This window comes from Acomys russatus, chromosome 18 (assembly GCF_903995435.1).
Source record: "Acomys russatus chromosome 18, mAcoRus1.1, whole genome shotgun sequence".
NCBI classification, from domain to species: Eukaryota; Metazoa; Chordata; class Mammalia; order Rodentia; family Muridae; genus Acomys; species Acomys russatus.
The window spans coordinates 44,418,842-44,563,020 of NC_067154.1; the positions used below are offsets into that span (position 1 = coordinate 44,418,842).

Consider the following 144,179-nt stretch of genomic DNA (forward strand, 5'->3'; position numbering starts at 1 on the left):
AGATCTTTCGTCTAATATGAAAGAGAAAAAAACCCCACAACTTTTGTTCAATGGTGAAAGACCAGTGGAGAAAGTTTAAATATGGGAATTTTAGATAGGCTGAAGTGAACCCCTGACCCTTAAGCAGCTGGCCACTCTCCCTCTCAGATACGGTAATTTCTTACTTTCCCTCCTCAATCTCCCCTATCCCACCATTTTGTTTATGTGCTACCTAATACTGCTCTTAGCTGCATCTTTTCAAAGCTTTTCTACTTCGCGTATGCATCTTGCTCTCCAGACCTTCTGTTATCTATAGGTTTCATTAGCTTGTGGCTCTACGATGAACTATAACAGTGCTCTTGTACGAAGGAAAGCCATTGGCTCAGGGTGCATTTCTCTTCATCCAAAGCACCTGCTTCTTCTTTAGATTCCGCCACGGTCTGTGATGGTAGGTGTGGGCTCTCTCGCCCTAAGCGAGAGGAAGTGTGAGCGGCGGGAAGTTCAGGCCAGGTCCAATCAGGCACCTGGGGTTAGGTGGCGTGTGTGCATGCGGATGCCCAGGGCGGGTCCCGGCCGCGGGTTCCGCCCCTTCGACAGAGCCATCAGCCAGGCTCCGCCCCTCGCGCCCCGCCCCGCCCCGGGGCCGCGGCTAAAACCCGGAGCCGCTAGTGCAGAGCCCCGTGCACGGCTGCTTGTCTGCGGCTGCCTCGGCGGGAGGCTGGGCCCTGGTGCTGATGCTGGTAGGCTGTGCGAGCTGGGCCCGCGTTGCCTCCTCGCTTCGGCGCTCGGGGCTCCCGCGATGATGGCGGAGCAGGTGAAATGCGCCTCGCCCGTGGCGGGCTCCGGGGCGGGCGCCGGGCCGGTGGTGAACGCCGAGCTGGAGGTGAAGAAGCTGCAGGAGCTCGTGCGCAAGCTGGAGAAGCAGAACGAGCAGCTGCGCAGCCGGGCGGCCAGCGCGGCCGCCGCCCCGCACCTGCTGCTGCTGCCGCCGCCGCCCTCCGCACCGCCGCCAGCCGGGGCCTGCAGCCCGCTCGCCTCGCACAGGGCCCCGGGCGGCACGACCTCCCCTGGCCCGGGGGTGCTGGGCCCCGCGTTCCCGGGCACCTACTGTTTGCCCAGCCCTGCGCCTTCCCTGCTCTGCAGCCTGCCACCCACCGACGCGCCCTTCGTCTACTCCAAGCCGGCGGCGGGCTTCTTCGGCGGGGGTGGCAGCCCGGAACTGGGGACCGCGGGGACCCCGCCGGGGGAAGCCGCTACGCCGCCGTTGCCGCCTCCAACGCTGCTGGACGAGGTGGAGCAGCTGGACCTGGAGACCCTGGCCGCCTGGAGCGAGGAGGACGACTGCACTTGGTATTGACGAGCTCCGTGGCGGTCCCCCCAGACCCGGAGTTCTGAGGCCCAGGATGCGGGGGCGGGGTGTGGGAGGCAGGGGACCCAGAGGCCTAGCAGGTGCCAAGCCCTGAGCCGAACCTTCGCGTGAAGGCAGAAACCTGTTTTATGACAGTGCCTATTGGTCCGACTGGGAACTGGGGAGGGACTGATCTTTGCCATCTGTCGTGTGCTCTCCTCTTTGCTGATTACCGGGTCCCAGGTGCCTCGTTAGCCTTAAATGCACAACTCATGTCGGCTTGTCGCTCAGTCCTTCTCTTTATCCGTGTGTGTGTGTGTGTGTGTGTGTGTGTGTGTGTGTGTGTGAGTGTGAGTGATACAGGTTTTTCTTATGTCCTCCATTGCTTACTGTTTTTTCCTTTCAAACGAACGTTGGTAGGATTGGTGTGCAGTCCCTCTTGGTAACATCCGAAGCCGCCTAGTGATGCGTTTTTCTAAGACATCTGCTCTTGCAGTTGAGTTGTTCAGTAGTGTATGCTTTCTCTCTGTATTTTCATTGATAATCTTTCTGATAAGGATCTGATTATTAAAGATGTACTGTTCTCGTATGTCAGAAGGGAAGGCTTGTTAGGAATGGACTGAGCAGATGGAGGCACTACTTTGGGCTTAGGAATTTTCGTTAATCTTAAAAATGAAACCAGATTGAAGAAAAGTGCTTGTGCTGGCTAGTTTTATGCCAACTTGACACAGGCCAGAGTCATCAGAGAGGAGGGAGCTTCAATTAACAGTGCCTTCATAAGAACAGGCTGTAGGCAAGCCTGTAGATTATTTTCTCAGTGATTGGTTGGGGAGGGCCCAGCCCACCGTGGGTGGTGTCATCCCTAGGCTGGTGGTCCTGAGTTCTGTAAGAAAGCAGGCTGAGCAAGCCATGAGGAACCAGCCTCTAAGCAGCACCTCTCGTTGGCCTCTGCATTAGCTCCTGCCTCCAGGTTGCTGCTCTGTTTTGAGTTCCTGTCCTGACATCCTTTGATGATGAACTGTGGTGTGGAAGTGTAAGCTAAATAAATCCTTGCCTCCCAGAGTTGCTGTGGGTCGTGGTGTTTCATCGCAGCAACAGTAACCCTGACTAAGACAGTGCTGTTAGAGAAACTTTATGTTATCTGCTTTTAGAAACGTATAAGGTTGATTATAAGGATGGAAGAGACCGGAACATTTATTCAAGGGAAATCTGATTAGCTGTGTGTCTATGCTGAGTACTTTTTGGAGGAGATAGGTACCTAAACCCCATCTTATGTGTTTTCCTGCTGCTTGTGCATGGAATTCTTGTCCTTTGAGTACCTTCTGCTCGGGTTTGCTTGCTTGGTTGCTAGTTACACCCTGGGAGTGTGGACGCCCACTGGGAGTGAGTGTAGACACACACTGGGAGTGGTTGGATAAAGGGGAGCCTGGGTTCATGCAGGGAAGCTGAGCAGCGCTCACATGCATTTTTGGTAACCATGGAAGAATGACGAGTTGCATCATCTCATTTTTGGTGTGCTTATTTAAGGAAACCAGGGTTTTCTCGTTGTGTGCTCTTGTTAAGGATTGCATGGGAGGGTAACGGGAGATGGAGACTCTTACTGGCTTGGTATTGGGAAGTACAGTGTTCCCTTTCCATGTACACTCTACTTTGGCAACTAACTGCACACTTAAGTAATCAATTGCTTTGAATTGAGAATTAAAAAGAATATAGATCTACAATAGACCTTTTGTGGGCACATCTATCATCTGCCTTCGACTTTGATTTTTGGGACCTATGCGTGCAGCTTAGTTTGTACAACTCTTAATGTCTCAACACCTCCTGGAACTTTAAGCCATTTTCAATATAGTATTGAAAAATGGTCTTGCAGTGGCTTTTATGTTTCATTAACGCCTGTAAAACCCTTATGCCAATTTCAAAGCATTTGAATTTTTGATTTTTTTTATTGATGTATACAACAGTGGGAAGAAGTTTGTTTATAATTTTGATAGAAATACAAAGGAGCAATCCCTTTAAAGTGTGTCATATTAAAAAATTGTTACTACTAATATTATTTTGTCTTCTTTGAGATAAGGTCTCACCCTGTAGCCCAGGCTGGCCCTGAAGTCCACGTCTTACTCCTCTAGCTTTCTGAGTGCTGGGATTACAAGCCTGTGCCACCAGGATGGCTTCTCAAATTTATTTTGGCATTGCTCTGTATCTGGATATATGCTTCATATACTTTTATATTTCCTTCTTGTGCATGGTCCTTTACCATAGTTATCCAACTTTTAGTGTATTGTTGACTAGTATACTTTTACTCTGTTTTGCTTCTTAAAACATTGAAAGAGCACTGAAATAAGTCTTTAAAAGACCGATTCAGTGGGGTCAGTTTATTGGTCCTTAATGTGGTTTGAAGCATATGTAAATTAAAGGAAGTTTAACTTTATTCATCAAGTATGTTGATAAATAATAATATTGACCCTTCATTGCTTTCAAAGTGTTTCTATGAACATATGGCACACTATTTGTGGAGTCCGTTCCTTAAACTTGAGAGGAGACCCCAGGTGGAAAAACAAAGGGGGATCATTAATCTTTGTTGGGTGCACTTAAAAATTTTTAGCTCACCTGATTTACAGAAAATTTTCTGTTCTAACATTTTAGACATTGTTTGTTTATATAAACATTTTTCATGATTTTTTTTTAAGTGAAAAAGTGACCAATGAGATTTACTTTAAAAATATTTAAACCACCTGCTAATGTTTACAGAGCACTCCCAAGTTCCTGTATCACTGTAAATTTTTCATGTCCCCAGCCTGGAGTGCCAAGGTAGTGTGGCTGCCTTTGGATTCCCTGGTAGACTTGCAGCCTGCCTCACATTTCTCTCTTATGTACATTAAGGAACAGCTGGGGTACGTGTATGTAGTCTACTTTAAAGTCCTTTGTCAGGCACGTGGTTTGCTTGCTGATTTTTTAGCAGTGTTTTGCAAGGGGAAAGGTTTTACTTTTGATAAGGCCCACTGGCCCCTGCCACCCTTCTGGGTCACGCATGATTTCATCTTAGAAATTAGAGTGAAGAGATAGATGTTTGCCAACCTTGGGGTACAGACTTCTACCTATGGTTTCTAGCAAAAAAATTTTTCATTTTCAGTTTCTAGTTTCACTTTCTTTTTAAAGTTAATTTTGGATACTGTACGAAGTCTAGAGCTCACATTTTTGGGTACTAATACCCTTGATTATTTGTTCAGCAGACCACCCTACATTGACATTTTTGCACTGTTAAAACTCAGCATTCTATGGTTGATTGCATTCGGGGTCTGTATTTTTCCCGTTGGTGTATCTACCTGCATGCCACACTAAGCCACCTTCATTACTGTTGCTCTGTCCTCTCTCATCAGTTACTGATAACTCTCCAGCTTCGTTGTCTTTTAACAGTTGTTTGGCTACTGAAGGGTCTTCCCATTTCCATGGGAACTTTTTAATCAGTTTCTGAATTAACACACACGCACACACACACACACACACACACACACACACACACACACACCTTGTTAGGATTTTTATTGGAATTCTGTTAATTACAGAGGTAACTTTAAGGACAACCTACACACACCTTAACAGAACTTAATCTTTGAACCCTAAACCCGATATATCTCTCCATTAGCTTATATCTTTAATTTCTCTTGGAATGGTTTTGTAGATTCTATTGTATAAATCTTGGACACAGTTTGTTAAATTTGTGCACATGTTTGACAGTTTTGAAAATGATGTCTTGCAAATGGAAAATGGCAGATGTGAAAGTGTCCATATTTTGTTGCTGATACGTACAGATGGATGACTGACTACACTAGCCCAGCATCCTGCAAACATGGGTGCTACACTTGCCAGTTTTAAATAGACGATGTCCTCTTAAAGCCTATATGCCTGTGATCCATAGATAAAGACAAGTTCACTTCTTTTTGGTCCAAATATCCTTAGTCCGTTGCCTGACTGCAGTGGTAGAGCCTCTGTGGAGCGTGAGTCCAGTGTCCTTACTATGCTTTGTGGGACGTGTTCGGCTCTTAACCTCAGAAGGCTGCAGCATCTTTAAATAGCTCTTCAATTGGGTTCGGGAATTTTCCTCTGCTTCCAGTTTTACTGGGATTTTCTTTTTTTTAATGGCTGCCAAATGCTTTTCCTCTGTCTACTGAGATCATCATGTGATTATTTTCCATTTCAGTTAATATAGTAAGTTCCATTAATGTTCTAATGTTAAACCAAGCTTTCATGTCTGGAATCAACTCCGTGTGGTGATGGAGAGGCTCCATGTGAGATTCAACTTGCTCAAATATTTAGACTGCACCTGTTTGTGAGTGAGAGTGGTTAATAGAGATTTTCACCCTTCCTTGTAATGTCTGTGTCTAGAGGATCAGCAAAACATGGCCCTCATGGAACGTGTTAGAATGAAGTCTCTCCTATGAGGAAATTCGTAAAGAATTTGTATCTTGTTTAGAGGTTTGGTATCATTCAATAATCAACCTTCCTAGCTTGAGTTTTTCTTCACCCATAGATATTTTTTACTTTAAAAGTTTACTTGTTAAATCTTTCTCTATGTCTCCACTTTTCTTTTATTTATTTATTTATTTATTATTTATTTATTTATTTTTTATTTTTTATTTTAATTAATTTATTCTTGTTACATCTCAATGGTTATCCCATCCCTTGTATCCTCCCATTCTTCCCTCCCTCCCATTTTCTTCTTACTCCCCTCCCCTATGACTGTGACTGCTCATAGGGTATCAAGTCTCTTCTCGGTCACCTGCTGTCCTTCCTCTGAGTGCCACCAGGTCTTCCCCTCCACTTTTCTATAAACATCACACACATGCCATTTGTACTCCTGGAATGGTTTAGATTGGCATGGACTGTGTCTGAGCCTTGGGTATGAACCATTCTCTCAGAAAAGTGGGACAATGGAATTAGCAGGATGCGTTTAGCCCAGAGTGTCTTAAGTGTGTTCCTGACACCAGAGGACACCATCACTGCCTGGGAACCTGTTAGACATTTAAAGTCTTTGAACTTACCCTGACCCTACTGAAGCAGAAAACTGGAGCTGCTGCATGCTAAAGAGTAAGAACAAGTAGCCCCGGCCAAAGCTTCGCTTGGACTGGAGAGAAGTGCCTGGTTTTGGACACATCCGGAGTCTATAGACAAGGGATGGGGGCCGGGGGAGGGTATTACCCACCTGTGCTAGGAGGGCAGGGTGGCACCGTGGAATATGAAATAGCGAATCAATGGATATTTAGTGGATTCAGGACTGTAGACCATGAAAGTATCATGTATTGCAGTTACCATGGTGTCAATTAAAGCAAGATTTTAGATTCCTCATCTGTAACGGGAGTAAGCAAAAGAGAAACTCAGCCATGCTGCCTTCTTTGTATGGCTGGAAAGATAGGTTTTTATACTTTAAAGTGAAGGAATATCAACAACAGAAAGAATATGAAAATCATTGTGTATCTTTTTTCTTTTTTCTTTTTCTTTCTTTTTTTTTTTTTTTTTTTTTTTTTGAGACGGGGTCTCACTATGTAGCTCTAGCATTCTGGAACTGACCATAAACACAGATTTGCTTTTCTCTGCTTCCCCAGTGCTGGGATTAAAGTTTACAGGGATGAAGTCACACTCTTTCCGTTTAATTCTGACTGCGGGCTTGTGGGCTACAACAGCAGAGTTGAATAGCAGGACCAAAATTGTGCCTCAGAGCCGAGGACCATAAGGAGCCAGTCCTTCCCAGAAATTGTTTGCCAGCCTCTAAGCTATTAGAGTGATTGCCAAGGTAGAATGCTTCCTCCACCTGTGTGGGCCACTGGTGTCCCTCTGACAGGAGGCAGGCCTGTGCGTGAAAGCAAACAAGTAAATAGTGATGCTTGATGTTTCAAGAATAGATGGTCGTTAGAGTCACAGTGACTTGGAAGGGTTCTTCTGCACAGGGGGCAATGGCATTAATTTCTAGACATGTCGAGTGATGTCCTAAGACACCGGTTCTGTTAGCAGAAGCTTCGCTCAAACACAGCTGGGGGGTGGGGGTAGGGTTTAGATGTGTTTTTGAAGTAGTTCTTTGCAGGCTTTGGAAAGTGACCTATTCTATTTGGGGATATTTGCCCGTTAAAAATTACTCTCGGTACTTTGAAGCAATCAAATGTGATTCTGTTTCTATGGGAACTGGCCGGTGCGTGTTGGTTTCCTCTGGAAGAGGGGCACTTCCTGTCATCTGTATCATACCTATAATGTAGATTTCTTTCTTTCTTTTTTTTTTTTTTAAGGTTATATGTGGGCTCTTCAAAGTCATTCACCGCACAAGAGAAGTCCCTGAGCCCTTTGCAGTGGTGTAGACACGTCCTGGATAACCCAACTCCTGAGATGGAAGCAGCCAGACGCTCCCTGCGCTTTAGACTGGAGCAAGGTACCGTAACTGTGTGTGCTCTCTCCCTCCAGCCCTCTTCCTGTCCTCTTTGGCTTCTGTTTCTGCTTTGAGAGTCCACTTCCTCTGCAAAGTCTTCCCTGAGATGTAGGTAGTGTTGCCTGCAGTCCCCCTGTCCTGCACTGCACACAAGAATTCTTCAGGGTAGGCTCTGTTGAGTGTTGGGACGACTTTTAGACAGAATTTTAGCTTATAATATAGAGCATATCTTTTTTGTTTGTTTTGTTTGTTTCGAAAAACATGTCAGTAAGTGAAATGGATCTGTCTTCAGTTTTCCAAATGGGTAATTAGGGTCTGTGACTCAATTGGAAGCCCAAACTGGGAGTCTATTGAGCCTAAGTACTAGCCACATTGAGGTCCGCTGTGTTGTGCTTCTATGGTTAGGTGGATGTATATCAGGAAGTCCCAACCTCCACAAACCAGGAACTAATCCTAGTAGTGTATGTACCATTAGCTAACTGTTGGAAACCAGCAAAAGTAGAAATATACAGTGAACACACACAGACACCCACCTCCACATACACCCCCTCACAGATATCTGTCTATGTATCTATCTATCGAGAGAGACAGACAGACACAGATCTCTCTCTCTCTCTCTCTCTCTCTCTCTCTCTCTCACACACACACACACACACACACACACACACACACAGAGAGAGAGGGAGAGGGGAGAGGAACAGTTGTGGGAGAAACAGGTAAAGGAATGAGTGATTCGTAGCTCCTTCCCTTTCCTATATTTTCAGTAACTCCAGGCAGTGATTGTTTGGCCTTTTGCCTTTTCTTTAACCTTTCAGCGTCTGCTCATTTTCCAGAATAGTGGTGTGTGTGTGTGTGTGTGTGTGTGTGTGTTGGGAGTGGGAATAGTGGTTGACAGAGGAGATCTGCACTGGTGAGGTCAGGGGGAGTGCTGAGGCACACTGCCGGCTGGACACTGCCTCTCCATCTCTTCAAGGACAGTGGGTGGTTCTGAGTTGCTTGAGTGGAGCAAGCATAGACAGCATTTCCTTGTCTCTTAGTTGTCTAATCATCAGTACTTTATGTTGCCCTGTTGTAGGTGTCACTCCCTGCAGAGGTGGAAGGGTGAAGTTGAGTGATTTCGAGGGTTGCTAAGCCAGAGGATACCTGGGGGATGGGATCAGAGCTGGAATCTTCCTGACATCAGAGATCCTACTCATAACAGTACTGAGAATTCTGCACAGCTTGCTATATTGGCTTGGCCATTAGCTAATGCTAACAGAAATCTAGCTTAAGTATTTGAGGAAGGTGGTATTAAGGCAGGTGTTTCATTAACATTTGAACAATTGATTTACTGATAGCAAGTTGAGGAAGGTCACAGGAACAAGCACATACCAGGGTGAACACTGGTGGTTAGTGCCTGTGCTGTGGAGTGCGACCCTGATGTCTTGAGAGCATAGCATCACCTCTGATCCTTCTCAACACCATGACTCTCAGCAAACCTGCAAGTCCCCCTGTCTCTCACTGCCTTACTCAAAGAGTCCTTGATTTGCTGTGTGACTGTGGTTCGAAACAGAAGTCAAATGAGACTCAAGGATTGCAGTGCTTTAGCTCAGAGGTCAGTAAGCATTCTTCTGCATGGGTCACGTAGTTAGGAGTTAGTAGATTTCAGGCTACACATCCCTTTGTGACTATGCAACTCATTCGCTCCCCAAAAGCAACTATAGATGTAACATTAAATGAACAAAGTTGTGTTCCAATGACACCTCATTTATGGACACAGATTTGAATTTTAAGAGATATTTTTCTGTCATGAAATGTCAAAAGAAGTGTTATTCTCCTGTTTCAATTATCGTCTCAGAGGATTACTGCTTCTGTCTACTCACCTAGGCCTGATCCTGGAAGCTTCTAGCCTCCATATAATCTAACCTGGTCCTAGAATGTTGTCAGCCTCTGAGATTTACTGCTTAATGAGCTCACCCTTTCTTATTCTCACTGAGCTCTGGGCTGGTGGTTCAACTCAAATGTTCTGGCTCTAACTCCTCTCCCAGTTGATTTATTCAATCTGGCTTCTCCCTCAGCCCTTGAGTTGCACTCTACTTGGCCTCAGACTAAGTCCAGCAATCTGCTCTAATCTTCTGTCTTCTCACTCTCTGGCTTGTTCTGTCTTCACCTGTGTCTAGCGTGTTCTCTTACTCAACCTGTCTCTGTAAAACTCTTTTGGGTAAAACTGCCTACTCTCTCTCTCTGCATTGCCCCTTAAGTAGCTTTCCTTTCTTCTCTGTTTTTCTGAGAGTTGGCTGTATCCTATTCTATCAAATCTGTTTCTGATTTGTCAGATTTTCTGCCATTCAATTAAGCAACACTTTCAAACCTGAGTACTTTCTTCTGCAAGCTAACTTTAACTTCATTGTCTGGGATTACAGGCCTGTACCACCATGCCTGGACCTAAGCTTTTCTTTACCTGAAACTTGCTCTATACCAGGCTGGTCTAGAACTCCTGGATTAAAGACATGTTTCTATTCCAGCTGCGTCATTCAGACCTAGAAGGTCTTTGGATGTGATCTCTTGCCAGAGCAGCCATGTTCTGAATTAAAAATTCTTTGCAATGAAACATCCCCTTCCCCTCAAATGTAAAAACCATTCTTGATTGATAGATACCAAAGAGATAGAAAGCGGCTGGATGTGGTCCACCATGGCCACAGTCCCTGCTTCAGCCAATAGGCACACAAGTTAAATTGCAGGGTTGATTTCTGAGAAAGAGAAAAAGCTTTTTAGTAAATTTAATACAAAGCTGATTTAATATTTTTGATCAAGTGTCTGATCATCTACTTTTGCTTTTATTGGCAGACATGAAGTCATGAAGACATGCAATGAAATGACACGGTTTTATTTGCGCTTTGGTTTATTTGCATTTTATAGAAAATATTTTAGGGAGAGAACTAATTTTTCAAAACCAAAATCAGCACCTAACTGAATTTGTATATTAATTTGCAAGCTTCTGATGTGAGACTAAATGCTTTTGTTTCAGAGGTCTATGGTTCCATGGTAAGATAACTGGCTGATTTGGGCTGCAGATCTTGTGGGATGGTGGCTGGAAGCTTGGATCTCCTTGCTAGTGTGCTGCCTAGCGTGCACCAGCACCTTGGTTCCTACACTACGTTCTGTAAGAGATAGGCTAATTATTGGATGCTCATTTTAAAGAGAGACTATACCTTATAAAATAATTACTTCAGCTTGAAAAATGTTAGTCATAATCAGGAATTTCAGAAAAAAAATAGCTGATTGCCTCATACTTTCCTGTTTTTTTTTTTCCCCCTCAGATGCATTATGTAACAGATGCTGTTTGTTTTTCTGTTTATTTCCTGTGAAGATTTCATTTGTTGGATGGCTGTTGAGTAATATTATCCTTAAAAAATTTTAATATATTGAGAGTTTCATACATAAATACTATATTTATATCATTTCCACAGCTTCTTCTTTCTCTTCAACTCCTGTGTCCCCATACTTCTCAAATTCGTAGCCTCTTTAAATTATTGTTTCTCCTTCCCTCCCTCCCTCTCTCTCTCTCACGTTTCACATTGGATTGTGACACTTAATCTTTCAACCCCCCTCCTTATGTGTTTTCTCAGCATAGCTTTCTAGGAATTGTAGGGCTCATGAATATTTTATGGTAGGAATGCTTATATCTAGGCATTGCAATATTCTATCATATTTTACATCCACCTTGGTTTGTAGTTTGCTATGCAAAGATGCTTAGCTGATTTTCTTAGTCATTAGCTTATTCCAGACTCTCTGGGTAGACGAGGAGTGCAGGGTGTTTGATGTCTTGTTCCCAGCTGTGCACTCTGTTCGGTTCTCTTTTGGCGCCAGGTCTCTGCTGCCTTCATGCTGTCTCCTCCGCTATGGTCTGAGCACCTCCTGCCTTCTCCTCAGTGGCTCCTCAGAGGTCAGCTCCCTCTCCCAGACTCCCCCTGCCCTTTTTTTTTTTTTTTTTTTTTTTTTTTTTGTTGGAATGCCTTTTCTACTTGTTGTTTGGGATGAGAGAAGGCAGGGAAGGAGGCGGGAGATGAACTTTGAGAACTCTGTAGTTCTCTGTCCCCTTCTTCCCAGCTGCTGGGCGGCATCTGGAGTTTGTAGTTAGTGAAGATGGAGAGCACATCCCTCCCGCGTCGCCCTCAGGACCGCGGCTGCAGTCGCTGGACTACTGCGCTTCTTTCTCACTTTCTACTACTTAAAATCCCAGGGGTATTTTAGAGCATCGTCCTGTATTTGGGGCATTTTGAATTTATTCCTTATATCTTTATGCTGCTCCTTGAGGGGCGCTTTTCCCCTGGAAACTTTACCTATGCATACATTTTATGCAAACATTTCTTGCCTCAGAAGCTTTATAAGCTCCCTGGACCATCCCAGTTTGTCCTAGTCTTTCTGGCTACTCCTGATGTCTGAGTATTCAGTTTCCTTAGATTGATGTCCAGAAACTCTGTGTTTTCCTTTTGCTTTATAATATCCTTGATTTTCTTTTTATGTTTTTATTGGGCATTAAAAATAAAAAAAAACCTCATCTTCCAAGTTGCTGCCAGGCGTTTAAGTACTTCCATGTGTCAGGCCTCGTGGTGGTTTCTCCCTTTCTCTTTTGTAAGGTGTCATTTTTTTTTTTTGTGCTTGGTACCCGATGAGTTTCTGTTTGAATTTGTCAGATATTAAATCTGTCTTTGTTAAAGTAGGAGAGGGAGCAGGAGGACCTGAGTGTCTTCCTGTGTGTCTCACCACAGAACTTACCCACTGTGCACCAGCAACTCCCGACCCTCTCAGGTTCTTAGTGGTTTCCTTCACCGTGGGCTCATGAACCAGAGTGCTGAAACCCAAACCAGCTTTATCCGCCCTTTAAGATGCTGTGGCCCTCTCGTCCAGAGAGTCTCAACCTTCCTAATGCCGTGGCCCTTGAGCACAGTTGCTCATGTTGTGATGACCCCCCCCCCCAACCAGTTCCTTGCTACTTTGTGTAACTGGAATTTCCCTACCATTGTGAATTGTAGTGTCAATATCTCAGACAGTCCCTGGGAGAGGGTCATTTGACCTCACAAAAGGGTCCCGACCCATAGGTTGAGAACCACTGCCCTTGGTTAGATGCCCCTCACCCTCGGTCTTCCCTGTGCGTCTTTACTTTTTGCCCTGGACATGGTTTGGTAAGAACATAGGTATTTCTACATAGCCTTTTCCCTTTAAATATTACCGGCTTCTAATTTAAGGACTTATTTTTTGTGTCAGTGATAGTAGAAATGAGAATTTACGTGTTAGCTGAAATGTTCCTCGCATTGTAAACACTAGACTCCTGTGGGCTCCCTATATTTTAGAAGTTTCAGTAGCTCCAGTGCAGCCTTATCTTTTTGCGTGGGTTTCCTTTCTCTTTTGGTCTGGCAGCAATTTCAAATGACAGGTGCCCCTGAGCCCTTGCTTTGAGACTAGCGTGGCTGGCAAAGGCGACTGTATCATGGCCACCACAAAACAAGCAGGCCGGCACCTTGTGTTTACCCTCCTTTCCTGTTATCCGGACACACGGGGCAGCTCATTGGACAGCAGACCTTTCAGGTAGTAGGGCTTGACCTTGATCATTTTGAGAAGAAAAGTACTTAACTCTGCCAGGACATGCGGAGGGGGCGTGGTCATGAGTGGGGCGTGGCCATGAGGCGCCACAGGGAGGGGATCTGGTGTGCTGGCCTCTCTTGCAGTTCTTTCTTTCCTCCTTTGCTCTAAGTTTCTAGTCCCTACAGATTAACTGTGGTGACTAGGAAGCTCTCCTGCTGAGAAGTTTGGTGGGGGAAGTATCACAGAAGGCTTTGGCATGGTCTGTCTACACTCACTTGGCCATGTTCCGTTTTGAGACATGCTCTTCTGTGTGGCCCAGGTTGGCCTGGAATTTACTACATAACCAGGCTGTCCTTGAGCTGGCCGCCTGGGTCAGTTATCCATGCTGAGGCCACAGGCCTGAGCTGCACACCGGTCTCCTGCTTGGTTTCAGGGCTCCTTCAGGTTATATTTTCTTGAAGGGCCTCTAAACATCTTCCTCCAGTACAGCCTTGACTTGATGGCTCTAGATCATAAAACATGGCAAACTGTGTAAGTGTTCACAGGAGGTTTCCAAGCTGGGCCTCCAAGCTGTGAGAGTACCTGGGAACCTAGTATGCTGGAAGAAAATGAGAGTGGGGAAGAGTGTTTTGTTAGCTATATATATATATTTTTGTGTGTGTGTGTGAGCTATATATTTTTTAAGAAGATAGCAACGATACTACCACTGTTAAACATTTCGTTGAAATAATGTTGAAAATAAAATAATTGCTACTTTTTCCTAGTATCTTGGAGTCTCTAGTCTATTAGTATAAAGTTAGTTAATAAGGCCTCCCTAGGGTGGTTTTTATTTTTCTGAGCACTGTTCTCACTGTTCAGCCTTAGGGAAAATTCTGAACTTGATTCCCTGGTTTGAAGAAGACTGTCTGAGGAGTGCTTGTTCTCTATTTGGAGGCGCCCCTGTTTTGTTCCTCCTTATATATGTCTTTCCTGAGTAGATATAGTATCCGCACCTCAGTTTTCTCTTGAATTACCGATGCTTAACACTGCTTTTAGCAGGTTTGAGCGTTGACGATTTTATAATTGACTGACTCGATGCATTTAGTTTCTTAGATGCACAAAAGAACCAGTTTTCATTGAGCGTTTGGTGTTGTCAGGGGCATCTTACTAATCAAGACAGAAGCCCACAAGTCATGTGGTGGGGCTCACTGAACGTTAGCTCTGTGGATGGGCTTGAGAGCAGTTGCCATGGCATCGGAGGTGTCGGATGCTAATTACCGAATGGGTGAGTATAGTGGGAGGAGTTTTAAGCAGTGTCTAGGCTCAGTGCTTCAGCCTCACTCAACCTCCTGTGAGGGTTTCACGTGTCACGTGGGAGGAAGGAACACTGGAAGGCGTCATGGGGCTAGGAGAAAGCTCAGGAATACTGAATGGAATTGAAAACTATGAAGGGTTGTAAACACGGACATTTCTACTGTGCGGGTCTTCATTTCTCAGGACTTGAACCTAATACACGGATTCCTTTCTGTGTGGCTACTTATTCTTCACAGAAGATAAGCATCATTTTCTTTTTTTTTGGGGGGGGGACCTGTTTATTCTACACATGGATGAAGATGCTTGTTAGAGTTAGGGATCATAATTAAAATGTTTTAGAAGGGTAGTTTATTTAATAATAGAAAATTTAAAAACCTTTTGTTAGTCTGTTCTTTCTCTTCTGGTTCTTCTTAGAACTGTCGGTTCAAGCTGGACATCTGTAAACTGAAAAATCCGATTATAAAATGCATCAAAATTTGGGGGAGATTTTTTTGAAAGTCTACAAAATGCAACAAGTAGAAAATTTCATGCTTTGAATTTTATTTCATGCACAAAATTCCTCAAAATATGAGACAAATGAACTTTGTCTTTCATGAATTAAAAAAAAAAAAAAATCCAGGTCCCAGGCATTTCAGATATGGGCTACTTCACCCATTTCTGAATGGCCCATCTTTAGTCGTCTTCCCTTTTGAAATGCAAATAGCAAACCCACATAGACCTTTGCTAGGCAGGATCACCTCCTTTGATAGCCTGAACTGGAATAGTGAAGATGTGGAAGTAAATCCGTGTCATGAGGCTGGAATGTTGACCAGATGACGATCAAAATCTTATCTAAGTAATTTGAAGTGCGCAATATGTGGCTCACTTAATTTGGGTCCAGTTAATAAAAGCTTATCTGACTTAAGGTACTCAGATGTCCAGTTAAATCAGGACAGGTCACATCTGAGGAGCATGCGTGTCATTTTTATAGATGACGCAGGCCTGCACAGAGACTGTCCTCAGTTATGTTTTGCTGTGGCCGTGTCTCATTTCCCTTAGGGCCGTATGAGCTGACGCTGGCTTCTGTTGATTTATTTTATTTTATTTATGTCTCTGTGTGGTGCTGCTTGCCTCCATCCTTCTCTCAGTTGTTATGGCGCTGTGTTAATCCCCGAGGTGAGTCAGCCAAGAAGAGCGTTTGATGTGACCCAGTGATCTGAAGGTGGCCTTCTCATTTGTAAAAGCCACACAGATTGAGCCGAGCCATTAGAAGCTTATCAAGTATCTGTCTCCTGGAGTCCGTCCAGTGTCTCCTTACATGGCCCAAGATGCTATCCCTGCCAGCTCGTGTTTCAACTTTTGAGGTGCTCTGTCACATTTGGAACACCAATTTAAAACTTAACAAGGAGAGTTCATTTTAGGTAAGCTTTCCCCAAAGATTCTCTTTCTTGTTGGAAAAAAAAAATAATTTGGCACCGTGCTAAGTATTTTGTTCAGAGAGGGGTCTCCTGGCATTTGCATATTTCTGTGTGCTGGAAATTGAAGACACATTGCCACAGCTGTGGGGTTTGGTCACGTTCTTGCTTTGCTGTTATGTTCAAAATAGCCTCCGTGCTTGTGTGTCAGCGTGGGTGATGATTTAGTACAGTAAATTACAAATGCCTAAGGACCGGGCCTTTATTCTCTTTGCCACTTTAGTGCATTATATCCAACAACCTGGATGTGTCTGCCAAATATCCTTAGAACAACCCTTCTTTCTTTTCTATGTGGTGTGCATTTTGTTTTGCATTTCCACCAAGGCTAGAAAGGTATTTATTAAAATAACCAGTGACTCACAATAGTACAAAGTAGTTGTTGCAGTGAATTTACTATTGATCCCTTATTACTCATAAAGAACAAAAAATAAAGTTCCCTCCAACATTGTGTCTATGTGGATGTCTGTGGGTGTGCGCATGCGTGCATGCATGCAATGGGAGTCGAGTCTCGGCCTTAATGTATACTGAGCTTGTGTTGCATGAATGGTTTCTACCTCCAAGTCTGCCAAATGACTTTTACTGCTTTCCTACTGTGATAGCTGGTTGAATTTGATTATAAAACAATGAAATCAGTTGTGGTAGATACTCTTGCCTAATCCTTGGGGCTTGTGAGATGCGCACTTCCACGTAAGGCTTTCTAGGCTCTCCTTTATAGGAAATGGTAGAGGCTGACTGGGGATGGTTAAATACTGGCTGCAGGGGTGGTCCTGGGTGTTGATAGTCCAGTGTCTGGCCGTTGGAGTTGCCATGCTCATCAAGAAACAGATGATGTGCAGGCAACAGCTCTTGTTCTATTTGTTCTTCTTCCTCAAAACAAGCCTGGAATAGGGCTAATGGGATGGTGTGGGTGGTGCAGGTGCTGATGACTTGAATTCAATCCCTGGACTTGGGGTGGGAAGAGAGAGCCAGTTCCTCCCCCTGTCCACTGTGGGATGTGCCCTCCTTCCATACCCTAGTCAATACAATGGGTGTAATTAAACTTTATTTTTTACAGAACAGGTACCATGAGGCTGACAGGGAACTCTAACCTCAGGGATAGCAGGGACCGCTTTCTTGCCAGAAGGGATGTGAGGCTCAGTGGCCCCACTTGAGTGGCTGACTTGAGGGGCCCGGGTTGTGTGGAAGACAACAGTTAGGAATCTGAACAGCACAGGGCAAGGCCTAGCAGTGGGGCCCAGATGTGCAGTGTGAGTTTAATTGGCAGGGCACAGTGGTTGTGGTTAGTGTGACGGTAGGAAGCGAGAGGGAGCAATGCTGAACTAAGTGGCTCTAAATAAATCAGTGATTTATGCAGAGCTCTCAGAACAGTTAACCAGTCCTGACTGTCTGGGGGCCCTTGGGTACCTAAAGCACAGGAGGGGACTGACTGGCCAGGAAAGCTACAGGGTGTTGTCTGAGTTGTGTTAGAAGCCACATACAACTCTCTTTTTCTTTAAGGCAAAATAAAATCAAACAAGGCATCGAGTGGCTGCCAGTCTGGCGATGTTCTTCACCTGGAGATTAGCTCTCAGGGTCATCATTTAGTTGTATTTAAAGGCTAATCCTCTCGTGAAGTCCGAACAAGCTCAGAAGACGTGGTTGTAGGTGAGATGAGGGAAGAAGAGATGGACTCGTATTTTGACTCTTACACTGTATTTCACTATTTTACATGCAGATACGGTTAAAACAAAACAAAACAAAACAAAACCAAAAACCATGAGTAGGTTAGTTTAGACACTCCTGTCAAGCATTTTTCCCTCGATGGAAACTCTAAATTTGTGGACTCACTCTCTGCCATCTGTTGGCATGGGTGGCTCCCAGGCCATTGGAATAGAAGGCGTGGATACTGTGTGCCTGACTGGAAGAGGAGCACGTTAGCCCAGGAGACACTGGGGAGGAAGGACTGTTAAAATTCTGATGTCTTTTGTTGGGGTCCTTTCCCGCACTTTGTTAAGGTTACTGGGCTTGGCTCTCTCATCTCACCACAAAGCGTTTTACGTGAGAGATGCTCTGTAAGCAATCTGAGCTAGCCTTCCTGGGGATGGAAGGACCCATCCCCTCAGTGGTGAGACTCATTCCTTTTTTTTTTTTCCTTGAGACATAAATGGTGCAGTGTCTTCATTTGTCTAGTGATCTCTGTGTGAAACTTGGAAGCTAGCTATCCAGCTGGCTGCATGGCTTACGTATGGCTGCAGCTAAGTGGAAAGCAGCTGCCTCTAACCTGTGATACGATAGTGGATCCTTCTTTCCTCATGGTTTCGGATTAAACCGTTCCTTTCACAGAGAAATCCTTCATGTGTTCCATGGCCCCTCCCACTGTCTTCATTTTTAAACTATAGGAGACAGGTGGAAGTGATAAACAGCTTCCTAAAAGGTCATTTTAAAACCTGCTTTTGAAGTGTGATTTCTGTTTGAGTTAGATTTGTATCTCTCCTATCAGTTTCAGGGAAAAAGTCCAATGACTTGTGGAGTTCCCAGGGTCACTCCTGCCTTGGGCATCTCTGGGTTTGAGCTGGACGTGTTTGATTCCCGAGTCTTGTCTTCAGCTTTGAAGCGTGGTTGACAGTGCAGAGAAGCCCTCTTTCCGCCCCCAGTGTTAGCTTTCCTTTAGACCAGCGTTGTGTCTGGCGAAATTCTCCAGAAGGATCCAGTGAGCAAACCTGCTGTGTGTGTGAGAGAGAGAGAGGTATTATGATGTGGCCCTGAGGATGTTTCAGGCCTGAGAAATAGAAAAGATCTGATCTTTTGGCCACGAGACTAGGAGTTTCACCCATTCAACTACAGTAGCTGTTAGGACCTAGGACACATTTTACTTGTTAATTTGCATGTTAAGAATAACTATCAGCTCTCTCTGACCCCTCTACCCGCCTCCCCCCTCTCTACCGCTTCCCTCTTATCTTTCCTCCTTCTCTTTCTTACTGTCCCTGTCTCTGTCTCTCTCTGGGGTACCCCCTCCCACCTTTTCCTTCTTCCCCCTCCCATGCTCATTTAATAAACTCCAGATAACATTTAAGAAAAGAATATAAAAATCATGTTAAGTTCTGCTGTTAAATAATACACCTTCATACCTTCATGCATACATATCATAGCTAGCGATTTAAAAAAAAATTAATGTTTCATAGTTCAAGTGAATAAGAACTTAACCCTTGGTGTTTCTAGTGATACTTTGAAGGCTAGGAAGCTGGGGTAGAATGATTGACAACCCTGTTTACATAAGGCTAAGATGAGCTCTTTACTCCTTTACTAGTCTTTTGGGTGACAGACACACTGCACTTGGGTCCTGTTTCACTGTCAGAGAAAGCACATTACCCACATCTGCCTCAAAGCAGTCACAGGACTTTCTACACCTCCCTGGTCCCCATATGTTTGTTTATCAGCTTGTGGGTACTGCGAAGAAGAACCAAGGGCTGCTCAGGTTTACCCTTGAAAGGAGTGGATCAGATAAGCTGCAGACCAGATGCTGCCCCTCCAGAGGGCTCCTTACCCAGGAACAGGCTTGATGGAGCTGGTGTATTGAAGCTGGTTTTTGCTTCAGCGTAGTCAGTTTACAAGAGTGAAATGAGACATTACAACCTTCACCTTGGTTTTAAAGTTCTTTTGTTGTCCAGATATTTGAGTATGTCTGTGAGCATGTGTGAAGGCTTGTAAAAACAAAACAAAACAAAACAAAACATGGTCACTAAGGCCTTTGCACTGGAGGGATTTGTATAGTGATGAAAGAAATGCTGCCCCAGTGGTTTATGGGTATACATAAAAATTCTAGGATCTGGATAAATGTTCTGGCAATTTGTGGCATAATAAAAAAGTGTTTAAAATATTATAATAACTAAAATTATTAAGAGCTACTAATATTTGTGGCATAATAAGAAGTGTTTTAAAGAAGATTATAATAACTAAATGTATCAAGAGCAACTAATGATGCCTCTTGTGCTGTCACTGTTCTCAGACTAGGCTCTAGCTGGAGGCAGAGGTCACGTGGTTGGCCTCCTCTGTGACCTTCAGTAGAGGCCCGCCTCTCCTTGCAGAAGGAATGAAACAGAAGAGCTGAAAGTGTGTAACCCTCACCTGTCTTTCCTTTCCCTTCCAGGACTGTGGCAGTGAACATTATTTGAGTCCAGATGTTTCAGTCACCTTGGGGACCCTGTGGTCTTGAGGAAATCATAAAATGTCTTTAAAACTTTCACTAAAATATGGCATTTGGAGCATTAGATTCTGTCTTAGTCATTTTATTGCTACGAGGAGACCCCATAACCGTGAGAACTCTTAGAAAAGAAAACACTTGACTGGGCCTTGTTTATCGGTTTTCACTTATTCCATTGTGCCAGGCAGGCATGCTGCTGAAGAAGTAGCTGAGCGCTCTACGTCAGGATCCCCAGGCAGCAGGAAAGAGAGACACTGGGACTGGCATGGGCTTTTGAAACCTTAAAGCCCATCTCTAGTGACCTACTTCCTCTAACAAGGCCACACCTACTCCAAAAAATGCCATGTCCTCGTCCTGCCTCGCCCTCCCCCCCCTCCCCAATCTTTCTCAAGTAGTACCATTTTCTGAAGCTTAAGCACTGAAATACGTGAGCCTCTGGTGGCCATTCTAACTCAAACCATCGTAATTTCCCCTGAGGTGGGCTTTAGGCCAATACACGTTGACTGTACAAACTGCTGGAGGCTAACACACCCGTTCAGTACTTTGTTTCCAAGGGGTGAACATCTGATGGAACAACAACATCTGTGAAATTGTCTGGATAAAGTAAAAAGTATGCCTATCATTTTAAGAAGGCTCTAAGTTTAATTCAATAAAAAGCAGGGAAAGGGGAAAATTCCTAGAGCTACTCTTGGCTTCACCTAGTTTTTAGAATACTTTCCTCAGAATGTAGACTGTATTTGCTACAACTCAGGAACTTTCCATTCATGAGATGCATTACAGTGTCATGATGATATGCCATGTCTTATCACTTTCCCACAGACTTGCTTGCTTTGCCCAAACAAGAGCACACTAGCTTGAGGATATTGTGTGTAATTTGCTCAAATCTAGAAACTAACCCATGGCAGGATGGAGCTAGAATTCCAGGGTCTAGATTCTTTCTTCTGTTGACCTTTTTCTGCGATATGGTATAGGAAGCTGTGGTAAAGGACTGTTCCTGCAGGGTGTGGTGCTGCCTGTCTGTGGTCTTTGCTTATGGAGGCGGGGTTGGGAGGATCTGAATTCACGGCCGAGATGAGTTTGAGAGGAGCCTGGGCTGTATAGCGAGCCTGTGAATCAGAACACTTTGTTTTGATCTGGCCTCATCTTCCGCCCCCCCCCCTTTTTTGTTTTTTTATTATATTTTTTATTGTTTAAAATTAAAATAAAATTTAAATTTAAATATATTTTGATCACATTTGCCCCCCCAAAGTTCTTCCATATTCCTCTTCCCTCCTTATCCACTCAACTTTAAGTTCTTTTTCAAAAAAAAAAAAAGACAAAAACCCAATATAATAACAAAATTCTCCCAAAGCCAAGAAAAGAAAACACCATCCCAAAGGAAATAAAAAAAACTCACCAAATTGTAACCAAATAAAAGTACACACACAAAACACAATGGAGTCTATTATATTCTGTTCAACTATTCCTGAACATGAGCCCTGCCCTGCATTGGGTTGTATACCCAGTGTTCCTATTGGAGAACAATGATTTTTTTTCCTCTCCCAGGAGATATAAATGACATTTTCAGTTGTCATTTTACCCTAGTGTTTAGATATTCATTCATTCACTCATTTAAAAAAATATAATGAAAACAAAAAACCCCAAAAACTATCACATTGAGGTTGGAAAAAACAAAAACAACAGAAGGAAAAGAGTCCAAGAGAACGCCCAGGAATCACAGACCCACTCGTTTGCACACCCAGGAATCCCATCAAAAGGCTAGTCTAGAAGCCATATTAAAAGCGCAGAGGACCTGGAGTAGACCATGCAGGCCCTGTGCCTGCGGCTTCAGTTTCCGTAGTTCAGGTGAGCTTTGCTCACGTTGATTCAGAGGGCCTTTTCATCTTGGTGTCTCCTCTGGTCCCCTGAGTTTCCAGGGGAGAGATTAGCTGGAGACATGCATTTAGGGTTGAGTGGTCCAGGTCTCTGTGTGATGCCTGGCTGTGGATCTTTGCATTTGTTCCCATCTTTTGCAAGGGGAAGCTCCTCTGATGATGGCCCAGCAAGGCACTCATGTATGAGCATAGCAGAATATCATTAGGAATCATTTTATCACTGTTTATCTTGTTTTTAGACCAGTATTAGTTCTACCCTAGGCCCCTGGAGTAGGCCTTAAGTCAAATCAGTTATTGGTTGATTACTTCAAGTTTTGTGCCAGCATTTCCCCAGCACATCTTGCGGGTAGGACACCATTGTAGATAAATGGTTTGTGGCTAGCTTGGTGTTTACATTTCTCTTTTGGTAGCTTCCAGAGTACTTTCTTGTTTCAAAGATGCTGGACTATGAGGCTAAGGTGCTATGTAGGTACCAGCTCCACATCTTCCATGTTCAATGAATTGTGTAGATGTTGAATTCAACAATGGGGCCTTGCTGTAAGTTGGTGGAGATCAACCTATTAAAATTTTGTTACAGCCCAGGTTGTTTGGGGATTCCTGTGCGGCCCCTTTGGCTAACAACTCAATTAGATGTAACCCAATTCTGGTACTAGAAGCTTCGTTTGGTGATAAGAGATGGCCAGTTGGAACTCTGTCCCCCCGTTATTTGGCGATTTCACTTAGATCACCTTCCTATATGTATATGCTTAAGGCAGTGTCTGAGTTTGCGTTTCTGTTGCTACAATGAGACAAAAGCTAGTTGGAGAGGAGAGGGTATGTTTGGCTTACACTTCCCCGTTTTAGTCCATCCCTGAAGGAAGCCAGGACAGAAACTCAAGTAGGGTAGGAACCTGGAGACAAGAGCTGATGCAGACGCCATGGAGGGGTGCTGCTTATTGCCTTGCTTCCATAGCTTGCTCAGCGTGCTTTCTTGTAGAACCCGGCACCACCAGCCCAGGCATGGCTCCACCCACAATAGACTGGGCCCTTCCCCATGAATCACTAGTTAAGAAAATGCCCTACAGACTTACCTGCAGCCAAATCTTATTGAGGCATCCTCTCAATTGAGACTCTGTTTGCTTAGAATTGGTGTCAGGTTGACATAAGAGAGGCCAGCACATGAGGTTTCTAGACTCGCCTTCAAATGCCCCTTAATGCTAGCTGTCTTTCCCTATATTCCCTTCATAACCCTCTCTCCTCCCATTCCACACCCCAACCCTATCCCTATCTATCCTATTTCCCTTTCCTAACAAGATCTGTCCCTCTGGTCCCTTACTCTACACCTACCCTCTGCAGTTCTATGATTGTAGCTCGGTAGTCATTGGTTTGACAGCTAATATTCACATAAAAGCAGATGCATATCATATTTGTCTTTCTGGGTCTGGGATATCTCACTCAGGATGATTTTTCTACTGTCCATTTTCCTGCACTTTTTATGATGTCATACTTTTTTTTTTTTTTTAACAGCAGAGTAATACCCCACACATAAATGAACCACATTGTCATTATTCATTTATCCATTTGTCTGTTGGGGACATCAATCAGGTCCTTTCCAGTTTCTAGCTACTATCAATAGAGCAACAGTGAATGTGGTCAAGCAAGTGTCTTGTGTGGTAAGATGAAGTATTCTTTGGGTATATGCCCAGGATGGTAAAGCTGGGTCTTGTGGTAGATTGATTTCTGTCTTCCTGAGGAACTGCCATACTGGTTTCCCTGGTGGCCATATGAGTTTGTACTTTCACTGGCAGTGTGTGGGGGATCCTCCTACTCCATATCCTCACCAGCATGAACTGTTGATTTTTTTTTTTTTTAATCTTGGCTATTCTGGCAGGTGCCAGTAGTTTTGATTTGCATTTCCCTGATGGCTAAGGATGTTGACTATTTCTTTAAGTGTTTCTCAGCTATTTGAATTTCTTGAATTGAGAAGTACTAATATTTGGGTCATTTGTTTTTTGTTTTTTTAACTAAACATTTTTTATTTTTTACATATACATTTATATTATTATGCATATATACAAAAAACTACCTATAGCAAGAAGAACCATGACACAATTAGGAATTATATGAATGTTTCATTCTTAGTGTCTTGGCTATTTGTACTTCATAGCCTTGAAGAAAACATCTTTCCTATCTTGGTGCATATAAAATTCTGAATGGAAATCTCAATCATAGCTCATCATTATCAACTTGAAATATCTATCTAGACCTAAAAACATCTTAACCCCTAAACAACTAAGCTTCATTGTAAAACTACACTATTTGGTCTTCAACTCCATCAGAGACTTGAGAAGGAATAAAAATTTATTACCTGAGTATACAGGGAGTGCAGGTTAGCAGCTTCCCAAATGAGAAGATGACAGAGACAGTTTACTACTGGAATAGTCACCGAAAACTATAACGTTGGAGCATCTTCTTCAGCCTCTGACCCAATATATCTGATAGACATATTTGTGAGGCAGGAACTATTGAGGACTTGCTAACCCTATCTTGGCAGAGTTTGTCTTTCGACTCTGAGGGCATCCAAGCTTGACCATTTTAAGGCAGAATTCTGTCTGTGATAGAAATGAGAACATTTTGCCCAGTGGCTTATTTGCCACATTTGGAGCCATCTCTATAAGGAGGTTTTTTTTGATGCTTATCATCCTCTTTAAGGTAGGCTGGGTATTGCCAGGAGTTAACCTGTCTCATTGTTACTGAATCTTTAAAATGAAAACGTTTTTAAATGCCATATTCTGTATGTCTCTGGGGTTTTTGAAGACCTTATCTATTTTACCTTATCTTTCTGATGAGTCATATCTATCTATTGCACGTAAGATGTATATTCTTGTGATAAAAGTAGACTAGTAATTGACATGACCATGATTTGATCAACTAACAAATAACTTGTATAACTTATTTATCCTAAATGGCCTGCAATAGGACTTTCAAAGTATTGGAAATAAACCTTGTATTATAATTGAGTTATGTGGGTATAATACCTCATATTAGAGTTGAAATATATATATATATATATATATATATATATATATATATATAAAATGTGTCTAAAGAATAATCTTATATATTGAATCCTATACCACTGTATCTAGAATTAAACTTATTTTTCATCTATATATAAGATTCTATACCAGTGAATTAAAAATAACCTTGTGAGTGACAAGGCAGTAAGTTAAGGAGTAGATTCACTCATCTACTTTTTGTTCTATCTTCCCTATATATTTCTGTATTTCCCCTTCTTTCTTTTCAACCCCTATCTCCAAACCTAAGAATGTAAGATAAAAGAAAAGAGTAATATCTCTGAGTCTAACCTTGTTTTCTCTCTAAATAAGACCAATAATAACTTGTAACCAACTCCCATTGATAATATCCCTCTATTGCCCAAGAAAGCAACCAGAAACCTACCCGACCCCCATTAAAGAAATTGGGGCATCATTCTCTTAAGGTTTCTTCTGGCTGATTTGGAATGAGTAATATCTTTGTCGGGGCCCAAATAAAATTGGGGAAATGGTTAAACAAGGTAAGAGTAGCATTTGTGGTCCAATTTCTAAATATTGAGAAATTCCAGGCTTATTACAGTTCTGTGTGGGACAGTCTGAAATGCTGGACCAATTGAGGCTGGAAGCTTTGTTTGAAAGTGTCGTGGGAGCTGTCTTGTTCTGATGAGGAACAGCAATTGGAGCACTTCGTGCTGGGAATCAGCAGCACTGGTGTTTTGTAGCCCTCAGTTTGTTTTTTAGGTCACTGTGCAGTCCTGGTTTTCCTGCTAATCAGATGCAGTGTGCGATCTGTGCCACCATCTTGGATTCCTATCATTTGTTTTCTTGATATCTAGTTTCCTGAGTTATTTATATATTTTGGATATTAGTCCTCTATCACACATGTAGTTGGTAAAAATCTTTTCCCACTCTGTAGGCTGGTGCTTTGTCTGATGTCTTTGTGTTACAGAAGCTTCTCAGTTTCATGAAATCTCATTTATTAATTGTTGATCTTAGTGCCTGTGTTAATACTGTTCTGTTCAAAAAGTTTTTCCTGAGCCAATGAGTTCAAGGCTATTCCCTGCTTTCTCTCCTATCAGCTTCAGTGTGTCTGGTTTTAAGTTGACATCTTTGATCCATTTGGAGTTGTGTTTTGTTCAAGGTGATACATATGTATCTTTTTGGGTCTTCTATATCAGTGTTTCACAACCTTTGGGTTGTGACCCCGTTGGCAAACCTCTGTCTCCACAAAACATATTACAGTTCATAACAGTAGCAAAATTACAGTTGTGAAATATCAGTGAAAATAATTTTATGCCTGGGGGTCACCATAACATGAGGAACTGTATTAAAGGCACACAGAGCATTAGGAAGGTTCTACATGGAGCCACTGAACTTGGCTAACACCATTTATTGAAGGCATTGTCTTTTTTCCAGTGTGTATTTCTGGCCTTATCAAAAAACAGGCATCCATAGGTATATGGACTTATGTCTGGGTCTTCAGTGTGTCTGTTTTTGTGCCAACAGCATTGTTTTGTTACTACAGCTTGTCGTACAACTGAAATTGGGGACGGTGATACTGCCAGCAGTTTGTTTATTTTCAGGATTTTTTTTTTCTTTTAGCTATCTCAGGTTTTTTGGGTTTCCATATGAAACTGAGAATTGTCCTCTCAAGACCTGTGAAGAATTGTATTGAAATTTAGAAAAGGATTACATTAAATCTGTAGATAGTTTTTGGTAAGATGGCCAATCCCACCGACCTATAAGCATGGGAGATCCTTCTGTCTTCTGAAATCTTCCTTAATTTCTTTCCTCCATAACATGACGACGTTTTTATTATACAGATCTTTTACTTGCTTGGTTAGAGATACCTCAGAATATTACTTGAGGCTATTTCAAAGGGCGTTTCTTCCCTAACTTCTGTATCAGACCCTTTGTCTTTCGTACATAGGAAAGCTACCAAATATTGTGAGTTAGTTTTGTCCCCAGTTACTCTGCTGAAGGTATTCATCAGCGGTAGGAGTTTCCTGATGGAATTTTAGGGTCACATGCACACTCTTGTATCATCTACAAATTACGACACTTTTGTTTCTTCCTTTTCAATCTGTAACCCCTCATCTCCTTCAGTTGTCCGATCTCTAGCTAAGACTTTGAGTGCTATATTGAATAGGTGTGGAGGGAGTGGGCAGCCTTGTCTTGTTCCTGATTTTAGTGGGATTGCTTTGAGTTTCTCTCCATTTAAGTTGGTGTTGGCTATGGGCATACTCTAAACCGTCTTTATTATATTAAGGTATGTCTTTTGGATCCCTAATCTCTCCAGGACTTTAATGATGTAAGGGTGTTAGATCTTGTCAAAGACCTTTTCTGCATCTAATGAGACGATCATGTGTTTTTGTCTTTCAGTTTGTCTATTAAGGTGGATTACGTTTCTTGATTTCTGTATGTTGAACCATCCCGGCATCTCTGGGATGAAGCCCACTTGATGTAATGGTGGGTGATCTTTTTGAAGTGTTTTTGGCTTTGGTTTGCAAGTATTTTATGAAGTATTTCTGCATCCTTGTTCATAAGGGAAATTAGTCTGTGATTTTGTTTGTTGAGTCTTTGTGTGGTTTGGGTATCAGAGTAACAGTGGCCTCACAAAATGAATTGGGTAATGTTCTTTCAGTTTCTATTTTATGGAATAATTTGAGGAGTATTGGCATTAGCTCTTTGAAAGTCTGGTAGAATTCTGTGCTAGAACCACCTGGCCCTGGGCTCTTTTGGATGGGAGACTTTTAATGACTGCTTGTATTGCACTAAGGCCAATAGGTCAGCTTAAATTGCTTGTCTGATATTGATTTAAGTTTGGTAAGTGGTGTGTATTGAGAAAACTATCCATTTCTTTTAGATTTTCCAATTTTGTGGAGTACAATTTTTTAAATATTTCCTTATGATTCTCTGATTTCCTCCATATCTGTTATTATGTCCCCCCTTTCATTTCTGATTTTGTTGACTTGTATATTCTTTCTCTGCATTTTAGTTAATTTCGATAAAGGCTTGTCTATCTTGATTTTTCTCAAAGAATCAACTCTTGGTTTCATTGATCCTCTGAATTTTTTTCTTTTGTTTCTATTTTATTGATTTTATTTCTGGGTTTGGTTATTTCTAGCTATCTACTTTTGAGTATTCTTTTTTTTTTTTTTTTTTTTTTTTTGTTCTAGTGCTTTCAGGTATGCCATTAAGTTCTAGTGTGAGATTTCTCCAGTTCTTTATATAGGCACTTGGTGCTATGAACTTGCATCTTAGAACCGCTTTCATAGTGTCCCTTAAGTTTGGATATGTTATTTTATCAAACTAAGTAATTATTTAATGTAACAACTATCAAACCTTTTTAAAAATAACAAATTTGTTAAATTTTATGTTATGAAAATAATTCATTTTTTATTCAACTCTAAAAAGTTTAAATTTTCTTTTTAAATTTCTGTGTTGCCCCATTTTTCATTCAGTAGAGAGCAGTTCCATTTCGATGGGTTTGTAAACTTTCCATTGTTGTTGTTGATATTAACATTAATCAATGGTGGTCTTATAGGATTCAGAGAGTTATTTCAATATCCTTGTATCTCTTGAGACTTTGCTTTGTGTCTTTGTATGTTGCTAATTTTGGAGAAAGCTCTATGAGGTGCAAGGAAGGTATATTCTTTTGCGTTTCTGTGAAATGTTCTTTAAATATCTACTAGGTCCTTTTGGTTTATAGCATCTGTTAGCTGAAGTATTTCTCTGTTTAGTTTTTGTCTAGATGACATGTCTGTTGGTGAGAGTGGGGTGTTGAATTCTCCCACAATCAGTGTAAGAGACTCAATATGTGATTTAAGCTGTAGTAGTATTTCTTTTACAAACTTGGGTACCCTTGTCTTAGGGGTCTAGATGTTAAGAATTGAAATACTGTCTTGGTGGACTTTTTCATTGATGAGTGTGTCCTTCCTTATCGTTTCTTACTAGTTTTGGTTTGAAATCTATTTCATCAAATATTAAAATGGCTACACCAGCTTGTTTCTTAGGTCCATTTGCTTGGAATATCTTTTCCCAACCCTACACCCTGAGGTGATGCCTTTTTTGTGTTATGGTATGTTTCTTAGATGCAACAAAAGGATGGATCCTGCTCATGGATCCATTGGGTTAGTCTGTGTCTTTTTATTGGGGAATTGAGACTATTGACGTTGCGAGTTTCGATGACCCAATGATTGTTGATTTCTGTCATTGTGTGTGTGTGTGTTTACCTTGTGATGTTGCTGGTCTGAGATTATTTATTCTCTGTTTTATCCATGGACATAGTTAACTTCTTTAGATTGGAGTTTACCTTCTAGCACCTTCTGTAGGCCTGGATTTGTAAATAGATATTGCTTAGTTTGGGTTTTATCGTGAATATTTTATATTCTCCATTTATTGTAGTTGAAAAATTTGCTGGTTATAGTAGCCTGGGCTGCCATTTGTGGTTGATCTCTCAGAATCTCAGCACATTTATTCAGGCACATCTGGTTTTTTACATCTCTCCATTGAGATGTCAGGTGCAGTTCTCATATGTCTGCATTTATACAGTACTTGGTCTTTTTCCCTTGTAGCTTTTAGTAGTCCTTCTTTGATCTGTGTGCTTAGTGTTTTGATTATTATGTACTAAGGGACTTTCTTTTCTGGTTCAGTCTATTTGGTGTTCTGTATACTTCTTGTAATTTGATAGGGAATCTACTTTTTTGGGTTAGTAAAATTTTCTTGTATAATTTTGTTGAAAATATTTTCTGGGCCTTTAAGCTGGGTTTCTTCTCCTTCCTCTATCACTAGTATTTTTAGATTTGGTTTTTTCATAGTCCCAGATTTTCTGAATGTTCTGTTGCATGAGTTTTTAAAGATTTAATTATTTTATTATTATTTTTAACCACTGTATCTATTTCTTCTATCGGGTGCTCAAATGTCTGAAATTTTCTCTTTCATCTCACTTTCTGTCAGTGGAGCATTCTTCTGTGGTTCCTTTCTGAGTTCTCAATTTTTTTTTATTTCCAGATTTCCTTCATTTGGGGATTTCTTTATTGATTTTATGTCTAATTTTAGGTCTTCAGCAGTTTTATTCACTTCCTCTTTAAGCACCTCTATCATATTCATATAATCTGTTTTTAAGGTCTTTTGCTTTCTCTCCAATGATGTAGGAACACTCAGGCCTGCTGTGGTGGAGCTGCTGGGCTGCAGGGAGGCGCATTGTCCCAGCTGCTTACTGACTATGTTTCCACAGTGGCATCCAGGCACCTGGGATGGGGAAGATTGGGATTCTAGGTGCTGACATCTTGTCTGATCTTTGTTGGGTGGGTGTTTTGTTTTTTGGTTTGTTTCCTCTCTTAATTTTAAGAGACTGTGGTGGCTGTGTGTTGCTCTTATGGACAGGTTTTGGGGTCCTGGAAAGTCTGGACACTGCACATGTCAGGTAAAATGTGTTTCTGGGTATCGGGACATGAGACTTAGGAATGGGGATGGACTGGGAGCGGTGAGGTCTTTACCAGATGAAAGAAAACAAAGTGCTCCACCAGGATCTGCTTAGTTACTCCCCTGAGAATCGGGGCAGGGAATGAGGAGAGGGCACAGCAGCTGGTCTGCTGCAGAGGGCAAGACTGCAGACTTAGAGGAATGGAGCAAGGCATGAGAAGCTGCTATTAGCCTCCTTGTTTCTTGCAGTGAAGAGCCTTGTGTCTTGCAGAAGTAGCCTGTGTGTTCCCGGGGAGGCCTCAACAGGTGGTCTGCTGTAGAGCTGTGGATAAGACTGTTGGGGGGGGGGACGGGTATGGACTCGAGGGCCAGATAAAGATCTGCATAGCCTGCCTGCTCCCTGGCTGTAGCCAGCCCTCATCATCCCTCTGAGGATCTGACATAGGGACGTACATCTCACCCCGTGCATGCTTTTGAAAATGGCTATTGTGCTAGCGGTCCTGTTAGCAAACTGGCTGTGTTTGTTTGGCTTTGGCGGATATGGCCCATGAGCAAAGAACGCCTTTCACATTTTTTAAATGGTCGAAGAAAATCAAAAGACTACTTCATAAGCCATGAAGATGTTACTAAGGTCACCTTTCGGTGCATGTGAAGTTTCTTTCACATAGCCTTGTTAAGTTATATGTTATCTCGGCTGCTCTCATGATTGTGGTGTTCTAGTTAGGGCTCCACAGTCAGGGCCCCAAAGCTGAAAGTACTTGCTCAAAAAAAGAAAAAAGAAAGAAAATGCAGACTGGCCACTCCATTGGCCTTTTATTGTCATCTCTGATACGGATCTGCCTTCTGGACCCCTGCATGACTCTTATGCTTACCCACGGTGTCTAAAATCATAGTGGTTGGTTATTTTCAGTTACTACTTTTTGCGTTATTCCTCTTGACAAATTTTGACAACTCCATTAACAATATGTCCACAAATATCCACCATATAAACCTGAGCCCATAAGACAAAAATCCTGAACAGAATCGTAAGGCGGGTATTTGATAGTCCCTTTACTTTTCTGTGATTAGCTGGTTTTTGTTTGCTTTGTTTTGTTTCCATTTTCCACGGCAGCCATTCCAGACTGCTGTTCCAATACATCGTTGGTCTGTAGTCAAGGATTGAGCGCTTGCTTTGCATGCGCTTAGTGCTGGGTCACTCCCCAGCACTGAGAAACATATACCAGACCATTGCTACTTGAGACTTTTTATGCCAGCCTCTGTCTTCTCACGATATTTATTTCTCTCTAATTTGTACATAAAAGGTTCCTTCTGACCTGCGTCCACCTCCTGTGAGCTCCTTTCCTTGTGTCCAAGACTCCATCCTCCCGGCTTAGCCAGCTTGCCCTCCCTTTTCCCATGCTTCCCCAAGGGTCCACCACTCTCTTCTTCCTGTGAACACACAGATGTCCTTGTTCCTCAACACTACGCTTTCCCCTTTGTCTCCAAGGCCTTCCTAGCTCCAACCATGTTTCTCCTGGCTTTTGTAGTCAAGCTCTCTTTTAAGAAAAAGTTTTTTTCTTTAATTCCCATCTGCACAAATTATTAGCACTAGTACCTCCATCTTTCTCTGAACTTAGCATTCACTAGGTCTGAGTTGCCCCGGCCTTTTCCTTAGTCCATCTCTACCAGATCCCTCTAACCGTTGCTATCGCTCTCACAAGTTTGTCTCTGTCTTACACAAAGACAAAATCCTTTCTTTGAGCCTCTTGCATCCTTCAGGGTGACTTTTCTCAGGTTCCCTGACTGATTCTCCATATCTGTTCTTCAGCGTGAGATGAGCTGCAATTCATGATAATTCTGGATCGGCCTCTCAAGTTCTTGATCATAGGCCGCCATCTTGGCTCCATATATCCATCCATCTTCATCATTCATCCCTTACGCGCCTTGCCCTCATCGTTCTCCTCGTGTGAGTTTGTTCATGCTTGCAGTTTCCCCTTCATCCAGCACCTGCTCGTTGTACATTTCTGCATCTGTCTCGCTGTCCTTTCCTGCATTCTAACTCTGTAGAGGGCTAACACACGGGCCTGTCCCTTGACCACCTCAGCTCAACTCAGCTTTGTCTTTGTTTTGAGCATGTACCTCTCAGGTTCTTTGTTTGGATGGCAGTGTGGCTAATGATCATCCTTTTTCCATTCCCCTATTGACTAGGTGGTAGATGTCTCAGATTACACCTTACTGTACCCACTCTGACCAGGCGTTCTGAGCATGCCTTACTGAGGACCATGCCTTCCTAAATCTGCTGGGGAAGCCTCCTTAGCCTACTTAGTTGTTCTCCAATTCTTCAGTCCGTGTGTCATGTAGTCCACCTAATTGTACCTTTCTACCTGTCAAAGTCAGAATCCAACTGTATAAATATATACAGTGTATGAGATATTGTATCCCCAATCCTACCAGTGTCTTTAGGCCCAGCTCTTCTCATGTATGCCCTCAGCTGTGGCCTCAACACGTGTCACCCAAAGGCTCCTCCACTGCTGGGGCCCCTTACACTTCCTGTCTTCTCTTGGAAACACTCCACAATGGACTCCGTTCTGAGAGTACTTCACTGAACATCCTGCAAAGCTTTACTTCCCTGCCTGCTTGCTTCTCTTCTGTAATAGCTGCTATTTAGAAATTGGAGTGGGAAGGAGGGTGAGCATTTCCCATATTTTATTCATCTCAAAGTCCGTGGCATCTGGTACTTTACAGTTTGATAGTGGGTGCCTACTCAAATGAAGGGAGAAATGAATTTTAAAAAGCAGGTGGCAGCATAAGGGCCAAGCATGCTTCTCAGCATGAGTGGGGAGCAGGAAAATCTGCGGTGTGTTTCTGTGAGAGAGATTCAGGAGCCACTGGACACTGACCTTTAATGGCTTTCAAGTCTCTTGGCAAATACTGAATGGCTCTGAATGTGCTTTGTAAATATTAATAGTCTGCATCATTCTGTAACTTTTCCTTCCTCCCCTCCCTCCCCTCTTCTCTCTCCTTTCCTCTCTTCCTCTACTTCTCTTTCCTTCCCTCCCTCCCCCTTCCTGCCACCTCTCTCCCTCCACCTCTATCTGATACTCTCTCTCTCCCCCTCCCTCCCCTCCCTCCCCTCTGCCCCCTTCTCTCTTCTCCTCTCTCCTCTCTTTCTCTCTACCTCCACCTCTGTCTATTTGATACTCTCTTTCTTCCCTCTTCCTCCCCCTCCCTCTCTCCTCTGTCCCTTCCCTCTCTCCTCCCTCCCTCCCCTCTCTCCTCCCTCCCTCCCCTCTCTCCTCCCTCCCTCCCTCTCCCCCTTCTTCTCCTTCTCATCTCTCCCTCTCTCTGTGTCTCTTTGTCTCTGTCTCTGTCTTTCTCTCTCTCTCTCTCTCTCTCCCAGAGTTGGACAGGACTTTGCATACAGAGATTGAAATGACATTTGGCCAGCTCCACAAGACAAAACTTCAGGAAATGGTGGAAAATATACATTTAGCTAGTCAAGAAGAGAAGATTATGACTTATTTAGAAAACAGGTCTGTGTAAACTTAAGTAGAATTTGCTGTTCAAGAATTAGAGCTAACACTGGGCTGCTTTAGACAGCTCTGCTTGAGATGCATTGGTCTAACCTCCTGGAGTGACACGGACTCCAGGCCACTTGATTTCTTTTGAGGAGCGAGTAGGAGACTGGTGAGTTAAGAGGTGACATAGGGTCTGAGTGCTTCAGCCTTGCCTGGTACGCGTGAGTGTAGACAGAAGGGAGAAAGAGAAAGTAGAGATTAGAAATGTGAAGTGCTGTGAGATGTTCCTGGAAAGATCACAGCTCTGTCCTCCGACGCCTCTTCAGCCAGTTACACATCACAGATGCTGTATAATCAACAGCAGCGTGTGTCAGTGCTTTCAGCAGGATGGAGGGGCTGGACCAGTTTGGAGATTTTAGAAGATTTTCAAGATTGTGGAAGCCCTCTTGGCCTTTTGATTGATTTTTTTTTTTTTTTTTTTTTTTGCCAGCTGGCTTGAGTTTTCATTGTAACTGTACACCCCAGAATTCCTCATAGTTACACTAGACAGTGAGTCCCATTTAGCTGATTTTTACAGGATGTTTTCCCCAGTCACAGATCTTCCCCAATAGTAATATTAAAAATCATTAGCTGGGAATCACAAAAATTAGTACTGATTACATTCAGTGCCTTGGTTGTTACCTGTGAGCACAGGGGAAGTGTTCTGCAGCTGTGCTCACTGAACCATAACTTGCTTGAAGTGTCTAATTATATTACTTTTGTCTTCAAAGACATCATGCTGAACATTGCTATTTTATGTTTAAAGAATTGGATAAAATAGGGTAATTGTCAAACTAGGAATGATAGGACGGCTTTAAAGTCGGCTTATGATCATGGTTAGTGTGTTTTACCTTCTACTTGGTTCCTGAATGGCTTAAAAGCATCTCCAGGGAAGCGATCGCCACATGAGAACAAATTGAAAACAGTGGTGCATAGAATATTTTCCAACATTAGTTGTTTCCTTTGCTATGTTATTTATGTGATGTGTGGGTGTCTGTGATTGTATGTCATGTGCGTGTGGAGTGCATAATCCAGAAGAGACGTCATCAGATCCCTTGGAGCTCAGTGGGCTGGGGGTGAGTGCTGGGAGTTGAGCCATGGTCCTCCTCCTGAAGAGTGGCCCCTCTCCATCTCTCTAGCCCCATGTTTCTCAGTTTTTGAACATTGTTTAGTGTGGAACTGACCTGAGGATGATCGCTGAGATTTTAATTAGATCAGGTTTTTTTTTCCATGTGAATTAGATCATATTGATTCTTCAGTTTGATTTTGATAATGTGCAGAGATGTGAAGGCAGTAAAATCTGAATATTCCCTGTATTTTCTGTGTGTCTAGGCAAAGCTGATTGAAGGAAGGTGGGGCTGTCCATATCTGGGAACTTCTGTTATCCACACAGTTATTCTTTGGGGTGGGATACAGTTCTTTCTTAAAGAGGTAACTGTCCTCCATCTTCCCATGGTCACTGGAGGACTTACATAAGATTTTTTTTTCTTTCTAGTTATGTACAAGAAGGTATAAAAAAGATTTTATACATGTTCATTTATTTTTAAATTTGAGAGCTTGAAGACTCATAGATGACTGAGTACATTTGGCCTCTCCTCCCTGAGAGCTGGAATCAAACAAAAAGTGCAATCCACGCGGTCTCCAGCACTTCCTACAGCTAACCCTTTCGTTAGAATGGCAGTGAAAGGAAATTGTGTAGAGATGTTTATCACCCACGTTAAGCCTCGTAAGGTCCTCTTCCTTCCCTTAGGGTCATTTTTAGCATCTTTGAGTTTCAAACCAGCCGCCATCTTTATGCTAAGGAAGTCCACTCTGCTGGCCCAGTGCGGTGGCATACATTTATAAGCCCAGCACTCTGACCTTAGAAGCAGATCCAGGAGTTCAAGGCCACATAGTAAGTTTGAGGCCAGCATGTGCTCTATGAGAAAGACCCTGTCTCAAAAGAACAAGCAAAACAAATCCCAAAGTAAACAAATCAGCCAAATGAATTTAATAAAATCAATTGAATAAAGACTTAAACTGTTCCCTTAAATGTCCTGTTTGTGTTTGATAGTTGTAAGTGCTGTTTCTGTGGCAGATCTTCAGTCCTCAGAAAGGAGTGAGGAGGAAACATCTCTTCCGCCACCGCCTCCTCCTGCTGCCTTCCCCTCTCCTCCCCAGCCTAGCCCTGGGCACTAACAGAGCTATGTTGTTTTGTGAGATTGCCTCTACACTGATTCTCCTCCCTTTCCCTGCAGCATAGCTGCTTGCCAAAGAACAATATAGAATGTTCTTTCTTGCAGTAGATGCTATCTGTGTTCCTGGTGGGGATCTTGCTGTCATAGCTGCAATAACTGCGCCATTGTGCAGGAAGGCTGGGCCACTGTAATTATTGTGCAGAATGACGAATGCTGTTTACTTGGGATGTGTTTGTCCCCTTGCATCTGTGGATGAGAACACAAAGTCATTGTAATTTTCCTGGCCAGTGATCAAACTCATATAAAATATTATTGTCTGTCAACCAAGTTGGCAGTCACAAAGAGCTATTGAGTTTGTGTTTTCTGTGTAGAATTTGTAAAGACAGACACCACTGTAGTAGAGATTGAAGACGGGTAAGAACTGCTCCCTAGTGCTTGCATTAACTGCAGTTTTGCAGTTATGTTGGGGTATCAAGTCAGAGGCGCTTCTGAGAGTCCATGTCTGCTCTGGTCTGAAACAAAGACCTACAGGTTGAATAAGGGACCTGCAGAACCCGTCTCCTAGGCAACCTAAGGATTCTCAATACATCATTGTGAGCAGGATTGCTTTGCTGGCTTTTCCACCTATGCAGGAACTAAGCTGTATTTACATAACTAAAGTAGTACTCAGGCCTTAAGACTGGACTGAAGAGGAAACACTCTACACTCTTAAAGGACCTAAATGGGATTCTCAAGGACCTGCAGCCTCCCACTTTTTCAGGTCCACACGCACTATTTGTCCCCATCCCAGGGGCCATTTTAAGCACTTTTCAGTAGTGGGCGAGTGCTCCTTAGCAATCCCCTTGGAACGGCCCCAGGCTGTTCAAGGTTGGGTTTTGTTTTGTTTTGTTCTCACTTCTTTAAGTTATGTCACATGCTTAGAAAATATAAAGTACATTATTTCTCAAAGTGAATCTTAACCTGACTCACACTGGTGTTTTTTTGGTTTTTCTTTTAATTTTTTTTTTCTGCTTACTTTATCTAAGTGGTTTTGGGAAAAGTAGATTTTGACAGCCGTAGTGATTTGCCTGCTATGAAGAGGAAGGAAATAATGTTTGTGATTCACTGGATTCTTTCATGTGGGTTCTTTTCATGAATTTAGAATTAACAAGGAGGAGTGTAAGAAAGTAATTAGGATATGTGTGGTGACTGAAGAGTTAAGATTGTGTGCTGATTGTAGGCACAGTTCCTTTATGTTTTCTTTTTCAATTTCATGTCAACATAGTATTAAAATATTAATCTGACAATCTGCCTTTAAAAATTACATGCACAATCTTTGTTCTCTGCAGAAAATCTATAGATTGTTACAGAAGAAAGTTAGTCATTGGTAGTCTGTCTCCACTGCTGCTGTGCACATTAGCTATCCTGATGTGTTGGTGTAGACAGCTCTCTACAGTGTGTCTACCTCTTCACCCAGAGCTTGTCTTTGACCCAGGGTCTTGCAATTCAAAGCCAAATTTCTATATAAAATTAAAAAAAAATTTTGTTTAATTTGCATGTGCTTTCTGCGCATGTGCATGCATTCCATGTGCATGCTTCGTGATTATGGAGCACGGAACCTCTTCCCCAGGAACTGGAGTTAGGAATGGCTGTGAGCCACTGTGTGGGTGCTGGAAACAGTGTCTGCATGAGCAACAGTCCTCTCAGCTGCTGAGCTATCCTTCTGGACTCATCTGTATACATCTTGATCAGTATGTTCTGAAAATAACTGCATTTGGCTCAGTGGTTAAGAGCACCGCCTGCCCTTCCAAAGGACCTGAGTTCAATTCCCAGCAACCACGTGGCAGCTCACAACCATCTATATTGTGATCTGATGCCTTCTTCTGGCCATGCAGGCAGAACACTGTATATATAATAATAAATAAATCTTAAAAAAAAAAAAAAAGAAAGTGGATGAAGCAATTTGTAAGGACTCTGGATGGTTAATATTAAGAACATGTCCTCAAACTTCTAGAAACTTCTAATTTTTTATTCTTTTATATTGTTTGTTTGTTTAGTTTTGGTTTTTCGAGAACAGGGTTTCTCTGCGTAGCCTTGGCTGTCCTGGTCTCACTTTGTAGACCAGACTGGCCTTGAACTCAGAGATCCACTTCCCCTGCCTCCCCAAGTGCTAGGATTAAAGGCATGCGCCACCATACCCTGCTGATATTATTTGTTTCATGTGATCACGAAATACTTAATTTTTATTCAGAAATGGAAGATGTTTTTAATATAGAAACTAAATTTTCCTTTTTACACAGGCATATTTAGTCAGAGTGAGGCTGCTTTGCTGTTTCTCAGTAGTTGTGTGAATGGAGCCTAACTCACAAATGGCCTGCTTTCGCATATTTTTCCTTAGATAAATGGAAGTCAGTTAACGTATGAAAAGTTGCTTGTTTTCCTTTCCTAAAAAACATGTCCTCCTTTTTTTTCCTTCTGATGAACCAGCATCTGCCCTGTAGAGCTAACTGCTGCTGTTTTTGCTTCTGTGACAGCGAGCCGATGGCGGACTCTCTTCTCTTCACCTGCCTCCCTGGCTTTCCCTTATAGTCCTGTTGCAAGACTGAGCCCTTATAGCAATGGCATTAGCACTCCCAGCTCCTCTAAAACCTCCAGCAAAGCAATACTAACACCTGAAAAAACAGGTAATATTTCATTCCTGATCTCCTGGTTGCTCTGCGACTCAGCCAAGAAACAGAACTCACATGTCCATCTTCCGGGAGAGCCTGAGGGTGACCTAGCATTGTGAGGGTATGCTGCGCACGCACGCACTCTGGGCATTGAACAGAGAGCGCATGCATTCTTGTGCTCATCTGCTGCTTTGTCTCCACTGTGCTTGATAGAGTAGACCTTGCCCGCTTTAGTGAAAGCACAGGGCTAGGTATGTGTTTACCAATGCCTGACATGGGTGGGATATGAGCACACTCTAGGTAGTTCCTTACCTTTGAAGATTACATGACTTTATGTCATTTGCCAAAAGGTCGGTGTTTTCTGTTAGCTTTATAAATCTGGGCCTCAGTTGAAGAAATGGCTGTATTGGATTTTTATGAGAATAAGAGTCTCACCACTGCCTTTTTTTTTTTTTTTTTTTTTTTTTTTTTTTTTTTGTATCAGTACTGGTATGAATCCATCCCAGTAACACCCTTTCATCTGGCTCTTTTCTTCTCTGGTTCATTTATCTTAACCCATCAATTGATTATTTTTTCGCTTGGGTATCAGCATGTCTCCTGTGCTTACTCACTAGTTTAAATTATGAAGTTCTGTATATATAGGTTTACATAAATGTGTCTTTATGCATGGCATTTCCATTTATGGCACTACTGTGTCTACCCACTGAAAGGGAGTAGGTTAAATTTAATTGTTAAATATATAGTCAGTTATTTCCAGAGACGCAGTCATCTGATTACCAGTTAAATTTATATATATGTGTACATGTTCTCAACACCACACCTATAGATTTGGCATTCATTTTTTAGTAGAGAGTAGACAGTGATTTTTGCTTTCATTCTAGAAGTTGGAGTTGAGAGAAAAAAAAAAAAAGCAGTAAATACCTATGAATTCCGAACCCATAAAAATGTTATTTATTATCTGTCAAGTGGCGATATGTAGGTCTTTTGTGACATGTAAACAAGAAAAATGCCACTTGTCTGTGAATTACAGCACACGTGCACTTATCATTCCCATCAATAATAACATTTCTTCGCCCTGTGTTCTAGGTTTCACCTCCAGAGGCCCCCCACTTAGTCCCCAGTCATCCATCGACAGCGAGCTGAGTACTTCGGAGCTGGAGGACGACTCTATATCCATGGGGTATAAGCTGCAGGACCTCACTGATGTCCAGATCATGGCTCGTCTGCAGGAAGAGAGTAAGTTCTTCATCAAGCGGGCGGCGTGGGGGCATGAGGTCCCCACTTGGACGATAAGTTATGGGAGGAGGGTCAGGCACTTTCCCCGGGGGTGCCTGTGCCCCTCGTTCTACATTGCCTTTCTTTGTAGTTGGACGAGCTGCTTGTCCCTCAGGTGCTGAAGAGCGTTGTAGGTGTTAGGCGTGCTCTCGGCATCACGTCGGCCTCTGAAGACTGTAGGCTTCCCTGAGCATCTCTCACAGCAGTAGAAAGGTGTGGTCAGGTAAAATCTGTAGCTGACATTCTCCGCATTCTTACTCGCGACCGTCTCTATCCATCACGTTGCTGCTGCTGTGGTGAAGCATCACAAGCTCAGGCAACTTAAGACAGAGTTTACTTTGGCGAATGGCTACAGAGTAGGGAAGAGAGTTCATCCTGGCATGGCGGGGGCATAGTGGGGACATGGTGGGGGCATGGTGGGGGCATGGCGGGGGCATAGTGGGGACATGGTGGGAGCATGGTGGGAAATGGCAGGGGCATGGTGGGGGCATGGCAGAGGCATGGTGGGGGCATAGCGGAGCCATGGCAGAGGCATGGCGGGGGACATGACAGAGGCAGGGCAGCAAGCAGCAGGTGTGGTGGCCAGAGAAGGAAGCTGAGAGACCATCTCTTCTTCCGCAACAGACTGGAAGCAGGGAGAGTGACAGGAAGCAAGGCAAGGCTGTGACCTCTCAAGGCCCGCCTCTAGTGATGCATTTCCTCCAGCAGCACTCACAGCTCCTAAATGTCCCCAAACAGCGCCTTCAACTGGAGGCCAAGTGTTCAGATGCCTGAGGCTGTGGAGGACATCTCTCATTTAGAGCAGTAATGAGTGGTTGAGTGAGTGTGGTATGTCCATGCATTGGAATCTACTCATGGATAAACAGGAGCAACATATTGATAGGGCATCTTGGGTGGGCTTGAGGGAACCATAAAAGAGAGAGAGAGAAAGAGAGAGAGAGTCACAAGAGCTGTATGCAGTGTAGTTCTAGTTGTGTAACATTTTGAAATGACACAACTTGAAAAGTGTAGGACAAGATTGGTGGGTGGGCGTGGGCCTGGGGCTGGAAAAGAGATGGTAGAGGATGTGTGCTTCTAATGGTAACACAAAGGATTTCATGGTGTAGAGCTATTCAGTATTGTGAATGGCATAAAAGCATGGAGCTGGTAAAATTATAAGAAACTTAATATTAGCCTGTACATACATAAGTAAGTGAAAAAAAAATCTGAAAAAAAAATATGGGTTGATCATATCATTGCCAATAACCTAACTATTGTGCTAGTCAGCAAATTTGCAAAGCTGTTGGAAGCTGGGTGAAATACTAGTATTATTTCCAAGGGCTTTGTGGGAGTCTATCATAATTAAAAAAACAAAACAAAACAAACAAACAAACAAAAAAACCAACCAAAACTCAATTAAAATGCTTCAATATGTTCCAGGCTAAAAAACAGTGTGGGTTGGGGGGAGGGTGTCTACTGGAAATGGCACAGCTTACCAAGTAGTCTTCATTGGCATTGGTACTGTCTTTCAAGGACACAGTAAGGTGCGCTTCACAGACCTGGGCCAAGCTTGCTTGGGTGTTACCTTTTCAGGGCAGCGCAGGGGAATGTTAAACATACCGATTCCCTCCTTTTAGGATTAAGCAAGAGGGATTTAATAAGATACATGTTGAAGAGCAAGGCGATTACTTTGGGCCACTAATGGTGAATTTAAGCGCTTCAGCTAAAACATGTGGCAAAGATTGGATGCCAGCTTCAGATATAAGTAATCATGAGGAGACTAAACACTTGCTGTGGACAGTGCTAAAAATGAAAAGCTTGCAATGTGCCTGTCTCGGGGATGGTTGCTGTTTGGGATGACCTAAACCCACTGAAGCATTGAAACATCGTTGCACTTTGAAGAATTTAATAGCTCGTAGCATAAAGACCTTGTTATAAAGTATTTGCAACTCATGTTTTAAACTTCCTTCTTAGCCCTGAGCTTTGGTAGAGGAAACAGGAGCCTTACTTGGTCAGGGAGTTGGTTTTTGTAATTCTTCTAGCTCTCAGGAAGCTGTGATTATAATGGATATTCCTTTTTAACTCTGTTTTCCTAACTACTTTCAAACTTGGAAAGGGATACAATTTGGAGAGTCCTATAGCAGATGACTTCTGGAGCCACAACAGAAAGGCTGTGTGTGTCTTCACTGGAATGGTGGTTTATTTTTTTCAACACTGCCTGACCTGACATTAGATATGTGTTTGGTAGATAAATGTATGTTTTTTAAAATTTATGTTGGGGGTATTTAATAACCTTTAGCAAAATGTTGTGTCTTTTTTTGAGTAATTTATTGTCATTTTAAGATAAAAATAATAAATGGCGCTAGTTACTCCGAACTGTCTGGTAAAGCGCTGTCTGTTTCACCAGGTCTCAGGCAGGACTACGCGTCTACTTCAGCATCTGTGTCGAGACACACTTCCAGTCTGTCGCTGAGTTCAGGGAAAAAAGGGACATGTAGTGACCAAGAGTATGATCGGTACAGCCTGGAGGATGAGGAAGAATTTGACCATTTGCCGCCGCCGCAGCCTCGCCTTCCAAGGTGTTCGCCTTTCCAAAGAGGGATCCCCCACTCACAGACTTTCTCCAGCATTCGGGATTGCAGGAGGAGCCCCAGTTCCCAGTATTTTCCTTCAAACAATTTCCAGCAGCCACAGTATTACTCACCTCAAGCCCAAACTCCAGATCAACAACCAAATAGGACCAGTGGAGGTAGGCTCTGTTTCCCGCCGATACATCTTTGCCAGGGGTTTCTCATGTCTAAGTTTATCCTTGTGTCCTTGCCCGCTTGGTCTGAATTTCCGTCTAAAACTCACTACCTTCTAGCTGTGTCTCAGCTTTATAGATTTCTGACTTCAGGAAGATTATCTTGATGATCCTGCCTCAGCAATGACATTCAGGTATGCAGATGTTTTTGTGTATTTGTGTGTGCACAGCGCGTGGGCATGCGCACACATGCGGGCAGAGGCGGGGGGTTAGAGGACAGTGGCTATTGGTTTTCTTAATCGTTGTCCACCTTTTTTCTTGAGACTGGGTATCCGCTGGAATCTGGGCCTTGCCGATAAGGCTGTACTGGCTGGTTGGTGAGCCTCCGGGTTCACCCTGTCTGCTTTCCCAGAGCTGAGATCACAGGAATTCTATTTATGTGGGTGCAGAAGGATCTGAGGTTGGCTCCTCGCGCTCATGCTGCCTGCATTTTGCTCACTGAGCCATCTCTCCAGCCCCCAAGTGTGAAGACCTTTGTGGTGTTTGTCAGGTGTAGGGTGGCAGTATTGTGCAGGCTGAGGGCTTCATGGCTGAGCTCCATGTAGTTAAAAAGGTCCCTGTTACTCTCTATTTTGAGATTAGGGTGACAGTAAATGTCGACAGTGAATCTTTCGGAGCACACTGCTCTTGCACTAATTCATAACTTCAGATTAACACCCACGAAGCAGTAGGATTGGGGAGACTTCTTATTGGCATGTTAATGAAAAATTGATCCGTAATGCCAGTGTGTGCGTTATAATTCTCTATGACATTTTTTACTGTCCTTTTCCTTATATTCCAAGGAATTAGACCCTGTGACTCCTGAGAACCACAGAGAGAACGGTCATGTGACACCCCAAGGCTGGTGTGCCTTTTTCGGTCATGTGACACCCCCAGGCTGGTGTGCCTTTGTCAGTCATGTGACACCCCAAGGCTGGTGTGCCTTTGTATTGGTGATCAGACAGGACCTCCATGCAGAACCTAGAAAACTGCAAGAAACTACTTAACTGTTTTGGACTTAGATAGTTATAGCCTTTCAGTATAAAATCATAGCATTTCTCAAAGTCCCGAAGTATATAAATGGCCTTTTAAAATGTCACTAGGGCGAATCAAGGTCAATTAGTGGTCAAATGGCAACACATTTTTAGTTTTCACCCTCTTTCCTCCTTAGTTGTGTTATTCCTGCAAAATAAAAGGTCACTTGAAAGTATTTAAAGTATTATATTTCAGATTCCTCCAATAATATGCTCAGATTTTAAATTTGAGAGTGCTGGCTAAGGAAAGTCTTATGGCTAATATCTTAAAGCCCCTGATGCCAGCCAGGCGGTGCTACATTCCTCATGTTCATATGGATGCCCTGACAGCCTGTCGCAGCTGGAAGGTGGGTGGCAGGGCTTGTGACCTGGAGGTCTGGTCTTTTCCTTTTCTTTTCTTTTCTTTCCTTCCTTCCTTCCTTCCTTCCTTCTTTCTTTTTTCGTTTTTTGCTTTTTCGGGTTTGTAGTTGTTGTTGTTTTTTGCATTTGTTTGCTTTTCGAGACAGGGTTTCTCTGTGTACCATTGGCTGTCCTGGACTCACTTTGTAGAGCAGGCTGGCCTTGAAGGTGTTTTCTAGCACCATAGTTTAGTGTGTCCTGCAGGCTCTGGCTCTACTTCCTGGGGCTGGTACTGTCAGCAGGACTGATCTCATCTGTGTCATTGTTGTTCTGCCTTGGAGCTGTGATAACACTTTCATCAAACACGTTCAGAAAGAACTGGATGTCCCTGAAGCCCGTGCTGTGATGCTGCTCACGGGGAGTGGAAACATGTCGCAGTCCAGGGTCCGCATGTGTTGGTTTTATGTTCCTTAAGTGTTTCTGCACATGAAGGGACAGGAGCACAAAAGTAGTTTTCTGGCTGTGCTTCTGACAAATCGGCTTCCTGGGAGGACGCAGGCTCTGAAGCCAGCAAGCTCTGAGTTCCCATCCTGTCCGCCCACTCAGCCCTTCCAAGCTGAAGTTTCAGCTCACTCAAGCTTTGGGCTTCTTAGCTGTAAAAAGAAGATAAAATAATTTCTATCTTTCAGAAAACATCACTGTAATTTTGCATTAACCATCTGGTATACTTTCTCCCAATTTAAATATGTTACAAGGAATAAATTAAAGAAATTAAATAATGAATACTGCATTGCCTGGAGTAAGATGTGCTGAATAAAATTTCTCTCCCACTCCACCTACACGTTTTGAACATTTTTAAACATATGGCTCAGATACTTCACTGTTACTTGAACCAACTTACGGAAGAAAATGGTAACTTTGAGAGTATCCAGTGTTCTCAACTACTAAAACAATACAGATGGGAGAAAATAATTAATGCATCAATCTATTTCTTTTTAACGATTTATTTATTTATTATTATGTATACAGTGCTCGCTCTGCTTGCATGTACTCCTGCAAGCCAGAAGAGGGCGCCATATCACATTACAGATGCTTATGAGCCACCATGTGGTTGCTGGGAATTGAACTCAGGACCTTTGGAAGAGCAGGTGGTGCTCTTAACCACTGAGCCATCTCTCCATCCCTGCTTCGATCTATTTTTTAAAATGATAATAAAAAATTCAAAATAGCACATACAACTGGGAGGGAGGGAGCTGTGTTGGGGGATCCTGGGGTAAATTGGGAGCCGAGAAGGGAGGAGCAGATATGATAAAGATTGTATATGCGCATGAAAAAAAAATTAAGAATAGATAAGACACCATTTTAAAAACATACTGAATTTTATATAATTATTGTGGCAAAATACACTTCACTCAAGCTAAGCCAAATTGACATGAAGAGGCAGGCGGATCTCTAAGTTCAAGACCTACTTGGTCTTCATGGTGAGTTCTAGGTCAGCCAAGCCTACATAGTGAGACTCTGACTCGAGCAACCAAAACTACAACCTTGGCAAAACAACCACAGTTTAAAAAGGCAGAAACAGATTTCAAACATTTATTATTTATGCGGGTCCTACACTGCCTAGTTTCCAAAAAGACCACTTCTAAACATTTTTGGCACGTTTTGGAGGAAATCAGTGAGTTGGGAGTAACTAAGCTTTGCAGATTGTTTCCTGGCCTTCCTGTACTCCGTAGGGTTTGGGTGCTGTGATGCAGCCATTGGTAGCACAGTGACCTTCCTTGGGTCTGTGTTGCCTGGCGGGCAGGTGAAGCTAGCGTCTCCTTGATTCCTGAGTTCCCTGCTCTATGGAAGGTTGAGTTGTGCTGCCCCGACTGAGCATCTCACGGTCTCTTCCACTTTTCCATTGTATATCGATCGGGTCTTAAAGATTCTGATTTCTTAGGAAGATGCAACTGGGACATTGCTGTTTAGTTCTTGATGTCACAGTGTGCGTTACTGTGAATACATCCTAGGTTGTTTGCCAGGGTGGTCCAATTTCAGCCAGAGATCACAGCTCACTTGCAAGTGTCCAAAGTGTTTATACTGGGATGGCTTCTTAGTAAGGGTTATGGTGTTAGCACGAGTAAAGACTGCTGTTCAAGATCAGTGTGTCTGTATTAATGAAGAATAAACATACAGATCATGGTTTGGGAGAAAAATGTAACAAATGACTTTTTTGGGACATTTGGAAAACTTTGCTTGTGAGTTATGTTATTGTGCTTAAATGCGATAGAAAGTATTGTGGGTCTATAGCCATTTCTTCATCTTAGGAGATCCATATGCATTTTGGGTTAAAGTATCAAAGAGTGTCTGATGCTTTTATACTGTGGAAGGCAAACAAGTGGATGTGCTATGATGAACTAACTGGCAGAATGAAAACAGCTGGTAGCTCTGGGAAGAAAACACATGTGCTCATGGCACAATTTTTAATTTTGCTATATTAAAAACACTCATGGTAGATTTTTGAGATTAAATGCATCTTAATTTGTATGAATTTATAGTATTGGGGATTCAACTCAGGCAATAATCGGTGCTAGGCCACACTATTGGCCCCTGAAAATAAAAATTTAAAAATATAGAAGCTCAAATTTCTAATTAATAGAATGTGATTGCTTCCCTCTGCCTCCATGCTATCCAAAAATATATAGTGAAAATAGTTTAGTCTCATATAGACATAGGCACTTCTTCACCCCAGGTGTTGGTGGAGTGCCTGTAGCTCTTGTGAAACCTTGGGCTTACTCCCAACTGTTGGGAGTCCAGGTGAAGCCTCGAGGAGATAAGTCTTCCCTTAACCCGAGCTTTTGCTTTCTGAGCTTACTTCCCTGTTTACCAAGGTCAGAAGATGCTAACTGGAAAATATTAGAAATAAGCCGTGCCATCCAATTTTTCTGTCACTTGTCACAAGGTAGAGAGAAACTGGTGAAGTGGGAGGCCCAGCTGAGAAAATGCCTCTGTAACATCGGGCTATGGGGGAGCATGTAGGATGTTTTCTTAATTACTGATTGATGTAAGAGGGCCCAGCCCATTGTGGGTGGTGCCACTCCTGGGTGTGTGGTTTGGGGTTCTATAAGACAGTAAGGTGAGTAAGCCATGAGGAGCAAGCCAGTATGTAGTTCCTCTCCGTGGCCTCTGCATCAGCTCCTGCCTCCATGTTCCTGCCCTGCTTTGATCTTTTTTTTGTCCTGACCTCCTTCCATGATGCACAGTGTTATGGAAGTATAAGCCAAAAATAAACCCTTTCCACCCCCTACCCGACTTGCTTTTGGTCATGGTGTTTTATCCAGTGATAGTAACCCTAACTAAGGCATAAACAATAGACTTTAAACAACTTTTATTATTCACTCGCTTATAAGCTTTTATTAATTCTTTATCATAGGTATGGATGTACAGGAAAAACAGAGTGCATGTATATTTTGGTACTATCTATGATTTTAGACATTTCAGATTTTGGAAGGACTCCCCTGAGAGTAAGGGGAAATTACTATAATGAAGAAAATAGCCATCAAGTAGAAGAGTCTATGTCGGGATAGCATAGAACAGTGCAGGGCAGGGGCTGTAGGAGGGGTGGCCCCTCAGCCCACAGGCTCCTCTGTGAAGGAGGAGTCGCATGCATACCCAGTGCATTAGCAAGAGCTCGCACGCTGGCTTAAATACTCTGGTCCTTTGTCATTGCACTTTCCAGGCTGTCCTACTGTACTTCATTATACTTCTTAGGTAATATGCTTTTTATACGTGTTTGCTTTTCTGTCTGTTCCCTAGGCACAGCTTGCTAGACAGAGCTACAATGAAAGAATTTAAGTAATGAACACAATGTCGTGCATAAAGGGAGAGAAATCAAGGGACCTGGTTTGATTTGCTTGCGGTGCTTGAGGAGTCAAGAATCATCGGTTTCTGACTTAGCTTGAAAAAGAATGACCATGAGACTGAATGCCCTGATATGTATTAATAAAGAGAATTCTTAAAAGAGTTGAACAAAATAAAACATTACAACAAATTTAGACATTACCAGGTTTGAGGTCTTCTAAAATTTTAGCCCTACTTTTCAAAAATGTTACTCTTTAATACTTAATTTCTTTCATTTTGGAGAAACTGCATTTAAATATATTTTAGTTTTTCTCCCTGGAACTAAAGATAAATGCTGGTTTAAACCATAAACACAAGGAGACTTGGAAACTGTGGTGGTCTCACATACTGTGGTATCTCAACCCATGCAGAGTGCCTATCACTTAACGTATGCACCGTATGGATCTTTTATTTTTGTTCATTCCTTCTTTGGGATGAGGAAATGTGTTCAAGTGGAGGGGCCATTGTGTCCAATAAGAGACTTCCCTGTCCTTGGGAACAGGCTGAACGGCAGGAACAGGCCATGGGGAGATAAGTCTGGTGGTGCATGCTGAGCCTGTAACCTGGAGGCTTAATCTGACCCATGCTTTGGGGTTGAGGTGAGAGGGCTTGGCAGTAGACAGAGCTGAGCCAGGGACTTGCCCAAGTATGCCCCTGTGTCCCACAGACAGCGTCCATGGAAACCAGCTAAGTGCGCTTTGTGGAAAGTGGTGACAAAAGAGGGTCTCTGCACTCTGCAGTGGTGGGAGGCTTGGTGACTAGTGGGACTGAGGGGTTTGGAGTCTGGAGTGCAGAAGGGAGTGGATTTGGGGAAGTGCGTGGCTCTATGACATAGAATTAAAGGGAAAAAGGAATCAAGTTCCGTTTAAGCTTGCTCCAGTTTGGACTTAAGTGTTCAGATATGACCTTTGCTTTCTGAACTCGAGTGAACTGACGTGTGGTAAGGGGAGTTGGGGGAGGAGGCGTGCTAGCAAAGAACCAGTTCTTTTGAACAACTTCTTGATACTTTCACATCTGAGCCAGGCTGTTTGTATGTAGCTCTCTGCCGCCTCCTGGTGACAGCAGATGCACCTAGCAGAAGAGAAACAAAAACAAAACACAATGAGGCATTCCGTTTTCAGCTTGCATACAGGAAGGGTTAACACTTTTAAGAAGCCAGTGGCTCATATTGACTCGTGGCTATCGTGCTAAGACAGTTTAAATTGGAATTTTATGTATTTTGTTTTGACCTGTTACTAAAAGATTTAGTAAGTTTTAATACCAAGTCTCATATTGTTTATCTTTTAAATGTACATGTACCTTTATTTTTAGCACTTTTATTTATAAATGGGTTCAGGGTCATTTTCTAACCGAGTTTGGCAGAGTTATTCATGTATTGTGTAGTAACAAATAGCAAGTTAATTAGGATGGCCTTTTTTATTTGCTGTAGAATATGTATTTCTTCTTGTCAACGAGACATCAATTAGAATATTCTAGAGTGTATGTTGCGCATATCAGAGGTTACTTCTCCCTTAGTCTCTGTATAATGGACATGCTGTTTTCTATGTGTCACTATTTTTATTATTTACTTTGAAAGCAAATGTCTCTAATGGCATGAAACTTATCTTTAACTTAAGGAAATCCTTTCTTTTTCAGACAAGCTCCGGAGAAGTATGCCGAACCTGGCCCGGATGCCAAGCACCACTGCAGTCAGTAGCAACCTCAGCTCTCCCGTGACAGTGAGGAGCAGCCAGAGTTTTGACTCAAGCTTGCATGGAGCCGGAAGTGGGATGTCAAGGGTACCCTCCTGCAGTAAGTGAAAAGAAGTTATTTTTCCAATATTGCTTTTTCACCTAGGCACACTAGAGGAAACTTAGTCTGATAACTTAGTTTTCACTCTGACCAAGTAGTGTTTCCTCCAGTGCCCATGCTAGTTACCAACTGCTACCACTAATAAATTACAGGGGCCTTTATACTCGAGGCTAGAGACCTGCTAAGCAGTCACTGGTTCGCCTATTGTACAACCTGGTTCCCGTGGAGACCCTCATCCTTCATTTTGTTAGTCTGGCATTTTTGCTCAAGAGAAGCACACTGGTTCGGCCCAGCTGTCACTTTGGTTATGTTTTTCACTATTCTAAAGCACTTTTCCCCAAAGATGAAGATACATTTTAGTGTGTATAAGGTAATTTTATATCCTCCATCCCAGCATACCCATAGCATTGCTCACTTGCTTTGCCCATCAGTGAGCAATGTAATGTTAGCCCCAGTGGTGTGTGCTTTCAGCCCGTGTGGGGATGCGGTGGTCCCAGGCACTTGTCCCTCCCGCATGAGGTCTGTTGGGGTTGAGTCTTATGCGGACTCCAGGAGGAAGAGCCCAGGCCAGTGTTCACACGCTGTGAGCTCCATGGAGTATGTGGAGCGCTGGCTAGGAGTTTGTATCTCAAGTGGTTTTTTTTTTTTTTTAATTTTTTTCTCAAGTGGTTTTTAAACCCTCCTTCCTCAAACCTAGTTTCAGATACCAGACTCTTTCTCCAACATGTGGTTGTTTTTCTTTCCTTATGTCCCAGTTTCTAACAGCAGAGTGACCGCGTTTATTCTGTGAAAGAAGCTGCTCACGCTGGTTCACAGGCGTCAGCTTACTAGTCTACCAACTAACACTGTTTATATCATCTGATCATCCCACATATATTCGCTCTATTTCCATGAATTGCCATAGTTTTGATAGTTCCTGCAGTGCTCAGAACCTCCAAGTTCAAGGTCCCCGAAGACCTAAGCCCAGTCTCAGCAGAGTACTGTGAAATCAAGAAAAAAAGTTACGTACTTCCAGCGTAAGATGATACAGTAAACGTTTCCATTACAGCAGGGAAGGAAGAATAGGGAACAGAAACAAATGGGTAGGGCCGAAGCAAGGCCCAACCCCAGCGAGGTAAGTAGCTGCTGTCACAGGGTCAAGCACTCTGGCTCTTGGGTAAGCCTGCAGCTGTGGTTGTGCTGCCCACCCGCAGAGCGAATGGCTTCTCCATGAGCTAGCTCCTCTGACTCCTATGGCTTTCCTTGGCAAGTGCCCCATGCTCATCGCATCTGCGATTCCTGAAGTCTCAACTACAAGGCTCTGTCCTATCTCCCGCGCTGCCCAGTGCATCTCCCGCTGTCCTCTGAGTGCTTAGGCAGGGACCTGTGAATTCCACTCTTGCCCCTGCAAGTCTGCAAAACCAGTGTCACGTGATCGGCTTCAGTCTTCTGGCCAGCTCAAGAGCTAAGTGAGCGTTTTTTGGACTGTGGCTGCAGAAGTCTGATTCTCAGTGCCATCGGACCACCAAGAGCATAGTCTTTCTGTCTTAGTGTCTAGATGTCATTCTGGTCTCCTGAGCTACTATGAGAATCACTAAGCACAAAGCTTTTTGGTTTTTTTTTTTTTTTTAATTTATAAATTCCTCCTTCCAAACCAATAGGAAAGGCTTAGGAAGCACCAGGTCACAGGACTAGAGCAGCCACCCTGCTTTCAATATTTTGTTAGGTTTTTTGATCACTGTGGCACACAACCAAGAGAAGCCATCTAAAGGGAAGAAAGGTCCCATTTGGTTTCCATTTTGGGTGCCAGTTCATGACTGGTTGGATGTGCTGTTCGGATCTGAGCATAGCAAGTATCATCCTGTGAGATCAGGCAGAGGAGCGAGTTATTGACTTCTCGGTAACCAAAAAGGAAGAGTTGAGAAGGGACAGGCTTAGGGACAAGGTATGTCCTCTCAGGATAGGACCCATGGCCTCGCTTTCTCCAGGTAGGCCCCACCTCCTCCTGTTTGCAACACTTCTCAGACAAAGGCTGTCAGCTAGGAGCTAAGGCTTCAACACAGCAGCCTGCCTGTAGGGGACCCATGGCGATGTATATGCAAATGTTCTCAAACTTGTGGGGCTGGAGAGAAGGCTAAGTGATTAACTGGCTGCTCTTTCAGACAACCCCAGTTTGAGTCCCAGCAGCCACATCATAGCTCACAACCATGTGATAAATATATGATTGATAGATAGATGATAGATATTTCTCAAAATTAAAAACATCTCAAACCTAAATCTAATGCTCTTTTCCAAGCATTTTGGATAGAGCGCCGGGCATGTGCCGAGCTTTATTGTTATTGTATTTTGCCAGGTTCTGAGCTCTCCTGGGCTTAGATAGACCTTAGTTCATTTGATTTTCCTGATCCCCGGACCTGGCATGTTGCTTGAACACAATGAACTCACAGCAAATGGCTCAGGGTAAAAGATGAGTCTATGAAGGAATGCATGCCATGCCTGTTGAATAGTAAATTAAAGGCAGAAACAATTTATGATGTGAAAGAAAGACTGTTAACTAACTTCATGTTATTTATTTTTATTTTAGACAGAGGGCTAATTTTATCATGAAGAAACGTAGCTGAGAAAAAAAATCCTATGTATGAGTTATAAAGATCATCAGCATCAGTGTAGGGCAAGAGGAAAAAGTTTTGATACTAGCAGATATGGGACTGATTATGAGCTTTGTTGACTGTAAATCATTGTGGACAATAACAACTTTGAATGCTATAAAAATTGATCTAACCCAAAATAGAGTGGAGTGCACATGACTCAGAATGTCTAGCTTTGAAATACTCAAAAGCTGAGGAGAACATGGTGGAAGAGTATGGCCTGTGGCCAGAGCTGAGGCCATTTGAGCCACAGAATAAATTATGATAATAATAATAATACTAGTAATAGATTATAATTGATAGTTCCATATAAATATTTCTGGGTACATGCTTAAATGAGCAAACAAATAGTTGATGGATGAGGGGAATTCCTTTTTTTGGGGAGGGGGATTCTTTATAGTGAGATTCTATCTAGTGTATGTGGAGAATTGAAGAAGATAGAAAAGTCAAGTACAGAGGACAGAACAGCAAAGGAGGCTTACTGTGTGTTAGAAGGTCAGGCACCGTGGTGAATTGGATGAGAATGGTCCCCAGAGGCTCCTGTACTGGAATGCTGGGTCACCAGGGAATGGAACCATTTGATAGGATTAGAAGGATTAGGGGGTGTGGCCTTGTTGGAGGAAGTATGTCACTGGGGGTGGGTTTTGAGGTTTTCAAATGCCCATTCTAGACCCAGTCTCACTGTCTGCTTGTGGATCAGGATGGAGCCCTCAGCTAGTGCTCCAGTGTCTGCCTGCATGGCACCGTTTTCTGCCATGACAGTAATAGACTAAACCTCTGAAACCATAAGCCAGCTGCAGTTACACGCTTCTCTTGTAAGAGTTGTCTTGGTCATGGTGTCTCCCCACAGCGACTAGGTGACTAGGACAGTTGTGTTTCAGGTTCAAGGCTTAGAGTTCTGCAGAGGACATGTGGAGAAACTGGAATGGCAGCATGGTGTGATCAAACACTTGACCTTTAGTTTATAATCATTAAACTTGGCCATTATAGTCTTTCTAAATTTTTATTTCCTACTTATGAAACTAGAATGATGTCCATTTTTGCTAATTTCTTCTGAATGTGGGTCTCTCATGTATGTTGGCTATAAGGGACCTGGTTTATCAGTAGGACTCTTCCTGAAAACTATTCCATAGATTCATTTCAAATGAATCGATTTCATTGAGTATGCAGGTCACTGTTGTATCAGCAGCATTTTTAGTGGTCCATATAGATATGGAGTAGACTTTCATTGATTTAAGTCTTTGTTAATGCGTCTTAGCAGTGTTTTATAGCTTTTTTTTTCTAGAGGTTTTATATCTCTAAAATTAAGCTCATTTTAAAGTATTTAATTAATTATTTTTATATTTTTTTCAAATTTAGCTTCCTCTAGTTTTTTGGTATATGAATGTTTTTGTTTCTATAATAAAATGCCTGACGAAGGCGACTAAGGAAGGGAGCATTTAGCTCAGCTCAGAGGCTCACAGTTTGAAACTGTCATTCATCATGGCAGGAGGGTGGGGAGCAGGTGGCTAGTCACATCACATCTGCACGGAGAGCTGAGTGCTGGTGCTTGGCCAGCTGCCCTTTCTGTGCAGGCCAGAACCCAGCAGCATGATGGTGCCCCTGCATCCAGGACTGGTCTTTCCTTTCAGTTAAACGTTTTCTGGGAAGCCATCTTTGACCCAGACGCGTGTTTCCATGTCGATCCTAGGCAGGTGAGGCTGACAGTGAAGGATAACTGTCACCGATGGTATTCACAGTATAGTTGGTCTTTGTGTTTTGCTTTTATATCCAGGGACTCTGCTGAATTCACTTATCCTAAAGGCTGAGGAGCTCTATATACGTGCAACCTAGGACCTTCACTTTATCAACAAAACCTGTTGGAGGATGTTCATAAAGCCCCAACAGAAACAGTCCAGCCTTCCATCGTCAGGAGAGAGCAGATCAGTTCTGACACCCACGCAGTGGGTAGTAGCACACATAACACCCCACTGCATAGTAGTAATCCCACAGCACGACGGACTCTGAGACACATCGCAGGGTAAAGGACGCTATACACAGAAAGGAACAGAGGATGTGACTCAAATGTGGGGGTGGCCAGCATGTGGAGAAGCAAGAGGGAATGTGTCATCCTTGGCGGTGGCTTCTGTGGGGGGCGGCGGGTGGGAGTACGTGAGGAGCTGGTGAGGTGTAAATCTTGAGACGGGGTTGTTCACTGTGGAACGTCACCAGCCTACTACGCACTAAAGGTTTATTATATACAATGCTTCAAAAGAAGTTGAGGCAGCTTCACATAGTGACCTGTGTTTTAGTTAACAGATTTTTTTTTTTCATGTAAAAACAGTCACCTTTAAAAACTTGTAGGAAGGCAGAACTGTGCCATAGTTTCTGTTAATGTTTTCTCTTAATTTTTAGAGCAAAGGAGCACAGAGTTAAATAGTTCTGCCTGTTCATTACCGCAGACTGTAAAAGGATGTTCAATGTTGGTAAAAATTTTTTAAATTGTTACTCAGATTTCTCCCTTTATTTTACAGATTTTGCCACTGTTACAAAGGTCAAAAGAGTGTCTTTTTAATTGAGTGGCTAAGGCTTTAATTAATTTATTTACTTTTCAAATAAGCCCTGAGATAATGTCATAATAAATGCTACCTAAAGCATATGCCTGTGCCAACAAGCATCACTCCTGGCTTCCTTTCTATAATTACAGCTATTAAATTGTCGCCGTGTTTTGTTTTCATGAAGAGAAACCATCAAGAAATCCTAATTGGGGGCTGGAGAGGTGGTTTAGTTGTTGAGAACACTTTGCTGGTCTTCTAGAAGATTCATCTTCAGTCCCAGTAGCCACATTAGGTGGCTTACAACCATCTGATGCATGTGTGCGCGCGCGCATACACACACACACACACACACACACACACACACACACACACACACGCACGCACGCACGCACGCACACGTGCGTGCGCTTTTTCTTGGAACAGTTCAGCGATTCTTACGTTTTCTCCTACAGTCCCATCACCAGGACAGATTCAACACCGAGTTCACAGCGTGGGGCATTTCCCAGTGCCAGTCCGGCAGCCCCTGAAAGCCACAGCCTACGTGAGTCCAACTGTTCAAGGCAGCAGCAGCGCGCCTTTATCCAATGGCACACAGTTATATTCCAACACGGGCATCCCTACTCCAAACAAAGCCGCAGCTTCTGGGATCCTGGGCCGCAGTGCCCTTCCGAGACCTTCCCTGGCAGTAAATGGGAGTAACCTGCCTCGGAGTAAGATTGCACAGCCTGTCAGAAGGTGAGGATCTTTGGAAATCAGAGTTTCTCCAGCTCACTCTAACTTTTCTCCTGCTCGGTTTAACCATAGATCATTGTCCTTAATAGCACATCTTGGGTCCCTCTTTCTCAGGTGATGGGTGTCGCTGTGTAACTGCGATTCCCTTTTCCCTTACCTCATTCTGGATGACAAGTCCCATCTACAGGACTTTTAGTCTTCCCTGCCCCAATTTACTTGTGTGGCTAGTCTCCTCCCGACTTCAGGTCTCTGCTCACAGTGAGACCTATCCTAGGTCTGAAAACATCTTAGTTTGACTCATCGGAACTTGCCCAGTTTGCACTGGAAAGTTCCAGGTGGTCCAGGCAGGCTTTTTCTCAGCTTAAAAGTGTCAAGTTCTGGGGGCTGGAGAGATGACTTAGTGGTTAAGAGCACTGGTTGCTCTCCCAGAGGACCTGAGTTCAACTCCCAGCAACCACATGGTGGCTCACAACCATCTATAATAGGATCTGATGCCCTCTTCTGTAATGCAGATATACAGAAAGACAGAACATAAATAAATAAATCTTTAAAACAAAAAGTGACAAGTTTTTTATAGGGTACATTTTCGGCAAGGCTAGTGACAGTACATCATGGCTTATTCCCTTTGGTAAATGTACAGACGTGCATGCTTATGAATGAACAGAATTGCATAACACATATACATATATATGTCCATTATTGGGGACCCTCCATTTTTTTCTTGAATATGTATCTTGAAGGAGGAAGACTACTATTGTCAGAGAATATGAGAGGGTCTGTTTTCTTCAAATTTGAGAAAACATTGGGTTTTTCAGAATTATTTTTTGAAAAATTTTTTTAATGTTTCTCAAGTTCTTTTTAACTTTGATGGAAAATATTTAAAATTCTAAGAATTCATGCATATGTTTATACATTTAATAAAGTTTGCTTTATGCTTTTAGCTGTTATTCCATCAAGGATTTTACCTTTTATTTTTATCTCAAAATGTTTTGACACATTAACTTATTCACATGGGACACACGTGGCTCTGTGCTCTGGCTGCAGGCGCCAGCAGATTGGCATACACTATGAGAACCCAGAAGGGGGTAACTTGATACGCATTTGTGACAGCTTGTCATTATTGGCTGGAGGAGTACTGGTAAGGAAGGGGACCAGAGTGAGCAATGTCACTGGTGGGATTATTAACAGCCTGTTTGCTTTCCTTGTTTCTTCGTAGCTTCCTGCAGCCCCCCAAGCCCTTGTCTTCGCTCAGCACGCTGAGGGATGGAAATTGGAGAGATGGTTGCTACTGATGCAGTTTATGGACCCTTGAAGACTGGGGAAGAAGTGAAAATGAGGGTTGTGTGTTGCCTAGCTGGCTGGGTGACCGTGGGTGCTGGGATGCTCTGTCCCTTCACATCTTAGCATACGTACTGCATTGTTTTTCCGTGGACCAATCACCAGAGACTAACGATTGCACTTACTCTCTGCCTGAGATACTGCAACGCTCTCAAACCTGCGGCTGCAGTGTCGTTACTCTTAGCTCTAGGAAGTTTTTGTAGACCTGCTCTGTACCTGAATACTTTTTGAGAGAACTGAGATGTATCAATAATGCTTTGCCATATGAGGTTTTTAAAGTACCTTGTTCATTTTACTTACATGTTCTAAACATCTTTCCGTTACATGGTCTGCATTTTAATACATTGCATATTTACAACTAGGTTCTATAACATGGTTTGAATTTTAATTTTTTTTATAGTTTACATGAATTTTTATTTTTTGTGCCTATTTCTTTTTATGCCTATGTGAACCACTATGGAACAACTTAAACTTTGTGCCATAAAAATATTTTTGTGGTAAGGTACTATTTTTTTAGCTCTAGGGATATATCAGCAAAAATACACTGAACAATTTGGGACATAATTTTACGTTGAATGAGCACAATTTAACCTAAAGCATTTCAAGGAGACAGCCAGACGGCAGAGTTAAACAGTCTTGTCTTTTTCATTGTTAATTTATTGTCTTACATGAGTTTTTCATGTTTATGATGGTATCATAAGCTCATTGCACTTAAGACCTGCAATGTTTGCTACTCAACCACAATTGATTTCCAGTACTTTATTACAAAGGATGAAACTGTAATGTTTTATTAACAATGCTTCTGGAAATGGATGCATTTTAAAGCAAATAAACCTTTTTGATAGACCTTTTACAAAACCCATTTGCACTAATGGATGCTTTCTTATGGTCTGTGACTTACTATTTGTTACTGTGTACCCTGCTGTTTTGGAATGTTCAGAAATAAAGACTCTATTTCAGCAGTCTCAGGCCCTGCATGAGTGTGCAGCATCCCAAGTGGGAATCTCATGCCCGTGTCAAAGCAGTTAGCGCGGTGATGTTCCTGGATAGGGGCATTTCGGAGCCCCTTAGAAAACCTGCCATTTTAAAGATTTCTGTCTTCTCTTTTCTAAAATTTGTTTGATAAGAAGTACAAGGTTTTAGTTTTGTGACAATATTTGGTCTCAGAAAGGCCACTAGAACACACTATGTTCAGGACACATCTTTGCATGAACACAGTGTCTGTGGGGGTCTCAATTGTCTTTGGATGCTGGATTTGAAAACTTTCTCCGGATCAGTAAAAGAGCAAAAGACTGCCACTGCTCTGTATATGACCTCCCCTGAAGACGTCATAGAGAGTTCCAGCAAAGGTTTAACGAATGCCTATAGTTATAAACTTTTAATATTTTGCACATAGATCTATAGAGAACTAAAAGGGCTTTAAAAAATAATGTTCCCTAAAAATGAAGTGTAGGTACATGGGAATGGTATGAAACATAAACTTATAGTTAACAAACAACCGAGCTAAGCATTGTCTACATTTATTGGACTTCCTATCTGGCAGTCACCCACTGTTGCCCCGAGTCTCGCAGAGGTGAGGTCTGGTAGTCACCCAGTGTTTCCCCGAGTCTTACAGAGGTGAGGTCTGGTAGTCACCCACTGTTACCCCGAGTCTCGCAGAGGTGAGCTCTGGTAGTCACCCACTGTTACCTCGAGTCTCACAGAGGTGTGGTTTGGCAGTCACCCACTGTTACCCCGAGTCTCGCAGATGTGAGGTCTGGCAGTCACCCACTGTTACCCCGAGTCTCGCAGATGTGAGGTCTGGCAGTCACCCACTGTTACCCCGAGTCTCGCAGATGTGAGGTCTGGTAGTCACCCACTGTTACCCCGAGTCTCGCAGAGGTGAGGTCTGGTAGTCACCCACTGTTACCCCGAGTCTCGCAGAGGTGAGGTCTGGCAGTCACCCAGTGTTTCCCCGAGTCTTACAGAGGTGAGGTCTGGTAGTCACCCACTGTTACCCCGAGTCTCGCAGAGGTGAGCTCTGGTAGTCACCCACTGTTACCCGGAGTCTCACAGAGGTGAGGTCTGGCAGTCACCCACTGTTACCCCGAGTCTCGCAGATGTGAGGACTGGTAGTCACCCACGATTACCTCAAGTCTCGCAGAGGTGAGCTCTGGTAGTCACCCAGTGTTACCTCGAGTCTCGCAGAGGTGAGCTCTGGTAGTCACCCACTGTTACCCCGAGTCTCGCAGATGTGAGGACTGGTAGTCACCCACTGTTACCTCGAGTCTCGCAGAGGTGAGGTCTGGTAGTCACCCACTGTTACCTCAAGTCTCGCAGAGGTGAGCTCTGGTATTCACCCAGTTACCCCGAGTCTCGCAGAGGTGAGGTCTGGTAGTCAGCCAGTGTTACCCCGAGTCTTGCAGAGGTGAAGTCTGGCAGTCGCCCACTGTTGCCCCGAGTCTCGCAGGGGTGAGGTCTGGCAGTCGCCCACTGTTGCCCTGAGTCTTGCAGAGGTGAGGTCTGGCAGTCGCCCACTGTTACCCCGAGTCTCACAGGTGAGGACTGGCAGTCGCCCACTGTTATCCCGAGTCTCGCAGAGGTGAGGTCTGGCAGTCGCCCACTGTTACCCTGAGTCTCGCAGATGTGAGGACTGGTAGTCACCCACTGTTACCCCGAGTCTCGCAGAGGTGAGGTCTGGCAGTCGCCCACTGTTACCCCGAGTCTCGCAGAGGTGAGGTCTGGCAGTCGCCCACTGTTACCCCGAGTCTCGCAGAGGTGAGGTCTGGCAGTCGCCCACTGTTGCCCGGAGTCTCACAGGTGAGGACTGGTAATCACCCACTGTTACCTCGAGTCTCGCAGAAGTGAGGTCTGGTAGTCACCCACTGTTGCCCCGAGTCTCGCAGAGGTGAGGTCTGGCAGTCGCCCACTGTTACCCTGAGTCTCGCAGAGGTGAGGTCTGGCAGTCGCCCACTGTTACCCTGAGTCTCGCAGAGGTGAGGTCTGGCAGTCGCCCACTGTTACCCTGAGTCTTGCAGAGGGGTGGTCTGGCAGTCGCCCACTGTTACCCTGAGTCTTGCAGAGGTGAGGTCTGGTAGTCGCCCACTGTTGCCCCGAGTCTCGCAGGGGTGAGGCCAGCCTGGGGGGAGCACTAGCTTTTTGTCCTTCTGACAGGAATCTGTTTTTCTTCCCAACCGTGCTCTTTCCTGTGAACACATGTCCTTAGCACATATGTGCATATGTCATATATGCAATACATATCAGTTAGTATATTTTATTCTGAAGAGATTAAAGGATTCAATTGATTTTCACTTTGGCTATTTTTATATTTTTAAAATTGTAGTCCCTTAGGGGAATAAAAGTGAAGGTCTCCTTTATCTCGGATTTCATATTCTTGTTCTAGGGAGAGAGTGTGTGTAAAACCTTAAACATGTTAGTAAACCATGGTGTGACCCACCCTGAAAGCCCTGGGGTGGGGGAAGGAGCTCAGGTAAGGAAAGCTGAGAGACCCGGGCATCTTGTAAAGCACACTGCTCAAGCGGGCAGCTGGGTAGGTAGATGGCATTAATGAGCTGCACTGAGCGAAACCAGAGACTGGACCCTAAAGAATCTTCGTGAGTTTCACCTGGGAATTCTACATAACACAAAACCAGGGATGTCTTCACACCTCACCAGAGGATGCACACAATAGAAGCACACTGCACAGTGGGTAAGTGGGTGGTGGTCGTCAGACTGAGGTCCCCACACTAGTAGGGGATTTGGAGAACATGGGTGAAAGTCGTAGGGATGACGTCAGGAAGGTGACAGGCAAGCCCAGGTAGGGCACGCTAGGCCATGGTGAGGACATGGGCTTTTACTCTGAGGGAGAAAGCTGTTCCCTTATTTGAGGAGTCTGGCCTGACGTACCGTGACTAGCACTTGTGGAGGATGGACAGTGGGAGCCTAATTGTGGACACCAGCATATGAAAGTAGCCCTCATAGCTAGTCTTCAAAGCGGCTTGTTCTCACATTTGCAGTCAGTCACGGAAAGCTTGTCATGACGTCCGGTCTTGAAGAGGAAGAAGTTACCCAGGAATGTAAGTAAAGGAGGCAGGAGTGGTCAAAGGCCCTGTAGAAACCTTAACGTTTCTGTTACCTCCACCAGATGTGTGCCCACTTACTTTCCAGGAGTTGTACAACCCTGCATTTTTCTAGCAGCACGTAAGAGTCCCAGTTGTCCCAAGGCATTGGCATTGCTAGTCTTAAGTGTTTAAATTGTAGGTGTGTTGCAGTTTCTGGTTTTAATTTGTATCTCCTGGGTTGCTAGTGACATTAAGTATTTTTTCATTTTTATTCATTTATTGAATACATATTCATATATAGATTCCTGTTCAGACCCATTTTTCTTTAAGAGGTTTTTTAAAAATTGGTTTGTAATGTTATTTATATATATCCTCAAAGTTTTTCATTTATATGTTTATTATTCTTTTTATTATTTTTTATTTCTTTTTAATTATTTTTTAATTATTAAGTTGTTTTGATGAGTAGGGTTACTCATTTTAATACAATACATTTGCCATGCTGTTGGAGTATTTTGTTTGCTTGTTTTTTACAATTAAAAAAAAAGATTTGCCTTTTTTTTACAGTGTCAGGCAGAGGGGAGAGAAGGAGGGAGAAAAAGAACAAGCTCACGCAGGTTCTTGAGGAGGCTGGAGGCATCAGCACTGTCGTGAGCTGCTGTAAGCAGTCTGCAGCCTGCTGTGGGTGCTGGGAACTCATACTGCGTACTCTGCCAGAGCAGCACATAACCATGGGGCTCTCTCTGCAGCCCTGCCATGTTTTTAAATGTTGATCCTTGTGTCTCTTAAAGGAATATGCCCCGTTTCCTGTGATTCTGACATGATATTCTCCTATATTCTAGAAGTTTTATTATTTTGCTTTCATGTAAAGGTTTGTAAATATGGTTATATTTTGTATCTTCCATGTGGATATCTGGTCTTATTAACACTTAATGAGAAGTCCCATTTTCGCCTCTCTCTGCTATACATCTGATGTCCTTGTGTCTGTCTATGTCTGCCTATCTATGCTCTCATTAGAACTATACAGTTGCAATTACGGTAGCTTTTTAAGTAGCAGAATGCTACCTTGTTTTGCTAATCTCCTTTGTTATAACCATATGTATGTATGTATGTATGTATGTATGTATGTATGTATGTATGTATTTGGTCACGTTTTTGCTGACGTCTTGTTGGAGGTTTTACTGGGAGTGCATTCAGTTTAAGAGTTTAATCTTTACATAATCTTAAGTTGTAAACTCCATGATCGTGGGTTAACTTTTTCTCTTATTCAGGTGTTCTCATGGAGGACTTGTTCATGTTTTGCCAGGTAATTTTATAGGAATTTGACCTTTATGCTATTTTATAATTGATATCTTAAAAGTTTCCCCAAGGTTTTCTTTGAATATTTCATTCAATAATCTTAACTATATACTATCAATATATTGATCTTTTGTTTGCTTGTTTGCTTTTCAAGACAGGGTTTCTTTGTGTAGCCTTGGCTATTCTGGACTTGCTTTGTAGACCACGCTAGCCTTGAACTCACAGTGATCAGCCTGCCTCTGCTTCCCCAAGTGCTGGGATTAAAGGCATGCACCACTGTGCCCAACCAATACATTTATTTTTATAGACTTTATAAACAGCAAAATGACTTTGTTAGATTGATTTGTTTTTTCTTTTTTTTCAGTTATAATTTTTTATTACATTTTAAAAATTAATTTATTCATATTACATCTCGATTGTTAGCCCTTCCCCTGTTTCCTCCCATTCTTCCCTCCCTCCCACTTCCCCCCTTCTCCCCTCCCCTATGTCTGTGATTGAGGGAGACCTCCTCCCCCTATATATGCTCTTAGAATATCTAGTCTCTTCTTGGTAACTTGCTATCCTTCCTCTCAGTGCCGCCAGGCCTCCCCATCCAGGGGATGTGGTCCAGAGGAGGGGCACCAGAGTTCGTGTGAGAGTCAGATCTCACTCTCCACTCAACGGTGGAGAATATCATGTTCGTCGGCTAGGTCTTGGTAGGGGTTCGAAGTTTACTGCCTATATTCTCCTTGGCTGGTGCCTTAGTTTGAGGAGGACCCCAGGACCCAGATCTGCCTGTCACAAAGTTCTTCTTGTAGGTTTCCAGGACCCTGTGGATCCTACTATTTCCCCATTCTTCCATGCTACTCTCGCCTAAGGTCTCAATAGGATGTCCTCTCCTCTGACCCACTTTCTTGGTAAGTAAAGTTCTTCCATGGGACGTATCCCTTGGACTAGTGTTTTGATATAAGTGAGTATATACCGTTTGTCTCCTTTTGCTTCTGGGTGAACTCACTCATTATGATAATTTCTAGATCAATCCATTTATCCACAAATTTCTGGAATTCCTTGTTTTTAATAGCTGAGTAGTATTTCATAGTGTAAATGTACCACAGTTTCTTAGTCCATTCTTCTACTGAGGGACACTTAGGCTGTTTCCATGTTCTGGCTATTATGTATAAAGCAGCTATGAACATGGTTGAGCATATGTCCCTGTTGTGTGGTAGGGCATTTTCTGGGTATATTCCAAGGAGTGGGATAGCTGGGTCTTGAGGAAGCCCTAGTCCCATTTTTCTAAGAAAGTGCCAGATAGCTTTCCAAAGTGGTTGTACTAGTTTGCATTCCCACCAGCAATGAAGGAGTGTTCTTCTCTCACCAACATGTGGTGTCATTTGAGTTTTTGATCTTAGCCATTCTGATGGGTATAAGATAGAATCTCAGTGTTGTCTTGCATTTCTCTGATGACTAACGAGAACGAGCATTTAAGTGTTTCTCGGCCATTTGATATTCCTCTGTTGAGAATTCTCTGTTAAGTTCCAAGCCCCATTTTGCAATTGGGTTGTTTGGTTTTGTGGTATTTAATTTCTTGAGTTCTTTATATATTTTGGATATTAAACCTTTGTCAGATGAAGGGTTGGTGAAGATCTTTTCCCAGTCTGTAGGCTGTCACTTTGTTCTACTGACAGTGTCTCCTGCCTTACAGAAGCTTCTCAGCCTCATGAGGTCCCATTTATTAATTGTTGACATTAAGGCCTGGGCTGTTGGTGTACTGTTCAGGAAGTTGTTTCCTGTGCCTATGTGTCCCAGGCTCTTCCCCACTTTTTCCTCTAACTGAATTAATGTCTCTGGTTTTAAGTTGAGGTCTTTAATCCACTTGGACTTGAGTTTTGTGCATGGTGACAAATAAGGGTCTAATTGCATTTTTCTACATGTAGACATCCAGTTAGACCAGCACCATTTGTTGAAGATGCTATCATTTTTCCATTGAATAGATTTGGCTTTTTTGTCAAAAATCAAGTGAGCAAATGTGTGTGGATTCGTCTCTGGGTCTTCAATTCGATTCCATTGATCCACTAGCCTATTGCTTTGCTAGTACCATGCTGTTTTAATTACTGTAGTACTGTAGTACAGCTTGAGATCAGGTATGGAGATTCCTCCATAGGATCTTTTATTGTATAGGATTGTTTTTGCTATTCTTGGTTTTTTATTTCTCCATATGAATTTGAGAATTGATCTTTCAATATCTTCAAAATATTTTGTAGGTATTTTGATAGGGATTGCGTTGAATCTGTAAATTGCTTTTGGTAAGATGGCCATTTTTACTATGCTGATTCTCCCGAACCACGAACAAGGTAAATCCCTCCATCTTCTGATGTCATCTTCAATCTCTTTCTTCAGAGGTTTGAAGTTTTTTTCGAATAAGTCCTTCACTTGCTTGGTTAGAGTTACTCCTAGATATTTTATATTGTTTGTGGCTATCGTGAAGGGAGTAGTTTTCCTAATTTCTTCCTCTGCCTGTTTGTCATTTGTATACAGGAAAGATACTGACTTTTTTGAGTTTATTTTGTATCCTGCCAATTTGCTGAAGGTGTTTATCAGCTGTAGGAGTTCTCTGGTGGAATTTTGGGGGTCACTTATATACACTATCATATCATCTGCAAATAGGGATAATTTAACTTCTTCCTTTCCCATTTGGATCCCCTTGATCTCCTTTTTATGTCTTATTGCTCTGGCTAATACTTCAAGAACTATATTGAAAAGATATGGGGACAGAGGCCTTGTCTGGTGCCTGATTTTAGAGGGATTTCCTTGAGTATCTCTCCATTTAATTTAATGTTGGCTGTTAGTTTGCTGTATATAGCCTTTATTATGTATAGATAAGTGCCTTGTATTCCCGATCTCTCCAGAACTTTAAACATAAAAGGGTGTTGGATTTTGTCAAATGCTTTTTCTGCATCTAAAGAGATGATCATGTGGTTTTTCTCTTTCAGTTTGTTTATATGATGGATTACATTGATGGATTTCCGTATGTTAAACCATCCCTCCATGCCTGGAATGAATCCTACCTGGTCATGGTGAATGATGTCTTTGATATGCTGTTGTATTCGCTTTGTGAGTATTTTGTTGAGTATTTTTGCATCAATGTTCATAAGAGAAATTGGTCTGAAATTCTCTTTTTTTGTTGGGTCTTTGTGAGGTTTAGGTATCAATGTGACTGTGGCCTCATAGAAGGAATTTGGTAATATTCTGTCCATTTCTGTCTTTCGGAATAGCTTGAATAGTGTCGGTATTAGCTCCTCTTTGAAGGACTGGTAGAATTCTGCGCTGAAACCATCTGGCCCTGGGATTTTTTTGGTTGGGAGACTATCAATGGTTGCTTCTATTTCTGTAGGTGAAATAGGGCTATTTAATTTGTTTATCTGGTCTTGGTTCAATTTTGGCAAATGGAATCGGTTGAGAAACTTGTCCATTTCCCTTAAATTTTCGAATTTTGTGGCATAAATGCCTTTAAAGTAGGTTCTTATGATTCTTTGTATTTTTTCGGTGTCTGTTGTTATGTCTCCCTTTTCATTTCTGATTTTGTTAATTTGGATAGTGTTTCTCTGTCTTTTAGTTAGATTGGCTAACGGTTTGTCTATCTTGTTAATTTTCTCAAAGAAACAGCTCTTGGTTTTGTTGATTCTTTGGATTGTTCTCTTTGTTTCTAATTTATTGATTTCAGCCCTGAGTTTGATTATTTCTAGGCATCTACTCCTCTTGGGTGTTTCTGCTTCTGTTTTTTCTAGAGCTTCCAGATGTGTTGTTAGGTTGTTTATGTGGATGATTACTTTTTCTTTTTGAAGGCGCTTAGTGCTATGAATTTTCCTCTTAGCACTGCTTTCAATGTGTCCCACAAATTTGGGTATGTTGTTCCATCATTTTCATTGAATTTCAGGAAGTCTTTTATTTCTTCCCTTATTTCTTCTGTGACCCATGTGTCATTAAGTAGAAAGTTGTTTAGTTTCCATGTGTTAGTATGCTTTTTGTTATTTCTGTTGTTGTTGAAGTCCAGCCTTAGACCATGGTGATCTGATAAGATACAAGGTATTATTTCAATCTTCTTGTATCTTTTGAGGTTTGCTTCGTGACCAACTATGTGATCAATTTTAGAGAACGTTCCATGGGGTGCTGAGAAAAAGGTATAATCCTTTGTGTTTGGGTGGAAAGTTCTGTAGATATCTGTTAGATCCATTTGATTCATGACATTGGTTAATGAAGTTATTTCCTGGCTTAGTTTTTGAATCAAAGACCTATCCTTGAGTGAAAGTGGGGTGTTGAAGTCTCCCACTATTAATGTGTGGGTATCAATGAGTGGGGCAAGCTTTGTTAATAACTCTTTTACAAATGTGGGAGCCCTTGTATTCAGAGCATAGATGTTCAAAATCGTGATGTCTTCTTGGTTGACTTTACCTTTGACGAGTACAAAGTGTCCATCCTCATCTCTTTTGATTAATTTTGGTTGAAAGTCTATTTTATTAGATATTAGAATGGCTACCCCAGCTTGTTTCTTGTGACCATTTGCTTGGAATATTTTTCCCCAACCTTTACTCTGAGGCAATGTCTGTCCTTGTGGTTGAGATGTGTTTCTTGAATGCAGAAGAATGTTAGGTCATGTTTATGCATCCACTCAGTTAGTCTGTGTCTTTTTATTGGAGAATTGAGACTGTTGACGTTGAGAGATATTAATGACCAGTGATTGGTAAGCTCCTTCATTTCTGGTATTTGTAACAGTCGAGATTTTGTGAGGTTGTGATTTTGCAATGGTATAGTTACCTATTTCCTATGTAGTTTTGGTTGTAGTTTGACCAGTTGGGGTGGAGTTTTCCTTCTAGTAACTTCTGTAAAGCTGGATTTGTGGCTAGGTACTGTTTGAATTTGTTTTTGTCATGGAATATCTTGTCTTCTCCGTCAATGGTTATTGATAGTTTTGCTGGATATAGTAGTCTTGCCTGGTATCTGTGTTCTCTTAGGGTTTGCAGAACCTCTGTCCAGGCCCTTCTGGCTTTCATGGTCTCTGCTGAGAAGTCAGGAGTAATTCTGATAGGTTTGCCTTCATATGTTACTCGGCCTTTTTCTCTTGCTGCTTTTAATATTTTTTTTCCTTGTTCTGTATATTTTGTGTTGTTATTATTATTTGGCGGGAAGATTTTTCTTTTCAGGTCTATTCTATTTGGTGTTCTGTAGGCCTCTTGTATACTCGTATGCATCTCCTTCAAATTGGGGAAATTTTCTTCTATTATTCTATTAAAGATATTTTCTGGGCTGTGGAGTCAGTTGCCTTCTTCAATCCCTATTATTCTCAAGTTTCGTCTTTTCATGTTGTCTTTCATTTCTGGAATGCTCTGTGTCAGGAATTTTTCAGATTTAGCGTTTCCCTCGATGGTTGTTCCCAGTTCTGCGATTGTATCTTCAAGTTCCGATATTCGTTCTTCCATTTCTTGCAATCTGTTAGATAAGGCCACCTCTGAGATGCTTGCTTTCTTCTCTGATGCCTCTTGATCACGTTATTCTTCTGTGTGTTCCTGTATCATAGCTTCCATTTTTTATCTTCATGTCTTGGACTGTTTTAAAGATTTCCTTCATCTGGTTATTTATATTTTTCTGAAATTCTTTAAGTGCCTCTTTATATGACTCTTTTAACTCTTCAGCCCTCTTGTTTGCTTCCTCCTGCATTTGTTTACAGATTTTATTTGTTTCTTTCATTACCATCATCTTTACTAAAGACTTGAGGTAATTTTCTTGACTATCCATTGCTGTTAGGTTCTCCAGGTTATTTTCATTGGGAATGCTGGGATCTGGAAATGCCAAACTGTTTTGGTTTTTGTTAGCGTTCTTTCGCTGTCCTCTTGTCATTTTGATGGCTCTGATGTTGGAAGGTATTTTGTAGTGACCTTCGCTGGTTGAAAGTGGATAATTGATGACTGATTATAGGTCAGGTGCTCTTGCCTGTGGGGATCAGGGAGTATTTCCGTGGAACAGGTAGGTGATTTGGTTTCACTCCTGGTGATTTTTCTCTGCACCGTGGGCTCCAGGCTGAGTCAGCCAAAGTAGATTTCTGTTTGGACTTTACTGCTGTAATTCAGATCAGCAGTTTTGGGACCTAGAATAAGGTCCACACACAAACGTTCTGGTTGTGTAGGTTGATCCCAGCTGCCTGTCCTTCCTGTGTCTTTGTAGTCAAGACCCCAGGTAGATCAGATCTTCTGGGGGTGTAGCTGTCTTTTAGCTCTGTCTCTGTACCCTGTAGAGGTGTCCAACCTCTCCCAGAACTATATGCCTAGAGGGACCAAGGTCATTCTTGGCCAGCAATTAGACACTGCAAGCAAGACCCACATTTCATCTCCTGATAACGTGAGAGTGCCTGCCTTGCTTGGGCCAGGAACCCCAGCTAGGCTCTCTCGTTCGGGGAGTGCAGGGCCAGTGCCTTGCGGCTGGGAGGCTAGGAACAATAGAGTTGCAGAGCTCTGGGGGTCACCTGTGGAACCAGGTCTTCCCGCAGGGCTATGATGCTCAGCTATCCCTCTAGGCAAGACCCACGTCTCCCGATAGGTCTGTGGAAGCAGTCCAAGCTGATTTCTCACTGCTGCTGTTTGCAGGCTCAGTCCGCTGTGATCGGTGTTAGGTTGGGCTCCAGATGGCCAGCGAGCTGCAGTCCCACTTTAGCTGTCTCTGTTGGGTCCCGCCGCCTGTGTTTCCACTCGGCCTAGGCGGGTGACCTCTGCAGTTCGGGGTGGTGTGGAAGGAGGAATCTTAGGGCAGATTCACCCTCTTCACTGAGACTCCTCTGGCTGGGGACTCCGCAAAATCTCCTCCCCAAACAGCGAGTCTGTGCTTTATATGCCAGCTACAGTTTGCATGTGGATTCCATTCCAGAGTTTGGGGAGTGTGTTTAGCCCCTCCAGGATGTTGCTTGTCCTAGGGGGATAGGCCCCCTGTTTTGTCTGCGGCCTTTGGGGTCCCACTCATCTACAGTTCTCAAAGTCCAGCAATCTGTGGCTCCACTTACGTCCCTGGTCTCCTCGGAGTAGATCAGATACGTGGCTTATTGGTCGGCGCCATCTTGGAATCCCGATGATTTATTTTTTTTTCTACTTATTTACTTTCTGCTGATAGCTTTCAGTACAATATTAAGTATAAAAGACAATAGGAATCATCTTTCTTGTGCTTTGCTAATTTAAAAGGAAATGAATTTTAATAAAATGTGTTACTTGATGATTTCTCATATGAATGTAATATATCTGGTCACTCTCTCCCACTGTCTCTTATTTCCCTCCGACCCTTACAGCACCACCCCCTTCTCTTTCCTTACAAATATTTCCCCCAAATTCACTCTGCTTTGTGTCCCACAGAGTTTAGTTAGGGTTGTATGTGTGCCCTGGGTTTGGAACATTAAAGCCGTTGGTGCTCCTTAGTGGGTATGCAACTGCCTGCTGTGCCTCTCTTCCTCCTGGAATCTCTCAGTTGCTGGGACATGGGCAAGGCTGGTGGTGTGAGCCCCTTCTCCATCCATGGGTGATTCTGGAGAGGGTCTGACTTGTATGGGTCCAGTGCACTTATGGCTCTTACATTCTTTTTTTTTTTTTTTTTGACTTTTACATTCTTTCTGCCCCCTCTTCTGCAATGTTCCCTGAGCCTTAAACGAATGATAGACATATCCTGTTTAGTTTGTTAATACTATCCTTTTAAGAAAAGACGGTGAATATAACAACTGCTTCCTGAGTATGCCAAGATTATTGTAGTTAGCTTTTTACTTGCTGACTAACAGATTTTTTTTTTCTGTTAGTTCATTGAGAAGTTGAGATAAAGCCATTCTATTATGATTATGATATATGTATTAGTTACTTCTCTGCTTTCTGGAGGGAGAGTCTATAATGGTGCTGTAGGCATGGATGCAGGTGGCCAACGCAGGAAGCCTGGAAATCACATCTTGAATTGCAAACAAGACTTAGAGGAAGTGAACCGGAAGTGGGCGAAGGCGCTAAACTCTGAAACCCCGCCCCCAGAACACACCTGACGGTCCCATAGCCACCAACTGAGAGACAGATTCAATAATATGAGACTACGGGAAGCATTTGTCATTAAAGCTACTACATTGTGTTACTGTGAAAACTCGGTGGTAGTTCGGGTGAAGGCTGCCGTGAAAGCGCAAGGACCTGAGGATTCCCAGCATGCCATGTTAAGAGGGCCATGGCCGCTCATGTCTGTAATGCCAGTGCTGAGGGAGACATCAAGTGCACCTCTGACAGCTCCAGCTTCAAGAGTGACAGATCCTGACTCAATAAAGGGGACACTGATTGAAAACGCCACCCGAGACCAACCTCTGTCCTCCACACACAGCGTATACCTGCATGAAGACATAAGGACACACAAGTGCCCAGGCAGGAATTAGGTGGGTTGGATTTACCAACACTTCATTTCAAATTTTGTCCAATTTTTATTAAATCTCAGTACTACACAAATCTGTGTAAGAAGGAAGTACTCCCAACTTTTGAGATTAACACTATTGGAGAGAAATTGTCTTATATTTGAAGGTTTTTTACTCCAAAGTATTTGATGGCTTGACGTTGCTAACACCAGGCTTATAGCACTGTTCAGTTACAATCTGAGATAGGATATTTATTCTGCATCTAAGAGTACTGTGGTAGGACCTCTGATGATGCATGTTTCTGTTTATATGTGTACTTATGTCAGTGCTTGCTTTAAGTGTTTTGAGGTCATGTATTTTTTGGTGAATACATATACATACGTTCTAGTCCCTGACAGAGTGAACTTCCTGCTGCCTAATATTTTTAAATCTCTTTTTTTCTATTAGGTAGCTACCTTGCATTTCTTAGCATCTGTAGAGTGGGTATTTGAAAACCTTTTGCTTTCATGGTTAGCTGTTGAATATTTTCTTGCTTGGTTTTTTTGAGACAGGATCTCCCAGGATGGCCTCAGTGATGACTCTCGTGTCTTAGCCTCCTCCTGAGTGCTGGATTTCAGGCGTCAGCCCCCACAGAAGCTCAAGTCATTAGCATTGATATATATATATATAAACAGCATGGTTCAGTTTTTATTTTCTGAACAGCATCTGAAATCCTTGCCACGAGTGTCAACTAACTGAGGCCCATGGGGGCTCACAGAGACTGAACCACCAACAAAAGACCATGCGTGACCTGGACCTACGCCCCCTACACACATGTAGCAGATGTGTGGCGTGGTCAACATGTGGGTCTCCCAACAATGGGAGTAGGGGCTGTCTCTCACTCTGTTGCCTGCCCCTGAATCCCTTTGCCCCTAGCTGGGCTGCTTTGTTAAGCTCCAGTGGAAGAGGAAGTGCTTAGTCCTGCTAGGACTTGAGGTATCTGGGTTGATACCCCTTGGGGGCCTCACTTCTCTGAGAATGCGATGGGGAAGTGGAACTTGGGGATAAGGCTGGGAGGAGAGGGGAGATGGGGGCCTTGGATCAAGATGTAAAGTTTTACCCTCCTATTTAACTGTAACTGAGCTTCTCTACCAACATCTCCATTTGCTCCCATATCCCACCTCCCATGACCACTGTTCTTGCTGTCTACTTCTATGAGTTTATTATTTTTATTCCATATGTAAATGAGGTCATATGATATTTGTCTCTCTGTGCCAGCAGTTGCAGTGCCAGCATATACTAAAGGAACTGAAATAAGTACACCCCAAGGATACCTGCCCCTCCCATGGTCATTGCAGCCATATTTACAATGACTAAGGTACAAAAATGGCCTTAAGGGGGGACAGCCTTAGTATATACATATGCATTTGTATTTAGACACACAATGGAGGACTGTTCAGATTTAGCAAATGAAAATTTGTGACAATCCAGTTGAATATTTATTACATTAAATGAAATAAAGCAGAATTTGATAAGAGATTTAGTGCCTCCAGATCACTGGACAGGCCACGAGCGGTGCCCCTGAGCATGGCTGTCCATACTCAGAGTATCATAGACTTATTTTGTCAGGGTACCTGCCAGGGTGTAGGGATGATAAGTCTTAAATTGTACTGGAACCAATCTCCACTCACATACTGGACCCGGCATCTGAGCTGCAGCTGTCTCAGCCAGATCTTCAACCAAAATGGATGAGTCATGTGCCTGCCATCTTTAAAAAAAAAAAATGACCAGAAATTGGAGTTCCGCCAGCACTGTCGCAGTATAAAGGGAATGCCCCTGCAGTTGTATTCGCTAACAGGAAGGCCATGCTCAGTTGAACAGTCATATTTCACTGCCGGGATGTTGATTGGTGAGCACGAATTACATCTAAAAGGAGATGTATAGATGCCCAAGAAGCATCATATTCGGAGGATGATTGTATCCACCCACAGACATGGATAGAGTAGAAGGAAAATACAGGTTCAGCATGAGCATGGTAAGGTAGACAGGTTTGGTGGAAGATTTGGTTTCAGCAGAGCCAAGTCAATAAGGGAACTTGTGTTTGACAGCTTCTTTTCATCCAGGCTTTAGAGGTGAGTAAGAGCAGTGGCCTGTCCCCCCAGAATCTTGCACATGCTATCACAGGCAACTACAGCTTTAACACACATCTTACCGAAGCCTCCTGTGGACTGAGTTTTCCTAATCTGGGAACCATTTTCCTAATCTCACTGCTTGACTGCTAAGATGGCAACCTGCCTTAAGTGTTAAGCTGAAGCACCCCACTTCCCAAACTAGTTATTTTATAAGACTGATACAATGCCAGGTCCAAAGCAGGTCCTAGGACAGGGTGTCATTTATTTGGGACGTACAGGAAATACGGCAGGTGAGAAAGGACCAGGGAAGCAGTAAAAGAACTGACTAAGCAGGATGTGACGTGAGCAACCAGCTTAAGCCTCCAAGGAACTTCTGCGGATACTATAAACACACCAAGCAGAGCTGTTTTTATAACATGTCTGTTGGCTGGGGTTTTTTGTTTTGTTTTGTGTTTGTGTTTTCAGCTTGACACTAACCAGGGTCACCTAGGAAGAGAGAACATCAATTGAGAAAATGCCTCCATCAGATTGGCCTGTAGATAGTCTGTGGGGCAGTTTCTTCATTAATTATTGATATGGGAGGATCCAGCCCGAGGGAGACACCGCAGATGGCCATGGTAGGCAGGGAAGCCAACTGTGAAGAGGTGAAGATTGCATCAACCTGCATCAAGACTTGAGGGAGTCTTGACAAAGTCCCCAACAAATTTAAACACTGTATAAGTATATAAGAAAAAAATTCTGGTGTAATGCAATCCTTGGTGCACAAGGAAATGTAATTACATCAAAACTCAACTCAGGGTACATGCCCTTTCTCCCAAAAAGATGGGTTCTAGAGATAGGCTCCCTACACTAGCTTAAGGACCTAAGGAAGGGTCTGGCCTGGTCTTGGTCATATAGATACTGTAGAGGTCATTTGGGCTCTCATCTACCTCCGGACCTCATTGCAAGAGCTTGGGAGAGCCTCTGGCTATGCAGATAATGTAAGGGTCATTTAGACTATTAGGTGTTTCTGGTTGTGGGAGTTTGGAGAAGCCTCTGGCTGTGTGGGTCACTTAGATTACTTACCACCTCCATTCTGGTGCCAGGAGCTTGGTATGTCCTGGTTCAACAGATAACACAGACCTTCAGGCTTTTAACTACCTCCAGTTCCCCAGCTTTTGGGGGTGGAAGAACAGGTTTTATTGCTTTGAGAGGACAATCCTGCGTGCTTCACATTCCTGGTTTCTCTGGAGATCCGAGGGTGTTAAAGACCACTGTGCTATGCTCCCAACACCAGCCCACTGTGGGTCCTGAAAGGTATAAGAAAAGTAAGCCACTGAGCAGGATAGTTCTGCAAGTTCCTGCCTTGAGTTCTTGCCCTGGCTGTGATGGGACCCTGTAAGCTAATTAAACCCTTCCCTCCCTAAGCTGCTTTGCTCATGGTGTTTATCACAGCAACAGGGGACCAAACTAGGACAGCATCCCATCAGTTGGCAGTTGAAGTGTGCATCTAGGAGTGTCAACAGGTTCCTCCAGCACTCTCATGCTAGAGGGCAAAGCTGGAGGAAGCTGTCAGTCATTAGAAAAACCATCCATAGGTCAGTCAAGCTATGGGTCATAGATTTAATCCTGCCTCCAGCCGCCTTTTATAGATTTTAGGCAAAGAAGACTTTTAAGTTTTTTTATAGGTGTGAAAACTATATGGCCTCAAAAGCCTGAAATAGTCACTAATGTGACTTTATAGAAAGGGCTGCTGAGTCTCTGATTTTAAAGATCGTCTCGCAGTAATCCCCAAGCCTGGTTCAAAACTACCCTCCCTCCTCATTTGACGCCCAGCCTTATTTGTTTAAACCACTAGGGGGCGCCAGAGTTCTAGGCAGAAGAGAAAATTACGTTTAGGGCACTAACTTTATGGTGGTCCACTGTTACAGGGCCTGTCTCCACCGCAAAAGAGCAGGTGACACAGCATTCTGTGGGCAGGAAAGGGAGAAGCCTATCTTGCTGTTCACATCCTTTATAATGCTTGATATTCTCCCTCCATTTTTCCAGTTTGGGTCCAGACATTCACCTCTATAATGACTTTCCTACACTAGAATATATATCTTGTAAATTTATTGAAACAAATCCTAAACATTTCTTCAAGGCTATCACTTTTTAAAAAACATTCTACATGGTTCTATAAAAGACCTGTCTCCAAGTCAAAGGTCAGGTAAAATCTTAATCTCATTTTAACGAGCATTTCGTAGAGTTATACAATGGCCGGCAAACAGTTACAGTAGCTTAATTTTTAAATGACATCCAGAATAATAAGACCATTTTATAAAGACGGTTCAGTGGTTAAAAATGAGTAGCGCTTTTGCAGAGGATCGAAGTTTGGTCTTCAGGACCCATGTGGAATGGTGGACAACCACCTGTTAGTCCACATTGGGCTGAATGGAACTGGCCTGGTACAAAGTCCATACTAGGATGCCTGTGTGGCTGCTTTCCTTTTAATAACCAAGGTCTTCATAATCCAACCATGCAACTGTGGGAAGGAGATACTTGTTTTGCTGGTTCTGTTTAGCCGGGGGCCCAGCAGTATCTTGTTCTGTGGCTCTTTCCTTATTGCCTCTGGCTTTAAACATCTTTCTAGAAACAGACAGGTGGATCGATGCAATTGAATTGAAGACTCAGAAGTAAACCCACACACCTATGTATACTTGATTTTTAACAAAGAAGCAAAACCACCCAATGGACAAAAGATAACATCAACAAATGGTGCTGGTGTAACTGGATTTCTACTTGTAGAAGAATGCAAATAGACCCTTATGTATCACCCTGTACAAAACTAAAGTCCAAGTGGATTAAAGATCTCAGCATAAAACCAGACACATTAAATCTGTTAGAAAAGAAAGTAGGGAAGAGCCTTGAGCTCATTGGCACAGGAGACAACTTCCTAAACAGAACCCCAATAGCTCAGTCTCTAAGATAAACAATTAATAAATGGGACCTCATGACACTGAAAAGCTTCTGTAAGGCCAAGGGTGCTGTCAACAGAACAAAACAACTGTCTACAGACTGGGAAAAGATCTTCACCAAGCCCTGCATCTGACAAAGGGCTAATAATCTGAAGATGGGGATAGGAGGTGAGGAGGATGAGGAAGGGAAGGTGGGACCAGGAGGTGACAAGGGAGGGGCTACAGTCGGGATGTAAAGTGAACAAATTAAAAAAAAAAAAAAAAAAGACCTAACTTGTTTTACTCAAATCAGATAGTCATGCATTTTATCAGATGTGAATTTTAGCAAGCACTTGGGAAATTACTCAAACCTCTCACAAGGCGGCAGTAATGCTGCCACACCGCCCTAAAGTTCTGCCTTACCACTTCATTTGTTAATGGTCAAATGAACAGAAAGATCAACTAACATTTCAAGATTAAAAGATTCATATTATCCTGTAAGTCTTACATCATCTGTAGTTCACAAGGATCATTATTTTTTACTCACTGGAGCCTTCAAAGGATCTGATAACCCATCTAATATTTTCTACTTAATATTTTCTTTTCTATTTTATATCACTTCTGTTAAAAGCAGGTCATGACTCACAACATGGATTTCATGACCTATGATTTGAAAAATAGTTTTAGAGGACAATTGTTTTCTTAACGAGTAATCTGGATACATTCATTCCTAGGTAATAATAAAATTATGTAAAAATAATTGTTTTTGAATGGATCAGTATGAGCTTAACTGTAGGGACAAACGGATAAGCAGCCATGCAATATCCAGAAGTTTATTTAGCATTAGCATGAGACAAACAGCAATTCCAGTATTGTCCTCTGGAGGGCAGCATCTGCCCAAGGTATAGTGAGGCTTAAGTATTTTTCTATGAGTTGAGAGTGTGGTAAGTGAATTACTATAGCGTACTAGGAGAAGCAAAAATGTGGCCTATGTTTGGCAGTTAAGAATCAGTCTTTTAATAGCCAAGGAGCTCTGATATTTTTGCTTAACCCAAGACATGTAGTCAAGTATGCCCTTTATTCCTAGCTTCTTTTCTCTTACATTTCCCCTTGACCTGTTTTTGCCTAGGTAATCCAGGCAAGCCTTAATAACTCTGGGTCCAGAAGACACAGCAGTCGTGAACACATGTGCTAATTCAGGCTTATTGCAAACACTACGGGTTTCCGCCATGGCGTTGACTCCCACCAGCCCCTTCGCCATGCGTGCTGGCTGGTGCAAGCAGCGATGAAGCTTTTGACCAATGAATGCTCAAAGGAAATGCCACCCCATAGAGGAGCTGTTCAACCTGCAGACTTGGCCTTCAAGGTACTTGGAGAGGCTCTTCCTAACCCACAAGTAAACAAAATCAAGCTGTCTAGTAGAACGGCCATTTCATCTTAATTTTGTGATGACTCTAGGTGATAAAAATATTTTGAAGATCCAAGGTGTGTTGAGTCTATAATTTATGAGACTACACACACACACACACATAATTTTTAGTGGAATGCCACACAGCGTTTTGACACTTGGCCTGCCTTTTCTTGCTTCCCACCCACAGTGCTGTTCCCATAACTCTCCCTGAATGGTCCTTCTGTACTTTGGTAGTCATTGAGATCTGCTTGGAAAGCTTGGCTTGTCTGCACTGTTTCACATCGTTGTTTGTCACCTCGGTATGTGGAAACCCCTGCTAAGGCCAGGCCTGTGTTCTCCTAAGACCTGCCATTGCTGCCTGGTTGCGGGAGACACACAGCAACGCTTTCTGAAAGAACGCAACCACAGGTTGCTGCTGATGTTGTTAATGATGGTGAGCTGGCAGATAGGATACTTGATGGGCAAGCTGTTGGAGGATGAGGTCTTTAGGGACAAAGAAGCCAGCTTGGTAATGGGAATGGTTAGACAAGTTTGGGTTGAAGTGTCCAGTGTAGGGTGAGGTGAGGTCAAGAAACACGACAAAAGGAAGTCTCAGGCAGTGGTGGGAGTTCAGAGAATTAGAAGAGGTCTAGAGACGCCACTGAATACTTTGCCTGAGGGAAGGATTGGTGACAGACTTTGAGCAGGGCATTTTATTTTGCTGGTTGCCAGGAATCTCAGACAGGCCCAGTCTGCCTGCCGGCTGCCTTGTAGAAGAAGATGCAAAGCCACAAGGGCAGGGGGTGGGGGTGGGGGAACCTGCTGTGGGTCATGGAGGGGCCTGGGCCCTTGAGGAGTTTGTGAAAGGGATTGGCCTCAAGCTCTGGAGGAGAGTGAGAGCTGCAATCTCCTGTGGGAAAACCCAAATGACACCTTAAAACTCCAGGCTCTGCTTCTGATATTACTTCAAAATACAGGCCAATTCTCTCCCCTCCCCTCAAATTGTAAAAAAGTCAGTCTCTTGTTTAAAAACATCATCTCATCCCTCTTGTAATGCACAGGCTTCCAGGCTTCCAGATCTCAACCCCCCCACCCCACGTCATTAAAGGCAACCCCAGGCAGTGATCTCTCACAGCTGCTCAGAGACAGGCTTCCAACCCAGTGGGACCCCACTGTCATCATCACCTTTCCCAGAAGTGACCAGGGCCACTGGGGTTGAGGTGGCCCAGTGTGTGATCCTCCCTGGAGACCAGACTGTTATTCTAGCACTTGTCCAGGAAATTGTTGTATATTTGGAGGGAAGCAGCTCCCGGGCTAGGAACATAGAGTGTGACACTTGGCTCAGAATCTCAGGTTACAGCTGCAACTGTCTGAAGCCATAGTTTAAAGATGACATGGGGGAGGGGGGTGTATTTCTAAAACTCAGGAACAAGATGTGTTCTAGAATTTGAGTAATTTGTTTGATATGTGTGCAAATATTTTTACTGTGGGTCATGGAATGACAAGCCCTTGGTGAGGGAGTCCATGGAAGCTGGGCTTTAGCAGTTGCCATAGCAGTTGATGGACACAACCTACGGTCTCCAACTTAGGAAAACACAGGTGATGCTCACCTCGGATGCACAGAGGAACATTAGGAAGATAAGTGGCTGGAACATCTCTTGATTCCACTTTTAAATGTTGTTTTTAGTAACATTTCTAAAAGGAAGAAAGTGATAAATAGCCAAAACCAAAGTAGACTATTGAAATATGAAAAGAAAATACAGGAATACACGATGAGAAGATGATGGCTGTTTGAGTGGGTTGCTTTTAATCTTTTCAGACAGGTCTTGCTAGGTGGTCTAGGATGGTCTTGAACTTGTAATCTTTCTGCCTTTGCCTTTCAACTGCTAAGACAACGAGTATACATCATCATTCTCATCTATGACATATATGTGCATATATTTATATATAATATAGGTATAAAATACCTATATATATATTTTGTATATAGATATCTTGATATATATGGAGGGGGGACAGAGTTGTATACATGCTCAGGTGAGATCAGGTGCCTAAGGAAGCCAGAAGAGGTTGTCAGATTCTCTGGAACTTGACTTAGAGGTTTGGTAGGGTACAGGGAACCAACCTCCAATGCTCTGCCAGAGTATCAAGTGCTCTTAACAACGGAACCATCTCCCTTGGATTTTTCTCTTTACTATGACAAAAATAGAAAATAATCTGATGATTCCACAGGTAGAAACATGGATTAAGAAACCATCAAATGGTACCCACAGTGAGCAGATAAAGCCATACCAAAAACATGATATTCGATGAGGAAAGGTAGTGGCAAAGCTTATTCTCCACATGACAGACTTTGGGTAAATTTTACTATTGAAACAAAATTATAAATTACATACATACATGTAAAATTTATGAATATCTACAAGAGGAATAAGGCTCAAGCTTGGTATAGTGATCTTGCAGGCAAGCGGAGGGGTAACACATGAGAAGTGGGAAGCACTTTAGTCATAATGAAAAGGTCATTTAAAAACTTCTAAAGCTCATATAGTAAAATGTCACAATGTATTCTATTTTTGCAGTAGACACATAGATGATCGCCTTGTCTTCTTTTGGTATTTTCAAAACATAAAGATAAAATTATGTCTCAAATAAGAATGGTTGTAGACTTGGCTCATCTCTTGCCGACCTTTTAAAACATGGCCCTTCTGTGACATCACTGTGAGAAAAAGAAACACATACATTTGGATTCCAAAAGGTTCCTATTTTCCTACACACTGGGGGCTCTTAAAGTGGGGGAAAAAGCCCGTGATCTTTGTGTACCAGTTCAGTGCCTTCAGCCCAGTGTCAGAAACAAAAAGACAGATAAGGGGCATTGGTAACAAGACATTCACTTGTTCTCCTGAATAGCTCACAGTGCGTTCCCAGGACCCCGTGTGCAGCTTCACCGGGGTCCCGGGATTCCCATTCAGGTCACATTACCACTGCAACTGCTAATCTCTGCAGTCTTGTCCATTTCAATATGGAATTGGAAGGGCTTTGTTCTAGGAGATGTGACCTGGGGAATCCTGTGTAGATAGGTTTAGTCAGGTTGCTTCTGGCTCAATGGATTGTGTCTGGCTCATTACTGGACTGGCAAACATGGAGCGTGGGAACACTGAATTTTTCCTGAGAGGAGTTTGTATTTGATACTTCTGGCTGATGATGCTTTAGCATATTTTCTCTAGTGCCTGACACATTTCTGAAGGTTTCCATTGTTTCTATGCATAAATCAGAGTTTTGCTATTTTCTGAGCAAAAGCTGCTCTGAGAATTATGACAATATGCTAAGATAACTGGAAGTTGGCCTCAAGTTCTTCTTTATCCGACGTCACACATTCAAAGTTGTCATTTTCTATAGGCAGAAAGAAGCGCTGTCCCGCCACAGTTGATGATTGACAGCCCTGGCTAGCTGTTACGGTGGGGAGCCAGGCGTACAGTGCACACTGACCATTTAACTTACTTTTGAGAGGCTCCTTTGTCATTAGCTTTTTAATTTCTGCTACTTATCATTTGATTCACAGCAGTTCCTTTCATTGCTCTCAAACAGTAAGAAAAATCCCTGTGTATGCTAGTGCAGACATCAGAGCTTCTTGGGATGAGTGGCGGTTAGGTAGACGAGGGTCCTCCTTTGGAAGCTTAGAAATCAAATCTCACCCATAAAAAATGTAAAGAATGTCGAGTAAACATTAAAACCCATCAGTTAACTTTGTAGTCGTTGATTATACACTGCAAATTGTGATGTAGGAACTACTGGCAAACTATAACTAATGGACCAAATCTGATTTTGAACATAATACTGTATCACACCGTAGCTGCATTTGTTTGTTTACTTAGTGTCTACAGCCGAGTTGAATATTGTAAGAATAATGCTATATCTATACCATTAAGTATCTGCGCTTATGTGAAAGACAGAAATCTCATGAGGCTCAACCTCACACAAAGAACTACAGGCAACTAAGAAATGCTGAGAGTGGGAGAAATAGTCTTCTCTAGGGAAGAGCACACCAATTGGTTATCCAATGTCAAATGACCATCCCTGAAAACATGTACATACAGATATCATTTTACTGACTGAATGGTTGTATTTTTATATTCACGAACATGCACATATGTGCATGCATGACCACTGTTGAAGTAAAAGAGGTTATGAGTTTGAAAGAAAGCCAAGAGGGTGTTCGTGGGAGGGTTTGGAAGGGAGGGAATGGAAGGGACAAAATAATGTAATTATATTATAATTTAAAAAATAAAAATATTTTTTAAAAACCTTAAATATTTGCTTGTGGGACTTTACAACAAGAAGTTAGCTAGCTCTTCACTTAAGCCAAGAAGTTGAAGTAAACAATATAAAATTCGAAGCCAAAGCTTTGGCTTTAAGCACAAAGTGGTTTTAATCATGATGAGTAGAAATAGAGCACAGTCTCCTATCTCAACAATTATGTCAACTTTTGAATTAGTACTCTGTATCTCATTACCTAAAATCTTATATCTCTTATCAACATTTTCTGTATCAAATTGATGAGGATTTGGCAAAATGGTTAACTGCAAATATAAAGATAAATACAAAAACGAACCCATGAGGGTACTTTCTACAGAAACTGTGGCTCTCTTAGCTTACTCAACATGAAAAACTACAGAGTTTCAGCTGTCAGGTCCACAGTGTCTGGGTCTGTAGACAGCCTTGATCAATCTGGCCCTCTCCCCACCTCAACAGTTTGATGGTTTCTGGAGCAACTCTAGGATTCGATGGGCTCCTGAGCCAGATGTGTTTTCCTATGCCCTTTTGGGAGTAAGAGCTCAACAAAACATATATAATGAGAGCTGTGACTACCTTTGTCTTGGACCAGTCTTTAGTGCTGTCGAAAACCCTGTTCCAATGTATGTTTTTCCTTTTCCCTGAAACTCCCCAGAGCAATGTCCTGCCATGATGGAATCTGAATGGCTCACATCTCTTAGCTGTTATGATCACTGTGTTTCTGTTTGTTCTCAGGCAAACCTGCCTGCTCTGCCCTCTGATCGGCTCAGACAGCCTCAGTCAAAAGCATTTCTTGCTTTTAGACACTGGTTCAGGCTGTTGGCTATTCGAATGAGACTGGCCACTACCTACAGCTGTACCTATTCTCTGAAGATCCATACCCACTTTCTTTTCTTTCACAGCCCAATGCTGAAGGTCCGGCATGCCTTGCGAGCACAGAGATACATGTTTTGAATATGGTTGCAGAGTTATTAAATTTGGGCTTCAAGTGTTTGAAGTCAACAGCTAATAGAATTAGCCTTCTGAGAGATAATCTAGTTATAACTAAGATATTTATCTGTTGAGAGAAAGAACATCTTGCCTGCTAACCAACTCCTAATGTGAACTCTGACAGCTTTACAACCTCCTCCAGGACAGAGACGTTTATACAAAGTTTAGATTCTCCTGGTAGGGAGTGTTTTGACACAAGTGGCTTTTTTTTTTTTTTTTTACTGGAGTCCATGCTCTTACAGTTGCCGTGCACGACACACAAGCTCTCGCCATGATTCTTGGTCACTAAGCAAGGGACTTCCACTTCCTAGTCAGTTCACGGCAGTGACCTCTTACCACCCAGGGTTACATGAACTTGGCGCTGAACTCACAGCACAGCTTAGTCATAGCTTGCAGATTATTGCTTCATTTCTGCTTGGAAAATCTCAAGAGAAACCTTACCAGTCTCAAACTCCTGGAGACTTAGTGCTTCATTCTTCTTGTAAAGAGTCAACATATTGGGTGGAGGTTTTCAAGAAAAATGACTGATTAAAACAAAACAAAACAAAACCTGGCCTTAAATATTTGATTCAACCCTTGAGCTAGACTGACATTCTTGCTTTATATTACAGTCTTGATAAAATATCTTGTAAAGAAAGTGCTGTTGTTTGGGATGAGTGTGTCAGAAGCTTGTTCCCTGCATGGCATTAGTTGGAAGCACTTGGAATCATCAGAGGCAAAGCCTGGGGGAGGGTGTGGTTGTAAGGTCAGTGTGGCCTTCACTGGGACTGTGGTGCACTGGTCTCTGGTCTTTTGCCTCGGGACTGACAAGGTGAATGGTTTTGCTCCACCACATGTTCACACCTTGATGCATGTCTCAGCAGAGGCCCAAGACAGTGCAGCCGCTGGATCATGGATGAGAACTTCCAAAACAAGACTCAAAGGAAACCTTTGTTCTTAGAAGTTAATTAGTTTTGGATAATTTGTTACAGCAACAAGAAGCCAACTCACACATATAACAATTAGACTTAACGTAGGCATTTCACAGCCTGGCCCATGCCTGTCTGTCCACGCCCCCCGCACTTTCCCATATAAAGCTCTAGCTACATTAGCATTCCAAAGTGGACCCACTTTCCCCCTCAAATGTTCTCCCCCAAAATATTTGTGTAGCTAATTCAGTCTTAGCATAAATGTCACCTCTTCCGAAAAGTTTCTTTATTGCTTAGGACAAAATCTTCACAATCCAGGCTCACCCAGTCTCTACAGCACTACCTCACTTTTCTTTAAAATATTTTAATTTAACTTCATAGTACCTACAGCTCTACAGATTTATGCTCACTTCTATTATTTATTTCATCATTCATTGTTGGCACTTAAAAAAAAAACTCTATTTTATTTGTGGTATTGATGACTCTTCCTCTTTTCCACCAAACTCTTAATCCTGGGTATGAGAAAGAATGTGAGTGGAGAGAGAGGGCGCAGACTGTTTAGGATCAGTTGGATTCTTTTTGGGCAATACTAGTCTCTGTCAACAGCAAGTGCAAATGCAGCAAGCAGTCTCCTCCAAGCGGCTATGTTGAAATGTTTCTCTCTCATCTACTGTACCGTCTCTGGTGTCTCAAACTGGTACATGCCTCTTGTCACCACGGCATGCCACACCTTTCATTCTCTGAGCTCTCCTATTTATCTTCCTTAGAGTCCCAGACCACACCCCTCTCCGTGCCACATGAAGCAGGCTATTACCAGCTGGCAAAGGCCACTTCCCGAGTGAGAGTGTGGGCAAACTGAAGCCCAAACCAAAATTGCACGCTTGGGATTAAAACAGAAACACTTACATAACATAACTGAGTTTACAAAGAAATCAAAACTTCCATTACAATTTGTTCATTTATTCAGCTATTTGTGCTGTTAACTTACGTCAACTTGACATAAGCTGGGGTCGTCTGGCAAGAGAGAGCCTCAATTGTAAAATGCCTCTATCAGATTGGTCTGCATGCAAGTCTCCTGAGGGGTATTTTCTTGATTAATGACTAATGTGGGAGGGTCCAGGCTACTGCTGTGGCACCACCCCTGGGCAGATGGGGTTGCATTGTAGAGAACAGCACACTGAGTGGCTGTGCAGAGCAAGTCAGTAAGCAGCACTCCTCCACGCTCTCTGCATCAGTTCCTGCTTCCAGGTTCCTGCCCTTCATTAGTCACCGCGTTGGCTTCCATCACTATGATTAAGATCTGAAAGCCAAATAAACCCTTAGTCCCCAAAGGCATTTTTGCCATGGTCTTCATCACAGCAACAGAGAGCACACTGTTAACACCACTCACGCATTTACATCCATCTCACCAAGAAGAATACATTCTATAGATGTGTAACCTTATTTAGCTTGTTCATTTGCTTATTGAATGACACAATGCCTTTGGTCAATATTTGTTCATAAAAGTTTGAAGGAATAAACAAAATAATGACAAGTTCTCTTGATCCTGGCTCTTATAGTTTGAGTCTGAAATGTGCCCCATAGGTTCCTGTTTTGAATCCTTTCCCCCAGATGGTGGCACTATTTTGGGAGGCTGTGAAACCTTCAGGATGTGGAGACTAGTTGCTGGAGGTAGATCACTGAGGATGGGCTTTGGAGGTGACTAGCACTCTGGGTTCCTACCACCTTTAGTGCTTCCTGTCTGCAGTGACAGGAACAGCCTCCAGCACACGGACCTGCCACCATGGACCAACCTCTTCTGCTGTGCCTTCACCACCACGATGGCCTGAAACCCCCTTCAACTTTAAACCAATAAATCTTTCAATTGTTTCTGTTGGGTTTTGTCACCATAGCGATGCAGAGATAACTGATACAGCTTCCTATCCTCAACCATCCATCTTCCAGGAAACATTTCATCTCCGTCTGATGTGCAGAGACACACTTTCACCCACAGCCTGTTTTTCTGATAAGCCTTCTTTAAAGCCTATTCCTTGGCTTCAAAGCTGTCTTCAGTTGGCTGGGCAAACTCAGCAGGACAGACCTGCCATTTATTATACAGTGTTAATAAAACAATTCCTCTAACTTTTATACAGTTATGCTTGTCCGCAATTATTAATGAGACTCTCCCAACTCACCCTGCTAAACGCTCATACAGTCTCACAAATTTATCAGACTGAATAAAGGCTGTGAGTGTCAGATCCCAAAGAAACCTAGGACAAACAACTAACCTATGTGCCTATTGGCACACGAATTAGCACAGTACCTTTGAGGGTCTGCTCTTCTCACCCTCCACGCCCCTACCCTACCCTAAGCCTTTCCAGCAGGGGCTGTATTTCCCTTCCACAGCCTCTGCATTTTGGCCATGTGTTTTCTTGGTTCTCCTCCTCCTCCTCTTCTTCTCCTCTTCCTCCTCTTCTTCTCCTCTTCCTCCTCCTCTTCTTCCTCCTGTTCTCCTCCTCCTCCTCTTCTTCTTCCCCTTCCTTCTCCTTCTTCCCCTTCCTCTTCCACTTCCTCCTCCTCTTCCCCTCCTCCTCTCCCTCCTCCACTTCCTGCCCCCTCATCCTCCTCCCCCCTCCTCCACTTCCTGCTCCCTCATCCTCCTCCCCCCTCCTCCACTTCCTGCTCCCTCATTCTCCTCCTCCCCCCCCCAACCCTCCGCGCCCCCCCCCCCCCGCCCACTGCTCCTCCTCCTCCAGCATTTCTCTTGGTTCTCTTTGCTCTCTTGGCCTTTTGCTTCTCTTCCTCTTGGTCTCTTGGCTCTTGGTCCCCCCTCTTGTCCCTCTCTTCCTGTCTTGCTCCTCCTGTCTCTCTCCTCTCATGATCTGGTTCAATCTGGGGCCATGTTCAATCTACTTCTCTCTCTCAGCTCTGGGCTCTTGCAGGTGTCTCTGGCGGTTCTCTCTCCCATGTCTACAATAAAAACCTTCTCTTCAACCATTCCTTGGAGTGGTCATATTCTCATTTTCATTCACCAAGCAGACTATGAAAAGTTTATTGCACAATGTAAATTTATATTACACATGCCGAGTGTCCTGACCATACATTTGAATTATTCCAGTACAATTGGCAATGCAGGCACTTCAGGAAAGTTTTGGGTTTGTTTGTTTATTTTTCACAAAATAACTATGTTGAGGGATTGAACAGATTTATTATAGGAAATAGTTCTATGTAGCCACTGTTTACCATGTCCATTGTCATTGTAATTAGTTCGTGTAATTCCCAATTTCTAAATGTTGTTGACATGTTGTTTTCTGTCATCTTAACTGTAATTTCTTTTGTCCTTATTAAGTGATTATCATTCATTTTGAATTTGTGGTGTAAAGGTGCTGGAGAGAAGAGGCTTAGTCTAAACCATTAGCTGGAAACCCCTGCTTGAGGGAGTCAGCTCAGGTCACCATGCCCCCTTCTCATAGCTCTCATTTCAGATGCCTCACACAGATACATGATTTTCTTTCTTTCTTCCTCACAGCTTCACTGGCCATTTGTCTCAGGCTACGCCTGCCTGGACTTGGAGCATCTGTGAGGCCCTACACTGAGCCACATGCGTGCTTTTAGAGATTTGTATTCTCTCCTGACTTGGGTGATGCTCCAATGGATAGGGTTTTTAGCTTAACTGGGTGGACCTGTCAGTGGATATTACCATTAACAGCATTGGGCACACTGTACGACAGTGCACTTAACCTGTTTTTGAAAGGTGTCCTAACCTGCCTTTCAGAAAGTTATAATGCCCAAACCTGTAGTTATGCTTACTAGCAGGCCTAGGGGTCCTGGACCTGGTCCCCAGCTACAGGGGCCAGCGATTCCTTCTGGGCACTTTCCAACTGCTGTGCAAATGACACTTGGAGGTGTGAAAAGCTTCCATTGGTGGGGGACACCGCCTAACATGGGCAGGAAAGACTAGGAACAGGAAGAGCCAGTGCACTGGTAGAAGCCTTGCGAAGTTTCAAAAACCCAGGAGACTATGGGCCCCACCTCTTACCTTTACCTACACCCACCAGTTCCCAGCACACTGCTGTGCTCAGGCATTGTGACCCAGTGCCAATTTGCAAACTTGCACTTTGGATTGTGTCCTTTACAACCTCTGCTTTGATTTGGGCAGATGTCTTGGCTATAAAGAGAGTGGTTTGGACTTAGGAATCAAGGCCACATGCTTAAGTGAAGAAAATGCTCAAATTCTGTGAATGTGTTTGTGACCGTTTATGGAGCAAAGGCATCTAATGACAGTTCTCACTGTTTGCCTTCCCTTGGTTCGTCCCCATCTCTCCTGCTGCCTCTCTGTCAACTGCTGCTGTCAAACGTGCAACGGGTCCTTGTTATTAGAAACTTTAACAAGATAAAGAAATTAAAATACAGTAAATACAGTGGCGTGTGTCCTCACATACCCACACACTCCTGTGACAGTCAGAGGACAGCTTTTGAGAGTGGCTTCTCTCACCACCATGTAAGTGATAGGATTGGTCAGGCTTGGTAGGTAGCAAGAGCACCTTTTTTTTTTTTTTTTTTTTTAAAGGGCTAATACATTTTCTGTCATTGCAGGGACTCTTTTTCAAATTATTATTATTTATTCAAGTTATATCCCTCAATTTATATCTTCGTGTTCCCACGCTCTCTCCCTCTTTCGCCCATTCTCCCTCCCTCCCTCCCCTAGACCTCTGACAGAAGGTGACCTCCTCCCCCATCATATGACCACAGCCTATCAGATCTCATTGAGATAGTGCGGGGACTCTTAGTATTAAGATTATCATTCAGTTAGGGAGAGGAAAAAGTATATATACAATTGGACATATATATGTGTGTATATATATATATGTGTGTGTGTGTGTGTGTGTGTGTGTGTGTGTGTGTGTATCAGATTTCTTTTCTCCTCTTTTCTTCTAGGCCTTCATTTGTCTCTAAGAAGAAACATTGTCATCATCAAATTCATCATTTTTTCCCAACTCACTCATATGCCACCCACATTTGCTCAATTTTCTTTTTCTGTTCTTTCTCACATAGAGATGTGTCAACTTTGGAACAGGCTAATTAACCTTAATTAGGAAGTCTGCCTCAAACCCAACCCACACAGCCTTTATCCCGAAATACAATGGACAACAAATGAACTCATCTGTTTCATATTTTCATGTGCACAACTCATAAGGCTGGAGCTGGTGTCTTCCATTATCTTAATTGAATCCTTCCTCTACAGAGAAATGTCAACCGGGGTAGCACAGATGGCGGGCGTGAGTATGAGGACCCTGTCTCACTGATTTTAAAACGCCCCAGGATATCCGAGCATACTTTTGATTCAGTTTCCCTTAATATTACCTCCAGTGGCTCTACCTATTTCGTAGATGCTGTAGGTAAGAAAAGAGGCTGCATAAGAGACACAGACTTTTTCCATTGTTGCTTGAAAGATTTAATTACCCATTAAAATATCACAAAATGCAGTTCCCTATACACAGCCCAGGGCAAGATTTGTATGTTTTGTATTTCTCCAATGTCACTTGGTGTCTGTTTTAGATTAAATAGCCAGCTACATGTTTTCACTGTTACTCTGGAAAGAGGGCCATTGCATTGCCTGATGAGGCAGTAAGTCTCAATGGCTCCAGCTCAGAGGGCATCTTTTGGCATATGACTCTTTTTCGTGGCCTGGTTGCATGAAGTCTGGCTCCCAGAGACACATGTTCTTTCCACCTGCTTAAAGTGACAATAGCTCTTTTAAACATCTGAAAATAAGTTCAGGGTTTCTGTTTGTTCAAAAAAAAAAATCCCATCTTTAAGTTTACAGTGGATGAAAGTAATGTAATGAAAGTAATGTAATGAAAGTAATGCATATTTTTTTTCTATGTAAAGAATTTCTGGGTTAGGTGTGATGATGAGCACCTTTAGTCCCAGTACTTGGGGGGCACAGGTAGGTGGATCTCTCTGAGACTGTGACTAGCCTGAGCTATGTAGTATGATCCTATCTATAATCAAACAAACACTTTCTTCTTTTAAGTTTACTCAGCTCACACAATTATTTTGGCTGTTATCCACTTAAAAAGCAAATCTATTCCAATAAACTAGACGGAAATCCGGTGGCTTATGGATTCTTATCTTTGTAGAATTAAGGGTAATGTTCATGCCTCAACATTACAATCTGAGATAGCAACATTTGATTTCCTCACTGGTTTCCAAGAAATCAGCTGAACTTATACACATACACAAAAATACAAATGTTTTATTTTTAAATTAAAAACTAATTTCAACGAAAAATATGCATATAGTTGTTTTGCCTGTTGCATATCTCTGTGCCGTGTGCATGCAGTGCCCGTGGAGGCCAGAAGTGGACATCAGCTCTGGAATTACAGACAGTTGTTAGCTGCCACATGGGGGCTAAGAATAGGCTCAGGGTCCTCAGGAATAGTCACCAGTGATTTTAACCTCTGAGCCATCTCTCCACCTCAGTCTTCTAATCAGATCATGTATTGTGTCCTTAAGATTCCTAAGAGGTATTCTGCTACGTTGAGACTAGAAGGCAAACTGCTCACTCTAACAAGTAAGGCCTAATATCTTTCACCTTGGCCCACTTCAGCAATATTATCCCCCAGTAATGCCATTGGTATAATTACTTTCTCCTACACGTATCTCACTTATTTGTCTATTCATTTGACAAATGTTTGGGGGAGGACTTAGTAAGTATCCTCTATTATTATTTTTTTCAATATCATTGAGATCAAAGCCAGAGATGTCCCTGGCCATAAATAAGCTTATATCCTAGGGGCAGCTAAGAAATAAATAAAATAGTATATAATGCTTCAGTGATAGAACTTGTGAAGCCAAATGTGAGATGCACTGCAGGGAAAGATGTGTAAGCCATCTTTGAGAGGCGTGAGAGGAGGAGAGGATGGATTACGACAGTGGTGGAAGAGCAATCTACACAGACAGAATTAGAGAGAGCAAAGGCCTTGAGGGAGAACTGATTTTATAAACCTGAGAGACAACAAGAAGAGATTGTATTACTAAAAAGAAATAAAAGAGGGAGTGGGGGTAGGGTGTGACATGAAGTGAGAAGAAAGGAAAGATCACATAGGTGTGAAGGATAGATAAACCTGTTTTTTATGGTCCCAAGTGTGGGGTTGGACTGATCTTGTGAAAGAACAGGTGAAGTTAATCCACTAGAAGACCAACCACCTCATGTGGGAGCTTCATTGTTGCCAGCTGAGAAGATCCCGTGAACAGACTCTGGGAGGAGATATATAAATGAGCTCAGAACTGGAGGAGGGGCCTTTGGAGACTTCAGATAGTTTTGGCTGTTCGTCACTCCACTTGGAGATACCCCCTAGAGAGAACCGCTGGAGAGAAGGCTTCAGGGCTCCGGCTCCTGCTGAGGCTCCAGGTTCTGGTTACTCCAGGTTCCAACAGAAGAAATCCTGCTGACTACGCCAGGAGAATTGTTCCTCAGAACTGGTATTCTTATGGTTTTGTTATTGTGTTCCTTAATCCTCATTTCCTATTGTTTTGGTTAGTCAGGTTATAAGTGACGTATGCTCGGTTAATAAGTTGTAATAAAAAATATTGGTTAAGAAAACTGAGCCTACATAGGTGCTTTTGATAACTTTCAGAGGTAAAATGCCCAGGCCCACAGAGCATTCGATAAAGACATCGTGCACAGTCTACAGGGCTATGTGTCTCAAGTTCAACTTTGTTTTCATTTATCCTACATTCTCTAAATCAGTCTCTTGAGTTAGGTTTCTTTGTGTGTAATGTAGGAATATTAATGACTGTATCAACAAATTGATCCCAAAATGTTCTGTGGAAAAGGACTAGTAGCTAACTCACCCACCTAACTAACTAGTAAGTAGCTCAACTACCTCACCTTCTAAGTCATTACTGCGAAGTTAAGTGGACTCCTCCTCATCTGTGTCACTGAATACTCTTATGCCAAAGAGAAGAACATGTATTTCCTTCTGTTTTACATAAAAAGTAGTTCAATTTCAGAGGGTCACTGTCCACAGGGAGCTGTCTGTCTCTGTAACAAATGCAGGGCACAGTCCGCCTGTAAAGAACACAACTTTGTCACAGTTTTGGAGCCTTCAGCTGCCTGCCCACTAGGCCCCGCGCTAAGTATGTCGTGACTAAAAGCTGTTCCCTTCAGGACCTGATAGGAGAAGAACGAACAGGATCCCATTATCTCTTCTGAGGTCACAAGACCTGAAACCTCCACTGGACCCCTAAGATGATAACGTAATTGACATGCTTTCTTCACTGATAAAATAAGCTAATTCAAGCCAAATTAAACGTATATCAAGGCAGGCTTATTGGGGGCAGCTCTTAGATTGGTTCACTGATGTTACAGAAGGTCAGGGAAGTCGCAGTGCAGACTGGGAGACAGAAAAAGAGAGAGGGGACACAGAGAGGAAGCATCAGTGCAGAGAAAGAAAGAGGAAAATAATGGAAAGATAGGGGGTGGGGGTGGGGGGGGAAGAACCAAAATGTCTAAATTACACAGTGAAGAGCCTCTGGGGAGAGGAAGCAGAGCCCTGGCCTGGAAAGTTCAGGTAGGGACTGAGGGATGCTGGGAGAAGTCAGAGGCCACGTCTCCTTTAGTCTGTTAAACAGGCACCTCAGCCACCTGCTGCTGGTCTGATTCCCAATATGAGGGAATCCTCTCTAGGCTGCCAGGGAACAGTGAGAAACCAGGCCTCTGGGAGCCACTGCAGACCCACCCATATGGTAGCAGTCACCTGCTTCCTCCAAGTGTGGTCTTAGTTCATACCACTGTGTTTCTGCTCCATTCCTGGAGAAAGCTGTTTTATTTTCTTTCTGATCTCCCCCACCGCTCTCTGAACAGCCCCCCCTTTTTCATTCTTTTTTTTCTGATTGTCATTATTTTCTTTCTTTTTTTCTTCTAAATTTACAAATGACACGTCCTTATTTTAGTGGGAAAGGAGACATTTATAATTCTTAAGGCGTAAACCAGTTATAGCCACTTCAGATGATTCGTTGATATGTTTTTGATAACTTTCCTACCAGGCAACTTCCTGACTCACCTCTGAGTCGTCCACCTTCCGGATTAGGGCAGGAACTTCCTGTTCTTTCAGCTGCAGACAGTGAATAAATGCAAAACAGACAGCAAACAAAAAACTCTGTGGGAACTCCTATAAAGTTTAATTTTGTAATCTCTTTCAAATTCCTCACCTTAGTACTCTTTCTGCATTGGTGCATTTGAACCTTTGACACAGCCCCCCCCCCGCCCTGCCATTTTCCAGATGTGTATGAGCCCTGATAATTCTTATTGCCCAGTTCTGAGATGCGTTCCAACAGCTGGCCCTGTCTCATAGCACTGATGAGAACTTCTGCACACAGTGACAAATGATGGTATTTTGGGAAGCAGGCTCCCAGGAGGAAGCACTGTGGGTGAGGCTGCCTCTTTTGTTTATTGTTTCAGGGAGGTACAGGAGTCCAAAGAGACAAAATGTGCTCCAAGGCATCCTTCCTCTTCACCCCCAAGACAGGGTCTCTCTACTGCACTGGCTGGTGCGCTGAGCTTACTAGTAGCCCAGTCTGCCCTTGAACTCATAGAGAACTGCTTCCCTTTGTCTCCCAAATGATGGGATTAAAGATGTGTGCTACCACACCCAAAAAGCCTGTGTGGTCATTTTCTCTTGCTGTTCTCCATTTCTGTCTCTCTTTTTGAAACAGAGTTGCACTGTGTAGCCCTGTTGGTTGCCTTGGAATTTCCTTTGTAGACTAGGCTGGCCTTGAACTCTGGTGCTGTGATTAAAGGTGTGCACAATCACACCCAGCACACACTTGTATTCCTAGCACTGTGAGGAATGGGGGGGGGGGGGCAGAGGCAGGAGGGTCAAGAGTTCAAAGCCTCCCTGAACTCCACTGTGAGTTAATGCCAGCCAAGGATAATTTAGTGAGACTCTGTCTCAAAAATAAAAGACTCATCATTATAAAGGATGGGATATTTATAGAACTTTGCACTGCAAGTTAAAAATAATCACACACACACACACACACACACACACACACACACACACACACTCCTTGTTCTAGAATATGATTGTATGAGAGTTGGGTTTTGGGTAATAATAATAATAATAATAATAATAATAATAATAATAATAATAATAATAATAATACTTTTAAATAACCAAAGCAAGTGAAGTAAATTCAGTCCAGTTGATTCACCACAGATTGCTAACGAGTAGGGGGTTTGTTTGCTGAGTCCTTAATAAGTCAGTCTTAAATCCTCCATCAAAGTTTTAAGGCTTTAGAGAATGTTAAAAGTGATATATTAAGTGAGTTAAAAAAAGGTAAAAGTAAAATATCAAGGCTATATTTCTATCTAAAATGAACAGATTAACAAGAGAGAAACAAGCCCCAGGACCCAAAAGAGTGGGTACCAGTGGCCAGTAGCTCTCACCTGGGAACCCCTCACAGCTATCAGAAAGTCGTGCAGCAGAGGGTCATGGTTCTTTATGTCCTGTCTCTACCACTTATTATCTGCTCTGTAAATTTTCCTCCCACTGAGAAATAAATAAGATACTTTCTTTGACACTTGTTATCAGTTCTAGGCATTGTGGGCAATACTGCGCACTTCTCTAGTGAGAGATGGTGGAGTGTGGTGGCTGCAGAGAAGAAGCCAGTTGCAGAGCACGAGATCCTATCTACTAAACACAGTTAGCAGAAGCTTTTCAGGTCCTCGTGATACCATAAAAGGAACTGTGTTAGGTCCGTACTCTGCTGTGAACTTCCTGGGAAATTCAGGGTTGTACAAAATTCTGAAGCTTGAAGTATAGTCATAGATGTCACATGCTAATTATTGCTTTGTCTGCTCACAATAGCCACAATAGCAAAGCTATAGAACCAACCTGTGGTGGTTTGAATAAGAATGAATTCTACAGGCTCATATATTTGAATACTTGGCCTCCAGTAGGTAGAATTGTTCGGGAAGGATTAGGGGGCGTGGCCTTGTTGGGGGAGGTGTATGGCTGGGGCAGGATTTGAGGTTTCAAAAGCCCAGGCCACTCCCAGTTAACTCTCTCTGCTTCTGCCTGTGCATCAGATGACAGTTCCAGTGCCTTTCCTGGCGTCCTGATGCCATGTTCCCTGCCATGACTATCATGGACTCTATGGAGCCATGAGCCCCAAAAATAAGTGCTTTATTTTATAAGTTGTCTTGGGTTGGTATTTTTGTCACAGCAATAGAAAAGATACAGCCTAAGTGTGCAGCAATGGATACATGAATAAATAAAATGCATATGATGGTGCTCTGGTCAGTCTACAGGAAGAGTAAAAGTGTTGGGGGTTGGTCTGGTGCTATGTATCCTGATGCTAATTAGTGGCCTCCAAGATCTGGTGGCAGTCCAGATTAGTAGATCCTTAGGCATACTGGCCATTGTTGTGTAAACTTTGCTCTTCCAGAATTCAAAGATAATTGGTTAATAAAGTTGCTGAAGCTTGTAACAGTAAGCAGAGCTTAGGTTCCCAGGGTTGGCTTCCGATGGGGATCATGAGAGGGAGAGAGAAGAGAGGAAACTGGAGAGAAGGAAGTTGCCATGTGGCCATGAGGGCTGGCCTGATGGAACAGAAGCAGCCCTGGCAGGTACAATTGTGACAAGTAATATTGGGGTACATATAGCTGGGAAATAAAAAAAAAAGAAATAGCTGCCCAGATATGGTGCTTTAAAGCTTTTATAATTCCAGGAGGTCTCTGTCTCAATGATTTGGGAACTAGCTGGGTTAGAGAAGCCCTCTAGAGTCTAATGTCCATTCTACAACATAAAACCCTGTCATTTGTGCCAATGACCTTTGAGGATACTATGTTAAGTGTAAGAAGCCCAGCACAGAAAGGCAAGAGGCAGTTGCTCTCACTTGCATGAGTGACGAAAAGAAGTTGAGCTTGTGGAAGTAAAGAGTACAAAAGTGGCTATCCGAACTGTGAGAGGCTAAAGCAGAAGTTGGGTACAGGGAGATTAGTCACTAAGTACAAAGTTACAGATGAGAAGAATAAATTCCAGGCTTCCTCAGAGAAGAGGTTTAGAATGTTATCACTAGAACTAAATGATAAATGCATGAGGTGACAGATACATGGAAATACCCTGATTTGATCATTACATAATACACACAAACTCCCAAGCCCTGTACCCAGTAATATATACACGACTATATGCCAATTAAAAAGAGATTAGGATTGCTACTTTTTTTCCTGGTGAGATCAGAAGCCTTTGATGCAGAGCACATGTCCATGGGACCAGGTGACCCTCTGGATGATGACCTAATTCTTTCAGGTGTTTCTGAGAGCTCCGCCATGAAGGGTTGACTTCTCTTGCCTAAATCAATGTTACTTGAGTGTTTGAAGTTGCTTAGAATAGTGTTACTTAACTGACTAAAAATGTTTACAAGTCTACAAACTTTTCAACACTTCCTTACTGTTGGCTGATTAAAGTAAAACATAGTCCATTATGTTCCTAAACAATTATTCTATGTAGTGAGTTCCATATTTTCTCCTGAACATAGCTAGACCATAGGTAATGTGGCATATTGCTGTTCTGTTTTTTGGTGTGTGGTGATTATTTCCATTGCACTGTGGGAATTAATTTTTTTTTTCTGTACATATGTCTTGTTAGCTTGGAGGCTGCCAGGTACCAGAAGAGAGAGGCTAGATACTAGTTCTCAGTCCTCAGTGCATTCTGGGGTTCTTCCAGGAGGCATAGGACTGAGGATAAAACACTTCAGCTCAGGAGTCTGGCTGTTTGTGAGAGAGAGACTTTGTAATGAGGAATTGAGCTGCATGGGGATGTCACCCATTGGAACCTGTATCAGTCAATCCCCTGTTTTCCACCGTTGTACAGACAGCAAACCCTGGCTGCCTCTTCAGTAAGTAACATCACCCATACATCACCTATCCATTGGATGTTTTGACTCATGGCAAAATCCAGTGGTGTTTCTAACCCTTTTCCCTTCTGAGAGTGACAGACGGAGCACAACAATTTCTGTTTTACAATCTTTGCTTAACCTGATGTGACTCATTGACATCAATGTTACATAAGGAGACATGGCAAGCATCCAAGACACAAATGAGCAGGAACCTAAAGCAATGGGAATATAAAAAACCTATTCTTAGGAAATTCCCCAAAAGAATCTTGTGGAGACCCCAATATGATACCAGTAAGTTTTCTAATCCTTACTTCTCTTATATTTTTGGTTGTGAGCCAGCCATGATCCTTACTTGTCAACCCAAAGAATCTGTTTTAAATTACGTTAGAAGGTTTGTTGTTTATAGCAGGCCATAGAAAATGGTTTTAAAGCCATATTTATCAACAGGCTGCATAGAGCATGGTACACACACTCCTTCTGACTCCCCCAGGCACATACTTGCAGTCTCTGGCACCTGTTGGAGAGGCAGAGTGTGATAATGTCTAGATGTGTTTGCAGAGCTTTGGCAGCCAGCAAAGACTTCAATCAAGCTGGTAGATCTGGCATGAGTTGTTGAGCCAATAGCAGGAGATATGGTGGTTATGGTTGAACTTTAATGGTTACTCATCTGTACAGTGGGTTTTTTTTTTTTTAATATGCCACTTAAAATCATAGTCTTTTCTACCACTTCACAGAATGAGCACTTGGGCCATCTGACTGGCATTCACTTACAAATGTCTGCTTTCTTCCCCTCTAGTTTACATGAAGTAGAGCTCTCTATCGGGAGCCTAAACGGACACTTCATCCAAATCCTATTTGAATAATGACTTAATTTTGCCTACATTTATTGAATCACCTGGATGGGCCCAAATATTAAATAGCTCTAATAATAGTTTCTTACACCAGCGAGTCATTTTTAACAGGAGATTGATTATACAAGATGGGGAGCCTTTAGCGCATCAACCATGAGCCCAGTTCCTAGGAAAGAAGTCAACGGAACACTAATCAGTTCATTTAGGAACTAATAACATCAGCCCCAAGGCTACAGGAGCCATTCGGAAGAGGCTTCCACCGTGAGGGGCACATGGTCTCTCTGAACTGGTAGAGTAAAGTGGATTTCATCAGATAAGCTGTCAAATGCTTCATAGAACATGCCTTGGAGAATTAAGCTTCCACTCTTCATACAATTTTATCAGACACCAGCAAAGTAGATTTTCCAGTAAAACAGGAAATTGCCCCCGGGCCATGCTTTTGAACATTTATTCAAGATGTACTTTAAATGCTGTTTCAGCTGTCATTTCCATGCTATCGGCAAAAATGGTTTGCTTTTGTTGTAAACGAGCAGTTCTCTTTAATCACCAAAATCAACTAAAGTGCAGGGAACACAATAGCTGTGAAACCAGGGCATTTTTCGAGAAGGGGTGAGAAGCAGGTTTTGAGGAAAGCGTAACTTGAGCAGGTTTGGAACCAGGAGCTGGCTTATCAACGAAAGGCCTCGAGTTTCTTTTAATAAATGTAATGTGGTACAGCATGGCGATGTTTTAGTGGTTTTTTGTGTACCCTGTGAGACCAGGCTAGTTCTCAGTGTCATTTCTAATGGTGCTAATCTGTTGGCTCCAGACAAATTACTTAACAACTTTGGTTTAGTTTCCTCAGAAATGGTTACACAACACATCAGCAAGAACTGACTATAGGACTCAGGCTTAACAATTAGAAAGCATTAATAATAACATGGTTATATGCTATGCTTCTACAGTTCTCTGTAAAGTAAGTAAAAGATTGTATGAGAAATATAATGTAAGCACACCATATAGTAATAAGTTTAGGAGTTAATATAAAACTCAGAACTTCCTTTATGAAGTACAGGATCAGAAATAAAGAACAAATGACTACATAGCCAGTTGAACACTTGGTTTTCCATAAGCAGGATGCGGGGACGTCATACATCTTAGCAAGAAATGACCTGTTGGTAGACACTAGAACTGTTCAAATTATTATATCATACAAACATCTTTTTCATAGCTAATAAATGAAAAGCAGAAACTTCCCACTTTATTATTTGTGAATCCCAACCAGAGATTTGGGAAATGAATTCTTGGCCTCACATGTGTTCATACGGCTCTTCACTTCCTTCCTCTGAGAATACAAGAGCCATTAATGACTTTTGCCTCCAGGCATTTTTTGAGGAACATCACTTCATTTTCTCAGTAAAGTAAAAGAAAATGATGTTGCCTCCCTGACACTTGTTTTAAAACTCTAATTTAATGCTAAATTATAGTTTGGTTCTACAAACATTCTCTCAATTAGTGAAGAGGCAAATCACTTCAGGCCCGTTAGGTTGCTACGGGTAAGACGAGCAACACCAACCACCAAGTGAACAGCTATTGTCCTGAGGTAGTTGGTGAAGCTACACTAAGGAGCACTTTATATTATTACTTCTAGAGATATGTATTTTTGAACCATGACAATTGACAGTAAGTACTAAAACTGGTGTAATGCCTTACACGTGAAGCATGAAAACTTTTGTTATAATTATTCTGCATTAATGGTTTTCTTCATGAAATTTTATCAAGAGGGAACTGATGCATAACTGGTATTTGTTGAGGTTGAACTCTTGATCACTGCAGCCTTGGTGGCTCCATGAATTTTATACAATAATTTTTATAAAACGAGAAGCCAGGAAGTGGTTGAGATGATGCTGTAACGTAGAGGGTGACTGAACTGACTGAAGACGTACGTGTATGCCAGAGGGCTTGACGGCCCCCAGTTCTCCATCATCTACTTCTCCTAGGCCTTCGGGAAGATTCTATTTCCCAGCCTCTGTTGCCTGTGTTGATCACACAGTGACCACACGCATTCCTCCCTGCGTAGTAACTCACATTCTTGTCACTGTTTGTTTAGTGATGACTATGGAAACAGTGTATAATGATTAATATTGGTTGTCAACTTGATCGGTTTGACAAACACATAAGAAGTCAGTAAAGCCCACTTCTGCGATGTTTCTGTGAGAGCATTTGTAGAGAGGACTAGCTAGCAGAGGGGAGTCCCTCCAAGAATGTGGGAGGGTCTCCAAGGCTGGGGCCTTGGATGGGCAAGATGCAGAGAAGCCCACAAGTCCACACCATCTCTTTCCCTGTTTGCAGCCACCATTCTCCTGGACACATCCCTTGCTACCATGGACTGAAGTATCCGAACTTGAGCCAAATACACCGTCCCTCTTCTGAAGTTATGTTGGGCATCCATGGCTGCTGTTAGAATAACTCACATGCCGTGGAGCACAGGGTCCTCAATCACAGGCTGGTACATTGTGCTGTGTACTAACTAAGAGATCAGAGTAGGTTTCATTCCTTCAGGCCATCGTAGCTTATCCTGAACAGAATACAGGGAGAATGTGATGGCAGTTTAAAGCTCACTGATAGAGTACATGGGGAAAAGATGTTTCTCTACATGATGTGAAAACCTTCCAAGGGGCAGAGAAACAAAGGGTACCTGCCGGAATATCTGTTCTCAGGAAAATATTTTAAAACATTACATTGTAACTCACCAAGTAGGTTAGCATGTGACATTCCTTTGAAAACTCAGAAATATTATCAATAGGGCTGCAGAGGTACTTGGCAAAGTTCCGCCCAGTACAGGAATCTTGCCATGGGCACCCTCTGTGACGCAGATGGTTGGGCTCATCTCTGTTTATAGGCTTCTGGAGGATTTTACCATCCCCTCTTTCCCTTTTTGCATTCTCTCAAATAAAAGCATGTTTAATATTTCAATATTTTAAAAGTTATCTGTGTGACTAGAGCCAAGATAAGCTAATGTGTGGTTCTACCTAAGATCTAGAAAGGGACGGAATGTGTGGTTTGTTTATGTAACAGGTTATTTTATAGAGAAGAAAGGCCTTATATGGAGCCTTGACAGATAAACAAAATAGGTAGCTTGATGAGGAAGGCAGAGAGTATTTCATAGTAAGTGATCAGTGTGGGTAAAGGATTGGAGCCCATAAAACATGTGATGGCTTTATCAGTCTTCAAGAGGCGCACTATGGCTGAACTGTTGTTTATTTGTAGTGGCAGCAAAGAAAAACATTCAGATTGTAGAGTAAAAATGACAGAACTTTTTTATTCACACTATAACAGGATGAGAGATGAAATGCTTTGAGATGTGACGGTGACATATGCATATCTCACATAGTGTGTACATCAATGCGAGCATCATGAGTGGTCTGGATTCCAGAGGGGGACTGGGTTGAGTGGTTGGTTGTATCATCTGTGGCAATGGAAGATAATGAGGCAGGATAAGATGTGTGGGTGCCTAGCTCACATACGTGTAAAGCCATGTATATGTAAAGAGGAGGAAAACATGAGTTGGGGACAAGATGAATAAAATAGGCTTGTGGAAAGTTCTACGTGGAACTGTTCAGACAACAGTGGCATAGTTACATGCAGGCTGGAGAAAACTGAAGACGGAACAAGGTAGTTTGGATCTGGGAGTCATCAAATTGGCTAGATAAGGTCTCCCAATCCAAGGAGGAGGGGAAGGTACACATGATGGTCAGTCTCCATGCCAACTTAATTGGCTTTAGATTCACCTTTGAAACAAACCTTTGGGCATGACCTTGAAAGCAGTTGCAGAGAGTTTAATGGAGAGGAGAAGATGGATACAGAGAAAGCAAAAGAGACACTGGTGTTTGTCTCTGCTACTGTCCTGGTTGTAGGTGTAGCATGGCCAGTTGTCTCAACTCTGGCACCCCTGGTGCTAGGGTTTCCTAACCACAATGGCTAGTGACCTCAAACTGTGAGCTACAACAAGCCCTTCTGTCTGATGCTGCTTTTGGATTCTTTTGGTAACAGTAACAAGAAAAGTGACGGTGGCACGCTGGATTCCAACACAGGGGCAGCACACACGTTAAAGGGAAGAAGAAAGGGAAGGCAAGGGGGAATTCTCAGAGTGGTCCCAGAGCCAGGGTGGAAGAGCATTGACATAGGATGAAGGAGGATCTCAGAACTAGATAGCAATGACATCACATGTTACAAACTGTAGTGACACAGAGAGAACCTTAGACGATTTAAAAATGTGTGACCACTTGGTGGGCTTGGCAAGGCAGTGGTAGGGATGGAAATGAGAGTCTGGGTAAGTTAGAAGTAAACTTGAATTCTTTTTTTTAAATTTAAATTTAATTTTATTAATTTATTCAGATTACAACTCAATTGTTATCCCATCACTTGTATCCTTCCATTCCTCCCACCCTCCTGCTTTCACCCTGTTCCCCTCCCCTAGATCTAAGACCAAGGGGGACCTCCTCCCCTACTATATGATCACAGGCTATCAAGTCTCATCTTGGTATCCTGCTTATTCTTTCTCTGAGTGCCATCAGACCTCCCCACCAAGGGGAGGTGGTCAAATATGGTGCACCAGAGTTCATGTCAAAGTCAGTCTCTGCTCTCCACATAACTGTGGAGAATGTCCTGTCCATTGGGTAGATCAGAGTAGGGGTTCAATGTTTACTATTGTATTGTCCTTGGTTAGTGCAATAGGTAAACTTGAATTCTAAGGCAGAGGCAAGGGCGTGCAACATGTCTTAAAGATCTTGGGTTCTAATTGAGAATGAGGGGTAGGCATGTGAGGGGAGCCAGCATCAAGGGAGATGAAAACGAGATTATAGTTTTAGATAAGGGAGAAAGGGCAGTCAGGATTAGCTGCAGCAGTGAGAATATAGACAGTTAATGGAGAGGGATTTTCTGAGGGGTCAGAGAAGGATGTGCCCTGTTACTTACTCTAACACTGCAGGACATAAAGAAAGAGAAAACTCTAGTATGGACACAAATATATTCCTGAGTGCTTGGCTTGCCAAAGCAAGAAATTGAAGTATTTTGTTTGTTTTTGCAGTGCTGGGCATTGAGACCAGGGCCTCAAACATGGTAGACAAACAGTCCAACACTGAGCTACATCTCCAAGCAAGGAGACTTTTCAAAAAAAGGCGTCGGCTATACACAGACAAATCCTGAATAATATTTAGACTTCAGTTGAAGTTAAAATAGTAATACTTGAGATATGAACTTGCTATGTTCTGTGGCTTTTGTCTAGAAGGCAAAATGAAATGGATTATACCTAAGACTGGAGTTGTGGGTTGGATAAATAGAAGAAACTAAACAAGGAAGGATCCTAGTAATTATAAGAAGTGGCAGTCTGGTTAATTCTGAGTTAGTAGAAAGGGCTCAGGACCGGAATGATGGAGAAAGAAGATGGGATGCATGTGACATCATCATGATCATATACATAATCTTGAGAATGCTGAAAGGGTAGAACCTGTGGCCAGAATCTGGGACAAAGAAGCTTGTGGTCATCTGGAAATGGTCCCTAAACGTTGCCTGCATCCTTATCCCCGAAGCCTGTGGATGGTAGCTGAGATAGAAACAAAGCCTTTGCAGAATCTTAATATGTGGCATTATCCTCCATCACTTGGACAGCTTTAGTGTAGTCACAAATGTTCTTATAACAAAAAGGCAGGGGAAGCTTTGACAGTAATGCGCAAGAGGCCAACACACATGGATTTGAACATGCTATGCTGTGAGAGGTGTAGGTGGGGGACCAAGGAGGACAGGCTTACCAAGGTCTTATTCAGGGTAAGCATCTCAGCTTACATATGCCAAGAAGCAATAAAAATGGCAAAGGAAACTGATTTTGAACCTTACTGTTTCTGGAACTGTACAGAAAACCTTTTGTTGGGGTTGCTTTAAGCCATCAAGTTAGTGTGAGGTAATTTACCACAGCAGTCACATGCAAAGAGTAACAAGTTGAATTCGACAGAATAACCCAGTTGGGGGCTTTATAACTGGGCTTAGACATTCAGTTGAGTAGCACTGAAATCTAGACCCAGCTGGGATTTTTGAGACAGTAGTGTGAATGGTCTGGCTCTACCTGTGTGTGCAAATTTCCTTGCACAATAGGTAGATGAAAATGGAGAGCATTCATCTCTTTGATTTGAGACAAGGAAAAAAGTCTGTCCCATGGCCAAAGACTGAGAGTGAAAAGTGAACTTGGGGAGCGTGAGCCAGGTTTCATTTCAAGCAGGAAATCCCTACCTGGGATATATTCAGATCGTTTGTTTATGAGTGTTCCCAAGGATGAGTGCACTCACTATTAGATTTTAGGTATCTCCTCAAATTCTGTTTTTTTTTTTTCATGTATCCTCTTTAAAACACATCCCTTATGTCTGATTTTCTGTCAAGCATAATGGTTTTTATATGTCCTAAATGTAATAGAAACTGAAGACAGAAGAAGCTGTTTATTGAACTTAGCCAGTAACACAAAATGCCATTTTCTCTCTTCCTTCTTTCTTTTTTTTTTTTTTTTGTTTTTTTTTTTTGTTTGTTTTTTTTTTTTTGAGACAGGATTTTTCTGTGTAGCCCTGCCTGTCCTGGACTTACTTTGTAGACCAGGCTGGCCTAGAACTTACAACGATCCACCTGCCTCTGCCCCCTGAGTGCTGGGATTAAAGGCGAGTGCCACCACTGCCTGGGTGCTTATTTCTTCCATTAGGGCCCTAGGAAGAAGCTGAGGATCATCCTGAATGACTCGCTGGGCACAAACACATTAACTTGGAGCAGTTGATATTTAAACCATGCACCACTGGCCTATGTGTATTACATAGACATGTTGACTTTCGTGAAAGGTTATGCTTTTTAAGATATTACAAACGGACATGTTGGTATAGTTCACACAACTTTGTCATGAGCTTTATAGAGGTTCATTCCTTAAAGCTAATTACAATGACTTTGTCGCAGCAGCAGTCTGTGGAATACTGTCTGTTCTTTACACTGTCCCAGTGTCACGAGGAGAACACAGGCATCCTCACCTAGAGAGTGTAAAAGATAGAGGAAGCCTAAGTGATTTATTCATGTTAACTGTGTTCTAAAAGGAGATACAGTCCCCGTTTTGGGGTTGCAAACCTGTGCTATGAGTTTACTTTAGGTCTTTTTAGAAGCATTAAAAGCAAGAATGCATTTTGATGAACAGTTGGTATTTTAAGACATGGATGAAGAATATTCCATCCCACATGCACAGCGTGGTAAGTCAGTTCCGCTGCAGCACTCACTTTGAAAATACGAGTGTGTTCCGGCACAGCTGATAAACAACTGGAGGTTGGCGTCAAGTGCACATTTGTTTACATGAAATTTCATGTTAGAAACACTAGGTAAACATGGCTGACTACTCCAGCTGGCTCTAGCAACATAGGGATACACAAAGATCACCCCACATACCTCACGTGTCCACCAGCTCTTTGGTCATTGGCTGTCTTGTGAGCCAGTACATGCCACATCTGTTAAGGTGAACTTCCCTCCCATGCAGAAAACCCTTACAATGACTCGCAGACACTTACGTCTACAAACGTCCAGATGTGTTTCAGTAACATGCCTTGTTTGCTGCAGTACTTATCTCTTAACTACTTACTGTGTGCGTGTGCGTGTGTGACCCTATTGCTGTTTCTCCTACGTCCACTCCTGTCTTGTTTTATGTGCCAATAATAAGTTCTATGGCTCATACTTTGCATGGTTTTGTACACATACTGGATAAGGATGCACGTGTCACATTATAGGTGTGAAAATCGGTCTCTGAGCTCCACAGGAGTTTTACAGGACTTCAGAAATAACACAACTCATACCTCTTTTCAGAAAGAGTTACAAAATAGGGAGACGGAAGAACGCAATTCTACCCAAAAAGATCAAAGGTTTCTTGGAAAGCATAGAGGGATGAGTGTACAGGCAAGCAGAAAAAGAAAGAAAGAAAGAAAGAACAGGATTAATTTGAAAGAATTTGCATTTCTTCTTGTTGTTTTTTTTTTTTTTTTTTCCCTTGACACTATTTACTAATGTAGATAAAACTCTGAGGCACCTGCGAACCTCAGGGGTATTTAGAGAAGGAGCTGGAAGGAGGAAGACTGCAGGAAAATCTCCACAAGAACACCCATCATGTCCCAGGGACTATGGGAGTCAATGACCAGCAAGAGTTCCTGTGTTCTCACAACTTCCCATGCCCACTGCAGAAGGGTAGAGATCTTCTTAAGGGAATAGTAGTTACTGACCTTGAATGCACAATAGAATACCATGGAGGCATGGGGGGAGCTTTTAAAGTCTCTGTGCTTACAATACAGCGAGTACCAGGCAATGAAGGTCTAAAGGATTATGTAAGATGCAGAGATTTAAAAAAAAATTCTCCTCAGGTGGTGCTATTGGTCAAGTTTAGTTAAAAGCTCTGTCCCAGTAGATCGCCTGAGGGCCCCCTAGACCTATTTCACAGTAGGAGGTTTGCAAACAACTTAAATAGCAAAGTCAGTTTCAGGCCAGGCAGCGGTGGCTCACAGCTTTAATCCCAGCACTCGGGAGGCAGAGGCAGGTGGATCTCCATGGGTTCAAGGCCAGCCTAGACTACAGAGCGAGTTCCAGGACAGCCAGAGCTGTTAAACAGAGAAACCCTGTCTCAAAAGACCAAAAACAAACAACCAAACCAAACCAACCAAACACACACACACACACACACACACACACACACACACACACACACACACACACACACAACCCAAAAAACCAAAGTCAGTTTCAATTAAATTGTAACTGTATAAACTGTTCTTTTGACACACTAGTACCAGAAAAAAGAAGTCCATAAAACCTTCTCTTGCCCAGCCAGGGTGCTTGTGTAGAAGTCAACAGCTGGGGAAGATATTATTGATATCTGTGGCCCATGTTAACACAAAGAGCCATGCAGATGTCTGGGAGTCTGTGCTGTAGCCTGAAGCCACGTTGATGTCTGTAGGCAGTGCTGCTCCTGTGTGGCATGTTTGTGGTCTGTGCTGCTGCCATGTTGAAGTCCATGGGCTGTACAGCTGCTAGGGACATTCTGATCTGAGTGGCCTGCACTGCCATCCAAGGACTTGTTGATGTTCATGGGTGGAGATGCTTCTGAGGGTCTTGTCTGTGTCCTTATGGTCTGTGCTGTCATTAGAAACCATGGAGAGGCCAGTGGTTTATGCTCCCACTGAAACTGCAGAACAAGAAGGCTATTTAAAAAAAAAAAAGGATTTATTTATTTATTATGTATACAGTGCTCTGCCTGCATATACACCTGCAGGCCAGAAGAGCTCATCAGATCTCATTATAGATGGTTGTGAGCCACCATATGGTTGATGGGAATTGAACTCAGGACCCCTGGAAGGGCAGTTGGTGCACTCTGAGCCATCTCTCTAGCCTGAGAAGGCTACTTTTGCTGTGATATGGATAACTGAAAGTGAGAGGGAGGGACATGGAAGGCTTCTGTGAGAACCCCTAGCCCAACTACACCTCCCCCAAATAACAGCCTAGACTGAAAGCCACTGAAGAGAAGCCTTGAAAAGTGTGATGGCGATGCCACAATTGATGGCTTCTAGCAGGAAGGGAAGGGTGCAGTTCTATTTACAAGGTTGGCCACCAAGAGTTGCAACATGCTGCAGTGACTATATAGACAACAAAAATTGGACTTGATTTTCTTTTTTATTATTCCTATTTTTACTTTGTTTGTGGGTTGGGGGAGGTCACACGGGTTGTAGGGCAGTCATGGAAGGATTGGGGCATGAATGTGATTGTGATACATAATGTGAAAGTCTCAGATAATAAAAATGTTGTGTTTTAGGAAAAAAACCTAACTTTCTTTTAAACTTACTTTAAATAAAAATGTGTATTTGTGGAACCTATGGAAGAGAAAACTGCAGTGAAGGGCTTCTCCCATCTTCAGTTTAGTAGCCATACCACGGTTTAAGAAGCAGCCACTAGGGAAGTCATTCCTGTGGAGATGCTGGCAACAGGGTGCTCCCGATAGTGGGTGAAAATGACGCTCTCAACTTCCAAAGTAAGTGTTAGAGTTCATAACACACACTGAAGAATGCAACATGGGTCATGAGACCCAGACAGTGTAAGGGCAAAATTATAGAAAAAAGAACAAAAGTTCTTCAGGACAGTGGGGCAAGTAAAGCACAGTGACTCATGATGGGTATGGTGGGGGAATAGAGAAAAACTGGTTCTGGAATGACCAGTCCCAGGTATCAAGGGAATCAATGTATGGTAGCAGTTGGCCATGTGGCACAGACCTGCAATCACAGCACTTGGGAGACTTAGACAGATTCATCTCAAGGCTAACCTAGATTACATAGTGAGACCTTGTCTCAGAAAAACAAAAAATAAAAACAAAAGACAATGCTCTAGCAATAAATCTCTTAGATGTTAGCATTATAGTGTGCATAGTAGAAGTAAGGAAGACAGAAAGAGAAATATGGTTTTGGCTGGTGTTGGGTATATAAGTTTCAGAGTGGAGTAGTCTAGGCAAAGAGAGAAAGATTGAATTTGCTTTTGGTGCATGTTGTTTCAAGTGCTGAAAGCTCAGTCTATGCTGGTATTCAGGAGCAGGAGAAAGGCACATAGTTGTTGCTCTGGCTTCTGCAGCCCACTCAGTCAGTCACACCTTCACCTGGGTCCATGCTTGGTTGGTGTTCTCAGGATTCTGAGTTTCCTGTTTGGTTACCAATGGACTAGACTGATTGGCTGTGTCTGCTTCTATTCGTCCTCATCAAACCCTTTGAGTTGTTTCTGTCTATAGTGTGTGTCTGTTTTCTCCCAAACAATATAGACCAGAACAATTTGAAATAGTGACATAAATACTTGGAAAGAATTAAAGGGAATATGAAATTCTCTGGATACATTCCTAACAGAATTCTGGGAGTTTGGGGAAGTCAGCTGGAAGCCTGGGACCCTCAACAACTGCCTTCTCTGGAAGTTTGCTGGGCTCTTTTGTCTTTGTCTCCAGTCTGGCTTTTTGTTTTTCTTGTTTTGGGCCCAGGAGGATAAGTTAGACTTGAAACAGGCTCCTGATTCAGTTTAAGCAGTGAGAGACCATGGTGAAAGATCAAAGGGTTGGAGAAGATGCAATCAAGGGTTTTAACTCCACTCCATCCTTGCTTTGGTAGCTAAAATACAGCCCTGGCCTGAATGACTCCAGTTTTCATTGTATTCTGATAACACTATTTCCTTCCTTTTCTTCTTTAATCACAGTAATAGTAATGACTTCCTTTGATTGCTGATCAGCTCTCCACCCCCTCTTTTGGTCCTTCTCATAGCTCTGTAATTATTCTTGTTATCAAGGTTTCTTCATTTCCACAGTGATAACTTTGACTCCTTTTAGGGACCCTGATTCATAAAGCTGTCTTGAGAGTGCACACAAATCTTAGTATACCTTACTCCAAGTAAGAACTGTTAGCCTATAGTCCAATTATAAGATCAAGACAGCGATTCAAAATTTGAAATTTTAGGTCATTTATCATGTCCAGATATACTAGTATGTTTCTTACTTGGGGACTAAGAAGACTTTTGAGCAGCCTTTGTGTTCCAAGACTATATCTACATTATGATGAGCCTTAATGGGCAAAACCACTTCATATACATCATACAGGATAGTGAAATATCTAAAATACCTTTTCCCTTGACATACTTTATTGTGAACATTTACTTAGTGACGATGTTCTAACATGTTTGAGCTGAAGTTTCCAAATAAGCATAGACTTACTAAGTGTTTTTCCATTACGATACCTGGATACAACTTATTTATCTTATCCACAAAAATAATAGTTTTCCAGTCAATTATAGAATCATAGGAAGTAGCTTAGTTGATGAGTGTGTTATCATTTACATGCAAGGGATTAAACTCAGTGAGTCTTTGGCACATAAGAGCTGGGACTTTATTTCTATGCTGTGAAGTGTCTTGTCCCTTGTTTAGAGCTGTGGGGAAGCCACATGGAGGTTAGAAGCGATGTGTAAAGCTGCCTAGAACACTGGAAAGTATGCTCTGGAGTCTTACATGAATTTAGGACAGTGGTAGGTAAAAATGAAGATTGAATGTAACAAAAACCGTACAATGGGATAGATGGCATTTACTTATTCCTAAGAGTTAGAATAAGATGAGATTGAAAACTTTTGCTATCTCATTTGCTTTTTGATCCTTGGGCTGGAATTTTTCCTGTCTAAAGCACCTTTAATTAATTATTTTGTTTGTCTCAACAACTCCTCTGGGCCAGGATGCTACAGGGTGGGACAGGAAATGTCCTGAGTGACAGCCTGACAGATAAGCCAATAGAAATGCCAATCAACAGGAGCTGGGCAATGAAGCTTAAACTAGCAGCCTGCCTTGGGATAGGATGGACCACAGCATTAGAACAAGGAAGTTCCAGACAGAGAGTAACAAGTTCTTTTTGCAACTAGTCATACCTAGCTTTTTGTGTTTATTCTATCTGTAATCTCACGGTAGACTTCCTGAGGCTGGGGATATGTATTCATTTAATTTTCCACAGGGAGCTTGCTGGTTAGATTATTTGTAATTGACTTACAGTCAAGTCAAGACTAAAGCACAGACACTAATGCTGAAGTAGACACATGGAATCACTTTCTTGTTGAGTGTATGCCACCTTCCATTTTATGCACCTTGAAATGAAGTTTCAATTATATTATTCAATAAAACCTTTTGTGATCTTCATAGTTGTGATCTCAGTGGCCATTATGGGAGCTCCATAATGCTGATTGCCAAACGAATTAACGACTTTGATTTAAGCTATCTGTATGGAGTAAGACTGCCTGTTGAAAATGGAATTCTGGTCCAGGCAGCTTTCTTTCCCCAGAAGCACCTTGAGTGGACTGGGTGAGACTTGGCTTCCTAATAGGCTCAAGAGGCAAAAAAGTAAAGTCTTCCTTCCTCCTGTTCATGTAATTGTTACCGATCTTCAGGCTCACAGCAATAAGCAGGATGTAGGGCTGATGAGAGGGCTGGTGGAGAGGCCCTATTAGAGGCGAATGAGGCCCTCTCCCTCTCACTCATTTGCACTGCTGCTAGAGTTAATGTTTTGAGTCTGAAGGACACTATGACTGTTATCAGTTTTATTGGACAAGCGACTATAAAGGTAATTAAAGAGACCATGCCTAATAACCCAACTCTTACAATTTAAAAGTAAGAAAGAGGCCTGATAGGGTACCAGGGATAGACCTATCATCCTAATTAAGTACTAACAAGACAGTTGTCCTCAGTTTGGGAACTCGAGTGTATTCCCCGCGTTACCCATCTCCATCCAGTGGGGTCATCTGCATCTCTTAATCCTTCTCCACAGCTACCGTTCCTCGTTCTCCACATGAGCAATGCTTCCCCGAGTTTCAGTGTTTAGCAGGTGGTGTCTCCAAAGCACTCACCCCAAATTGTTCACCTTGTTTGTTCATTTATCCACCGTTGACGCTTCCTCTCGCAATTTAGACCTGATCAAACTGTCATGCAGTTTGGACTTAGCCATATCTCCTAGAGCCTCTGCTTTATTAAGGTAGTGGGGTCTGAAAAGTGAAAGCAAGGAGAGATGCTTGGTAAAACCGCTCTCTTTTGAGTGGAATTAAAAAAAAATCACCTAGCTGGCTTGGTATAGCACCATGGAGTGAGTAGAGATACATCACATGCTTAAGTGAGTCAGAAGAGGATAGACAAGTGAGCATTCGTAGTCAGGAGGCAGTTTTCCAAGCCAGAGAAGCACCTGGCTCTAGCTATGCTCTACTATCTGGATAGTTTGATTAAGTATGTCAAAACAGACATGCTGCCTTTAAGAAATGTACAACAATAGCTTCGGATATATGTCAAACAAAACTTTCGTTGTTAATTATCCCAAACTTCCTAATTTTATCTGTCAATTTGTATATAGCATCTTTTCAATTCCCTTTTAATTACCAAGTGGATATGGATTGCCATTTTCTGTGAATGGCATCTTGTAAAATCTTCTAGAACAATTGAAAACTATTTCAAACTATGCTACACTTAACTACAATCCTTATGTGCCAGAGTGCCATTGATCTCCTACAGGAACTTTCCAAACTTTGTTTCTAAGCTATATTTGCTTCCAGAAGAAAAATAAATTCAATGAGGAGGGAGTGTTAGAAATTTTCCATCTGTCTTTACAGTGTTGGTGCCCCGCTTGTGTCTTGATTTTCTTTTATTATCTCCATGTTTCTTGTAGATGTCTATATTGTGTATTTCAAAGCATCTTTGCTAGAAACCAAGAACCTGGCTGATATTATTCTTTGTCTACCCAGAAACAGCCAAGTCATTTACCAAAGTGCTTTTAAGTATTAAAATATGCTTATTGCATATACTGTCCAGAAATTTCAGCTACAAATAGAAATAATCACGGTTGCTTGAGCAGAGAATCTTGATTTGACAGTAATATGGGAAGATAACATAATATGTACAATATCAGATGGAGTCTTAATGAATTTACTCTAACCAATCTCATATACAATATACAAGTCAGAATATCATAATAGAAATACACATTTTATTTTTCCTTCTTCATTTCTTGCTTTCTAAACTTATTTTTATTCAAGCTTTTACATGGTTCCTCTTCTTTTTGGATGTTTCCATTTCATTGAAAAACAGATGTTAACAAATGCTGAATAAATCATAAAGGTTCACACAGCTCATATATAGAAGGACCTGGCTATAAATTGAAGTCTGTGTAGCTTCAAAACTACTGCTGTTTGATTCATTTATCCTTGTGGCATTGGATTGCAGGCATCAGGCCCACTAACTTCCTCATTTCCCTACAGAAAAAAATCAGCATTGAAAGTTGTATTTTTAACTGGAATTTTCAAATCAGAGAGACGTGAGCTGAATGATTTATCACCAGGCTACTGTAATTGAGCAGTTTATCTAGGTTATTTTATTTCTACCAGAGGCCCAGATCCACCAAGGTCAGCGTTTTAAGTTAGAACACCCTTTCCCTTGCATAATACTCAATATACTTGAAAAAAAAAATGCTTTCCTTTTGTCCTCTCCTGTGTCATAAGTTTATTGGCCTTTAAACAGGATGTAGAACCAGACGACGATAAATTTGGGTTGCACCCTGACAAATGCAGAACAAAGGGGCTCAAAGGGGCTTTAAAGCATACCATTGAGCCAATGAGCCAAATGTCGACATTGTTTATCCCCAAAACATTCAGTAAGGAAACAGAATATTACCTATGGTTTATGAAATTATTAAGTTATCTGTAACTAATAACTAGAAGGACTTCCAATAGAGGTATCTAGGAGTTTTTTAGGCCTCGCTGAAATGTTTCAGAGAAACACCAGAGAGTCACATTTCTGTGGTGGCTTTACACGGGTTATTCTCTTTGTCAGAAAGGAGACAAGTTTCAGGTAGTAGAGCTCTTTCCAGCACCCGGAAATGACTTTAGATTAGAGATATCCATGTGAGCTCTCAGGAGTACGGCCTTGCCTGAGGTGGGACCTTCCTGGATGATTAAGTAGAAGATGAGTCAGCATTTCCCAGGGACACCTTTGAGAGGATGTCTATGGGTTGGTGGTTTGAATCAGCTGGCATCTCCAATGTTGTACTGTTGGTGTTTTTTTGTTTTTGTTTTTTGTTTGTTTGTTTGTTTGTTTTTTGGTAAGGCGTATGTCTTTAGTAGACGTTTTCTCTATGCCAGATGGGAGACCCATTGCACAGACCTTAGACGAAGGTCCCAAAGCCTTTTGCTATCTCTACCTACCTTTGGGACCTTGGTACCTTCCATAAATTCTAGTTATTCCTCTAAAAAACTGAGAGAATCCATTTTCATCTTCAGACCTTGAACTGATTTTTTGATTTCTTTCATCTGATTGTTTGTATATTCCTGAGTTTCTTCCATTGCTTCTTTATAGGTCTTCAGAGCTTGAACTGTTTGAGTGGAGAGTGGGGTATGACTTTCACACGAACTCTGGTGCCTCATATTTGACCATGTCCCATGGAGGGGGAGACCTGGTGGCACTCAGAGGAAGGATAGCAGGTTACCAAGAAGAGACTTGATACCCTATGAGCATATACAGCGGGAGGAGGTCCCCCTCAGGAACAGTCATAGGGGAGGGGAATAAGGGGAAAATGGGATGGAGAGAAGAATGGGAGGATACAAGGGATGGGATAACCATTGAGATGTAACAAGAATAAATTAATAAAAAATTAAAAAAAAACTGAGAGAAATTTTGTGTTTTAAGAAACATTAGTGAAAAGAATCAGGTTTCTTTCTTCTTCTGTTAGTGGCTTATATTATTCAGAGCCCAGGGTTTGGACCTGTAGAACACGTGTGTCTGGTCCTGCAGAGGCCGGGATGAGTCGGCTTGAGGCTTCTTCTTTACCCCTCTCCCATCAGCTCCCCTGGTATGGTGTGTCTGTGGAATATGGCTTAGAAACATTCCTTTTAAATGTAGCCAAGTTATTTCTAATAAGAGCTTCAGATATGGGCATGTGAGCAGGAAGGCAGTCACAGACTTCATGAAAGAGAGCTGGCCTCTTACTTCCCCTCCCCCACCTCTCTTACCAAGTTAATACTGACTGAAGCCTTTGTACTCATTGGCCTGTAGAAGTGAAAACATTTCATTAAGTACATGAAATCATATTCACTGGCTTTACACAAACTTTTGTTCTTGGCATCACTGAATGCAAGTTTTCAGATGTTCTCTTAAACTGCGATTTCTCTTTGAGTCATCTTAAACAAAAGTGTTTGTCTACTTTTAATATAGTGAGGCTTTTTAGGCATCATAAAAATGGTGCTGTTCTTATAGTGGGGTGAAATAACCTGTTTGAATCTCTTCTTTCTGACCTAACATTTGCCCTTTTCCTGAATGTGTGCCTTGAAATAAGCATGTAAATAATAAAAATAAATAAATAAATAAATAAAAAACCTAGCAGTTTTATTCCCCAAATAATTTTTTATGCTTTTTTTTTTTTTTTTTTTAAATCAGTTTCTTACCCAGCTTGCAAGCTAAAGCTTCAAACTGCATAGACAGGGCCTTTGTTAGGCTTTGAAGATCTGGCATACTTCTCTGTGAATATCATTACATCTGTAGCATTTGAATTGGGAAAATCCTTTGTGTGATTTCAACAACCTTTTGTCCTGGAAGTTAAATGCACTGACAGGGCTTTTTGACAGAGCCACAGAAAATTGTCTGCTGAATAGTAATAAGCTCCTAAACTGGCTGGCTTCCATTTTTTCTTTCTTCAAGACTATGTTGCCAGATTACAAGAGACTTTTGCTTAGCTGTGACTGGGATGAAATAAGCTCAAGCATTTTCCATACCATTCTATTTCCACCACACACTATATTGCTTTATATTTTCCCACATATAATATGTTGGGATATAATGATATGTTATGCTTACACTTTTTTTTATTAATTTATTCTTGTTACATCTCAATGGTTATCCCATCCCTTGTATCCTCCCATTCTTCCCTCCCTCCCATTTTCCCCTTATTCCCCTTCCCTATGACTGTTCCTGAGGGGGATTACCTCCCCCTGTGTATGCTCATAGGGTATCAAGTCTCTTCTTGGTAACCTGCTGTCCGTCCTCTGAGTGCCACCAGGTCTCCCCCTCCAGGGGACATGGTCAAATGTGAGGCACCAGAGTACATGAGAAAGTCATATCCCATTCTCCACTCAACTGTGGAAAATGTTCTGACCATTGGCTAGATCTAGGTAGGGGTTTAAAGTTTACCGCCTGTATTGTCCTTGGCTGGTGCCTTAGTTTGAGCGGGACCCCTGGGCCCAAATCTGCCTATCATAATGTTCTACTTGTAGGTTTCTAGGACCCTCTGGATCCTTCTACTTTGCTATTCTCCCATGCTTCTCTCATTTAGAGTCCCAATAGAATGTCCTCCCCTCTGTCCCAGTTTCCTGGTAAGTGAAGGCTTTCGTGGGACATGCCCCTTGGGCTAGTATACAGATATAAGTTAGTATATTCCATTTGAGTCTTTCTACTTCTGGGTTAACTCACTCATTATGATCATTTCTAGCTCGATCCATTTATCCACAAATTTTGGGAATTCCTTGTTTTTAATAGCTGAGTAGTGTTCCATAGTGTATATGTACCACAGTTTCTTTATCCACTCTTCTACTGAGGGACACTTAGGCTGTTTCCATGTTCTGGCTATTATGAATAAGGCTGCTATGAACATGGTTGAGCAAATTTTCTTGTTGTGTGCTGGAGCATCTTCTGGGTATATTCCAAGGAGTGGAATAGCTGGGTCTTGAGGAAGCCCTATTCCCATTTTTCTGAGATAGCACCAGATAGATTTCCAAAGTGGCTGTACTAGTTTGCATTCCCACCAGCAATGAAGGAGTGTTCCTCTCTCCCCACATCCTCGCCAGCATGTGGTGTCGCTTGAATTTTTGATCTTAGCCATTCTGATGGGTGTAAGATGGAATCTCAGAGTTGTTTTGATTTGCATTTCCCTGATGACTAAGAGGGTTGAGCATTTCTTTAAGTGTTTCTCAGCCATTTGATATTCCTCTGTTGAGAATTCTCTGTTTAGTTCCAAGCCCCATTTCTCAATTGGGTTATTTGGTTTGGTGGTGCTTAATTTCTTGAGTTCTTTATATATTTTGGATATTAGACCTTTGTCAGATGTAGGGTTGGTGAAGATCTTTTCCCAGTCTGTAGGCTGTCGCTTTGTTCTCTTGACAGTGTCTCCTGCCTTACAGAAGCTTCTCAGCCTCATGAGGTCCCATTTATTAATGGTTGACATTAAGGCCTGGGCCGTTGGTGTTCTGTTCAGGAAGTTGTCTCCTGTGCCAATATGTTCCAGGCTCTTTCCCACTTTTTCTTCTAAGTGGCTTAGTGTCTCTGGTTTTATGTTGAGGTCTTTAATCCACTTGGATTTGAGTTTTGTGCAAGGTGACAAATATGGGTCCAGTTTCATTTTTTTACACATAGACCTCCAGTTAGACCAGCACCATTTGTTGAAGATGCTATCCTTTTTCCATGGAATGGATTTGGCTTCTTTGTCAAAAATCAAGTGACCATATGTGTGTGGATTCATATCTGGGTCTTCGATTCGATTCCACTGATCAACCAGCCTGTTGCTGTGCCAGTCCCATGCTGTTTTAATTACTATTGCTTTATAGTACAGTTTGAGATCAGGTATGGAGATTCCTCCGGAGCATCTTTTATTGTACAAGATTGTTTTAGCTATTCTGGGTTTTTTGTTTTTCCATATGAAGTTCAGAATTGAACTTTCAATGTCTTTAAAAAATTGTGTAGTTATTTTGATAGGGATTGCATTGAATCTGTAGATTGCTTTTGGTAGGATGCCCATTTTTACTATGTTAATTCTCCCGATCCATGAGCAAGGAAGATCACGCCATCTTCTCAGGTCATCTTCAATCTCTTTCTTCAGAGTTTTGAAATTTTTTTCATACAAGTCCTTCACTTGCTTAGTTAGGGTAACTCCTAGATATTTTATATTGCTTGTGGCTAATGTGAAGGGTGTGGTTTTCCTAATTTCTTTCTCTGCAAGCTTGTCATTTGTGTATAGGAAGGCTACAGACTTTTTTGAGTTAATTTTGTATCCAGCCAATTTGCTGAAGGTCTTTATCAGCGGAGCGCTCTGCCCAGCCTTCATCACAGCAGGAGAACCACGGCTGCGCTGAGCTAGCGCCTCCGGTGGAACTGAATGCTCCACCCAGCCTGCATCACAGCAGGAGAACTGCAGCTGTGCTGAGCTAGCACCTCTGGTGGAGCTGAGTGCTCCATCCGGCCTGCGTCACAGCAGGAGAACTGCGGCTGCGCTGGGCTAGCACTGCTGGTGGAACCGAGCGCTCCGCCCAGTCTGGGTCACAGCAGGGAGCTGTGGCTGAACTGAGCTTGTGCCTAGGGTGGAACTGAGCACTCCACCCAGCCTGTGCCACAGCAGGGGAGCTGTGGCTGTGCTGAGCTAGTGCCTTGGGCAGAATTGCTTGCTGAGCTGAGCCAGCCTCTCCATGGCATTGCGCACTGAGCTGAACCCGGGACTCTGGGGTCAAACTGTCCGCCGAGTCCAGTCTGGGTCCCAAGGCACCATGCGACCCATATCCTGCCCAGAGTCCCCTCTCCCGCAGCAACTCCTACCAGCCACCACACCAATCGCCTCCACTGGAAGGCTCTGAACTGCAAACCTCAGCCACCGCTGCTGGTGCCGCTGGTGCTGCTCCTGTTGCTGCTGCCTCTGCTGCTGCTGCTCCGATCAGAGAAAATCTGTGTTCCTCCTGTGTGCAGGGGCATGCAGGTCCTCCACACCCTGGTGCCTCCAAACCGTGGAGCACTCCCGCTGCTGTGGTATGGGGACCTTGGTGTTCCTGGCTTAGAAATCTGTGCAATTCCCTGAATTGTTCACTGGAGCCTCCAAACATGATCCACACTGCTCGCTGCCATCTTGGATCTCCTTACACTTTTGAAAAATGAGTTTTTTAGAACTAATGCATGTCTTTAAATTCAATGGTTTAGTTCTTAATTACTTTATATAGATTATCATGATATATTTAGTTATTGATGCAGAAATCTAAATAAATTGGGATCCTAATGAGAAGCCCCTGGGGTCATGCAGAGTTCATTGGCAGTTGTTCTTACACTTAATAAAGAAGAATGGAGGGCAGGAAGTCACATTTAAATTTCCTTTGCTCATCCTTCACAGCAGAAACTATTTCTGGCAAGTTTTATAAGCTAAGAAAGGCGAGAGTCTTGCCGGTGTCTGGTGTGAGTGGAATAGACCTTGGCTAGTTGACTGCTTGCTGTGTCTTTGCCTTCCAAGGTAATCAAATCAGGCACATGTTTTCTCATTGTATTCTCTAGAGAAATGGACTTCGTTTAACAATTATCTATCTTATGCCTCAATTTTGCAAATGCTTCTTTCTTGCAGACACTGGCAATTGTGGTAACCGTTTATAATATCTCCTTCCTCTCTCTTTGGCTCTTAATTTTAATATGGAGAGAAGTCATCTTTGTTTAATTGGGATTGAATTTGGGAGGAACATTACTTTGAGAGACACAACATGCATTACAGCATCATGATGTATTCAGCCAGATGTCTGCAAGACAGAAGGTCACGTGAGTAATCACACCATGTGAATGTTCTTAAAGGTGGAAAAAATAGAAAAGAGAAGTTAAACATGTGTCAGATACTTCCTTTGGGCCTCATATTATTTCAAATCATATGGGGGCCTTATGTTTGTAATTTGTCAATCATGATTTCTCCACTACATATATTAAACTCAGGGATTACCATCACTTAACACACATGTTATAGTCTTGATCTGACTATATATATATATATATATATATATTTAATTATATGCATCTAGCACTCCACAGATATTGGTTGAGGTGGTTATTAGAATATTGTGGGAAGTTATTTTTTTCACTCATGACAACTTATATAGATATACACTTATCTCTTGGGATCCTGGCACATATATTTGAAAAGAGTATGCCTATGACAATCCTGAATAACACAGGAATCATATGAGTTCATTATTTTTACAGTTGATAATCTCACGTTCATTATATCAGTATGTATTTACTGAGTGACCATCAGGGAGACCATAATTTCTCAGTTATACAGGAATCCTATGTTCTCCAGGGACAGCATGACCAGAAGCTATGGGATTAGAACATGTTTTAGGAAAGGAGAAGAAAAGCCCTGTTGAGAACAATGTTCATGAATTTATTGTCATTGCATTTTATTTTTAACAACCAAGTTATTTCTCTGGTGATGTTCCTGCATAGAGTAGCCTCTAGCATATAGTAAGTACCCGGTGTGTAATTGCTGAATGAAAGAATGAATGAAATCTCAAGGGCATCCACTCTCGGTTCTCTGCAGCCATACCACTGGCATGACAGCAGCATATGCAATGTGCTATTTTTTATAAATTTCCCCTGTTTTCTTTTAATGCTATCTTCCATAAGGTAGCAGTCTATGCAGTTTGTCATGCTTCCTTATTACTTAGGAAGTGTTACATGCGTATGCTCCAAATAGGTATTTTAATTACTAAAATATTCTATTGCCTTATGAAATATAGCTAATCACCAAGTAGCGAGATTAAGTCAGTTGCATCAGTGGATCATCTTCTCTACCTGCCTTCACTCACGTCAATCTGGAGACATTGGCAGGAAGGATTGAGGAAGAATAACCAAGTGCTTACCTTGTGAAGAAGCTTACGTCTGAGATGAACACAATGCAAGACAATGATGGTGAAATTTCTATGCTATTATATATTAACAGAGAGACCATGTATGTAATTTTTCTATAAATACCATATTTAAACAGAGCTTCTTAACCTAATGTTAAGGGCAGGGTTTTTTTCCCCATTAATGACACTCCATTGCATCAAGTGGATGCAAAACACATCCACTGGGTAAAGGATATGAGCTGGACATTTCATGAATACATTCCAAGGCTCATTTATTTCAGGCTTGCAAGATGATTAGCAGTGTGTTTATGGCTCACAAAAGTCAGCACAGCGAGCTTGTAAATAACTCAGTAGCCCCAGTTTCTTGGCTTGTAATCTGGACACTCACATGCAGGAAATGTCCTTTTAGCTGCTGTGTATGTCTGCCTGCAGCGCTCCTCAGCTCTCACGCCCTAATTTTTTTCATCCTTTCTCTTCTTCTCACTTTCCTTTTTTTCCCTAAGACTTTAGCTCATAGGTACCTAGTTTCAACAAATTCAAGGAGTTCAAGACTAGTAGAGAGGATCACTAATCAACAGTAAAATAATAAATATCCACAGAAAGAAGAGCAACATAGTGGTTTGTGGACTTATCTCAAGTCTCTAGTGAGTGAGTTCGGTATATTCTTAAGCATAACATGGTACAACAGGGCTGGAGAGATGGCTTAGTCAGTAAAATTCTTCCCAAGCAAGAATGAGCTCACACCTATGACTGTCATGTGAAAACCGAGTCGCTATATTGTGTGCTTGTAATCCTAATACCAGGAGATAGACCCAAGAGGCTCTCTAGGCCTTACTGGCCAGCTTCTGAGCTTAGAGAGAGACTCTGTCTCAAAAAATATGATGAAGAACAACTGAATATGATACCTCATATCAACCTCTAGTCTCCACACATAAGCACATGTGCATGTATACCCCCCAAGGGTGTGTGTGTGACATTTATGTACTCATTTGTGCTATAATTTGACTATTTAAAATAATCATGTAAGGAGGCTAGTAGCTACATAGTACCTAGTGGGAGAAACAGAACCTCCAAAGCAAAGGCTAATACATCTTTCTTTAAGAGTAGTTGCCCTGGGCACTCTAAGCAGCGGCTGCCGCTGATGTCTGCAGTTGCTGTACACCTGCAGGTTGAGGCAGGATGATAGACAGGATTTTGAGCTCCGCCTGGACTGTAGAGTATATTTGAAGCAAGCTAAGGTAGATTTCAAGATGCTGTCTTAAAAAATATGCCTCAAAACACAAAAACAAGCAAACACAAACCTTCTCCATCTGAGGCCCCAGTTCCCTTCTTTGTCTGTATTCTTTCTCTTTTTGTTAGCTTTTCCTGTCCTCCATCGGATGACTACTGCAGGCAAATTATTCTGTACTTAATTTTCCTTGAGTGTCCACTATGCATTGGTCATGATAACACTAACCACTGTAAACTACAATTCTCCAAGCTCCAGTCAATAAATAGAATAGAGCAGAAACACACTAGTGCAGATGTTTTCCATGGAGCAGAGTAGAAGGTGCTTTGCAATGTGGTATTCAAACTCGTGGGGGGAAGGACCGTTGCTGCTTTTGAGATCTGTGTTGGTTGATTTTTCTGTCATCGTAACTCTAGACTAGACGTCTCTGGGAAGAAAGACTGTCCGTTGCGCCTTTCCTCTATCTTATTGACCTGTGGCCATGTTTATCAGGGGCATTTTCTTGATTGCTGGTTGTTGTGGGAGGGCAAGGCCCAGCCCGCTGTGAGTGGTCCCATTCCTACGCAGGTATAAGAAGGGTAGCCGAGAAAGCCAAGGATGGGAAGGTGGTCTGTAACTCACATTCCTCCATGGCCGCTGCTTCAAGTTGCTGCTTTTGAGTTCCTGCTCTGACCTTCCTCAGTGATGGCCTGTGGTGCTTTCAAAGAAGCCCTTCCCTTCCCTAAGCTGCTCTTGATTAGGGTTTAACACAGCAACAGAGAAGCTAACTAGGACAGTGTCGAGCAGGGAAAGAGGTTTCACGTGGGTAGGAAAGCTCACCGACTCTATAAGGAGCCTCAAATATAAGGAGCCTCAAAGAAGGGACTTTTATTCTTCCGTTTCTACCGAGGCAAGTCAGTTACATGCCCATATGCAGATGAAAGGCAAGGATTAAGAAGCCCAGCTCTGGCAGGCCAGCCACTTCTCAGCAGTAACTCCACAGTAGGGAGGGCAAGCGAGGCAGGCGCTCTGGAGAACAGCTAAGCCTCTCTGTCACAACCCACAGCATTGTGAAATGTTTCCAAGGGACAGGAGAAATGGTAATGTAATCACCAAAAATCCCTGGCTTTGAAATGTAAACCTTTGATGCCGGCTTTTGCTCCTAAGAACAAGGCATGTATTTTACAGTGATGGTTAAAATTTGACTTCGGAAGCACAGGCTTTAGATTGCTTTCAATATACAAAGTGATGCTGAGATCTCACAGTTACCTACATAGTTTGCTGGAGACAAGCAACACTAAGACCTAACACAGACATTAGCTAAATTATTTAACTTAATCCCAAATAGGAAACAAAGCAAACTCTTCCTTTGTTTTATGTTTCATAAATACAATAAGAGCGTGCTCTTTTTTAAAAAATCCCCCCAGAAATGTTTCTAAGTGATTGTTTGAGTTTGATTTTAAGTTTGAGTTTGCTTAATTTTTTTAGATGCAAAATCTTAATAGGTCAGAAGATTTACCTGGGCATTTATTTGATGGTGTGGGGATCTGTTCATGGAAATATTCTGTGGTGTAGAAAGAGAGTCTGTGTGATATATCAAGCTACAGAAAATATCACTCAAAGATAAACATATATTCCTTAGTACATGGTATGTTAGAAATGTAGACGTGTTTAATGGGCAAGAGATGGGCTGACATAAATATTGGAGCTGCTTTTCCAAAAAAGGACCTGTAACCTTAAATTTGTTTAGTCGTCTTGCTAGTCCAGTTTCTACATGAAGATGTGCTGACTCTACAGTTTCTATATCCCAAGAAAGAAAAGGCACCTGCAGGCACAGGGCCACTATGTAAGATGAACTGTTTATTGAAATTGCCCTTTCTGTCTTATTTATTATCATTAGGCAGTCTTTCTTCTAATAAATCGAATTGCTGTCATTATTATGGATGGAGCTGATGGATAAAGCAGCGAGTTAGCCAACTTGATCAAAGACAAAAGTCCCACTTTACAGTTAGTAAACCGGATGGAGTGAGGGCAGAGCTTGTCAGAGTTTGGGGTTTCTGTCTGGGGCTACTACGTAACTTGGTGGTAGAGATTCGTCTAGCATTTTCAAGGCCCTGAGTTCAGTCCCAACACAACACACACACACACACACACACGTGTACACACACATGCACACATACACACATTCGCACACGTGCACACACATGCATGCACACACACACGTGCGCACACACATACACGTGCACACACGCACACACACATGCACACATGCTTGCGCACATGTGCACGCACACACACACACACACGCGTGCACACACACACATTCCCTTTCTCTCTCCCAATCTATCTGATTGTTTTGCTAACAAGATAGTAAGCCCGAGTGTTACAGTGATAGGAGACACCTTCCCAAATCAAAGTGCGTTGACTGTCTAGAATTCCATAGGAAATAAATACTATGGAGCAGGCTGGTTTGAAGAGCAGTAAGGACAGTAAGAACCAGGGTAAAGACCTGCTCTGTAAACTACTGTATTAGAGGCTGGGAAATCACCAAGTTTGGGAATGTCCATACAAGCAGAGTTCTAGTCTCCCTTCCTACTTTGCATATGATATTTAAGGTTGAGTGATTTTCACAATTGCACACAGTTGCTTGTGAGGAAGGCAGGATGCTCAGATGTGCTTGCCCTCAAGGCCCTTACCCCTTTCCCGGGGTCAGTCCTCCTCTTTCCATAAGGTATCCACAACAAACTTTTCGAACTTTTCGGATCTGTAAAGTTTATCATCACACTTTTGCAAGACTCTGGTCTTCTGCTCTGGCTTTAGCGACTGCCCCAGGCACTAGCATCTCCCTGCACACCACAGCAATTATTTATGACTGGGAGATTTGCAGCCTGGGGCTGGTTTACCAGAACTGTTTTGAACAAAAACAAAGGGAGCTCTTTCCTTGGTTGCTCCAAGATTCTTTGACTCTTTGATCCAGGGGAACTCTGTCTGCTGTTGCGCCGTGGAGGAGGAGTGCACAGAAGAAAGACCCTTTGCAGGCCAGTTGCCTTGGTAATTGTATATGAGTTTTACTCTCATAATACGTCTTATCAACAACAGCAATTTCTTTATGGTCACTTAGTACCCTTGCAGCATTGGGATGACAGAGAGATAGCTGCAGAACCAGTTGGATTTTTCCAGAGATGATTTTTCCAGTGAAACATGGACAATGTTCCAGGTAAAATCACCATTTCATCCTGTAATTATATCATAAACTCTTGTCACACACAGCCCCAGTCAGTTACTTCCAGTTTTGGTTATTGTTGCAGCTGTCATTATGTTCATTTGTATTTTGGCTGTACGCCATTCTTTTAAAACACAATTAGTACATCGTCCTCTCCAGGAGACAATTTTCTGCCTTTCATGTTCAGGGTAGGTGGCCATAGCAACCCTGCTGTTGCAGTCATCACCTGAGTATTAGAATAGCGTTTGTGTCTGATAATGAGGGGGAACACCTGGCATGGACTGTGTCCATGGATCTTTGTAGTAATGGCATGGGCCTTCTCGGTAAGTCCTTAGAAAGACAAGTCCTAGTATGTGGAGATACAATGATGACAGAAACCTGACTTCTCCTTTGTGGCCCGGGGCCCTAGGTTTCTATGCAAGACATTAGAACTCTGCACTGGGATGTGACATCTGAGCCCTTCTGACTCGAGAGAACTGGACCCTTTCCTTCGGGTCCAAACATGTGAGCCACTGAAAAAGAAAATTACCACTAAAGTAGTATATGTGACAAATAAGCAAAGATACACGAGTGTACGTCCCCTCTGCATTATGTATACACCCCATAATAGGACACTCATCACATCATAGCACATTTTTAGGCAAAGGATATGACTGATTTTAAAATCTAAGGAGACAAATTCATGTCTTACTCATCTTTAAACGCTTACTGGCTGCTGACTAGTACTTAGCTGAGCCCCATTAACTATTTTCTAAATGAACCAATCCTGTGTGTGTGTGTGTGTGTGTGTGTGTGTGTGTGTGTGTGTGTGTGTGTGTGTGTGTAGACAGCAATGAGTGAGCATGCAGAGGCCAGAAGAGGAATCAGGCATCCTGCACTATCGCTTTTTGCTTGGTACCGTAAGACAGAGTCCCTGGGAATCTCCAGATAGCTGTTTAGGGTCAGGCTGGCTGCCTTTGCAAAGTTCCTGGCTTCTGCCCTCAGCATCAACCCAGAGCTCACTTTACAGTTACGGGCATCTGGCTCTGCCTTGTGTGTGTGTGTGTGTGTGTGTGTGTGTGTGTGTGTGTGTGTGTGTGTATGTGTGTGTACTGCTGATCCCTACTCTGTCTTCAGAATGACTCAGGTCATTCAAACTTATTTATTTATTTATTTATTTATTTTTCACTAAGAGAATCTTAATTTCTCTCCAGAACATTTTGTGTATTTGTATGGGTACTGTTAAGTGTAAAATACATCATTGTTATCTTGAAATACCATGTTGTACAGTACATCTCTGCAATTTATTTCTCTTCTGTAACTGAAGTTCTATTAGAAGCTTGCCATTACCCTCTCCTCTGCCTCCTTTAGCAACCACCTTTCTATTCCTTGCTTCCACGAGTGTCTGCATTTTATATTTCTCTTTCAAATAGAGTCACACATTATTTCTTCTGTACTAAGCTTATTTTTCTTGCCATGTCTTCAAGGTTGTCCACGTTGTTGGATATTGCAAGGTTATCATCATTTGTGAGTTTGGATATTATTCCATTGCATGCGCCTGCTGCGTTTTCTTTCTCTACTCATCTGTGGATGGACACTTAGGCTTTCATACCCTGGCTACTGTGGACAGCAGTGCAATGGATGCAGAAATGCCATTGTTTTTTGAGATCTCAACGTTAATTCTTTGAGCTAAATCTTAGTAGAGAGATTGATGGATCATACTACGGGTCTATTTGTGATATTGTCAGGAATCTCTACGGTGTCCTCACTGTGTTTGCAATCTCACCAGCACCTTCAAAAAGCTCAATTTTGTCACATCTTTGTTAATACCCCCTACTGTTTGTGTGTGTATATAAATGTGTGCAGGCGAACACACCTTTGCGTGCACATGTAGAGGCCAGATGTGGATGTCAGGTATCTCCTTCTACTCGGTTGGTGTCCTACCTAAGAAACTTTGGCCTAACCTAGGATCACAAGGACTTTTCTTGTTCCAGAAACTCTCTCTTTCTTTAGCTCTTATAGTCTAGTCTTGATATTTAGGTGTTTTATTTTGTGTTATTTTTTTTTTTGTGTGATATGAGATAAACATTGAATCATGTTTTTCTATTTTTTCCTGTAGATATATGATTGTAGGGCCTGCACTTACTGAAAACAGTGTTAAGCTTTCTCGTATGGAGTCTCCCTAACATGTCTGTTGGAAGCCATTGACCATAAATTAAGCACTTACTTCTATACACATTTTCTTTGGATTTATATGTCTATTCTTCTGCTGACAAAACTCTATTAATATTGTAGCCTTATAAGGCAGGCAAGGTAGCACATAGCCTGTTTCCAGCACTTTAGGGACAGAGGAATAAGGGTCTTGATTTTAGTGCCAACTTGAATTATATAGAAATGTCAAGGCTAGCCTGAAATACTTAGCAAACAAAGCCCCATGTCAATAAACCAAGTGTACACACACAGAGGGCAGGGGGAACCAAAAGCTTCAGAATTAGATGGTTCTAATTTTGCCTAACTTTGTTCTTTGTTTCCGAAACTGCTTTGTCTTGTTAGGATTTGAGTATGAAATATCCCCAGCGGGCTCATATATTAGTTCTCTGGTCTCTAGCTGGTGGCGCAATTTTGAGAAATTGTGGAAACTTTAAGAAGCAGGTCCTAACTGGGGGATGTAGGGCCGAAAGGACATACATTCCAAAGTTATTCTGGTCTCTGTCCTTTCTTCTCCATTAACCTCTGGTGGGTCATGAGGTGAATAGTCTCTGCACTCAGTACTGAAACTTCAAGTCCTTTTTGGACAATATCCAGCATCTTGCGCAATGTATTAAAAGTATCTTATCTACCTAACTGCTTCCCACTTACAATGTGTTGTGGTCCAGGCGCTATGTCCCATTCACTTTCTAAAGACACTGACCACTGCTCACGCAAGACAGCAACTGGGCTACTTGATGCTATGCCACTCCCTTCAGTTCCCATTAGATGAATTTTGTGCTAGCAATAGTCTGTTTTACAAGTCCCTTCATAGTGGATTATGGATACACTCGTTATAATTGAACCAATTAATTAAATATTTCAACACATGCAATGGGAAAAGCGAGCTTTTCTGTAGGAAGGGAGGCAGGATTGAAAGACGAGGAAAACTATGGGGGCATGGGAACAGAAAGAACTCCCCACCTCGAAGTCTAGTTGAAACCTTTTACCAAGTGAGAATAAACATGTGTTTTCCAGATTCAACAGGACAGTTGCACAGATGAGCTCTGCGGTGCATGCATATGACCAGGACCAGATAAACTCAGATAAAGTCCCACCCTTAGCAAGGAAGCTTCGGGTTACTGGTGGCTGCTGAGAAGAAGAAGAGGACCCAGTTTTCTCCAGCTGTCTGTCCCTGAGAGGCTATGTATGCTCCCGTAGATAGTCCTGCACCCATGCGTATATAGGAACCTCTAAGTGGAGTCAGAGATTTTTTTTTCAAAAGAACACTTAAAGTTGAGAGGAAATAATGGTGTGAGGTAATGGAGAGAGATAAGGAGTGCACACATTGTGTACAAATATGAAATTCTCAACAACAAAAATTCCAACACAATATACATTTGCTTAAGTCTCTGACCCCAGGTGTAAACCTACAGACCCCTAGGATTATCACTAGAAAGGCAATCTGCAGTAAGAGAACATGCCCTACACCCCTTGTATAACCTAGCGGCTCCTGGTTTTATTTAGATTGTAATCCTTTATATGGAACCACCCCATAATTTCATTTATATGTTTAAAAAAGACAAAAAGAAAATAGAAAAATCAAACAGACAAAAAAAGCCATTTCCTAGTAACCTCTTGGGATGTAACTTGAGGGATGCCACATGTTGCTAGGACACTCGATTGCTACTCTCCCCAGAGAAGCTCATACCATGCTTTCAGGCATCTTAACTACCTAAGTGAGTGTCTTTCATTCTGAGCACCCTTTCCCCTCTTAATATCCTGTGATTAAACTCTATGGTTAAAAAAATTATTAATAAACATTCAGCTCTGCTTTGTACTGGGTTGCCCTGGAATTATTTTCCATGGTCTGCCCAATGATCTGTTTTTTTTTGTTGTTTGTTTTTTTTTAAATCAGGGTTTACATCTTTAAAAAATGGAGAGCATTCCTTGGGTTGCTGTAGACTACAGTATGGAGCTGCACCTTCCTTTTTCCACTGCAGACAAAAAATACCATAGAGGACACCACAAACAGGAGTGATTTAAAAAAAATTATATCAAATTCAAATTCAGTGAGATAACTAGGGGGGAATATAGAATTCTGCACTAAATTTAAATTTGTTTTTGGAAATACTTGCAAGTGTTACATTTACTTAAAACAATTTTTAAAGACGACTCTGAAATCTCAGGCAAGCCTTTAACAGAGTTGTGCATGGAATAGATCCAAAAAGGAAATTCAACTGATTGAATTCTGTTAGAAGGCTGAAATGATTATACAATATTAAGTTAAAGTTCTGTTGACAGTGTCTCCTGCCTTACAGAAGCTTCCCAGCCTCATGAGGCCCCATTTATTAATTGTTGACCTTAAGGCGTGGGCTGTTGGTGTTCTGTTCAGGAAGCTGTTTCCTGTGCCAATGTAGTCCAGGCTCTTCCCCACTTTTTCTTCTAACAGATTTAGTATCTCTGGTTTTATATTGAGTTCCTTAATCCACTTGGTTGAGTGGAGAATGGGGACTGACTTTCACACGAACTCTGGGGCTCCATGTCCCCTTGATGGGGAGGCCCAGTGGGGAAGGAAAGCAGGCTACCAAGAAGAGACTTGATACCCTATGAGCATATACAGAGGAAGGAGGTCCCTCTCAGTCACAGTCATAGGGGAAGGGAGTAGGGGGAAAGTGGGAGGGAGGGAAGAATGGGAGGATACAAGGGATGGGATAACAATTGAGATGTAAAATGAATGAATTAATAAAAATGAAAAAAAAAGGAGAAGGGTAAGATAGAGTTAATTTTTAGAAACAAGACCTCTTGAAAATAATTGCAAACCAAATGAAAGAGGTAAGGTAAGGAAAGGAGAGCTGCCTAAGAATTCATTCTTGGAGCATTGCTCATTATGAGGAGAAATATTCATTTCGAGCCAAATGGTCATTTTCTGAAACATTGAGTATTTGCTTTTTGTGCTGTGGTTTGGCTAGAGAGTTTTTGTAAGTGGATGTACTTGAAAAAAAAAAAAAGACTTATATTAGTTGACTTCTTCCCAATTAATCAGAAATCAAAGAGTTAGCCCTTTGTAATCTGATGACTATCATAACACGACGAAGGCAGTAAATAATTGTTTTTTAAAATAAAAATTTTAGCCCCTGAAATAACTCAGTGGGATGAGTCTTAGACCAAAAACAAGCAACATTCAAGAGACAAGGAAGAACCCACTTTCCCTCAATGAAATGTCCATTAGCGATGTGTGAAGAAGCGTAACAAAGGCTCCAGTGTTCCCTTTAGAGGGCCCTTCAGAGTCTAGTCTGTCTGGAAAACGCTTTCTTTTGCTAATGTGGCCTGAATCACTGACAAAGGCCAGTGTTGGGGGTTGGCTTCCAGACTCTAATCGCTGGAAGGGAAGGGAAGCCATCCTCCCTAGTGTTGTAATGAGCTTGTCAAACCATTTCACAGAAAGAAGTATTGTGATGACAAGACACAACATCTCCAGTTCTTGGCGTGCATGGGCACTGAAGCAACAGGGTGGCTCTTCCTGGCTCCAGCCCCGCAGGCACCCATGCATACTCATGTGTGGAACACTTTTGGCTACTCTGTTGTGATAATTACTTTTGACTGTGCTGATTGGCTTGTTTTGCAATTGTTTCCTTGCAGAATTGGTTATGGATGTTTCGCTGTAGCTAGTAAATCTTCCAGATAATCTTAAATTTTCCTTTGGAAGGCTAGTAAAGTCATGATTATAGACACATCCTGTTCCGATCTCAGAAAGGACATTGGGGCATAACGAAATGAAACTGGGTTGGAATCTCTCTTTTCTTGGCCAGTTGAAGATTAATTTTCAGATGCTTCTTTCCAAGCCAAATAACAGTCGGGACCCTGTTAGTTCCTGTCCATCTAACTAGCTAAATCTAATACCAACGTGTTCAGGGGATTAATGTACCTATTGTTCTGATTTAACAAAGGACTGGCTTTCTGGCTGCCAAGCTCTATAAAACTGCACTTGCCACACTCCTTATGATGATTGCTGGGGTCAAAGACAGGACTCCACTACATCAAAAGGCACTCGCTTCCCAAATCAAACATGCTAAGCACTTGAATTCTTCTTTGAAATAAAGGAAAAGAGAAAGGTAGCGAGGGGAAGAGCCTCTAGATCTCATTCAGACTAAGAAATCTGTGGCCTTACATATGCAGAACCCTGACCATCTTCTTGTGATCTGGGAGGAATTGTGGGGGTGAGTTGGCACTTGCTGTTAATCGCCTTTGGTTATGAACTGTGTTAGCAGCAGTGGAGAGCAGAAAGAAATGGTAGAAAGTGGTAAAGTTCAGAGGCATTGGGTTACCAGAAATGTTTTAATAATTATCTGCAACATTTCCCCCTATTTCTCTTTATTTTTCTTCCTCTGCTTCTTTTCCTTATTTAGTTCCTTCCTTTCCCTTGGCTTAGCTGTCTCAGTCTTTCTTTCTTTCTTTCTTTCTTTCTTTCTTTCTTTCTTTCTTTCTTTCTTTCTTTCTTTCTTCCTTTCTATTTACACTGCTTGGATGTAGTATAGTATTGCTTAGTTTTGTGAGTGTGTATATGTGGGGGGGAGGGGGGAGTAAAATGAAGAGGGAGGAGAGCTACGGTTTTCTGGTTCCCACCAGGAAGCAAGTCCTATAACTATCTTTGAATGACTGAGTGGAGACAATCTGTCTGTATAGAGAGAAGCTTGTCAGTACCCTAGTTGTCTATTTTAGCACCATCTGCTAGGTTCATGGCTAGGAGACTGGGTGGGAAGTTTACACTGATGCTTTATTGTGCTCAGCCTCTCTTTTCTATGAGCTCAGATAGAAAGTGGCTAGCTATGCAAAACATAGTTCTACAATTTGAGAATATAATCTTTATTTCTATAGCATATTATTACTCATTTTTCTAACTACAATACTTAGAATAGGCCAGGAAGCATGCTTTTCACACTATACTTATTTAATCCTCATAAAAATTCTGAGGAGTGAGCAATATTATCATTCTTATTTGTGCTAGTTAGCTTTTCATTACTGTAATAAGTAATAAGAGAAATAACTTCTTTTGACATGACCAGTTGGTCTTGTTGCCTTTTGGTCTGTGCTGAGCCGGAACACCACAGTGAGAGTATATCAGGGAGAAAATATGGCTACCCCATGGCTAAGGACGCATAAAAGAGAGGAAGTGCCCAGATCCTGACAATGCTGTTCAAGAACATACTCCAATAACCAGAAGGCTTCTCCCTAGGACCCCACCTCTTAAAGATTTTTTTTTTCTATCTCCTGATAGGCTAGGGACCAAGCTTTCATCCAGTAGGTCCTTGGAGAACACTTATCCATATTACACTGCTGCTTTTCCTAGGAAGTAAGGTAAGGCTTAGGGAGATTAAATAGCTTAGTAAGGTCAGATAACTAGAAGCTAGAAGCAACAGGTTAGTGTGATGCCTAATTTTAATTGTCAACTTGACACCATCTAGAATCATCTGGGAAGACAGTCTCTGTGAAGGGTTGTCTAGATCAGGCTGACTGTCTAGATCAGACATGTCCACATCATGTCTGGTGGTGGTGGGAAGCTGTTTTTATTGTTAACTGGTATGGGAGGATATAGCCCACTGTGGGTAGCGCCATTCCCGAGTTTGGTTCTCGGACTGCATAAAGAAGAAAATGATGAGCTGATCATGCGTGAGCATGTCTGTGCTCATTTCTGGACTATAGATGTCTCAAACTGTTTAAACTGTTTGACAAACAGCTGAAACATCAGTTAGAAAACAACCGATATCTCAATTGCTTCAAATTCCTACCTCATTGACTTCCCCAAGTCCCCACGAGGGTGGCTTAAAGTGTAAGCTAAAATAACTTTCTTCTCCTCCTAAGTCCTGTGTATCAGGGCTGGGTAGCAGAGCAGGTATTTATCGCAGCATCAGAAATGGAACTAGGGTAACTAGTGTCCAAGCAGACATGCAGTTCCTGTTTGTTTGACCTGTCTAAAATTCTAATGTGTCTTTTGTTGCAGTCACACCTATCTGAGCTGTGCTACTTATATGAGAGCCTTAACAGTAGCTTCCTTTTTGTATCACCTTTATTATTTTTATTTCTATCTTATCTTCATGAAATTTTCTTTTAAAAATTTTATATAAAAAAAACTGGATCAGGAAAAGAAATATTTAGGATTTTTAGAGAATATTTAAAATGTGGAAACATGTTACAATTTCAGTAGAATATATAATTATTTTTTCAGTTAACTTTTAAAACATTAAGGTAACAAAATCATTTGAGTCTGGATTCTATTAATTTTAATTGAATGAAAATTTCATCCAGTTTATACTGAAGCTTGTTTTGGCATAACTGTTAAAAATGTCAAAGAATAAAAAAAAATTAAGGGAATATTTCATAAAAGAGAGTAATCCATTTTAGGTGAACTTGATACAATTTATATTTGTATATTATTAAATTATTTATTGTTAGCATTGTCTTTTGATGAGTTTTAGAAGCATCAACTGTATTGGTATTGATTTCCATTATTGAATTTATACGAAGGAAGCAAAAATGCACAATTACTTTGAGGCACAACTTTAATTCTGATTGATTTTCCATATACAATGCCCACAAACACACAAACCAGTTACATGTTGAAATTTTAAATGAGAGGATGCCTCTTTGGTTCAAGTTACTATTCAGAAATCACATTTCCTGAGAGGCATTTGCTTTTCAGTGTCTGCCAGTCATCTGCAGCAACCATCTTCCTACTCGCAACCTTTGATGAACAAGTGAAAACGTCATGAAGTGAGCTTTACTCATGGGTGTGTACAAAATGCAGAGTTCAATGCCTCCCTTCCCTGACCAAGCTGATTATTCTTCGACTTCGACTCCGTTCTCCATTCATTCCTTCATCTTCACTAATATTGTCATTTTCGTTTCCCAAATTTTGCCACGGACATGGTGTACCTGGGTCCTCAGTAGGTATGGGGTAGGACATAAACCCAAACTAGGTTGGGCTGACTCTATATTTTATATTTATATCCAGGATACAATGGTGAAAGGATGAGAAATCTTACTGGACTGACTACATTTATCTGGAAGTTTTCTGCCAGCTGATGTTTTTCTTCATTCCTCTTGTTTCTAACCCAAGTACAAGTTTACTTACAATACCTTGACCTGCCCATTATGCGTCTGATAATAATATCCTAGATTCCGTTTAATTTAGCTGGAACTAGTTACTGCTGCTTACATCCTAAAACCCCAGCTTCTCAGCTACTCACCTACTATTTCTGGAGGCTATTGTGTAATTCAAATGTTGGTTTTCGTACCTCCCATATCTGGTTGCAATCCTTGTTCTGAGGAGCTCCTGTCTCAATGTTGTATAAACACTGTTCCCCAGTTGTTCCCTGATATGCCAATAAAACAGCTTACAGCCAATCGCTTAGCAAGGGAGAGAATAGGGTTGAACTTCCTGCCAGCCAAGGAAGGAGGAGTTAGAAAAGGAAGTAGGGGATTGAGCCATGGCAGATTTCCAAGAGGGACCAGGAGAGAGAGTTCAGCAAGGAAAACTACAAAGTGCAAGTGCTGGGAGGAAACTAGATCACTGTAGAGGGTTAAGAATAGAGCGATAGTTTGAGCAGACCCCCCCTGGGTCCAGATCTGCCAACCTTGATAGTCTTCTTGTAGGTTTCTAGGACCCTCTGTATCCTTCTATTTCCCCATTCTCCCATACCTCTCTCACCTGGAGTCCTACTAGGAAGTCCCAGCATCTATTCCAATCTCCTGCTAAGTGAAGACTTTCAGGGGATATCGCTGTTGGGCTAATGTCCAATTATAAGTAAGTTTATACCATGTGTATCTTTATGTGTCTGGGTTAACTCACTCAGGATGATCATTCTAGTTCCATCCATCTGCCTGCAAATTTCAAGATTTCCTTGTTTTCAGCTGGGTAGTATTCCATAATGTAAGAGGGAGGGAGGGGGAACGGGAAGATACAAGTGAGGGGATAACAATTGAGATGTAATCTGAGGAAATTACTTTAAAAAAAAATAAAAGAATAGAGTGATAAGCTGGTGTGGTGGCACACACCTGTAATCCCAGCACTTAAGGAGGCAGAGGCAGGTGGATCGCTGTGAGTTCAAGGCCAGCCTGGTCTACAAAGTGAGTCCAGGACAACCAAGGCTACACAGAGAGACCCTGTCTTTAAAAAAAAAAAAAAAAAAAAAAAAAAAAAAAAAAAAAAAAAAAAAAAAAAGAAAGAAAAGAAAAAAAAGAAAGAAACAATAGAATTATAACGGCTTAGTTAGTGTGTTGTGAAGCTTATTATTAAACAAATATAAAAGTCTTAACTATTTGTATGATAGCTGAGTTAAGAGAGACACGGAAAAGCAACACGACGTTGTTAAAAGTGTCTTTAACATACTTCCCTCCTGCTTTCCCATTGCTTCTCCTCTGCTTCTCTCTCTCTCCCCTGCTTCTCCCCTGCTTCTTCCCTGCTTTCTCCCAACTCCCTTCTTGTTTTGCTCCTCTGTTCCTCCTCTCAGCCTTCTCCCCTTTCTTATTCTCTTGTATTTATTTCTCTTGTTTAGAGGCTTGAAGGATGAATGAAAAGTTAAAAGGCTAATGCAGAGATAGAAAAAGAAAATATTTTGAAGGTGTTAAATGCCCACTGCTTTATTTATTTTTCTTTTCAATTAAAATGAGATGTTCTTTGACCATATAGTGTGGACCCTTCCAAGTCTTATTGGGCATGAACAAAAATACTATTATTAATAACAAAACAAAAAACAAAGCAAGTTGATTCTCCCCCCTCCAAATTATTTAGCAAATCAACCATTTTCATAATTTTAGTTATTCAAACATTCATGGCTTGTCTGAACTAATTAGATAATTTGATACGTGCAGTATTTATTTTCAAAAGATCTCTGCCAGATCTGTCTTATAAAAGCAATTAATAGAGTTATTCTTGGAAGTTAATGTTTCTCTGTAGCAAGCTGAGAGAATTTAAGTTTTTAATGTCCAGATGTGATGTGATTAAAGGTGCACTTAAATATTTAACCCAAAATTAGAGGGCCCGAAGCTGCAAAGTTTACTTGAGAGAGAAATGAGTCACACCACCAGTAGTTTATCTCTTAGGCTTGCTTGCATGCACGGTCACCAGAAGTTTATGTTTGGGCTACGGTTCCCTCCTTGGGACACTCAACAGCTGTTGCTTCCCTTCAACTGTAAACTGTCTCCCTGTGTTATCCAGACTGCTGTAGGCATAGACGCTCCAAAATCTGAAACGTTTCGTAAATAATGGCAGTTAACAGTAATAGTAGTAAATTGTAGATCCTTTTGGGAATCAAAGCAGGGTTCTCTTACATTAGCACAATGTACTCAGGTAGCATCTAAGCATAAACCACTTACAAAGCCAAGAACTAGGCCCACCTACATCAATCCTATAATTTTTTTTTTTCTTTTCTGAGGATTACCACAGCAGACACATACAGCTGACTTTTAACTCAATCTGTGAAACTTTTTCTCATCCACCAGCAAACTCTATCTTTATTTTAACAACGCATTTTTTTTGTCTTGTTTTTTTTTTCATTGTAAATAAAGTATTTATTTTAGTTGCACTTTCCTTATCTTTTAAATTTTATCCATTTATTTTTATGCATATTGATATTGATGTTTTCCCATCACATTACATGTGTGTATCACACATGTTTGGTGCCCTGGAGGCCAGAACAGGGTTTCAGATCCCCTGGAACTGAAATTACAGACAGCTAGGAGCTGACCTGTGAGGGATGGGGATCGAATCCAGGTCCTCTGAGAGAGCAGCCAGTGCTCTTGACCACTGAGCCATCTCTCCAGCTTTCTGTACTCATTTTAATGCCTAATATGCTTCTTAAAGCTGTCCTAGTGTTTTTAGCTTATATTTTTTAAAAGTCATAGATAAAATATTTTTTGTGCCAACTAATAAGCTTAATAAAAAAATTAGAATCAATCTTGTATTTCAGAAAAATCCTTATACCTCCTGATACATAAAAGTCTTCCTTTGTATACAGACGTAATCATTGGGTAATTACAAGTATTGTGCCAGAAATGGCAAGAAGAGTTTATCACTCCAGTTTTAAAACAGTAAGATGAGCTAAAAACAAGCAAAAGATCTTCAGCATCCAGGCTTTAGATTTACAGTAATGGAGATTTTCCATAGACACAAAGTTTTTGGGCAGTCAAAATTTGGTTTTGAGATTAAGCCATGTGGGAATTAGGAAATAAAGTGAATGAATTCAGGAACATTTTTTTTCAGAAGAGATTAGCAGAGGAGTAAGATGGTCTTTACTAAGATTGTGTGAAGCTAAGATAGAAGAATCTCACACCCAACACCTAGTTTTCCTCCCTCTAGACCAGATATAGTGGAGCTGATGACAGGAGGAAAGGCTCTTGTCTCAGGCCGTGGGAAATGTGCAGCACAGTTACTGTAAACCTATGTTCACTCTTCACTTTTTTTCCACATTTTATATCTTTTACCTGTAAAACCATATGTGAAAATATGGATTAAGATATTAAGTTTGTTCCTTAATATGCTATTTTAAGTAATATTGTCCTTCTGTCCAACTTAAAGAAATGTACAAAAAAAAATATTGAGTATGTCTAGTACCCACTAAGGATTACCTGTTTATTTTATTATCTTTAAATGAATTTAAAATGTATACTTACAGGAAAGCAATATTGATGTAGTGAACTTGTCCATAAAATACAGATGAATTTTTATCAAATTTGTTCTAATATATATACATACATACATACATACATACACACACACACACACACACACACACACACACACACACACACACGAACCAATCCTGAGTAGAGTTGTATGTTCATGTCAGTATTCCTGATTGTAATGTTATGGGCATCCTACTAGAGGTGACCATTCAGATACAATTTGTAACATTTAAAACTTTAATCATCTCTTCATTTCTTCAGAATATAAACAACCAATACATATTAGAAATATAAATTATAAAAACATTGTTTAGACTTTATAGCTGAATTTAATTAAAGCAGTAAGAAATTAGACTTTTTAAATGCACCAAAGACTTAAAAACCTTTGGCTTACACATATAATTGCTTTGCCAGCTATTTTCATTGTATGTAATTTTGCTCTGTGATTTGTGGTGCTTCTAAAGTGTTAAGTCATTCTTATTGTGCCTTTTTTAACAGCAAAATATTGCTGTAGAAAGAACGATTATTTACACTATTTTCTTATTAGGAGTTAACCTTAGTTATGACACTATCAACGCAGAGGTGGTATTATGGAAAACTCACTTGATTTTAGATTTGTCTAAGAGAACTCTGTGGTAGCTACTGGTAGACTGGACTGGTCTGATGTTATCAGCTTACTGTAATTTTTGGCATTAGAATAGGAATCTAAAATTCTATCTCAGGATAGGAAAACAAGATTTGTGAGCCTTAAGGAAAATGTTATGATTAAAGCAACTTTTGCATTATTTTAAGTATCACCTCAAGAGTTGCACAGCAGCTGCACGTGGCTTGTGTTTTCTGTCACATGCCCAGTTTAGCTTTACAGTTTCCAGGCCTTTTTGCTCACCTTACTAAGCAGGCAGTTTAAGAACCTACATAGAGTTCTGCGACATTGTCCCCCTTCCTCCTTTCTCTCTTTCTTTCCTTTTTTCTTTTCAAAAACAACATTTCTAGTTGAAAATAAGTTAAATAGTAAAAATGCATACTATGTTATGCCAGTTGTTTAATATTTTAATATTCATTACTTTCTTTTATGTTTCCAATCGCTACCTTTCAGATGCTAAGAAATATAAGCACATAAAAGTAACCCTGGGGATGATATATATTGCTTCTAATACACGTCAGGAACTTTCTGGGGACTTGGCTGAGTCTCAGTGTTTGAAGAAGTAATCTAATAATTCCTAAACAAAAAGGCATGCTGTAATCTCAGAAGACAGACTATGGTAATAGTGAAACATAGGTTCAATATTGGTAGCTTCATGTGTCAGGCCCTTCGAACAGGGCTATTTGTTCCTAAAGAAATCGGGTTGAATAAAAAGTGAAGAGATTGCCCCTAGGGGTGATCTTGATGCAGAAGTTCACACAGCAAATCTTGCTATCATGTCTGAAATTTTGGGGCAATACAAAGCCAAGGAAGTGAAGTTTAGATCGAAAAAGGAAGCTCATTGTTGGAAAAATGGACCCCGTCTACAGATGGTCTTAACATAGGTGAGCGTGTGTCATCAGTCCGCGATGGTCATACTAGCATTGTAAAGGCTCCTTTTGATTATTAGCTTAGCTGGATTTAGAATTACCATGGAAACACATTCCTGGGCATATTTTTGATAGCATTTCCGTAAATAGCTAATTTGAAGGGAAGACTCAACTTGAACATGGACCATGGACTGCAATGTTCCGTGGTGGGAGGGGAGGCGGGGGGGCCGGGGGGGGCGGGGGGTAAGGGTTTCCCGGATTGGATGAGAAGGACCATGGGCTCTGAGCACCAGCATTCATCACTCTCTGCTTCCTGATTGGACTCAGTGCCAACAGCAGCGTGTTCCTGTTGCCATGCTTTCTCCACCATAATAGACACCGTCCTTTTTTCCATAGTGAGTCAAAAAGAGCCCCACCCCCCCTTTTTTTTTTTTTTGGTCAGGGACTTTCGTCATAGCAGCGAGGGCAGTGAGTAATACAACCATCTAGGTAAATGAGTGAGTTTTCCATTTTCTTCCCATGCTTTTGTTGGGAGAGGGTTTTGTTTTAAGATTAATCTTGACATTAGTTCTGGTCTGGGAGGGGAGGCATGGCGAGGCAGACAGTGTGGCAGAGGTGGGACTGAGACTTTTAAGTTCATATTCGCCCCTACGATAGCCTCTGTTTTAAACAACTTTAAAATGATGTATTTATTAATAGTGTTTCTTAGTGAAATATCTTTGAATGTGCAAGCATACCAATGTGCTGACAGCAGTTCTTACTATAACGATGACTGTTTGTTTATTTATTGAAGTATTTATTGAAAACATTCTATGTACATATTATGTGCTGTTTTCTGGGAGCAAAATTCTTCCTCTTTCCATGGAACTTACTTTCTAGATGGGAAGTCTCACAGTTAGCCATCATGGCAAGGCCCAAATGACTGCAGAACTAATAATGGAGAATATGGGAAAACAAAACAAAACAAAGAAACAAACAAACAAACAACTGAGAAAAACTACACTTCATTAAATCCTGCAGGTTATATGTCTAGTAATAGATGCCCAAGTACTTATCAGTTTTCTTTGTTGTGGAGATCGTTTAAAATTTTGGTTATGTGATATAGTGGGGGAAGGCACTTACTGCTTTGCTGAGGACAGACACAGTACATTTACTTTCCCTATGCTGAAGGCCACTTGTCCTCTATTCCTGGTACATAGCGTAAGCATTGTGGGGGATTTTGAACACAGGGCTAAGGAGCTTCATGGAAGCAAATTAAGTTCTCTTTTGAAAATCAGCTCAAGCGTCTTTGTAACAAAATGAGGTGGTTTAACTTCAGTGGTTTCTGTAATAGCCGGGTGAGGAGCACCACAGTCCCACTCCCCTGAGAAACAATCCCAACTAGTGAAAAATAAGTTATCCAGAAACAGTATAGGGGGTCCACTAAATGATGGCGCATCTCCTCAAGCCCTGTCTTGGTACTGGCAGTGGTGGTGGGCACTGGATTTGTGATCTGTCTTTTTTTCTTCTCTTCCAGCCAACGGGGTAGAAGTTTCAATCTGAGTATGTACAGATAAAAAGAAGGGGTTGATTTGGCATACCCCCCCACCTCTACCCCAATTCCATGCCAAAGCTATAGTGTCTTCCTTGGGATGGACGAAGCATCACCGTTTCTCTTTCCTGACTCTGGTTTTGGAGAAGGGAATTTGGGGGACGATGTTGAAGGCCAGTCCTTCTACATTCAGTACAGATCCTAGACCAGCCATCTGTGAAGGAGAAGAGAGCTTACCTTTATATTTTCCTGATGACAGATCCGCAGCCACTCTCCCTTCCTCAGCTCTGGTAGCCTGGAGCTTTCACCTCAGTGGAGAAGTGCTGTTTTTTTTTGTTTGTTTGTTTGTTCTTAAACAAAGAAAGCTGACAGGCTCCCCAGAGGAGTTTCTTTATTTATAACAGAGTGTGGGAGAATGCAAGTATACAGGTACTCTGGGAAACAAAGGAGATTTGGGTCCTACTTCTTAGAATAAGTGAAAGAGAGAAAAGAATTGTTGGGATTAGAGTGCCGGGAGATGCACATACCTTGAGTTAGGACAAAGGCATGTGGAACCTTTATGAGACAAAAGGGAGCAGTCTGTGGATGTAGAGAGAAAGAGAGAAGGAAATCCCAGGTCTAAGTCCAGGCAGGGATGCCTGAGGAGGATGAGTAGTCTTAAAAAAACTTGTTTCATTTTGAGATAACTGTAGGTTTGCTTGCATTTCTGAGAAATAGTATAGAGACAGCCTCTTTGTCATATCGCGACTTGTATTGTCATCCAGAACCAGCCATTTGCAATGATGTAGTTAGGGTGAAGACTTTATTTCATCCCTTGCGGCAAATTGTCTGTGTAGAGCCACACCCACTTTCCCCCTACTTCTGCTTCCTTCCAAGCCCCAAGAAAGTACAAGTGTGTTCTGTTCTGTAAGACAAATGGCCAGAGAACAATTAGTTCCAGGTACGTGTTTTGCAGTAGTGTGACCTTTCAAAGAAGTCTTATGTAATTGGGTCAATATCAGCTAAAGAATATAAAAAATACTATGTAATTCTCTCTCTCTCTCTCTCTCTCTCTTTCTCTCGTGTGTGTGTGTGTGTGTGTGTGTGTAGGTAAGAGGACAACTTATGGGAATTGGTTCTTTCCTTCTATCATGTAGGCTTCAGGCATAGAATTCAGGTCCTTAGACTTGCTGGCAAGTGCTTTTGCCTGATGGTGCCACTGATAATTCATAATATAAGTCTGATACCCAGCAATACATAATTTAGAAAACCTTTTTGAGATGTTATGCTAACTAGCTGGGCTGGTGTTGTACTCATGAGCTCATGAACTTGAACTCTCTTGCCTTAGCCTCTTCAGTACCTGAGATTATAGAAGTGTGGTACTGTGCTTGGCAATTAAACTAGAAGCCTTGAATAGGCATCTCATAAAGATGCTCACTAATAAAGTGAATAGCAAAACTGATCAGTTAAAGTGCACTCAGACAAAAGAGATACTTAGGAAATTCCTCAAAAAATACTAGGCATTTAGAAAAAAATACAAAAGAAAAGGAGGATAGAATGTGTCATCATTTATAGAAATTAGTTGGAATAAGCAGAAATTTTTCTGCATATGAGTATCCATGCCCTTAAGTAGTCAGGCTTTGGGAGTCTGGAGGAAATAGTAGTTTCTGTAGGCTTGGGAAACATACTCTGAATGGTTGGAGATCCACGTTGAAGTAGGCAAGCATCTCTTGAGCCAGTTTACATTATAACAAACAGGATGCAGATGCTAAGCTTGTGGAAGTAAGCAAGAAGCAACAGATGCTTTGGGTGGACACTAAAACCAAGCTTGATGTGCTCAGAACTGTGCCCAAGTACCCATGAATGGGCCGTAGCTTTCCATGTTTGGCCGAACAGCAAGATCAGGTTGTGGGCTTGAAAAATGGCCAGCGTTTCATCTTTTCCTTGCCTTTAGATCAGGGCTGGCTCCGTTGAAGCCATCAGGTATTTGTGAAACAGAAGAAGAACCTATTGTGCACTAAGGCTTCATAATTACTGAAGAGACAGGAGATACTAAAGATAGTAGCAAGCACCTAAAATATATTGCTTGTCTCCTTTGGGCATTGATTGAGCTCAGAATCCTTGGCAAGCCATGCGAAGGGGAAACATGTGACATAATTTTCAAGTATACAAAAACTATTCTTCAGAGATGTCACATTTTTGGAATGAAATTTCAAATGGAAATTTCCTGGGATGACACTCCTGAAAGATCTTGAATGCTGACTTATGGTGTCATCCAAAGCCTCACAGAAGACACTAGCACACCGCTAAAGCAAATCCTTCTTGCAGAGACACGTTATGAGTATAGATGTTACATACTTAAAGTAGGTCAGTGAAGCAATTGCTGGCTCAGTAAAGAATCAAGACCTCCAAGAAGACCTTTTATTCTTAACCCAATTTAGGTCCAAATTAGTTCACCCTTTTGTCTCATTTGTGGCCCACAGAGCAACCAGGAGTAGTTCTGAGCTATGATTTGCTCAGGACCTCAGAGTTCTAGAAGAGATGCTTAGAACCACTTCAACTTTGGCCTAGTTTCTTAGTTCTTTGAAGTCCGTTCATTGCCTGGAGAAGGCTGATGAAAGTAGGGTGAGAAGCTTTCAAAGGACAGGCTACATCAGAGGTGTAGGAGCAGTGAGGACCCAACTCCTGCTGTAAGGCATAAAGAGAACAGACTGAGTTGCCATCAGGAAGTGTGACACGAAACCTTCCTAGGGCCTGTGCCTTGGACCATGGGTTTTGGTGGGACAATATAGACTATGTGCTCGGTAGAGATAAAAGAGAATTTACTTGTGAAATAACTTCAATCCAGCACCTGGTAAAATGAAAGTGGGAAAAGAATGGAAGATAAGTGTATTTAGGTATTAATCAGTTCCTTCTGTTTTGTCCCTAGATAGCCTTCTTGGTAACATCCTGCTTGTGAAGTGCTCAAGGGCCAGTACTAACTGGGTCAAGAGACTCTTAGGTTTCTGGGTGCCTTGCCCTCCTGGGATCTTTGATAGGAAACTATTAAATCATCTTCTAAATGAAGAAGAAAAGCAAATGAATAATTCCTACCACTGAGGGGGCACACATCATGAACCCTCAATTTTGTAGATCAAAATGTATGGCTGGCAAGTTGTTTGACATCTTTGTGTCTGTCTGAGCTCATCTACAGATTTAGGACACTATTGACATTAATCAATAATACTGCTTTAAGAGCAAGCTACTGCCTGCCAAAGGTTTCTATCACTCTTGATATAATCACTTGGTAAGACCTAGCCTGGCACTGTAATCCCAGCTACTCAGGAACTAAGGTGGGAAGACCACAAGGTTAGGCAACTTAGTGAGACCTTGTTCTCAAAGAACCAAAAATAAAATAAAATAAAATTTAAAAAAAGAAAGAAAAAAGAAAAGAAAAAGGGTTAGGGTTTAGATTAGTGTTAGAATGCTTGTTGACCATGCATAAAACTCCAGGTTCACTACACAGTGTCAAACAAACAAACAAACAAAAAATAAGTAAAATAAAAAGAAAAAATTGTATAAAAGAAAGGAAGCCAGGCCCTTTGGCACATGCCTGTATTCCCAGAACACAGGAGGCAGAGTCAGGTGGACCTCTGTGAGTTCAAGGCCAGCCTGTTCTACAAAGAGAGTCCAAGACAGCCAATATTACACAGAGAAAAACAGGGGGGAAAAAGGAAGGAAGGAAGAAAAGCTACTTTTTGTGGGTAGCACAGATGCTGCCGCCTCCTCCTCCTCCTCCTTCATCTTCAAGTTCATTTATGGAGCAATACAGAAACGTTTCTTAGAAGAAACAAGCAAAATAAAAGATGAACCAGGATCCCTACATTAGCAATGTTACTACTATTCAGAGATTGAAGGGTTAAGGTGGGGAGAGAAATATTCTTCACCAAGAAAAACATAAAGGTGTTATTCAATGTATTTCTAATACCACATAGATTATTATAGTTGAACTATGAGACATTAAAACACGTGTACTTGCAAAGTTTCCTGAATTTGTGTAACTTCATGTTATGTGTCAAAATCTTGGAGGTCATATATTGTTTCTCATCTACTGTCAATGGAAAATTTCTGGAAAATTTGGGAAGAGCCCTAATACAACAAGACACTTGTATCTTAAGTAGATCCTTTCTTTAGAAGAGGCACACCCCACAGAAGAGGCACAGTAGAAATACTGTGATGAACCCTTACACCAGTCAGCAATGGTGGCTTTGACCTAGTACTTGACATGCCTCAGAAAATAGCTAAATAGCCTACATACAAAATCTTGTATGTTGACACTAAGTGCTGTAAGGAGACAGCTGCTTGTACTCTGTGTTTCTAAGCACAGCTGGAA

At 42.1% G+C, this 144,179-nt stretch overlaps 1 protein-coding gene across 2 annotated transcripts; it reads left to right on the forward strand.

Moving 5' to 3' along the window:
• The first annotated feature begins 649 nt into the window (after nt 1-649).
• Slain1 (SLAIN motif family member 1) lies at nt 650-58,540 on the forward strand. Of its 2 annotated transcripts, XM_051160932.1 has the most exons (8): nt 650-1,329; nt 7,603-7,742; nt 38,794-38,943; nt 40,015-40,164; nt 42,590-42,931; nt 49,855-50,010; nt 55,627-55,909; nt 57,123-58,540. In XM_051160932.1, the coding sequence occupies exons 1-8, from the start codon at nt 779-781 to the stop codon at nt 57,196-57,198; spliced, it is 1,848 nt and encodes a 615-aa protein (XP_051016889.1). In that variant the 5' UTR covers nt 650-778; the 3' UTR covers nt 57,199-58,540. The 2 variants fall into 2 exon arrangements, with proteins under 2 accessions (XP_051016889.1, XP_051016890.1); XM_051160933.1 differs by lacking the exon at nt 38,794-38,943 and having other exon boundaries at nt 651-1,329.
• Nucleotides 58,541-144,179: the final 85,639 nt, after the last annotated feature.

What these genes read in the sequence shown, in the direction of transcription:
- Slain1 (XM_051160932.1), top strand. Translation starts at nt 779, where the DNA reads ATGATGGCGGAGCAGGTGAAATGCGCCTCGCCCGTGGCGGGCTCCGGG. An exon ending in GCGCTTTAGACTGGAGCAAG is followed by an intron (nt 7,743 to 38,793) that starts GTACCGTAACTG and finishes CTTCTGTGACAG; the next exon opens with CGAGCCGATGGCGGACTCTC. An exon ending in ACTAACACCTGAAAAAACAG is followed by an intron (nt 38,944 to 40,014) that starts GTAATATTTCAT and finishes CCTGTGTTCTAG; the next exon opens with GTTTCACCTCCAGAGGCCCC.